Source organism: Symsagittifera roscoffensis, chromosome 5, assembly GCF_963678635.1.
Source record: "Symsagittifera roscoffensis chromosome 5, txSymRosc1.1, whole genome shotgun sequence".
In the NCBI taxonomy this organism is placed as follows: Eukaryota; Metazoa; Xenacoelomorpha; order Acoela; family Convolutidae; genus Symsagittifera; species Symsagittifera roscoffensis.
The window spans coordinates 34,381,133-34,490,475 of record NC_087066.1 but is presented as its reverse complement, the minus strand read 5'-3'; the positions used below and the strand labels follow the sequence as shown (position 1 = coordinate 34,490,475).

At 37.0% G+C, this 109,343-nt stretch overlaps 1 protein-coding gene across 2 annotated transcripts; it reads left to right on the top strand.

Annotated features, from left to right (window-relative positions):
• Positions 1-17,464: 17,464 nt before the first annotated feature.
• Positions 17,465-84,432, top strand: LOC134846183 (protocadherin Fat 4-like). Of its 2 annotated transcripts, none has more exons than XM_063863432.1 (19): positions 17,465-17,516; positions 18,286-22,854; positions 50,982-51,175; positions 51,386-51,569; positions 52,080-52,850; positions 53,106-53,370; positions 53,604-53,866; positions 54,091-55,332; positions 55,521-55,654; positions 68,776-68,965; positions 74,052-74,177; positions 74,840-77,770; positions 77,974-78,488; positions 78,621-78,685; positions 78,824-79,046; positions 79,283-79,397; positions 81,420-81,682; positions 82,046-82,265; positions 82,419-84,432. In XM_063863432.1, exons 2-19 carry the CDS (start codon positions 18,303-18,305, stop codon positions 84,356-84,358), a joined length of 14,193 nt encoding a protein of 4,730 aa, XP_063719502.1. In that variant the 5' UTR covers positions 17,465-17,516; positions 18,286-18,302; the 3' UTR covers positions 84,359-84,432. The 2 variants fall into 2 exon arrangements, with proteins under 2 accessions (XP_063719502.1, XP_063719503.1); XM_063863433.1 differs by lacking the exon at positions 17,465-17,516 and adding an exon at positions 17,888-17,894.
• The last annotated feature ends 24,911 nt before the right edge of the window (positions 84,433-109,343 follow it).

The window sequence follows — 109,343 nt, the reverse complement described above, 5'->3', positions numbered from 1 at the left end:
TAAAGAGCTTTCCCTGCTTGGTGCTGCACCAAACAGACAAAAATTGAAGGCGGTAATTTTCTCAAGTGGGCGTCTATTGCACCCACCGAGTCCTGTGTTACCCGAGCTGGACCTGCTACAATCCTCAGGGCAATCACTTTTCTCAAAAACTTTTTGGATTTCAATCCAAACCAATGAGTTACACACTCTTGTTCAATTTAGACTTAGTGTCGCGAATGTCCGAGCTTAGACCTTTTTTGTTTTGGCTTGGTTTTTTATAAAAGGCAAGTTACCAGTGCAGTCACTGGTTCCCAGCCTATCTCTTAATAACCTAATACCTTTAACTACTTTCGTTTCTGTTGTCTTGTTAAGTCTTGACAAAACAATAGCCCTCCGGATTGACAAAAATAGGACTCTCCGGATTGGCAAAAAAGGACCCCTCCGGATTGGCAAAAACAGGACCCCTGCTGATTGGCAAAAATAAGACCCTTCCGGATTGGCAAAAACAAGACACTTCCGGATTGGTAAAAACAGGACCCCTCCGAATTGACAAAATTGGGACCCCTCCGGATTGGCAAAATTGGGACCCCTCCGGATTGGCAAAAACAGGGCCCCTACTGATTGGCAAAAATAAGACCCTTCCGGATTGGCAAAAACAAGACCCTTCCGGATTGGTAAAAACAGGACCCCTTCGGATTAGCAAAATTGGGACCCCTCTGGATTGGCAAAATTGGGACCCTTCCGGATTGGCAAAGTTGGGACCCCTCCGGATTGGGACCCCACCGGGTTTGTAAAAATAGCTTCTCGGAGGCTTTCTAAATTTTCACCTGATACCCTTCCGGATACGTTCTCCGGTGCTTTTATGCTTTATGCTGTTTGAACTAACTAGGAAGGGTGTTTCGTCTTTCCATGGACCCTTCCCTATTGAAGTTAATCCTCTTATTTGACGATTCACCCTAACGGTGAAGGGTCTTATCGCAAGCCTAGTTTCGACTTGACTTAGATTTTCTGGTGCCCTTAGCCTTTCCTTTTTGTCTAGAACAGCGTAAAATTGCCTTATTCAACCGTTACTACTCGTTGGTAGGGGTTTAGGGGCTTTCCAAATTTTTTTTTATAAAACGTGAAGGGTCTGCCTTGCCGAATTGGCGAATTTGCTAAAAACAATTTTAAAAAAATTTCACGCTTATATTTTTGAATAATTGATGTTTTTATGAGTAAGCTCACCTAATTTCTGATCTAATGAAACCAAGATCAACTGGATCTGTCTAGTAGTTCCTAAGTTATTAAACAAAATGTCTTTTTTCTAAAGTCAAAAAATTTCTCTTTTATAGGTTCCGCTTAACTTTTTTCGCAATTCTGTTCTTTCCAATCTAAAAATTAATGATCCGAGCTCAGAAGGCCTGCAATTTTCTAGTTCAATGCAAAAAACCCGATCTAAAACGCTCTAGCTGAAAAAATTCGCCAAAAACTATGCTATTTGGACCCCTCCGGATTGATGAATCCACTAAATCAAACACGTTAAGTTCGATTTCTCTGTAACCTGTCTATTCACTAGTGGACGTTGTCCGAACAACAATTTTTACTGTCCCGACTCAAAATTTCAAAAAAAATTTTTTATAGCGTTTCGTTTATTCAAAAATTACGAAAATTCGGTTTTTGGTACCCAAATAGTTCCAATCACTTTTGAACTAAACTCAACCGGTTCTACTTATTATATTTGTACAGTTACGATGTAACTCACTAATTTAGCGCTTTTTTCCGTTTATAAAAATATCGATATCTCAAAAATCGCGTTTTGTGGGGGATCAAAATATCGCTATTTTGACCCTAAAAACAGGTCCTTTTACTGTACTTAACTGAAAAACGATATAAGAGTTTGAATATAGGCTGTATAAGTAATCATACTAGTAATACAATACCCCTCAGGGTTTGTTCAATATCCGAATTAAGGTGCTTAACTCGGAAATTCGCAGTTCAGTGAAGGGTCACTACAGTGCAGCACTGTCGAGCACCGCACAGATTAATATCTTACTTTTTGTAAGAAAAGGGATACAAAACTTGTTAACGATACCCAACAATCAATTTTTGTTGTCGTTGAGCCCCTTCTTGTCGCTCCTTAAACTGCTTGCCGGATCAGTCTTCTTCACTAATCCCGAGACCCTTCCGGATTGAGCGCAAATTAGCATTAACGTGCTTAAATACTCAAAAAACCCTACAGTACAAGCCTCACAAACGGGCCACAAAATTGATCAACGATCCTGACTGATATAAGAGTCTGTAACAATAATATATATAACAACAACAAACGGGAGGGATGGATCACATCTCGTCTGGGGGGATGATTTCTACTGATTTTATACTCTTCTTCTACTGTTTGGTTTTATCGGTTATTTTTTATGTTTTTTGCTTTTTCTTGGGTACTATACTAGTTTTTTTTTGTTTCTTGTATATCTTTGAGTGTTTTTGGTTAGAAATTTCTCATGCTGGTGGTTACGGCCGATCCATCCACCCTTCCTGGAACGTGAAATTTCTGTCTTAACTAGGTTAAAAAGCTATTCACTATACGGGAATCCGGAAGGCTTCCGAGTACCGAACTGCCCTTCCGCCCCGGCGATTAGGGCCTATTAAGGGCGTTATTATGAGCATCCGCTCGGCGCGGAGTACTCGTTAACGGTTCTACCGGTCATGATGTTAAAAAAGAATAACACCCAGTAGCGCCATAAAATCATCTACGTAACATTCGCCTGGAAGTACATTCGCGACGGAAGATAAAGCTAAGCTATGAAAAGACTGGCCAGCGTCTAAACAAAGCTCTACATGCTTTTCACCGTCTCTGCCAAAGCCAGTTCTTTTGGTGGTCTTTCTAACATCGGGTCGACAAACACGTTACTGTTCTCCGGCTTCGACCAGAACGCTCAAATTAACTCAATTACATGCAAAATAGTGAGCTCATGGCTGGGTCTCAGTATCCCCAGACCACGAGGTCACTCCTAAAACAGGGCTACTACGATTTATTATGTTACTTTTGTTTTTGTTCAGTAGATAAAAATCATCATCTCCATCGAAGGTGGATCAACCCTTTCCCTCAACTCCTAGCTTCTCATTATCAGAAAATGAATCCAGATTCAGGACATAACCAGGAAGCTAAAAATTAGTTTGAAATAGTTTGAGTCCAAGTCTCAAGACCCCTCCGGATTCCTGGATCCGGGGAAATATCACTCCTACTTCATCTTCGGAAGGCTGAATTCACGGTTCCACCACCGTTCACCGTTGGAGTGAATGGCTTTGTACCGATTATACCGACACAATCGTTACAAACGGGAGCGGTCTCTGCTAATACTCTGTCTAATTTTTCTATTTCTTGACGTTGTTTTTATCGCAACTTTCGTTGTTGTTGTTGTTGTTGTGTTCCTTTTCTGATTTCTCTCAGGAATGGCCGTTTCAGCATTTCTCAGAAATCTGACGTCATCATTCGAAATTAAAAAAAATTAAAATACCAGAATATCATGACCTTCACAGTTTGTCTAATCGTTCAAATAACGTCGCTAATGTAATAAAACTGCCAATTCTCAAGGTCAGCGGCTAATAATTCGAAATCGCCTTTTTTGTCAATTCTGGTCGAATGTCACAAATGGAATCTCCAACCTCTCTCAACCTCTGCAAGTCAACTGCAATGACATCGTTGAAACTGGTTTACAGAGGTAGAGTCAAAACTGGTTTAGCAGACGCACGGCCATACTGTGCACAAACCCCACAGATCTCGCAAATCTCTACAATTTTGTCAGAAGCATCGTTGTCTTTGCAACCAGCGTTTTCCAAAAGTTGAACCAAGCGCTTCGCAATGCAGTGCCCAATCGGTTTGTGTATCTTAACAAGCGTTTTAGGTTCAAATTCATTGGCAGAAAAAAGCGAAACACTCAGAATTTGGTAAAATGGTAACAGTTATATGCCCAGTCGATGATCCGTGGAAAGGAATTCGTTCAAGAGATTTTTCCCATTATCAAAAATCCATCTTCAAAAAAAATCATCTTAGCACTTATTAACAACGCCAAATTCCCAGTTATAATATCAACATCAAGAAAACACTTGAGAGCCCCAAGTTTGATGTGTATTTTAACAGATTTTGACGCTGTAACTCGTTTTCCGACTCCAAACACAATCGTTGTCCGTAAATTATTAAAGCTGACGCGTTTCCTGTCCAGAGCAGTCAACTTTTGCAAATAATTACTCAGCCACTTCTCGCCGGCTACGGTTATAGTACAAGCACTGTCGAGATATTTTGCCGCTCCTATCAATTGGATTTTAGCCCTGTGATATGTCTTTTCAATTCGGGTAAGGTTTCTACGTGTCAGAACGGAATCTTGCACGGAACTTGCCCCTTGCACGGTTCGTATAAAACGCAGGTTCCTCATTTTCTTCATCTCTTTTACTTTCAGATTTACCCAGAAACTCGGTTCGTCCTTCAACTCAGGACCACTGCTAAAAATTTTATTTGTCACTGTGGACTTCATGATACGCCTTATCGTAGACTTCATTTTCTCGAAGTCGAGATCAGTCGTTGCTGACGAAACCATTTTTACCTTCATTGTCACCTAAATTGCAACAATGCAGTAGTTTACACGCTAAAACAGAATTAGGAATTGTCATTTTCTGAGCGTTTACTTTGGAATATCGGCGTTCAAAATCCAGAATGAAATCGGCTACACTGACATTGTCTGGACGAATACATTTCTCCAAAGCCACCCAGGTCTCGAAAGCCACGTACGCTTTGTTAGTGGCATTGACGTCAAAAACGGTCGTGAGTTTTTCGAGATGGCGATTCATCCCATACATCAACTTCACTCTTCCACGTTTCAAAATCCTTGTTGTCGGGCCAATATGGTAGGGCTTTGAATGATGAACTCATGATGTAATTTAGATGCCGGTGATCAAACTGCTACCATGAAAACTATTGATTGCTAGTACATCTATTACTTAAGCACCACTGAAATAGATTAGACGCTATACAAAATACCACTTACACATTACAATCACATGACAATTAAATACACACTAACAGAAGGCACATCGAAGGAATAAGGAATTCTGTCAAGGCTGACATCTTGAGCTATGGATCGTTGCATACCTCAGAAAAAGCCATCTCAATTCCGTATTCAACCAAATACTCTTGACGACGTTATCAGAAAAGTGGTCAAATTCAAGTCTCATCTATGGATGAAATATATGAAGGGAAAAAATGTTAACAATTGGCGCGCCTACTGTAAACAGCGCGAAAATCCCAAAAATCAAGCATTTGGATTATAGATTGGAATCGGACATATCAGCCCCAACAATCAAGGTGGCTAAGTCTCAAAAGGCGCTGGAAATGGTCTTCGATTGCGATCTCAAATTCAATAGTCACATCGTTGAGGTGAAGAAAGTAATTCGCATCCTGGGACTCATTCGTTGGACATTTAAACATCTGGATTCAAGAAATTCCGATTGCTGTTTAGCTGCCTTGTAAGACCTCATCTACAGTATGCTTCTTCAGTATGGAACCTTCAACTTGTAAAGCTCTCAACAACGATACAAACGCAACGCGTTTGCTGGAAAACATAAGGGTTGAGCCATATGAAGAAAGGTTACATAAATTAGACCTTCCCTTAATAGTGTTTAGGAGGCTGAGACGAGACATTATCGTGGTGTTCGAAATTCTGCATCCTACACCAGGAAACGACAGTTGGGTTTCCAACTCGTTGTTGAGCAAATGTCACTACTAAGCATCATGCGGACATCTAGCAAAGCTCACGAACCAGAAGTTCCACCTGAACCGTCGCAAGTTTGCTTGCTCTCAACAAATAGTTAAAGCAAAGAATGAGCTTCCTCACACAGTTGTGATAGCAGACAAGGTCAACGCTCGCCTACACTCTCACTGGTCGCAGCATCCGTTTAAATTCAATAGTGACTTCAGATCATAAAGTTTCATGCTAGAAGTGGGCTTCCAGTACCTCGAAATTTCGGTTTCTGTTGGTGTGGGAAATGATGCCAAAATATGTATGAGTTTTACCACACGCAGAGAAAGGTTAGGCCACAGAAAATAAAATCACGATTGAAGCTGAGTGCCCAACATCCAAGTTACAAAGGAAATTGTGGCCATAACGAGCTGCTCTCCGAAACTACTTTTGATGAGCTGTAATGATAAACCTTTCTGCGTGCTCATTTTGACGCTGGAGATTGTTTCTCGAGTTTTCTCGTTTTCCCTCCAATTGTTGCTTTGTATATCTATTTTTTTGACAGTTTTCTCGTTAGATCTCCTTTTATATTTTCTGTCCGCTTGCTTGCAATTTCATTTTTGTGTGGTATAGCAAGTGATGCGAAGCGCCGATTCACCTCTGTGTTTGTTTCGTAGAAAATTTTAAGTTAGCCGTTGTTTTTTTAATATGTTATCTCATTTTCAGAGCTCAATGATCGAATGAGAGTTGTTTGGGTTTCACTGTTGCTCAGCTTGCTGAGGTTGAATGATGAACTCATGATGTAATTTAGATGCCGGTGATCAAACTGCTACCATGAAAACTATTGATTGCTAGTACATCTATTACTTAAGCACCACTGAAATAGATTAGACGCTATACAAAATACCACTTACACATTACAATCACATGACAATTAAATACACACTAACAGAAGGCACATCGAAGGAATAAAGATTTCTGTCAAGGCTGACATCTTGAGCTATGGATCGTTGCATACCTCAGAAAAAGCCATCTCAATTCCGTATTCAACCAAATACTCTTGACGACGTTATCAGAAAAGTGGTCAAATTCAAGTCTCATCTATGGATGAAATATATGAAGGGAAAAAATGTTAACAATTGGCGCGCCTACTGTAAACAGCTCGAAAATCCCAAAAATCAAGCATTTGGATTATAGATTGGAATCGGACATATCAGCCCCAACAATCAAGGTGGCTAAGTCTCAAAAGGCGCTGGAAATGGTCTTCGATTGCGATCTCAAATTCAATAGTCACATCGTTGAGGTGAAGAAAGTAATTCGCATCCTGGGACTCATTCGTTGGACATTTAAACATCTGGATTCAAGAAATTCCGATTGTTGTTTAGCTACCTTGTAAGACCTCATCTACAGTATGCTTCTTCAGTATGGAACCTTCAACTTGTAAAGCTCTCAACAACGATACAAACGCAACGCGTTTGCTGGAAAACATACGGGTTGAGCCATATGAAGAAAGGTTACATAAATTAGACCTTCCCTTAATAGTGTTTAGGAGGCTGAGACGAGACATTATCGTGGTGTTCGAAATTCTGCATCCTACACCAGGAAACGACAGTTGGGTTTCCAACTCGTTGTTGAGCAAATGTCACTACTAAGCATCACGCGGACATCTAGCAAAGCTCACGAACCAGAAGTTCCACCTGAACCGTCGCAAGTTTGCTTGCTCTCAACAAATAGTTAAAGCAAAGAATGAGCTTCCTCACACAGTTGTGATAGCAGACAAGGTCAACGCTCGCCTACACTCTCACTGGTCGCAGCATCCGTTTAAATTCAATAGTGACTTCAGATCATAAAGTTTCATGCTAGAAGTGGGCTTCCAGTACCTCGAAATTTCGGTTTCTGTTGGTGTGGGAAATAATGCCAAAATATGTATGAGTTTTACCACACGCAGAGAAAGGTTAGGCCACAGAAAATAAAATCACGATTGAAGCCGAGTGCCCAACATCCAAGTGACAAAGGAAATTGTGGCCATAACGAGCTGCTCTCCGAAACTACTTTTGATGAGCTGTAATGATAAACCTTTCTGCGTGCTCATTTTGACGCTGGAGATTGTTTCTCGAGTTTTCTCGTTTTCCCTCCAATTGTTGCTTTGTATATCTATTTTTTTGAAAGTTTTCTCGTTAGATTTCCTTTTATATTTTCTGTCCGCTTGCTTGCAATTTTATTTTTGTGTGGTATAGCAAGTGATGCGAAGCGCCGATTCACCTCTGTGTTTGTTTCGTAGAAAATTTTAAGTTAGCCGTTGTTTTTTTAATATGTTATCTCATTTTCAGAGCTCAATGATCGAATGAGAGTTGTTTGGGTTTCACTGTTGCTCAGCTTGCTGAGGTTGAATGATGAACTCATGATGTAATTTAGATGCCGGTGATCAAACTGCTACCATGAAAACTATTTATTGCTAGTACATCTATTACTTAAGCACCACTGAAATAGATTAGACGCTATACAAAATACCACTTACACATTACAATCACATGACAATTAAATACACACTAACAGAAGGCACATCGAAGGAATAAGGAATTCTGTCAAGGCTGACATCTTGAGCTATGGATCGTTGCATACCTCAGAAAAAGCCATCTCAATTCCGTATTCAACCAAATACTCTTGACGACGTTATCAGAAAAGTGGTCAAATTCAAGTCTCATCTATGGATGAAATATATGAAGGGAAAAAATGTTAACAATTGTTGCGCCTACTGTAAACAGCTCGAAAATCCCAAAAATCAAGCATTTGGATTATAGATTGGAATCGGACATATCAGCCCCAACAATCAAGGTGGCTAAGTCTCAAAAGGCGCTGGAAATGGTCTTCGATTGCGATCTCAAATTCAATAGTCACATCGTTGAGGTGATGAAAGTAATTCGCATCCTGGGACTCATTCGTTGGACATTTAAACATCTGGATTCAAGAAATTCCGATTGTTGTTTAGCTACCTTGTAAGACCTCATCTACAGTATGCTTCTTCAGTATGGAACCTTCAACTTATAAAGCTCTCAACAACGATACAAACGCAACGCGTTTGCTGGAAAACATAAGGGTTGAGCCATATGAAGAAAGGTTACATAAATTAGACCTTCCCTTAATAGTGTTTAGGAGGCTGAGACGAGACATTATCGTGGTGTTCGAAATTCTGCATCCTACACCAGGAAACGACAGTTGGGTTTCCAACTCGTTGTTGAGCAAATGTCACTACTAAGCATCACGCGGACATCTAGCAAAGCTCACGAACCAGAAGTTCCACCTGAACCGTCGCAAGTTTGCTTGCTCTCAACAAATTGTTAAAGCAAAGAATGAGCTTCCTCACACAGTTGTGATAGCAGACAAGGTCAACGCTCGCCTACTCTCACTGGTCGCAGCATCCGTTTAAATTCAATAGTGACTTCAGATCATAAAGTTTCATGCTAGAAGTGGGCTTCCAGTACCTCGAAATTTTGGTTTCTGTTGGTGTGGGAAATAATGCCAAAATATGTATGAGTTTTACCACACGCAGAGAAAGGTTAGGCCACAGAAAATAAAATCACGATTGAAGCCGAGTGCCCAACATCCAAGTGACAAATGAAATTGTGGCCATAACCAGCTGCTCTCCGAAACTACTTTTGATGAGCTGTAATGATAAACCTTTCTGCGTGCTCATTTTGACGCTGGAGATTGTTTCTCGAGTTTTCTCGTTTTCCCTCCAATTGTTGCTTTGTATATCTATTTTTTTGACAGTTTTCTCGTTAGATCTCCTTTTATATTTTCTGTCCGCTTGCTTGCAATTTCATTTTTGTGTGGTATAGCAAGTGATGCGAAGCGCCGATTCACCTCTGTGTTTGTTTCGTAGAAAATTTTAAGTTAGCCGTTGTTTTTTTAATATGTTATCTCATTTTCAGAGCTCAATGATCGAATGAGAGTTGTTTGGGTTTCACTGTTGCTCAGCTTGCTGAGGTTGAATGATGAACTCATGATGTAATTTAGATGCCGGTGATCAAACTGCTACCATGAAAACTATTGATTGCCAGTACATCTATTACTTAAGCACCACTGAAATAGATTAGACGCTATACAAAATACCACTTACACATTACAATCACATGACAATTAAATACACACTAACAGAAGGCACATCGAAGGAATAAGGAATTCTGTCAAGGCTGACATCTTGAGCTATGGATCGTTGCATACCTCAGAAAAAGCCATCTCAATTCCGTATTCAACCAAATACTCTTGACGACGTTATCAGAAAAGTGGTCAAATTCAAGTCTCATCTATGGATGAAATATATGAAGGGAAAAAATGCTAACAATTGGCGCGCCTACTGTAAACAGCGCGAAAATCCCAAAAATCAAGTATTTGGATTATAGATTGGAATCGGACATATCAGCCCCAACAATCAAGGTGGCTAAGTCTCAAAAGGCGCTGGAAATGGTCTTCGATTGCGATCTCAAATTCAATAGTCACATCGTTGAGGTGAAGAAAGTAATTCGCATCCTGGGACTCATTCGTTGGACATTTGAACATCTGGATTCAAGAATTTCCGATTGCTGTTTAGCTACCTTGTAAGACCTCATCTACAGTATGCTTCTTCAGTATGGAACCTTCAACTTGTAAAGCTCTCAACAACGATACAAACGCAACGCGTTTGCTGGAAAACATAAGGGTTGAGCCATATGAAGAAAGGTTACATAAATTAGACCTTCCCTTAATAGTGTTTAGGAGGCTGAGACGAGACATTATCGTGGTGTTCGAAATTCTGCATCCTACACCAGGAAACGACAGTTGGGTTTCCAACTCGTTGTTGAGCAAATGTCACTACTAAGCATCACGCGGACATCTAGCAAAGCTCACGAACCAGAAGTTCCACCTGAACCGTCGCAAGTTTGCTTGCTCTCAACAAATAGTTAAAGCAAAGAATGAGCTTCCTCACACAGTTGTGATAGCAGACAAGGTCAACGCTCGCCTACACTCTCACTGGTCGCAGCATCCGTTTAAATTCAATAGTGACTTCAGATCATAAAGTTTCATGCTATAAGTGGGCTTCCAGTACCTCGAAATTTCGGTTTCTGTTGGTGTGGGAAATAATGCCAAAATATGTATGAGTTTTACCACACGCAGAGAAAAGTTAGGCCACAGAAAATAAAATCACGATTGAAGCCGAGTGCCCAACATCCAAGTGACAAAGGAAATTGTGGCCATAACGAGCTGCTCTCCGAAACTACTTTTGATGAGCTGTAATGATAAACCTTTCTGCGTGCTCATTTTGACACTGGAGATTGTTTCTCGACAGGTGCACTATTTGAATCTCGTTTTCCCTCCAATTGTTGCTTTGTATATCTATTTTTTTGAAAGTTTTCTCGTTAGATTTCCTCTTATATTTTCTGTCCGCTTGCTTGCAATTTTATTTTTGTGTGGTATAGCAAGTGATGCGAAGCGCCGGTTCACCTCTGTGTTTGTTTCGTAGAAAATTTTAAGTTAGCCGTTGTTTTTTTAATATGTTATCTCATTTTCAGAGCTCAATGATCGAATGAGAGTTGTTTGGGTTTCACTGTTGCTCAGCTTGCTGAGGTTGAATTTTGTCTGTTTATCGAGCCCAGACATTGCAATTCAGTTTTGGACATATGAAGAGGAACCGGTGGGGACTTTGATTGGAACAATTGAGCAGCTAGATAGCACAAAGAGTTATCGAATAGACAGAACTGAAATCGGAGGAACCAAACTTGTGCTGTTTGAGGTGTTTCAATTGAACTCAACGACGCGCGAGTTGCGAAATGCAGTCGTGATTGACAGGGAAACGCTTGGTGACGGCTCCAATTTTTACGAGCTCCTAATCCTCTCGGAGCCCGAGTCTGGGGAGCAAATCCAGGCTTTCTCTGTAGCTGTTAATGTATTAGATATAAATGACAATGCACCGGCTTTCCCTGATAGCAACCTAGTGTTAGTGGTGCCAGAAGATGAGACTGTAGGCTTTGCCATTCCAATTCCGGTGGCTACTGACTCTGACTTCGGCGACAATGGAATCAATCACAATAGCTATGTATTTGAAGGTAAAGCAATTGCCTTTATCGCTGATAGGTCCCTGAATGTTTATCGAATTTGCTGAATAGCATTGCATGCACTCGTGAGCTTCTTGTTGTTAGAAAGTCAGGTGAGTTTTTTTTTGAAGGAAATCGCACATTATTGTTCATGTTAGATTCGGTAGGTTAACAGCCTATCTGACTATATCCGCTGATTATCCAACACGTTTAACTTTTGAGAAATCGATCAAAGATATTACCCTTGCGATAAACAAGGTTGTTGGAACCGGCTGCTAGAGGTTGTCGGAACTAGGTGCTAGACTTTTTTCCCGTTAATAACTAGGTTCACACGATGACTCAAGTTGGTGGTCATCTCCAAATCTGTATTTTCGTCTACTAACAGACACAATTTGGGCCTTTCTGCATCTTAAATGCCCGTTCTATTCGAAATTTGTTTTTTTTTGTTGGTTGTATATCAGTATTCCATATATCAGTATATGTTTCCTTTTAGTTTTTCATCCTGTCTTCGGTTTGAAAAGTGTCGATTGAGCTGCATCTTTTCCAGTCGTTTAATGAGCAAAAGAAACATGCTGTCTAAATGTTTTGAGGAGGACGTCAATACTTTTTTAAAGTTATTTTTTCCCCTTGCGATAAGCGAGGGTATTGCAATCGGGTACTAGACATTTTTCTGTAATTAACTTTAGGCACAGAAGAATTAAATGGTGAAAAGTCCATGGTTGCTTATGATAAATGTTTCAGCTCCACGCAGTTACGACGCGGCGTTTAATTGTGGTACGTTAAGAGTTGCAAATGAGTTTTTGTAGGATTCCAAATTATTTGGTGCAGTTTTGGTACTGAGATCGTCTGGCTATTACCTTGTCGGCTTACTTTCCTAACGCTTTTTTAACGAATAGCTTCCTTTGGTATTATATGTGAGTGATTGAATTTATTAAATGAGAATCAAGAATTTTGATCAACCTCCTAGACTTTTTATATGAAGTCAAAAATTAAACAAAAAGTTGTTTTTTGTAGTTTTTGTTTTTCAATTCAAGTTATAAAATTGGTTCAAACATTTGTTCTTTTGGTTGTAAGATCTGCTTAAACAGGTTATAAGTTGTCTGCTGTGAATTGAAAGAATCAGTACGTTGATTCTATAATTTACCTAAAGCCATTTACTTCAAAACGTTTTTTTGCTTCAGTTTTCTAATGCTTTCTGGTGAGTTCGCACTTAACCGCTTTTCGGCTTAAGTCAGTTGTAATCGCCAAAATTTTTTAGTTGAACAATGTCTCATAAAGCTATTCCAAGCAAAAAGTCTGCCTCGTTTTTTCGTCCGCAATCTTCCGCCTCTTCATTTTTTCGGCTTAGTTCCTGTTGCACGGATACTTTTAAAAGATTTTGGGTGGTTACCGCTACGTACTTTTTGTTCTGATGCAATTTTAACGTTCAATTGTTTTTTTGACGTTTTATTTGTGTTAAAAATGATTTTTATTCCAGACATTTTGATACAATTTTCAGACAAATTGATACAATTTCCAGACAAATTTGATACAAGTCGGTTTGATTTCCGATGGGGTCTTGCATTAGGTACTTAGAAAGAACTCGGTGATAATATATAAGCAGTACATTTTAGCAGTACATTTTGGTTGATTTTCTGCTTATTGGCTCTAGGTTTTAGTTTTTACGAATTGCCGGTTTTATTATAAATTGAAATTAATCTGCTGAAAGTTATGTAAATAAGAGCGTGAAAATGGCGCGAAAAAACGAACAATTTCTAATTTCGAAAGTAGAATTTAATTTATAGATTTCCTGCGGAATAAAAATTTTACTTATTGATCCTGATTTCGAAGTCAAGTCAATGTTATCTAAAAAGCGCCAATCATAAAATGTTCTAGAAATTCAAAGAAGTTAAAGTGCATCTATTTTTATCTTCGAAATTTGTAAGTTGAGATTTTTCAACAAAGTCAGTGTTTTTTCTTTTCTTGCGTTCATCGCTCTTTTCCGACTGTCAGTTGGCTACGTTCAATGGTATTGCTCATAGCTAGCTGCCCCGAGCTCTTAATAATGAAAATAATGATAAAATTAAAGTATAGATAGATAAATATGGGTAGATAGATTTTGGTAGCGAATCGCCGGACAGCTCAAATTGCTGCAAAGTTTATTGGCATTGTTTTCTCAGGCTTGTCGAATGTGTTTGAACTTCATACAGTCGTGCAGTCACAATCCTCCTACTCTCTCAGTCTGAAATTGGTAGAAGCGCTAGATCGAGAAACAACCGAGTTGTACGAATTTGAACTGTACGCTTTCGACGGTAGCCTCCAAACTCAGGACACCCCGCTTTCAGAGTTGATAGGTTCAGCACCAAATCCTCCTGCTGTCCTGACTATCAGTGTTAATGTCGGTGATGTGAATGACAATGCGCCACTTTTTGCCATCACTGATTATTACGTGTCTTTTAAAATACCCGTGGCAAAGGATTCTTTACTGGTTCAGGTAAGATGTCGTCTCTTCTTTATCTTCTTTTTTTATCGCCACTTTTCTTGTTTTCTTTTTTCTTCGTTTTGACCGAATTATAAACTATGAAATGACTGCTCAAGTTTAATACCACTAGCAAACTTTGCTAGGTCTTGAAATCAAGGTCATTGCGAAACTTGGATGACCTTGATAGAATAGGGATTCATAATTTTTGAAGCGTAAAATTTGTTGTTTGCAGGTCGAAGCGACTGACGTAGACAGTGGTAATAACGGAGCAGTGTCATATTTTGTGGAAACAACGTCAAATTCTGGACAATCTACTGGCCTTTTTTCCGTTTCTCCTCAGTCGGGGCGACTGACTGTGACAAGGGAGTTCGAATCGAGCAGCAATTACTCAGAAATTGTAACAGTTGCTGCTAGGCAAGTCCATGTTTCATATTTTGCGAAGCCTTTTAAAACGAGCCTTTTGCGGATGACTTTTCGTTACCGGTGGCCTTATAATTTGATTTAACTCTTTCTAGTCGGGAACAGCAAATACAATAATGAAAGGCAAATTTTGATTAAAGCTTTCTTTAACGGCGTTAGATGGTTGATATTAGTAATCTTTTAATGCTTGCGATTAGAAAGCGTTAACAGTGCAAAAACTTTAGTTGTCGAAATCTTTTTTTAAGTGTAAAAGAATGAGATATATTTTTTTCAGTTATATAGGTCTTGATGATTTTTTGTTGGTTTTTGGCGGTTTCACATATGATTTCTCTTTATGTTCAATTCATTTCCTTTCTTAAGTGAAGGCAAACTCCACCATCGAGCAACAAAAGTGAAAAGGTCACAAAAACACGATCGACTTCTAGTTTCAAAAATGGACATAATATTTCTCAATTCCCAGCAAGAAAAATTGCCTTATGATCCAGTTTTTCTCTAAATGGGATAACTTAATGAAAAAAATATCGGTAGCATAAACAGTATTTGAAACTCAAAGAGCCTCAACGTGATATATTCTTTTCTTTGAAAGTTTTTTCAAGGTTTTTTTTGTTCCTTACACTTTTCCAACTGTCTGTCAGCTATCTTTTTGTTTTTGAACGCAATGAAGATACTGGAATAGGCCTTCTTCTGTTTTTCGAAAAATTCGTTTGAATTTGTTAATACCAAAATTGGTCCTTTGCGGTTTGACTTTTGATTAATTTTTGAAGCTCAGTTCAAATGTGTTTGCTAAAAAAAACAAATTACGCTCTCAAAAAAGAAACCAAATTACGCTCTCCAAGACAGAAATGGCGTGAAAAACGTGAATGGCTTGTGGTTCGACGATGGTTTTAATTATTAGAGTCGATGAACGTAGTTCAGACTCTTATATAGATCGTGATAGTTTTTTTTTTTGGTTTTTTAGGAAAAGTCTTAAAATGCTCCAATATTTTACAGAAGTGCATTTATACATATGAATACATTTATAAATGCTTCTAGATATATATGCATTTTTTGAGATCAATTCATTTTCATCTCGGAAAAATTTAAGTGAGCTGCGCACTCCATTTACGAAAGTGTAAAGTTACGAAAAACATGATCGTCTTCTATTTTTGACCTAATGATCCAGGTTTCTCAATTTGAGTTGATTTTATGAAGAGTAATGAAAGTAGTGAAGACTCTTATATAAGTCTTGGTATAGAAGTATTTTTTTGTTTTGTGGAAAAAGTCTTTAAACTCCCTAAAAATTACAGATGTGCATTCAGGCATAATAATGCATTTAAGAATGCACTTGGGTATATATGATTTGAGTTCAATCGAAATTCATCTGCTGAAAGTGACGTAAATAGCACTCTTCAAATACGAACGTGGAAATGGCGCAAAAAATGTGAACGATTTCTAGTTTCGAAAGTTGAAATTATTTCTTAGATTTCCAGCGGAATAAACACTTTATCTGTTGATCCAATTTTCTTTTGGGTAATGTTATCAAAAAAGCGCCAATTGCAAATAGTTCTAGAAATTCAAAGAGCTTAAAGGACATCTATTTTTTTTCTTTGTAATTCAAAAGTTTAGGTTTTTTCAACACAGAAAGTGGAGGTTTTTTCTTTATGTTTACTTGCGTTCATTATTTTTTTCCTAAATCCATAATAATGTTTATATAATGTTTGTATACATAATTCTAATTTGTACATTTATTTATTTATATATATTGAAATTTTCAAGTTTTTGAAGGTCTTATTAATTTTTTTTGGCTCAATGAGCGTCTGCCCAAGTATTGATTGCTTAGTTTCCGCTTCTATAATTTTAATTTAATACCCATTTAACGCTGATAATCTACAACATTTCTCCTCATGTTTTCCTACAATTCAACTTCACTAGAGACAAACGCATGAATTTTTGGGAGATAATTTTTTTCGTCGTTTAATCGATGATTTTTCGGTCGTACGCTTTTTGTCTGAATATCTTTCGGTGAGCTGCCATGCTATGTTTGAGCTGTTTCGCAAGTGGTGCGAAGGTCTGCTTCGCCGTGTCAATTAATTCATCGTTTTAGGGACTCGGGAAGCCCTTCTCAGAAAAGCCAATGTCGAGTACATGTCCTATTCTATACGGCAAATGCACATGCTCCAGAGATCACAATAATAGGAGCTGTGGACAACACAAACGTAGTGCCGTTACCGGAAGATACTGAAGTAGATGGATTAATTTGTTCCATTCAGTGCATTGACAAAGATGAGGCAAATGCAGGCACTGTCAGCCTGTTCCACTTCCAAGAAGACCAGGCTCCATTACCCTTCAAGGTGAGAATAACTCATTAGGAATGTCACAAAGCTACAGCTAAAAAATACTTCAGCCATCACAGATCAGGTTTAGGTTTCAGGCATCGAAAACGAGTGACTTCTATAGTTCTTAATGTTTTTCAGCTATGTTGTCTTCAAGTAGTTTCAATTCGGCTGTAAATTATTTTATGCACCTTCGGATCTATGCACCTTCTCAAACTTTTGTAGATCCAGCAGGTAACTAGTTCGACGTGGAATACAGTGCTGGTCGAAGACGTGGACTCCAGACTAGACTCCCAGTTTAGCCTCCAGCTGGTGTGTATCGACAATGGTAACCCGAAGAAATCGGCAGTGGAGACAGTGACCTTTGTAGTCACTCGGGTCACCCAGTTGGTGCCCCAGTTTACCCAAGCCAACTATACTGTGCAAGTGGCAGAGGACGTCCCCACAGGCAGTCTCATTGAGCAAGTAGAAGCAATTATCGAAAATGACTCGACGAACAGTGTGATTTACCAAATCGAATCTGGTAATGAGCTGACGTGGTTCACGATTAATCAGCAGACAGGTGAGAAAACCTATGGAGAAATTTTTTTTGTACAAAAAAAAACAGGCGAGGCATGTAATACGAATTCAAATAACTTTATGGATGATATGTTTTAAAGTATTAAAGTTTTTTTTTCCCAAACAATAAATAGCTCTGGAAGACTGTGTTGATCTCTCAAAGGCGTGCAGAAGGTTTCATGTATTCTTCGAAGTTAGAAGACAAAAAGTAGATTGATTGATACTTGTAGTATTGAAATAGTTTTAAAAAATACGCTCTAAAAACATTGGTCAATAATAACCGTTCGTGAGCTGTAGAGTCCGCTGTATGTTGCACTATCATGTTTGCCGAGGTTTTGTTCACTTTAATTTTTTTTACAGAGTTTTGATGTTAATCCTGAAGGTAAGCCGCGCTCTTTCATGTTGAATGATCTATTGTGATCTTAGTGTCATATCACAGTCATTATTGCCACACTCACCTTCCGAGTAATTTGCATGTTGTGCATACTTCGTCGTTGTTGAATACGGTGTCCGGCAAATAAGACGACAACTGTTAAGACGACAAGAGTTATTGATGATCTTTATGGCGACGCTACACACATTTCTCCGATTGTATTTCTGTGAAATATGAACCGCTCAAATTTGAACCGCTCGTTTGTCGTCTTAATGTCCTGTAGTCTTCTTTTTTTAGCACCGTTGAATACATCACGGCTAAAACCTTCGTTCAAAATCAAGCTCTGTTTCTAGGTACATATATTTGTGAATGTCAAGTCTCATGAAGTGCTCTGCTGTAGGTCTGGTCACAACTCGGATGCCACTGGACCGCGAGCAAGTTGACCAAGTTGTCCTTAACGTCTCAGTCCTGAATGTTAATGGGGGAGGCGGAACTACCTCGGGGCCAACCAAGAGTTTCGCAACAATCAAAGTTATAATTCTAGACGTGAACGACAACAGTCCGGCTTTTTGGAACCTTCCGAACAGCATAGAGGTAAAAGAAGACGAGTTAGTTGGTCAGCTGCTGGTTACAGTTAATGCCTCAGATTCAGATGAAGGACTGAATGGGAGAGTGACGATGCAAATAGTCCAGGAAAACTCAGATATTTCAGGACCGTCTGAAATGTTCGAGTTAGATTCCACATCTGGTGAATTGAGATTGACGGCTAGCTTGGACCGGGAGGAAGTCGACTCTTTCGTGGTCACGATTGAAGCCAAGGATGAGGGCGAAGGAAACGCAAAAACTACAACAGGATTCTTGACCATCAATGTAATTGACGTCAATGACAACGCCCCGAAGTTCTACCCGGAATTATACTACGTTTCAATCCCAAGCGAATCAGTCGAACAATCAGAAATTGCCGCAGTTTCTGCTAGTGATGATGATTTAAATCACGATATCTATATTGAATATTCGATCCTTTCTGGAAACGAAGCTGAACTCTATGAAATTGATAGAAAATCTGGTGCCATTCGCTTCATTGGAAACTCAGAAGACTTGACTCCCGGGTCTAATTTTGTTCTGCGAGTGTCTGCGCGTGATCAAAATGGAACTGGCTTGAAATCTTCTAACAACGCAACCGTCCACATTGTAGTGTCTTCAGGCGATAATGATGGCTCAAAAGTACAATTCATGTTTCAAGAATACACTTTCTATGTATATGAAAACACACTCTACCCAATTATTGGAAGTGTAAACCTCAAAATCCCTCGTGACGGAACAATCGAGAGTAATGACATTGAATTTAGCATTTCTCAGGGAGACCCGGGAAATTTGTTCGTGATAGATCGAAAAACCGGACTGTTGGGTCTGAACGACCAAAGGCGTCTAAATTTTGAGATAATGTCAAAGTTCTTTCTGAAAGTTAGTTGTCGCTTGAACGATACTGTGCTGACAACTAATGTCTCAGTTCACGTCATGGATAAAAACGATCACGCGCCCGCATGGCCTAGCAATGTGATATCAGTTGGTGTGTCCGAGCTAGCACTGCCCAATAGTGTCATAGCTACTTTAGGAGCAACAGATGAAGATTCAAAAAATCAAGTATTTTTTGAGCTGGTGGAAGACCATAGTAACATGTTCTATGTGTCTGGACAACAACTGAAAAATGTGAAATCACTAATTGATTACGTCGATCAGACTCTAGTGGTGAAGGTTTCTGCTTATGACAATGGGGTTCCCTCTTACAGCTCGTTAGTGACTTACAATATCCATGTTCTGGATGAAAATGACATTGCACCTGTTTTCAACACTCCTTTGCTCCCTGATGATCCAGAAAAAGCCTTTGATGACGACAGGTTTATCTTTGAAATATCAGAATGGACGCCAGTTGGAAGCATAATTTTTATTTTGAACGTTACGGATGGTGACTACAGAAAGAACTCGGCAATTAGCTTCTCTCTGCAGCTCGAGAGAACCATTCCACCGTCGAATACAAGGAAAAGCCCTTTTGGAGTTTTCCCGAATGGACATTTCTACCTCGCACAATCAGTGGAAGACGAAAATTTGAGGTTTGACTTTTATGAAGTCAATGTGGTGGCCGAGGATAATGGAGTTCCTGGCAAAAGGACGACGCAAAAAGTGGTGATACAGATTTTGGATGAGAACGACAACCGACCACTCTTCCACCAATCTCAAGTTGTGTTCGAAGTGAAATCGGACGCTCGGAGTGGTGAAGTTATTGGTCAGCTGAAAGCGGTAGACAGGGATCGAGGAGTGAACGGGAAGGTGGCGTATTTGCCGATTAAACAAAACCCACCTGGTGGAAACTTGTTTCAAATAGATTTATATTCTGGCGAAATATACACCGTTGCTGATCTGCAGAAATACTGCGCCAGAGAGACTACATTCAATGTTTCTGTCACTGATTTGGGGAGTCCTCCACTGAATGGATCGGTTGAGGTCACGATTAAAGTTAAGAAGGCGCAAAAGGTTGAAGACTTTTTTGGCAAGTTCAATGCAAGAGTGTTTTATGCTCGTGTCACAGAAAACAACGGAATTAATGAAGAAGCCTTGCGAATAGAGTTTGATGGCGAAGATAACGACTTATCGGGGTTAGTCTACGAGTTTTCAATGGTCGATGGAAGTTTTGAACCGAACGAATGGAATGATGTTATTGTCCTTGACCCACAAACAGGCATGGTAACAATGAATGAAATAGTAGATCGAGAGGCAGTAGGAAGCTGGATGAAGTTCGACGTAGCCTTGAAATCAGTGTTTGAAGCAGAAGTTGTGCATACTGACCTTGCACATGTGATCATTAAAATTGAAGATGAAAACGACAACGCACCATTACCTGTAGAAGTTAACGGAAATATAGTTGACCTTTCCGTGTCTGAGAACGCGGTTCCGGGAAGCAAAATTGCATCGGTGACGTTCACTGACAAAGACGAGGGCTTAAATGGAGTTGTTTTGTACACACTAGAAAGCACAGCTGAGTTGCCATTTGACGTAATAAGTGACACAGGGGAGATATTTCTGACCAAACGACTAGACTATGAATCTGAAGACAGTTATGACTTTGAACTACTTGCGTCAAACCCAGTGGCAAGTTCACAAACAAGCTCTGTGCGCGTTAGAGTCAACGTTGAAAATGTGAATGATGAGTATCCGCAGTTTACTCAGACGCAAAATGTGTTCTTTGTTCCTGAGACGGCGTCTATTAACACACTAATAACACAAATTCAGGCGACCGACAAGGATTCGACTGAAATTACTTTCTCAATGCTAGTCCTCAGTCCGGTCTTGAATGTTGCCTTTGAATCTTTTGCCATTGATTCGAGCAGCGGAGCAATCAGAACCTCAAAACAACTGCGTCCAAATTACTTCCAAGAAATCTACCAAATTGAAGTTTTTGCATGTGACCAGGACAGCTTATGCTCGAGAAAAACAATCGAAATAAATGTACAAGAAAATTTATTCGACTGTGAACCTGAAGTCAAGTTCACGTCAAATGTTGTAAAGTACCTATCGACTACTTCAACAGAAAACGTGCTGTTCAGAGTTGGAGCTTCCGTTGAATCACGAAGCATCAACCTTGCTTATGAACTGTCATCGAATCATCCATTGACAATCAATTCGTTAACTGGAGACGTGTCAATGCAATCAGAAGCAAATCGCGGAACAGCAGGAGACAGATGGACGTTTGATGTCACCGCATTTGATCCCCAGAATACATGCGTTGGTTCAAGTCAGCAAATCGAAATCTTCTGGATGCTTGACTCGGAGTTGAATTCGTTGAATCTGCAGCTCTCTGGAAATGGAAAGGTCGATGAAAATAGTGAAGACAGTTTTGGAGTTCTATCTGTTCCAACAATAACAAATGACGAGCATGCGCAAGCAAATATAAGGTTTTCTGTTAATTCTATTTGGTGTGAACAAACGGACCAAGATAGAATTTCTGAACTGGTTTTAAACTTGCCTCTCGATTTGCTCAAAATCGACCAGTTAACAGGTGTAGTGCAACCCTCAGTACCAATAGACAGAGAACAGCTACAATGCCCTGATATGGTTACGCAATATGAAGTTTACGCGAATGGTCAGACTGGGTATTTGGAAACTAGATTGGAAGTTGTTAATATTAATGATGTGGCGCCTGTTTTTGACCACAACTCAGTAGTGGAGGTCAAAATTCCCGAGAATGCTGAAATTGGCTCAAATGTCTGGAGCTTCCGCTTTGTAGACGAAGATTCGCCTGCTTCTATTGCCTTAGTATCTCAGATTCCGGACCTAAGTTTGTTCACATTGGATCCAACTGGAGTGTTGATGCTTGAAAAAGACTTAGACTTCGAAACAATGCCAAGAATATACAATTTGACCTTGAAAGTAAGTGACACCGATTTCGACACAATGGCAGTCGTGATGATCGAAATAACCGAGGTGAACGAATTTGCTCCGAGATGCCTCAGGATGAATCAAGAAATAGAAGTGGCTGACTTTCTCTTCCTCTCAGTGCCTGAAAATTACCCGCAGTTGTCATCAGTGGGGAAAATAAATGTCGAGGATGAAGATTTGAACCAAAAACTTTTCCTATTCACACTTCTCAATTCTAAAGAACCTTTCGAGATAGATCCAAAGAGTGGGCACATACGCACTTCGAAGGTACTCGACGCAGAACAAACTCGATTTTATGGCCTCAGTGTTGAAATCTGCGACCTTCCGAATCCTCAAACAATCCTCAAGTCAGATAATTCCTTGTGCAATGTGTGCGAAGTTCTAATTGAGGTAGAGAACGTTGATGACAATGAACCAGACTTTGATGGCTCAAATGGAAAGATGCTCATAGAAGCCTCTGTTGAAGAGAACATGCCGGTGGGAACCTTCGTGGCATGGATCAATATGACGGACGCCGATGTCGTTTTCGCCAGTGGTAAGTCTCAGTTACGTGAAATGTGAATAGAAATCGAAAAGTGTCTGCGATAATAAGTTGGTCGTTTTTGTTGGCGGGTGGTTAGGTAATTTGAATGACAATCAATCGTAAGGTGGGACCGTTGCTGTCTCAAATGAAGCTCTTGTGGAGTTCAAGTAAGGTTGCATAATATAGCCCTCTTAGTCTTGTTTCGGATTCTCAAGAAGAAATTTCATAAAAAGTCCCGAAAACAAAGAAATTTTTGCTATCCAGACTCAAATTTTACGAAAAGTGGAATATTTCTCTTCATCTCTGCTATAAAATGTTTCAAATTGTAAAAATGAAAAAATATATAGTTCGTATGCTGAAAAGGATAGTGAATATGCTGTTTTATCAATTGCAGCTTTTTGTTCCGACTTTCGATACGAAAGTAACGGAATATTTGTGCTCGGGTGGGTTTTTTTTTCTTCAGACAAATTTCGACTTTTTAACTAGCCATTTTTGACGGAAATTTTTTATGTCATTCAAAAAGTATTGTTGTCCTGAGCTGAAATTTGAAAAAATATTTCGCCTGTGGTCGTTTCGTAAATTTATGGGGGTTTAAAGATTGCCATTTTGGCCAATTTGGGACAATTAACGCGCGATATAATTCGCGATTTTAACGCGTAAGCGGAGATTTAATCCGCCGTCTTAGAAATTGTTCCAAATCAGTTGAAAGAAGCTTATTTGCCCTAATTGATTTGTTGCAAGGAGCGAAATCTATCCTTTTGTTCTTTATATGCCGTGTGGGGGAATGATTTTCATTAAAAAAAATTCAAGTTTTAGAAAAAAAATTCATTTTATTTTATTACATTTAATTTTTTAAGGTTATTACTGCTCCATAAACTTTAAAAGGCAGTCGGAACATTCAGGGCTTTGCCCTGATACGAGCAGTCTTGTTTTATTTTGAAAGCAGACAAGAATTCTCAAATTCATTTTTCGCAAAGATAGTGGTAGTCGGGATGTTCTGTGCTTCTTGTTTTTCGACCGGCTACTCTTGTTGTTCCGACTATTGAAAATGGGAGGAATTTTGTCTTGGAGTGTGTTTTAGTTTTCTTTCTGATTTAAAGAATCGAAGAACGTAATTGCTTCTAGATATATATGCGCTGTTTGAGTTTAACTCAATTTCATTTGCTAAAAAATAGGTATGTTGCGCTCTCGCCCGATTTTACGAAAGTGAAAACGTCACAAAAACGTAATCACGTTCTACTTTCGAAAGTAGAATTTAATTTCAAGCTTTCCAAGCGGAGAAAAAATTACCTATTGATCCAGTTTTTCAAATTGAGTAATGTTTATCAGAAAAGTGTCAATCACAAATTGTTCTCAAAATTCATATCTTGAGTTATATGGTGATTGATTTCTCGTGTAATTTGTATTGTTCGGAAGTGGTTTTCCTGAACTGTTATTGCTGTATACATTTTTGTTTGGTAGATTTTGATCTTTCTTCATGTATTGATAGAATGATTTATTTGGTTCTTTATATTTTTGAGGTTTGTTTTGATTGTCCTGTTGTTTTTGTCTACATTCAGAAATACTATGTCCGTATCGTCGGCAATAATTACACCATTTTTTGAAAGATGGTTTGCCTTTAAAGTTTGGGTGTTTTTCATAAATATTGAGTATTTCAGTGATTTTTTCAACGAGGTCTGTATCTGATTCCTGTATATTGTTGATATTTTTGGTATTTGTTTCAATTCGATTAACATATTGTAATTTCAGATTTTCTGTTTCTTCAAGTTTCATTGTGATTTCCGCTTGCTCTAGTTTGTCTACTAGTTTTCGAAAATCTAAATCGGGCTCTCGAATTGAGGAGGGATGGGATGCTCTCTTTTTTATTGCTATTTTCCTTAATTGAGGTGTTAAGGTCATCATTAAGATTTCTGTCATTTTTGTGTTTTTATAGTCGTGTGTATTTAATGAATATGCTTTTCGAACTAGTGTTTCGATACGTACTGCTAGTTGTTTGATGGTTTCATTTGGTAATCTGCGAATTTCATTACATAAAACTCTTTGTTGTTGTTTATTTCTCTCGGAGTCAAACATTTTTGAAAATTCTTGTGTAAATCTTTTCCAATTTGATTTTTATTTCTATAGGCAATACTGAAAACCATTTTTGGGCCGCGCCGTCTAAGGTTTTCTGTATCAACGCTGTGCGTCGATGTATCCAATTTTGATGTAGTGGCGTATTAATTGGTTCAGGTCCTATATTTAAAATTAAATTTGCTGTTACTGCATTTAAATAATCTTCTACAGAATATTCAGGGTCTGTTCCTGTGAATACCATTAATGGTTTGTTTGATGTTATTGATGATCCACCCATAAGGTATGGATTCATTGTCATTTGTAATGATTCTGCGGCATTTGGCATTTGTGAAAAATTTGAAAGTTGTTTTTTTGTTATTTCGTGTTGTTGGTAATATGGGAGTGGTATTTCATTTTGCATTTGTGTTGGTTGATACGAGTGTGTAATCATTGGGTTTTGTGGCTGAGTTGGTTGAAAAGATTGTGTATTAATTGGGTTTTGCATTTGTATTGGTTGTTGATTTTGTGTATCTATTGGATGTGGAGAAAAAATTCTATGATATGTATGTGGTTTCTGCACTCTTTGTCCACGATATTCTTGAGTATATGGTGCAAATATATCTGGTTGTAAATAATCATCATCAGAGGATAGATAATCCGTTTGATGAGATGCTTGTTTTTTATTTTTATTCTGTTGAAAGAATGGGTAATTTTCACTACGATCCTGTGGAGGATGTGAATTAGTTTGAAAATTTACTGAGTTGGTTGTTGCCATTGGGTTATCCCAATATTGAGATCTTATCTGATTATTTTTTTTTTTCGTGGGGGATAGTTTGTTTTTGATGAATGTGCGTAATTATAATTGTGTTCCGCAAAAGTGTTTCTTGTGAACGTTCTGCGTGTTTTTGACGGTATTGTCATGGGTCTATATGTTTGATAATCCATTTGTGAATATTTTGGAGCAACCGAAGGCTTAACGATTGATTGTAAGGTTACCTGTGCTAGTGAAGTGTTTGTATTTCTTGGTGTTGTTAAATTTGGACGTATCGGTGAAATACTTTGTTGTGTAGTTGTTGTTGTTTGGACGATTTCTTCATTTATGAAGTGTGATGGTGTTTGAATATCTTGTTGAGTGAGATTCCTAGTTCCATTAAGGTTTTCATTGTGTATGACGGTCGAATTTAAACTGTTATTTCGCGTATCAGGTAAAAATGTATTGTAGTTTAATGGTGTTGCATCAATGGTTAATGGTACTACTCTTACATAATCTCTTGCATAAGATATTGTACTTATTGCTTGACTTGAGATTGATTGTGGGATATTTATGAATGCATAATGAGACCATTCGGGGTCCCAAACGTAGTCTGACTGTTCTGTGATGGCGGTATCATCGTTTGAATTTTGAGGTCTGAAATTTTTTCTTGCTTGTGAAATTAAATCTATATTATGTGTGAAATAATCTATTATAAACCATGCCAAAATTTTTTGTAAGTCATGTTTTGCATGTTGTGAAACTTCATCTTTAGTGAAAGTTTCTTTAATTATATGTAGGAAAGTTGAAAATAGTGTGATTTCATGTCGTACCCTTATATGTTTGGATTTCTCTGTCGGTGAGACATTTGAGATTGGGGTTTCGTTTTCTAATATTGAAATATAACTATATATTATTGCAAAAACTTCATTAGTAAATATGGAGTTTGCTCTTTGTGAGTTATGATATTGTATGCTTTTTATATATTCTAAAATACTTTTGAAAATTCTAAGTCAAGATCGTCTGTTTGAATTACATATCTGCGGTGATTCGGGTTTGGTGTACTGAATTTTATGGTGTAGATTCCGTATTGTTGTGTTAAATTACATATATCTTTCAGATAGTGATCAATAATTTGTCTTTTGATTTTTACATCTGGGAACTCTGCTTTACATGGGCTGATTCCGGGTTCAAACAAATTTAGGAGGAAGTTCTTGCAAAGATCATGTTGTCCTCTATTATCGGGTGCATCTACGAGGAAGGGGTAGATATCGTCATCATCTGGACTATCTTCACTTGGAGTGTGTGTTTGGCTCATTTTTTCGTTTAATGACTGTTAATAGGTAATTATCGATGTGTCTAATTGGTTGATTCCAATTATACAAGTGTACTGGTTTGTGTTTATATTGCTTTTTTATTCTTCTTTTTCCTCTTTTTGATGAATTTGAAGTTGTTTCTGAGTCGGAAAAATATAATTGATCGTGAATGGGGCAATTTTTATCAATGGATTCTTTTAATTTATAAAGTTCGTCTAAATTGCTGGCTTCTGATTCTGAAAATGCGTTTCTATTTTTTGAAAATCTTTTTCGTGTGATTTGTCTTTGTTTGGTTATTATTTTCCTTTTTAGTGTTTGTCGTTTTGTTCTAATATATCCAACTGTTTGTGTATGAGGTGTGATTACAAGGTCGTATTTTTTGTTATCTATTTCACAGTTGTGTAAAACGATTGTTTGTTTTTTTCCTAGATTTTTAAATGACATAAGGTTTAGGATGACGGATGCAAAAAGTTGTTAGATGATTTTTATTTTCTTAAACTGTTAGTCCTTACGATTTTTTGGTTAGCTTAACCTGGGTCTATTTGTTCAGGGTTGGAGAGAAAAGTATATCGATTCCGAAGAATGATTTTTTACTTTCTCGTGGCTAGTATAAGCTAAGGTGTTAACTTACTTAATCTTACTTAGGGGTAGTGATTGTGTTCAAGGGTTGGAGAATAGTAAATCGATCCACAAGGTTCAGGTATAATTAGAACGCAAGTAGTTCGTTAGATACTATTTTAAACTTACTAAGTCTAAGATTTATCCTGGGCCTGGTAAGAGGAGGGTTCAAGTGAAGGATGAATAACCGAAGTTCTTCACTGTTTATCCTAATTTGAATGATTAGTTTTGTTCAAAAATTTCTATTAGTCTTGGGTTTTTTGAAAGGGTTGGATAGTGAATCGACGTTTGAGGTCGTTAGACACTTGCTAAATTGGTGGGGGAGAACAAAATTGTTCTTTTTGATCCAAGGATAGGCCTTGATGATCAGGTTTTAAATTTAATGAAATAGAAAAATTTAATGTAGATCCAAGGATAAGCCTTGATGATCAGGTTTTAAATTTAATGAATTAGAAAAATTTAATGTAGATCCAAGGATAAGCCTTGATGATCTGATTTTAAAATTATATTTTAAGTTTAAAATGGTTTAAATTGTTCAAAATGTTAGTTTTTGATATTTAGTGAGCTGTTATGTTTAGGTGATGAAGCTGGGACAACTGATGATTTTATGATTACTAACAATTTATTGTCATGCTACTAATTTTTGTTTTGATTTTCAATAAATATTTTCCAAACATGTTTTATATAATACTGCAGAATTTAGGAAAACGATCTGAGATCTTTTTATCAATCGTTATTGTATAGTAATAATTTTGTTTAGCGCCTGAAATGATCATGAAGATTGACTTCAAGATTTTATGTTTGCAAATGAAAATCTAAATTCATTGCTTATAAAATTCTAAATATAAAAGCTTGTGTTGGCTTTTGCCGTACTATCATATAACTATTTGGTAAGTTTCTACTTTGTCGTATGTCGTCTCTGGTTCGAGGTCTTCTTCCAATTCCGGGTAGTTCTATTATCGTTCGGAATATTGGCTCTGATCTATTGAGTCGTAGAGACATTTCGATTAAATTATCGTCGTATAACATTTTGAAAATGTTTTGTCTAAATTCTAATCTATTTTTGGTTAATTCTAAGCTATTAAGGTCTTGTTCGAGACTTATGGTCGCACCAGATGAGTTAAAACCGATGTGGTTAACTCATAAAGTAATTTCGGATAGGGTACACCGTCTGCTCGTCACGCTATCTTATTTTCGGCCGGATAGATTCGTGCAACTTCTTAGTCTAATACCGATCCTAATCTTACTCTTATACTATCTAGTCTCAGGTTGTTTAACTAGTCTCTGCTAGGCTCAATAGATCTAGGGTATACTGGTTTATTGCGGCTGCTGAAGTTCTCTTGGAGAGGCAACTAATTTCTAAGTTAAATTCAAATCTCTCTGGTGCTGAAATTACAAGTAATTTCAGCACTTACAAATAAGTGGGTTGTTAGTTAGATGGATCATGATTGGTTAATATTAAATACTTTACAGTGGTAAAATATCTAATTTATCCAATCATAAAATGTAGTTTAGATCAGGTTCCACCCATCCGGGTTTTACAAAGTTTTTTAGAATTGTCTTTCTGCAATTCAAAGGATGGATGATGGACGTTGGTATTTGGCGAACATCATATTCTTCTGGGTTCTCTTGTTAGAGAAGTTCCAGGACGCTGGAATGATGGATATCAATCGTTGTGTTTTCTTGTAACAACGACTGTGTTTCCCAACGAAATCAATCTGATTTCAGAATGGTTTGCTATGACGGGTTTTTCTGTTTCATGTAGAGAACTTCTTTTGTGTTCGACCTCGTCTGGGAATGGCGTGGAGATTGTGCGTGGAGGGGATGCCTTGTTACTCGGATCTGTACGTATACTTGAACATCGAGGTGGTCATTGGTCTAGTTCAATGAAGTCCTTTTCTGCGAAGTCAAGTCGTAATCTAAATCCTTTGAGTTGTGATTGTGGACGGCATATCGGTTGTGGTTGGCCATTCTTTTTCGAGTGTAGTGGGGTCATTTTGTCTTTGGATGTTCGTTTTTGGTGTTGTATGCTGATCTATATACTGCAAGGTATAATTTACATTTTATAAAATTTTTATTAGTTCGGTGTTTTAATTATGATTTTGGTTAGTTGTTTTCACAAAAGCTTTTTGTTTTAGTTCGCTTATTTTGAAGAGTTACTCACCCTTGAGTACCTCTTATTGAAAATAGAAGTGTGGTCACAAAGCGTGGATGTAGCACGGTGGGTTAGGCCGGCTATAGAGCATGCTCAGGACGTCCTCTCTGGTGGGTTAGGCCAGGAGTGGGAGTATGATTTCGTGCGGTTTCTGTGAGAGGTCCTGTTATGTGATAAAGTTTTAGGTTGGGTTTATTGTGGTTTTTCTTATGTTTCGTTGGTTGTGTCCTTTTTTCAAAAATCAAATTGTTTTTGGTATGGATGTCTTTCGACTTTTTTGTGTTTTATTATTTCTTTCTTAGACTTTATAATAGTCTTCAAAAGAATAAATTATCCAGTTTTAAACTGGGTTAATCCGGTTTGGGTACCGTTGGTTTCCTTTTCTTAGTCATGCTGTTATTCTATGATTTGTGGTGTTTAGTAAGCTGCATTGGTTAGTTTTGTTTAGTATATAATTCCTTTCCAACCGGGTTAAAGGAAAGTTTGAAACATGTTATCGTGTGTTAGAGTTGTTGAGTGTGAAAGCTTGAAACTGAAATTCATTATTTAAACAATTCTTCGTGGGCGAGCTGTGCGAGTTTGGATAGAATTCTTGTGCGAGTGAATGGAAATATCAAAAGGTTAGTACTGCATTTTCGTCTTATCAATTTACTACATAGAATTTCAATTTTACTGCTAGTTTTGGGGAAAAATTAAGTTACAAATTTTCATCATTATTAGAATTACTGCTTTTAGGGAAATAATTTATTAATTAATTTACTACATTAGTATGAATTTTATTGAATTTATCGAGTGCAAAATATTAATAGAGTTTTGAAGAATTTGAAGAAGTTTTCAATTTTTATTTTTCTTTTGTGTCGTTGCAGATGATCGTGGGATGAAGACTAAAAATCTAAATGAGACATAGATAAAGAATGGTTAGTATTTATTTCAAATTTATTAGTGAAAAATATGTATAAATTATACTTACCTGTTAGTCGTCGGGGAAAAAACCGTGGGGGAAGATGTCGTGTATTATGTCGGAGTTTGTTAGTAATTTTGCTAGTATGCGAATGATGTTTTTAGTTTGAAGCAGTGGCCAAAGCAATTGAAGTGCTTTAATAGTTTTTAGTTCTTCAGTGCCAACTGCAAACTCATAAGGTGTGTTTTGGATGAGATTATATAATTTGTGATTGTATTTAGTGTTGTGGATGAATTCTAATATTGGGATTTCTATAGGTTGAAAAAATTCATGTGGGATAAGGAAGGGTCTGGATTCTTCTGCGTTGAAGGTCTTCGTGATGGGACAAAAAATATACATTTGGGTTATGGGATCATAATTGCGGAGAATACCGTGAAGGTTAGTATCTTTGATGCAATATGTGAAGTTAAGAAAAAATGGTGATGTGTATTTGGAGTTAATAAACTGAAAACGGTGGTGTGGTTGTCTTGATGGAGTCTGCAGGTCAAAATGATTTTGTATGAAGCGATAGTATGTATACGTGTGGGTTTGTTTAGTGCGTAACATAATGTCGTGTGAGCAGTGCAAATCGCGTTCATGTGGTGCAAGGAAATTGAATGTTAGTGAAAATAATTGAAATCTTTCTTTAAAATTTTCGTAAGCTTGCATGTCGGTTAGTGCTTCAGAAATGACGTGGTCGAATTTGCGATCAAATATATTGAGTGTAAATACATATGGTGTTTTGATGAAGAATATTTCTGTGATTTGTGGGTTAGCGAAGCGATCATCATCTAAAAATAAGTCTTGGTTAGCTCGGATGATGTTATGATCGTAATATTCTAGCGTATATTCGTTAGCTCGGGGTGCAGTGTATGTTTTTAGTGACTTTTTATATCCTATATAAGTAAATTGTCTATGTGTTAGTGGTGTGGTGAGTCGATATAGCATATCTTGATTTCTTTCTATATCGATGTGAGTATTAGATAAAGGTAGGCAAAGGGGATTAGTAAAATGATAATATGATGTCCAATGAAGTGTAGGCATTAAAACATGTTCATCTACAAAACTACGTTTGTCGTTAGTGTCGTTAGGGGTGTTTAAAGTATATTGTGGAAATGAAGGTAAGGTGATTGCTAGAAAATCTTTCGTGTTAGTGTGATTTGGATGATTAATATATTCACGGGCTGTTCCTGGTTTTGTTGGAAATGGATGGTTTGGGAATTTTCTTTTGAAAGTGCGATAAGCTCTATTAGTGCTATTTGATGATTCGGAGGGTGTGGATGATGGTGCTAATGATGCGGTATAAGCTGAAGAGGGTGTAGGGGTAGGTGGGTTTGATGATTCTATTGTGGATGAAAACTGATTTATAGTGGGGGTGTCAAGGTGGAAGGGTTGTTGTTGTAGGGTGATAAAATTATCTAGTTCTTGGGAGATTTGGGGAGTATCTGGAGAATTGGATGATCGGTCTGAATGAAATGAAGAGTAGGTTGGGGTGACTTGTGAAGCATAAGAGGGTGTAGAAATGGATGGGAGTGGGTTATTTGGTGGGATTGGTTGAAAAGGGGGTTTTGAAAAAACTGAGGAGTTGGTTTGAAAATTATTGGATGGAGATGGTTCAGAGTCTGCAAATTCATCAGGGGTTTCAATATTAGGGTTATTGAGTTGTGAAATGGAGTATAAAACTGAGATATGTGAATTAGTGTCTGAATTCATGCCTGATGTTATATTACTGGTTGGGAAATCGGGTGGCGGGAAAGCAAAAAGTGGAATTATTGTAATTGGAGTGTTGAGGTTGGTTGGATGGGAATTTGAGCGGTGTAGGGATCCAAGTTGTCGGCTCATCGTGGGCTAAAAAAATTATTATTTTGAGACTGAAAAGCGGTGGTATGGGGTTGTTCTATAATTTGTTCATATGTATTTTCATCTTGTGAAGGATGTGTCATCATATGTTGAATGGGACTTTGTGATATGGTTGGTCTGAAATTTTGATTATGTGTTATTGCTAAATTTCGAAAATTTCGTGGGACTAGGGATAATGGATGGTTATGTGGTAGGGGTGGTAACTGTGGTGCTGTAGGCGTTATTTCTACATTGTTATGTTCTTCGTCGTATGTGTTCTGTCTTGTTGCTATTTTTGTGTTGTATTCTTTTATTTGTGCGTCTAAAAGAATTTTGTTTATTGATGATGAAAAAATTCCAAAAAATCCTGCAAATAGTATGCGTGCTACACTTGCTTGTCTATTTACTTGTGTGTGTATAGCGCATGTATTATAGATTCCTTTTAAAAGTGAAAAAAGAAATCCTATAAAGTTAAACATTGCGTATAAAATAGTTAATTTTTCTAAGATGTAATAGGGCCATCCTAGAAAATCAAGAATTTCATTTTTTAGTGTAACAAAGCTAAAAATATTTATAGGTGAGATATCTTGTGGTCGGTATTTTTCACCGTTTAGATATATATAGTCTTTAATGTCTTTAAAATATCCGCTATAATCTTGTGTATAAATATCTGCAAATCCTGCGGTTTCGGCAAGTTTGCGTAAGTTTTGGTCAATTGATTGTCTTTGTATAGTGTCCATTTGTGTTAATAATTCTTGGAATTGTTGTGTTCTAATGTGATGTTGGATATCGGATTTTGAATATATTCCAACTGATTGTAGGTCGATATTTGGGTTTCGAGCAATAGCTCTAATGCTTTCAGGTGAAAATTCTTTGAGTGATTGCATTAATGTGGGGTATGGGGTAAGAAGGTAATATTTATCTTCATCAGGGTTCAGTTGTACTACATTGTGGCTATTTTCTGATCCACATGGGACTGCGGTATCCCAGAAATAGGTTCGTCTTGAAAGTGTGTCAACGAAATGTACTTTATTCTTATAAAAGATAGGGATTCTTTTATAGCATCGTTTATCTTCAAAAACATATAGTGGTGATACTTTTTTGGTACAGGTATAAAACCATAAAATGTTTCCTTCGTAGTCTAAAAAATTTGATCTATTTCCTGATAGTAAATATCCTGCGTAGGGTATTTTTAATACTGCTAGTGCAAGTGATTGTAGGATTTGTGTCCTTTCTAATTCGCATAGTTGGTGAAGTGTTTCTAATTCAGAGAGTGACATTTCTTGAAAAATTCGGCTAATTGTGTAGTCTAATTTCATATCTAAGTGAATATCATAGTGGATATTACCGAAATATGTACTATTCATTAGTGATAGTTCTTGTAAACGTGTGCTTCTAGTGTCATGGGGCTTTAGATGTCCACCAGGTTGACCTTTACTTTTTTGAAAATTAACTGGTATATATGATGTTCCTTCGTTTATAGGATGACTTGTGGCGTATGGGTCGATTTTTATTTTTCCAGTGGTCATGTCGAATCCTTTTTCGTATTCAACTAATATTTCGGAGTATTGTGTTTTGTGAAGTGGGTTTCTGTATTTACATGCAAGTTCTGTTTCTTGATATATTTGAAAACGTGTCAATTTATTTTCTATATTGTGTATGTTTCTAAAATTAGAACTTTGTTTTCGTGATGGATTTACTTGTTCATATGGAATTGATTGTATAAAATATTTTTCGTGAAATTTTATCATTCGAGCGTGTTTTTTTGCTACTTGAAATGTTGTATGTGTCTTCGAGGAACCAAACAATTGTTGCTTGTGTTCGTGTTGTAGGGTCACAATAGCCTTGATCGTTTTTACAAGGTAATCTAATTCCTTGATAGATCATTGTGTTGTCAGATAAATCGCGTGTGAGTTGTATTTTTTCGAGTTGTATTTTCCAATCGAAAAACATTATTTCTTGATATCCTTTATTTTTGTATCTGCTTTGCAGTTTGATGGGTTATTTATACCAATGTGCGGTATCCAGTGTTTATCGTGTATGTCATAAGTTAATCTTCCGTGTGCGCCGTTGTATGGGTATTTTTCATCTAGTTTTATATGTCCTGGATATCTTTCAAGTTCTGCTTGATGTACAGAATCTGAAAAAACTTGGAAATATACTAACTTTCTATCTGTGTTTTTATTTCTTGTGATATTTAGTCTGAGTAACTCGTTTTTACAATCTTCGGGATTGAGATGTAAAAGTCGCTCGATATTACTCTGGTAGAATGATTCGTGGTCAAGTCGGTTTTTATTTCCATTTGAGACTTGTGAACAATGTACTTTCTTTTCAGAAAATGTTGCTGTGAATTTATATCCTATAATTGTTGTTGCTCGGGCTTTTGAATAAAATGTCGCTATTACATTTGTAGTTTCTATAGCTTGTGGTTCTGTTTCGCATTGTGATACTTGATTTATTGCATATTTGTGTAGTGTTTTTTGTTCATTTTCTTCACAATCGTAATGTGTTACTAATAAATCTTGGGGTCCTGTGCGGGGGGAAGGATTTATGTTCTGATTGGAGATTACGAGAAAAAAGAGTTGGAGAAAAATTAATATTTTTAGAATATACATGTGTATGATAATCCTGAGTATGGGTTATAAAATGTGATGTAACCAATTGTCTTTTTGGTATATCTGTCGTATTTGTATATTACTTCAGTTGTTATAAATGGTGGTGGTAGCGATTGAGCTGTTATATTGGCTGGGTTTAATGGGTAAGGATGTTGAACAATATTATTTAATTTAATCGTGATTTCGAATTTTAATTGGAGACTATTTTGTCGGAGTATTTGGATGTTATGATCACGAATGTCTTCGTGGATGTCTTGTCTATATTGTAGTCTATTGAGTGCCCAGTTGTGGAGTCGGTTACTTTCTGGGTGTTGTCCAAATCATGGTGGGGGTGCTGTGAATGTATTCCAGTCTAATCTTAGAGGAATATTTGTTGATGATTGTTCTCGATATCTAGCGTCGAGGTTATTTGGGAAATTTAAGTTAAAAGGCGTTGGTGAAATCTGGCTTATTGATGGTGTTGATGGTAGTGATAATGTTTCTGGTAGTGATGAGGATGTTGTTGTATCCGTAGAAATATCTATTGGATCATTGATTAAATTTGGTTCACCTTGTGTGAATGATTGTGTTGTCCAATATGGTAGTCGTGATGTTTGGTTTGTGGGGTTAAAGGGATTTTCACGTATTTGTTCAGATGTTGGTGTTGAACCTAAGTAATCTGAGGGTAGGCTTGAGGTGCTACGTTGTGAAAGAAGCGTAGGGGTTTCTGGTAATATACCAATGGGGTTTTCTGGAGTACTTTGTGATGGGGATTGGGGTATATCAAAATGAACTCGGGGGGTTTGAAAATTTCTTTTTCGTCGAGGATGTATAATTTGTCAATTTATTTCGACTGTATTTTGGTTTTGACTAAGATTTCGTATTCTAATTAATTCTTGTGGTAGTGTTGGGTATAAGTTATATCTTGGTTCACTTAGAGGTGCTTGTCGTTGAACTGGTTCTAGTGGTTCAGATAAGCGAGCGTGTCGTTCTTCAAAGGTATATGGGTTATCTTGAAAAGAAATTCGTGTAGATGTTTGGGGGTTTTAGGTAGTTGTAGGTGGTGTTGGGTTATCTTGGGATGATGTCGGTGAAGACTGACTGTGTGATTGTTGGTTAGCAATTTTTGATGGTTTTTGATCTATTCTTTTGGTGAAAAAATTTATGTTTATTGTAGTATTCTTCTAGAAAAAGAATTAGAAGGATTGTTGCTAGGGCGAATGTGATGATTGCTTTCTTTATACATTTGCATATTGTCAAGATGAGGGATGATAGAAATGTTATAAAAATTACAAATAGTAAAAAAATAACTGTTCTACTAAAAATGGTTCGTATCATTTAGATAAGTTTTGTGAATCGTACCTGTGGATATAGTCAATAGCTTTTGAAAGTTGGAGGTATAGTTCAAATATGGAATAGAAAATTTAAAAAATATTGCAAAAAATGATTAAGATTATTACAAAAGTTTCAAAGGTATCAAAAAGAAATATGATTTAAAGTTTAAATATCGTTAAAAAGTTTATGAGAATGTTAAGAATTATGTTGACTGGTCGAGAGAAGAGCATTTAAGAAATGGCTTCTCGATCGAATATTTTTTGTTGTTTGAGGCAATTTTCAAGTGTGGTCGAATTATTTATTGGTTTTTTGACAAGTGGGTTGAGTTTTGTGAAAAATTGTTGGGGGCAAATTTTATGGTGATCGGGAGGTCTTCTATGTCTTTATTTTTATTTGTCAAGTGATCTGGGGTATTTTTGAGATTTTTATACTTTAGGCTATTTAAAATGGTCGTTCTTTTACTTTAGGCTAATTTAACATATTTGTTTGGGGGGATTTTGAGGTCTGAGTTGGGGAAATATTGTTGATCTTTGGGTTATTAGATAAGGGAGGGTTATGATATTATGGTGATATTTATTTTAGTTGTCAAGTTGGAATGGTTTCTTTATTTTTGACCTGGAGGTCGCAAAGTTATAGTTATAGATATGCCTGGAGTTTAATATCTTTCGTCTAGTTGGTTTGTGTTAGAGTTATAGAAGGTGACGGATTGGATGAATCCTATTGTCTAATTTTGAACTAGAATCGTTGCGTGTGTGTCAGCATGTTATTTTGAAAAATGAAAGTTCAAAATATTTCAGAGGTGCAAAGATTATTAAATATAAAATTAAAGCTGTTTTTGAAATTCAACTTTCTTTAATATTTTAGATTGTGGGATGAATGTTTTATAGTTTTTGCGTGGTTGATTTCTAAGTCGTGATGACTCTCTATGTTCTGATTTGTCGATTTGTTCTTGGGGTATAATTTTTACTGTCATTTTTCTATTTTTTCTTTCTTTTTGATGTATTTTTTGATCTAGCTTTTTTGTATTGTTTTTCGTTGTAGTTGAGTTTTTATTTTGGTTTTCGAGGTGAATGTCATGTTGTTCTTTTGTTTCATTTTCCGTATGTGGGTTATTTTGAATAACTTTTAAACCTGTGAAAGAATATAATTGAGTTAGTTCGCGTAGTGCGTATTCTTTTGGGTAATAAGGTAATAGATTGTTTCGATGCTGAATAATTTCTTTTTGGTCTGAGTCGGTGATTTTATATGTCACGTCAGTGGGTTTGGCAATTATTTGGTATGGTCCTTTACGAAGGGGTTGTAATTTTTTAGAAGTTCCTTTTTGAGTGTTAAAATTAGGTATTAAAACAAATGTTCCAATTTTTAAATCGGAGGCTGGTGTAAAGCGTGAATTTATTTGTTCATTAATGTTTTGCCTTTGTAACAACATTTTTGTTACTTTTTGGTAAATTTCATTATGTTTTTTATCTCTATTTAAAATCCATTCGGTGTGTGTACCGGAGGCTAATTTAAGAATTTGTTGGTGATGAAAATGATCTTCATCATGTGTGTGTAAAGGTAGGTTATAACAAATTGAGTCTTTATTCGGTTGACAATGATTTGTGTATTTTTATGAGAGTTTGCTGTAAACATAATTGGTTTGCGTGGCTTTTGATTAAAAACCATTTCATATGGTGACATTCCTAGAGTTGTCGTGATTTGTGAATTATATGCTAAGGGAAATAGTTTTACATCTGCTGACCATTCGGTGTATCTTGTATCATTTCCATTGATGATACATCTAAGATATTCTTGTAGTGAACGGTTCATACCTTCGACTAAGCCGTTTGTCCAAGGTGCGTGAGAAGTACGTGGTTTGTGTTTGATGTTATATAAATGACATAGTGTGATGATTTCATTATTTATGAATTCTGTACCGTTGTCTGTAACTAAAATTTCTGGTTGTCCGAATTTGGCTATCCAGTGTTCATAAAGTGTTGTGTAAGCGTAATAAGCATTACAATGTGGTACTGGGTTAAGTGGTACATAATGTGTAAATGCGTCAACAATTACCATAATGTAGGAGTTTCCTTCGGATGATGGTGAAATTGGTCCTTTTGTATCAAATGAAATACGGTGGTTAAAGTACAAACTTTGTCCTTTAAAATCTTGTTTTTGTGCTATTTGTTTTTGATTTGGATAAGGTTTATTTAGCTGACATACTATACAATCATTGCATAGTACTTTTATCCAAATTGGTGCATTTGGGAAATAAAAGTTTTGTATGAAATTTGAATATGTTTTCTCTGATCCAGAGTGTCCTTTAATGTTTTGTGTATGTGAAATATTAAAAGCTATGAGAATCATACTTAAAGGGAGACAGGGAACTGTAGATTCATTTAATTGGTATTCTAGAAGGTCTGTGTTTTCATTAATTGTTGTATTATTAAATTTTCGAAAATATCGGAGGAGTGTTTTATTTCCTAAAATTGTTGTATCTGCCTTTACGGGTTTAGTTTTATATTTGTGCCATGATTTTAGTTGTCTAATTACTGGGTCAACATTTTGATATTGTTTCAAGGTATTAATTGTAATTTTATCTGTTGGGGGGAGAAAAATGTTTTCAATTTCTAATTTAGATAAAGGAATTGTATCAAGTGGGTCATGGAGGTCAAAAACTTGATTTATTGTGTATTTTGAATCGTTTGTTTGTGGTCCTGATAAATTTATTTTATCAGTTAGATTTTCTTTTTCAATTAACGGAAAAAGGTCTTTTTTATGTGAGTGTTGTTTTACTCTTTTTTGTTGGGTGTTATTTTTTATCCATTGTGAGTATGGAATTGGTTTGAAAGTTGATGTTCCTAGTAGATCAACTTCGTAGTGATTATTTTGGCTATCTAAGTAAAGTGGAAAATGTTGTAGGTTATTTATTTGTGATTGATCAATGTCAGTTTTTACTGCATATTTGCATTCTAGTCGGGGTGATGTTTCGTCTTTTCCAAGGTAAAATTTTATATTTTTTGGTATTTCAACTGTAGTTTTTCATGTGAGTAATTCAGGTGGTGTATTTCGACTTAATGTATCTGGTAATGCAAGATTTTTTCCTGGTGTCCAAACTATATGTAAGTTTGGAAATTTCATTAGAATTAATTGAAATCTATAAATTCTGTGATTTGGATTTGACTTTTGAGTCGGTGATTTTATATGTCACGTCAGTGGGTTTGGCAATTATTTGGTATGGTCCTTTACGAAGGGGTTGTAATTTTTTAGAAATTCCTTTTTGAGTGTTAAAATTAGGTATTAAAACAAATGTTCCAATTTTTAAATCGGAGGCTGGTGTAAAGCGTGAATTTATTTGTTCATTAATGTTTTGCCTTTGTAACAACTTTTTTGTTACTTTTTGGTAAATTTCATTGTGTTTTTTATCTCTATTTAAAATCCATTCGGTGTGTGTACCGGAGGCTAATTTAAGAATTTGTTGGTGATGAAAATGATCTTCATCATGTGTGTGTAAAGGTAGGTTATAACAAATTGAGTCTTTATTCGGTTGACAATGACTTTGTGTATTTTTATGAGAGTTTGCTGTAAACATAATTGGTTTGCGTGGCTTTTGATTAAAAACCATTTCATATGGTGACATTCCTAGAGTTGTCGTGATTTGTGAATTATATGCTAAGGGAAATAGTTTTACATCTGCTGACCATTCGGTGTATCTTGTATCATTTCCATTGATGATACATCTAAGATATTCTTGTAGTGAACGGTTCATACCTTCGACTAAGCCGTTTGTCCAAGGTGCGTGAGAAGTACGTGGTTTGTGTTTGATATTATATAAATGACATAGTGTGATGATTTCATTATTTATGAATTCTGTACCGTTGTCTGTAACTAAAATTTCTGGTTGTCCGAATTTGGCTATCCAGTGTTCATAAAGTGTTGTGTAAGCGTAATAAGCATTACAATGTGGTACTGGGTTAAGTGGTACATAATGTGTAAATGCGTCAACAATTACCATAATGTAGGAGTTTCCTTCGGATGATGGTGAAATTGGTCCTTTTGTATCAAATGAAATACGGTGGTTAAAGTACAAACTTTGTCCTTTAAAATCTTGTTTTTGTGCTATTTGTTTTTGATTTGGATAAGGTTTATTTAGCTGACATACTATACAATCATTGCATAGTACTTTTATCCAAATTGGTGCATTTGGGAAATAAAAGTTTTGTATGAAATTTGAATATGTTTTCTCTAATCCAGAGTGTCCTTTAATGTTTTGTGTATGTGAAATATTAAAAGCTATGAGAATCATACTTAAAGGGAGACAGGGAACTGTAGATTCATTTAATTGGTATTCTAGAAGGTCTGTGTTTTCATTAATTGTTGTATTATTAAATTTTCGAAAATATCGGAGGAGTGTTTTATTTCCTAAAATTGTTGTATCTGCCTTTACGGGTTTAGTTTTATATTTGTGCCATGATTTTAGTTGTCTAATTACTGGGTCAACATTTTGATATTGTTTCAAGGTATTAATTGTAATTTTATCTGTTGGGGGGAGAAAAATGTTTTCAATTTCTAATTTAGATAAAGGAATTGTATCAAGTGGGTCATGGAGGTCAAAAACTTGATTTATTGTGTATTTTGAATCGTTTGTTTGTGGTCCTGATAAATTTATTTTATCAGTTAGATTTTCTTTTTCAATTAACGGAAAAAGGTCTTTTTTATGTGAGTGTTGTTTTACTCTTTTTTGTTGGGTGTTATTTTTTATCCATTGTGAGTATGGAATTGGTTTGAAAGTTGATGTTCCTAGTAGATCAACTTCGTAGTGATTATTTTGGCTATCTAAGAAAAGTGAAAAATGTTGTAGGTTATTTATTTGTGATTGATCAATGTCAGTTTTTACTGCATATTTGCATTCTAGTCGGGGTGATGTTTCGTCTTTTCCAAGGTAAAATTTTATATTTTTTGGTATTTAAACTGTTGTTTTTCATGTGAGTAATTCAGGTGGTGTATTTCGACTTAATGTATCTGGTAATGCAAGATTTTTTCCTGGTGTCCAAACTATATGTAAGTTTGGAAATTTCATTAGAATTAATTGAAATCTTTAAATTCTATGATTTGGATTTGACTTTTGTGTAAAGAGAAAAATGATTGGTTTATGATCTGTGAACAGAACTGTTGGATGTTTTGATCCAAGTATCAGAAATTCATATTCTGTAAGTGTATAAATTATAGCTGTATATTCTCTCATTAGAGTTGAGAGTCGTAGCTCTGCTTGAGTGAATAATCGAGAATTTGCTGATATAAGATTCATTTTGTTTGTACCATTGTGTGATTGTAATAATGCTGCGCCGATGCCAAAATTCGAAGCATCGCACATTGCATAGAATGGTTGATTTGGATCTGGAATTGTATTCGAAATTTGTTCAGTTAAGAGTTTTTTAATTTCTTCAAATCGTGCTTGATGTTCTGTGTTCCATTCAAAATTATTTTGTTGTCTAAGTATATTATAGAATGGTCTTAAGTATAATTGCATTTTATAGACGTATTTGCTTAAAAAATTTAACATTCCAAGGAATTCTTGGATTTTCTTTTTGTTTGTTGGTGGTTGAAGCTTCTGAATAGCATCAATGCGTGATTTTAATGGAGTGATTGTTTTTCTTTCTATATTGTGTCCTAAGAATTTAACTCGTGTTAAAAAGAAGTGTGATTTATCGGGGGCGGCCTTCAGATTTTCGTTCTGAAGTATTTTGTGATATTGTTCTAAAACATTGAACATTTCTTCTTTTGTCTGTGATTGCATAAAAACATCGTCTCAATAGGTGATTGCGTTTTTCTTGAGTATTAGTGGTCTAAAAATTTTGCTCAAAAGCTGAAAATGCTGCTGGTCCTATGGATATTCCATAGAATAGGCGGTTGAATTCATATTGTTGATTTCCAATAACAAATTGTGTTAAGCGTCGCGATTGTTCATCTAGTGGCATTTGATTGTATGCACTATTCATATCTGCGGTTGTAAAGTATTTTCCGTTTATTTTTGTTAAAATAACTTGTATTGGTTCAATAGGCCAATTGCATTTTGATTCGTCTATTAGTGAATTAAGATATCTAGCGTCTAGAACTATTTTTAATGATTCTCCTTTTGCTAGGATGATAACAGGGTTGATAAATGTGTTACCTTTTGGTTGTTCTTCTTTGTTTACCGGTGAGATAATTTTGTATTGTTCTAAAATATCGAGTAATCTGTTCACTTTATCGTGTAAATGAATTGGTACTTTATTTGGCTAACTTATCAAATTCGTCTTGTGTTATTTGTGAATGTTGGAAGTTAAACATTGTTAAAAATTTCTGTTGATCCTCTGTATAGTTATTTACGTTGAATGTAGGTTTGAAATATGGGGTTTTTGTGAAATAATCTGTATTTTTTTTTTCATTACTTATTATATTATTTATGGATAATTCTTCATTAAGAATTGTCGATTGACAAATATCTAATAATTGGAGTATATTATTTACGCTGTATGCTTTTTCATGTATTGGTGATATCGTAGCGTTGGTTTCGCAATATCCTAAAAGTCCTAAAGCTAATGTTACTTGATACGGTGTATTGTTGTATACATGTAACGAAATAATATCTGAATTCGAGTTTTTCAAATATTTTATGGATGAAATTGTGATTTTGAAAAACTTATGGATAGGTTTGAATTCAAAGTCTGACATATAGAGTTGTTGTTTATTTTGATTTTTATCATATTGGTGAACTTGTTTTATTGAAAAATTATATATGTTTCATGATAGTGGTTTCAAGTGTTTTCTTTGTTGGTTATATATTGGATAAAGTTTTGAAAAGAATGGTGGTTGTTTATTTAATCTTTGAAAAAATGTTAGGGATGTGTCTTTTGTTTTTGTGTATTTATCTTTGATTTGTATTTTACTATTCAAGATGTTGATTGTTGGTATATATTTAAAGATAAATGGTATTCCAATGATATTGTGTTTAATATCAGTGATATGAAATATTTGCTTAAATGGTTTATTTAAAATTTTATTTTGCTCTATTGTTCTTGTGGGGAGAAGAAATAATTGAACTTTTCCATAGTTTACCAATGTTGATCCTTGTGCTGTTGCTAGTTTATTGGAGGTTGCAAGAGGTGTTAATTTTGGGTGTAATGTTTTTATCTCATTCCATGTGGGATTGTTTATTATGTTTGATTCTGCTCCTGAATCAATTAAAAAATCAATTTCAAGATCTGGTGGTTGAAATTCTTTGTTTCTTGGACTTTCTAAAAGAAATGGTATTGTCCAAACTTTTTCTTTGGGTTGTTCTTTTTGTATATTTTGATAGATGTGATTTGTATTCAAGCATTTTGTTTTGTCATTTTCATTGGATTTATTTACAGTGTTGATTTCGTTAGTTTCTTGTGCCGTTTGTGTAGTATGGATGGGTTCAATATAATAATTGTGAAGGAGTTCTAATTGATTTTCATATATATGTGATGAAAAAGGTTGTTCATCTATAATAGGTTCGTAGTCATTTTCGACTGCTATCATATTGATGGAGATAGTGTTTTCTGTATCACTTTCTGAATCTGATGATCCACAGTTTATTTGATTTAGTTGTAGTTCGTCATTTACTGTGTCATCAATACCTGGGGGGTCTGATGTTGTTTCTGGATTTGATTGTACTTGATTAATATGTCTTTGATGTTTAGGTGTACTACTTCTGTGGCGATTGTTAGAATTATTATAATGGTTATTATTTCTGTGTAATGATTGGGAATAATTTCTATAACGATTATTATAACTTGAATGTCGATTTTGTGAATTGTTTCGTGATCGGTTTTGATAATTATCGTTTGATCTGTGATGATTTGATCTGTTATATGAGTTATTCCTTGATCGATTGTTTGGGTAATTCTGATTTTGGTTGTTTGAATAACTTCTATTGCGATTATTTGAATAGTTTCTATTTCTATTATATGATGAGTTTCGTGATTGATTGTTTGGATAGTATTTATTCCTTGATTGGGAATTAGATCTAGAAACAAATTGTGTTGTATTTGAATTTGATCTGGAGTAGTTATTTCGACTATTTGGTCTATTGTAATGATTTTGTGAAGAATTTTGTGTATATCTTCGTTCTGGTGATCTTCCTCTATAACTTGAGTTATATGGTGATTGATTTCTCGTGTAATTGGTATTGTTCGGAAGTGGTTTTCCTGAACTGTTGTAGTTGTATACATTTTTGTTTGGTAGATTTTGATCTTTCTTCATGTATTGATAGAATGATTTATTTGGTTCTTTATATTTTTGAGGTTTGTTTTGATGGTCCTGTTGTTTTTGTCTACATTCAGAAATACTATGTCCGTATCGTCGGCAATAATTACACCATTTTTTGAAAGATGGTTTGCCTTTAAAGTTTGGGTGTTTTTCATAAATATAGAGTATTTCAGTGATTTTTTCAACGAGGTCTGTATCTGATTCCTGTATATTGTTGATATTTGTGGTATTTGTTTCAATTCGATTAACATATTGTAATTTCAGATTTTCTGTTTCTTCAAGTTTCATTGTGATTTCCGCTTGCTCTAGTTTGTCTACTAGTTTTAGAAAATCTAAATCGGGCTCTCGAATTGAGGAGGGATGGGATGCTCTCTTTTTTATTGCTATTTTCCTTAATTGAGGTGTTAAGGTCATCATTAAGATTTCTGTCATTTTTGTGTTTTTATAGTCGTGTGTATTTAATGAATATGCTTTTCGAACTAGTGTTTCGATACGTACTACTAGTTGTTTGATGGTTTCATTTGGTAATCTGCGAATTTCATTACATAAAACTCTTTGTTGTTGTTTATTTCTCTCGGAGTCAAACATTTTTGAAAATTCTTGTGTAAATCTTTTCCAATTTGATTTTATTTCTATAGGCAATATTGAAAACCATTTTCGGGCCGCGCAGTCTAAGGTTGTCTGTATCAACGCTGTGCGTCGATGTATCCAATTTTGATGTAGTGGCGTATTAATTGGTTCAGGTCCTATATTTAAAATTAAATTTGCTGTTACTGCATTTAAATAATCTTCTACAGAATATTCAGGGTCTGTTCCTGTGAATACCATTAATGGTTTGTTTGATGTTATTGATGATCCACCCATAAGGTATGGATTCATTGTCATTTGTAATGATTCTGCGGCATTTGGCATTTGTGAAAAATTTGAAAGTTGATTTTTTGTTATTTCGTGTTGTTGGTAATATGGGAGTGGTATTTCATTTTGCATTTGTGTTGGTTGATACGAGTGTGTAATCATTGGGTTTTGTGGCTGAGTTGGTTGAAAAGATTGTGTATTAATTGGGTTTTGCATTTGTATTGGTTGTTGATTTTGTGTATCTATTGGATGTGGAGAAAAAATTCTATGATATGTATGTGGTTTCTGCACTCTTTGTCCACGATATTCTTGAGTATATGGTGCAAATTTATCTGGTTGTAAATAATCATCATCAGAGGATAGATAATCCGTTTGATGAGATGCTTGTTTTTTATTTTTATTCTGTTGAAAGAATGGGTAATTTTCACTACGATCCTGTGGAGGATGTGAATTAGTTTGAAAATTTACTGAGTTGGTTGTTGCCATTGGGTTATCCCAATATTGAGATCTTATCTGATTTGTATTTTTTTTCGTGGGGGATAGTTTGTTTTTGATGAATGTGCGTAATTATAATTGTGTTCCGCAAAAGTGTTTCTTGTGAACGTTCTGCGTGTTTTTGACGGTATTGTCATGGGTCTATATGTTTGATAATCCATTTGTGAATATTTTGGAGCAACCGAAGGTTTAACGATTGATTGTAAGGTTACCTGTGCTAGTGAAGTGTTTGTATTTCTTGGTGTTGTTAAATTTGGACGTATCGGTGAAATACTTTGTTGTGTAGTTGTTGTTGTTTGGACGATTTCTTCATTTATGAAGTGTGATGGTGTTTGAATATCTTGTTGAGTGAGATTCCTAGTTCCATTAAGGTTTTCATTGTGTATGACGGTCGAATTTAAACTGTTATTTCGCGTATCAGGTAAAAATGTATTGTAGTTTAATGATGTTGCATCAATGGTTAATGGTACTACTCTTACATAATCTCTTGCATAAGATATTGTACTTATTGTTTGACTTGAGATTGATTGTGGGATATTTATGAATGCATAATGAGACCATTCGGGGTCCCAAACGTAGTCTGACTGTTCTGTGATGTCGGTATCATCGTTTGAATTTTGAGGTCTGAAATTTTTTCTTGCTTGTGAAATTAAATCTATATTATGTGTGAAATAATCTATTATAAACCATGCCAAAATTTTTTGTAAGTCATGTTTTGTATGTTGTGAAACTTCATCTTTAGTGAAATTTTCTTTAATTATATGTAGGAAAGTTGAAAATAGTGTTATTTCATGTCGTACCCTTATATGTTTGGATGTCTCTGTCGGTGAGACATTTGAGATTGGGGTTTCGTTTTCTAATTTTGAAATATAACTATATATTATTGCAAAAACTTCATTAGTAAATATGGAGTTTGCTCTTTGTGAGTTATGATATTGTATGCTTTTTATATATTCTAAGAATACTTTTGAAAATTTTAAGTCAAGATCGTCTGTTTGAATTACATATCTGCGGTGATTCGGGTTTGGTGTACTGAATTCTATGGTGTAGATTCCGTATTGTTGTGTTAAATTACATATATCTTTCAGATAGTGATCAATAATTTGTCTTTTGATTTTTACATCTGGGAACTCTGCTTTACATGGGCTGATTCCGGGTTCAAACAAATTTAGGAGGAAGTTCTTGCAAAGATCATGTTGTCATCTATTATCGGGTGCATCTACGAGGAAGGGGTAGATATCGTCATCATCTGGACTATCTTCACTTGGAGTGTGTGTTTGGCTCATTTTTTCGTTTAATGACTGTTAATAGGTAATTATCGATGTGTCTAATTGGTTGATTCCAATTATACAAGTGTACTGGTTTGTGTTTATATTGCTTTTTTATTCTTCTTTTTCCTCTTTTTGATGAATTTGAAGTTGTTTCTGAGTCGGAAAAATATAATTGATCGTGAATGGGGCAATTTTTATCAGTGGATTCTTTTAATTTATAAAGTTCGTCTAAATTGCTGGCTTCTGATTCTGAACATGCGTTTCAATTTTTTGAAAATCTTTTTCGTGTGATTTGTCTTTGTTTGGTTATTATTTTCCTTTTTAGTGTTTGTCGTTTTGTTCTAATATATCCAACTGTTTGTGTATGAGGTGTGATTACAAGGTCGTATTTTTTGTTATCTATTTCACAGTTGTGTAAAACGATTGTTTGTTTGTTTCCTAGATTTTTAAATGACATAAGGTTTAGGATGACGGATGCAAAAAGTTGTTAGATGATTTTTATTTTCTTAAACTGTTAGTCCTTACGATTTTTTGGTTAGCTTAACCTGGGTCTATTTGTTCAGGGTTGGAGAGAAAAGTATATCGATTCCGAAGAATGATTTTTTACTTTCTCGTGGCTAGTATAAGCTAAGGTGTTAACTTACTTAAACTTACTTAGGGGTAGTGATTGTGTTCAAGGGTTGGAGAATAGTAAATCGATCCACAAGGTTCAGGTATAATTAGAACGCAAGTAGTTCGTTAGATACTATTTTAAACTTACTAAGTCTAAGATTTATCCTGGGTCTGGTAAGAGGAGGGTTCAAGTGAAGGATGAATAACCGAAGTTCTTCACTGTTTATCCTAATTTGAGTGATTAGTTTTGTTCAAAAATTTCTATTAGTCTTGGGTTTTTTGAAAGGGTTGGATAGTGAATCGACGTTTGAGGTCGTTAGACACTTGCTAAATTGGTGGGGGAGAACAAAATTGTTCTTTTTGATCCAAGGATAGGCCTTGATGATCAGGTTTTAAATTTAATGAAATAGAAAAATTTAATGTAGATCCAAGGATAAGCCTTGATGATCAGGTTTTAAATTTAATGAAATAGAAAAATTTAATGTAGATCCAAGGATAAGCCTTGATGATCTGATTTTAAAATTATATTTTAAGTTTAAAATGGTTTAAATTGTTCAAAATGTTAGTTTTTGATATTTAGTGAGCTTATTATTGCTGTTATGTTTAGGTGATGAAGCTGGGACAACTGATGATTTTATGATAACTAACAATTTATTGTCATGCTACTAATTTTTGTTTTGATTTTCAATAAATATTTTCCAAACATGTTTTATATAATACTGCAGAATTTAGGAAAACGATCTGAGATCTTTTTATCAATCGTTATTGTATATTAATAATTTTGTTTAGCGCCTGAAATGATCATGAAGATTGACTTCAAGATTTTATGTTTGCCAATGAAAATCTAAATTCATTGCTTATAAAATTCTAAATATAAAAGTTTGTGTTGGCTTTTGTCGTATGTCGTCTCTGGTTCGAGGTCTTCTTCCAATTCCGGGTAGTTCTATTATCGTTCGGAATATTGGCTCTGATCTATTGAGTCGTAGAGACATTTCGATTAAATTATCGTCGTATAACATTTTGAAAATGTTTTGTCTAAATTCTAATCTATTTTTGGTTAATTCTAAGCTATTAAGGTCTTGTTCGAGACTTATGGTCGCACCAGATGAGTTAAAACCGATGTGGTTAACTCATAGAGTAATTTCGGATAGGGTACACCGTCTGCTCGTCACGATATCTTATTTTCGGCCGGATAGATTCGTGCAACTTCTTAGTCTAATACCGATCCTAATCTTACTCTTATACTATCTAGTCTCAGGTTGTTTAACTAGTCTCTGCTAGGCTCAATAGATCTAGGGTATACTGGTTTATTGCGGCTGCTGAAGTTCTCTTGGAGAGGCAACTAATTTCTAAGTTAAATTCAAATCTCTCTGGTGCTGAAATTACAAGTAATTTCAGCACTTACAAATAAATGGGTTGTTAGTTAGATGGATCATGATTGGTTAATATTAAATACTTTACAGTGGTAAAATATCTAATTTATCCAATCATAAAATGTAGTTTAGATCAGGTTCCATAATTAAAGAAAAACTAATTTTAAGAGCTTTTTATAGTGCTTCTTTGGCAAAAATGCTTTTTAATTTTGGTGCTGGTTTTTTTTTCATTTAAAAAACGTTTTCATTTTTTTATTGTTATAATTCCGACCATCGAAAATGAGGAGGAACTTTGTCTTCGTGTGTTTTAGTTCTATTTTTGTTTTCCACGCAAAATCAAGATCCACAAATAATCATCGTATTGGGCTGAGCGATATATCATATAAAAGCCCGTTCACTCGTGATTAGAACCATGTTTTGAGATTTCGTCTAAATTTGAAATTAGTCCAAATTCGAGCAAATTGAGCGAGCGAGCGATCAGGATTACACTAGCTTATTTATGCTTAATTTAAGCCGTAAAATTTAGTTTTACTCAAGTAATTTTAGTGTTTGAAGTTGTTTAAAGCCACTTTGGTAATCAAAAACTTCAAATTTCAAAAGTTCTCTCAACTTACCAAGCACAAAAAATGACACTTATTTGAAGAAAATAATGAAAAAACGTTTGCAGTTTTTTTATGAATGTGGTCGGAACATTCTGGGCTACTTGCTCACCAACCGGCCATACGGGTTATAATTTATTTCGATCTTTTCTGTGCGTCTTCCGCACACTTGGCCTCGAATACGAATACGCGAATGGCAATAGTCTTGGGTCCGAAATTGGCAGAAGATGCATTTTTTCAAACGGGAAATATTCCGTTTCAAAAAAAATGTCGGCTTATTATTTGCCTGCTCATGTTTTTTTTGGCTTAGTTGCTACATCGTATAATTGTTTTTTTTTGCTGTACGTTTTTCACATTGTTGTTGCTTTTAGTGTTTTGATTTACTTCAGTTTGCAATTTCTTCACTTCGTATATTCTTTTTGTTTTTTTTTTGCTTAGAATTTTTTTCTGACCAAATGAGTTTGGTTTGTATTTTATCGGCTTAGTGGCCTAATTTTGAGTCGTTTCAAAGTAAACATGTTTTTTTTTGCTCATTAGATCGCTTAAATTGCTAAAAACTTCATTGAAATAATAGCTTTTTCATGGCAACATTTTCGGTTTTTTTCTCGGCTTGATAGTTTTTCATGGCAACATTTTTTTCGGCTTTTTTTCTCGGTGTGATAGGTTTTGGGACCAAATTATATCGGCCTAATGGCCTTCAAATTGCGTCATTCAACGAGCGAAAAAAATTTGTATTTGCATGTGAGTGTTTTGAGGGGGAGGGTACGTGTTAACTTTTTTAAAGTCTTAAACCTTGTTGATTTTGTTTTCGGCTTAAAGGGTTTCTGCTAAGGTATTTTCGGTTTTGTAAACGCTTTGTAAGTTTTCTTCCGATTTGAATATTATATTATAATCACTGGAAGGTTTTGGTTTCAAAACTAGCCTGATTTATTTTGATAGATTTAGTTTTTTCGACATTTTCGATATTTTTTCGAATTTTTTTCCGACTTGGCGTCTTTCTAGTTTCGAATCGCAAGTGGTGTGAAGGGCAGCTTTGCCTCTGTGTTATAAATTCTTAATAATAGAAATTTATCTGCTTCAGAAAACAACAACTTCTTGGCTCTTTATGATGATGCATTCTATCTGGTTCCGCAGATTGACCAATTAGGAGTGTTTGGACTGCACACGAACCGGGTATTTGATCGAGAAGATTTCGACCCCTGTTCACAAGCACCTCAATTGAACATCTTTGCACATGCTATCAGTCGCGATTATAGATACTTAGTGGAACTGCGGGTAAATAAGAGCTTCCGATAAATGTTTTTGAACAAAATGATGGACGTATTGTTAAATAGATTCAGGGTTCGGTTCCGACCGAAAGAGAAGATTTTAAGTCATGATGGTCTAAAATCCGAAGACTTTATAGTAAAAGCAAAAAATAATGTCGCCTGCCCAGACTTTCTGGGCTACACTCATTTTCGGTATGCAATGTTTGATTTTCTGTAGATTCTTGTTGAAATCCGAGACCAAGATGACAAAGCGCTCGAAGTTATTGGTGTAAATAACGTCAGTGTCTATAAACAAATGTCATACAATCTTCCATTTTTCGCTCTGAATTTTGCGGACGAGGATTCCTCCGGGCAATTCGGGGACATGAACGTGACCTACGCTGCAGATCAGTCATTAATCGGTTAGAACATTTTGTAGTATTGTTCGGCTGCCTTTTAGGTAAATTTTATAAACTTACAATTAAGAGTGATGAACGTAGTGATTACGCCTATATATGTCTTCATTTTTTTGTTGCTTTTTTTCAGGAAAAAGTCTTGAAATTTGTTCACGCTCAAATTTGAGTTCAGTTCGTTTCCTTTGTTAAAAGGAAGGTAAACTCTACTATCGAACAGCGAAAGTAAAGGTCAGGACAAACGTGATCGATTTCTAATCAGTCATAAATTGTTCTTGAAATTTGAAGAACTTAAACGCCACTTATTTTATACTTCGAAATTCGAAAGTTGTGAAAAACAAGTCAGTATTTTTTTGGTTCCTTGCGTTCATTACTCTTTTCTGCCTGTTGGCTATGTTTGAAAACTGATATCACTGTATAAGTTCTTGATTTTATCCCGTATAAAAACTAGCTTTAACAAGAATTGCGAAGGTAGAAGTGAAACTTACTGCTGATTCACATGATTATTTTTGAGTTTAGAAGTGTCATCATGGCTCATTGTGGATCCTGCAAACGGGTGTTTGAGCTTGAAGGACCTTTTCGAAACTATCATTGCCGAGTTCCCATTTAAAGCACGCATCACACTTCGTGTTGAAAAGGGAGAACAGATTGCAGAACATCAAGTGTGGATCAATTTTGAAGATTTTGAGACTATTAGACCCAAAATATCTCATCAAAGCCTCAATGGCATTGCTCTGGAACCTTGGATAATTCCGAATTCAGAAATATTGAATATGAAGTCACAGCTTGCAAATTCGAGTGACCAGCAGACAGTGAGTTTTGTGGCTGTGTTCAGAGGAGTCGACGCTAACGAAATCTTTTATTTAGACGCCTCGACTGGAGTTATTTCTGTCAACTCTGAGCTAAACCGAGAAATTTCACCTGGGTTCTATCATATGTTTTGGTTCGCATATTCCGAGGAGCACCCTTCTCTGCAATCAGAAGTTGGAGATATAGAGTTTGAGGTCTCGGTTGATGCTTTCAAAGATTGTGTTAAATCGCCAAAAAATGACGGAACTGTGCTTTTGGTGCCCGAAAATTCCCCACCTGGAGAAATGAGTCGTTTTAAGCTGTTTGATGAAAAGTGCTCGAGTTTGATTAACGTAATTGAAACCCAATTGAACGATGATTTTCACTCAACATTCAGTGTACAGCTCGATGATGTGTTCCTTGCTGTGATTTTGGATAGAAAAATTGACACGCTCCTGGAAACTGAAATCGACCTGGAAGTACTAATTCGTGCAAGAAATGGTAAATTGACTCTAATTATCATTGGATGAGATATGTTTCAGTGGTAAATCTTTCTATAAAGTAATTAAGACGTCAGCTTCGTGCAAATTTATTGTTATTTTTTTGGGTTATCATTCTGGTTATCTCACCAGGCTTTAAAATTAGCTTTACTTCGAAAAATTAATGTTGGACCATTTGTGAAAAATCGAGGGCTGCGAATATTGCAACACATTCTCAAAGAGTTAATTAATACGACAATTTTTTGTTCGTTCAAAGGTGACGGTGACCTGTTTGTGAGTTCTGAGATCATAGCTCGAGTACAAGTAGTTGACCGAAGTTTGCCTGCATTGCGTATACTGAGAATTGGGCACCAGCCTGTGGTCTCTCGAAACTCCAATTCAGACTCCAGTTTGCTGTCTCTCCCACAAATTGACCACAGAGTCAAACTAGTGACTCCCTTGTACACTGCTGCTGGAACGGTTCTTGCTCAAGTGCAGACTAGCTATGATGACCGAAAACTCCCTACAGATTCTAGTGTTGCGTGAGTCACTAAGATGAAAATTACGGTTGCAAAGCATTATGATATTGAAAGAGGATGTAAAACGATTTTTGATAATGGTAATTATGATGCTTGAATCAAACTCGTTAAATAAAATTTACTCATGATTAAAATAGCGTGAAGTTTTGAAAGAGCTCGAACGTTTTTAGAAGCAAGAAGTTTTAATAGAAGGTAATTTTGAAATATGATTGGATTTTGATTGGATTTTTTTTTAGCTTTTCCGTTTCTTCGTTGGATGAGCAGCAGCTTCCATTTACTATCTGTGAGACGAGCGGAGAAATAATTGTGATGTCTAAGTTAACGACTCAGACTGAATACAAGGCTCAAGTGACAGCTTCGTCAGTGAGGAATCACTCCGAGACACATTCGGTACCATTCACACTTCAGGCAGTCAGAAGTACACCTGAAGAAGAGGATCCTTGCTTCTTGTCAATTCAGAGAAACAGAGTAGTTCTTGCGGCCCCTCTGGAAGTTGGAAGTAAGTGTTAAGCAAGTATTGATTAATTGATTTTCCCCTTAACACAAAATTTCTGGGATGATCTATTGTTTTCTTCAAGTTTTTTCAGAACTTGTTTAACTTTCAGTTTTCTTTGGTCTCGCAATGGGCCGATAGCATTTCGAACAAACCCCACAACAGCCAATGAGTTCACATACATGGAGCTTTGCATTATGCCCTTTGCTATGTGCGAGTTTTTGTTCCAGCTTTCGTGTCGCAAGTAGTGTGCGAAGGAGGAACGTCTTTAGCAGACGTTGAGTGGACCAATTTGGAAGGCAACATCGTGGCTCTAGCTGCTCAGACTGGATTTGTGACAATCAACCTTCATATTACAGATCTTGGAATATACCCTGTTCTCTTGTCATATGTAACTCATGGCTTTTATGGACCATTCACAATTGAACTGGAGATAGAACTTAAACAAATACCAGTTGTTGCAAGCCCACAGTTCGAAGCGCTGACCGCATCTGTGTCAGAAGGAGAGGAAACGGATCTTTTTTCTTTTGCTTCAGCTGATAATGACGTTGAATATCGATTGTTGGGGTCAAGTTGTGGAATTGAACACATCGAAATAATGAACCTAGGTGAGGAGGTATTAATAAGAACGAAGGCAAGCTTGGATTTTGATGCTAGTTGTGAATTAATTGAGGACATTTATGTAATGGCGACTGATGAAAGTGGAATAAGTCGAATTTACGCGGTGACTGGTGCGATCCAAGTTGTGAACAGAAATGACCATGTCCCATCATGTGGAGGCGTGGCAGCGTATATGTCACTTCTAGTTAACGAAAATTTCCGAGGAATTGTATCAACAGATCTCGCGATCGAAGATTTGGATGAAAGTCCATTCAATCAAACGTCAACCAAGATTTTCCCCGCTGATCGGAACTCACGGGATTTTCTGGATGAAGGTCTCATCTCTTTAATTAATAACATGATTACCTTGACTGCCAGTGATGAAAACCCTTTGGATCGAGAAAGTTTCCCGGACTCATTTGATACCGAATATAGCTTGAAATATATTGTCCAAGTCACCGATATAGACAGTGAGCTGAAATCGACCTGTTTGTTCGAGTTGCTGCTTTCTGATGCTAACGAGTTTGTGCCAGAATGCAGTATCGGGAATGACGAACACTTTCTTGAAATTGCGGAGACATCGCCCATTGGCTCAAAACTTGGAAGAATTGCATGCAGAGATCAGGACGCATCGCAGTACCCTGTGAACAAGTTTAGTCTGCTCGAAGGAGGTCAAAATTTTGAGATAGATGACATTACAGGGGTGGTGAGAAGTAAGACACAGTTTGACTTCGAAGATAACGACAGATACCAGCTGAATGTGTTGGTGCAAAATGGACGCCTGGAAAGCAGTCTGCTAGTAGAAGTTGTAGTTACGGACGAGAACGATGAAACGCCTAGATTTGAAGAATTGTCTACCCTAATAGTTCAAGGTTAGACCATTACATTTTAAACTACCTTGCTACCTTAATTTCAACCAGTTGTACAAAAAAAGTTGCTCAAAAACCAAGGACTCTAAATTCTGAATGATCACATGTTATTTTCTCAGATGTGCATTATATAGGTTTAGGAGATATTTGCGTTGAAAATCATTCGAAACTTTCGCTCTTTTGTTTTCTAGAAAACGAAGCAATTGGAGTGGATATTGGTTCCATCTCTGCAAGTGACGTTGATGACTCTCCAGTCAAGTTCAAGTTCATGCACCTGGAAGATGAGAAGATGTTTTCAATCGACTCTACGTCTGGCAGAATTAAGGTATGCCATTTCTATCTGAAAATAAGCTTCAATTTTATCTGGGAGGTTAGTTTTTGAACCATTTGTTTTTTTAGTTTTCGAAAACAACTGAAGATGCAAAATAACCAGATTTTACATCCACCGTGAACCAAACAGCTGTAAAGTGTCTTTGACTTTGTGATATAAAAACCTCATGAAGTTGGAAGCTTTATGGCGCAGCATGTACCAAAAAATTCCTGTTTTAGTGTAATGAACGTAGTGAGTACTTCTATATAGGTCTTGCTGATTTTTTTTTTTTTAAGAAAAAGTCTTAAAATTTGTTCACGCTCAATTTTTTTTCTCGCTGTTTGACGAATTTGTTCTGGCTAAATTTTCTGTTTTTGAGTTTTGAATTTCGACGAATACCGAATTTGTTAAAGGTTGCGAAAAACGTGATCGACTTCTATTTCGAAAATGGAATTTAAATATCAGATTTCCCAGCTAAATAAAGTTTTGCCTATTGATCCAGTTTTCTCAAATTGGGTCAATTTTAACAAAAATGTCCATCATAAATTGTTCTACAAATTCAAGAGCTTTAAAGCCGAATTTTTTTCTTCGAATTCAAAAAGTTGAAGCTTTTTGAAAAAACAAGTTTTTTATTGAGTTTTCTTGTGTTCATTACTTATTTCCAACCATCAGTTGGCTATGTTTGATATAAACAGATATTATGAAAAATTAATGTGACCGTGTTTTTTGAGACGCTTAGCAAAATTTTTACACTTTATCTCAAAAACTGCTTAGTCAATTTTCGAAAAAGTAATACCAATAGGAATCCAGCCCACTAGCCTGTCCGTATCCCTAATCTTTTTACCTTACCCCAATTTCGATAGCCTTCAAAAAACTGGGTGGGGGAATTTTTGACCCATAGTTTAGATTTTTTTAAAATATTTTCACAAACCACACTCCCAAATCTTAGATTTTGTGTTAAATGAGTCAAGCTGGTTGTGGGTAGCTCTCCTGCTTCAGCAGTTATGCTCAATTTTATAAGTTTTTAAACATAAAAAATTATGACACTCGGAAAAGTCAAGTTTTCGATTTTTTGACTGTTTCTTGAAACTTTTTTGACTTTTCCCCAAAAATACTCTCCCAATTATGTTCCAATTTTAGTTCCAATAGTTGGAATGGATTGTATGAAGCTCCCCTGCATCAGCAGATTCGCGCAAATTTTTTCCATGCAAAAATTTCGATTTTTCCAACGTTTTTTTTTTAATTATTATTTTTTCTAGAAAACTATCCTCTCTGAGATGCTGTGAAGTGTGAGATGTTGTGTTCAATGGAAAGAAAGAAAAGGTTGTGAGAAGCTCTTTTGCTCAAATTGCTACGCACATTTTTTAAACTAAAAAGTCACGCCCTCGCAAAGAGGACTTATTGAGATTTTTTGACCGTTTTTGTCATTTTTTGACTTGTCTCGAAAACTACCAGCCAAACCAAAGGAAAGGGTTGAGATAAGCTCTCCTGTAAAAGCTGTGACGTACAGTTTTTCTTAATATTAAGTTATGTTTGTGATTGAATCCACGTTCTTAAAGTCTTTCCTCCTTAATTTTATTACAAAAACAACTAAGGTTTTTGGTGAAGCGCAATTCTCGTGTTTTAAAAAAAAACCCATTTCGTTCCGCATCGAAAAAATAATTCGGAAATTATCAAACAAGTACCTCCAGCTTTAGCTGGGAATCTAGTGAAACAAGAAGAATAGCCAGTTGCTATGCAATAGCACAGAATGTTTCGAATACTACGATTAAGAGTCGAGATGAAGGTCTTGATGAAGGTCTTTTATAAAGGTCGTGATGATTTTTTCCCTTATTTTCTCGGAAAATTTTTCAAATTTGTTCAGGCTAAATTTTCTGTTTTTGTGTTTTGAATTTTGACGAATACCGACTTTGTAAAAGTCACGAAAAGATCGACTATAGTTTGGAGTTAGTTTCGTATAGTTTGGACTATAGTTTCGAAAGTGGAGTTAAATATTAAATATCCCAGCGAAATAAAGAAATCTATTGGTCCAATTTTCTCAAATTGGGTTGGTATTATCAAAAAAAGTTTCGATTCGAATTTATTCCAGAAATTCTGTTTCATTTTATTCTAGAAGTTTTTTTCTTTTCTTTTGTTTCTCTTTCATTGCGTTCATTAAGTCTTTTCCAACCGCTCGGTGGCTATATTTTATATTGTGTGTAGTTTTAAATGGCTTCCAGAGATAGAGATATATAAGGGACTTATTGCACAAGCAAGCGAGTGAGCATGGTCCTACCCAACACTGCAGCTGATGGCACTTTCGCTATCCTTGCATTGTCAATTAAATAGTATCTGTTGTATCTGATTTATGGATGGCTACCGTTTGCGTACTGTTAAACGATTATGGCATATATTCAAGGAAGTGAGACTCTTATTCTACTTGTTAAGTGTTCGTCTTCGATACATGTCATTGCACAATCCAAGCTTTGTCTAATGATGCTAAGCAATTTTTTCTTACCTGAGTCGCAAATAAAAGTGCACAATACGTGGCACGTATGAAATATTTCCAATCATGTGTTCAATGGAAAGAAAGAAAGGGTTGTGAAAAGCTCCTTTGCTCGAATTGCTACGCACTTTTTTTAAAACTAAAAGTCACGCCCTCGCAAAGAGGACACATTGAGATTTTTTGACCGTTTTTGTCTTTTTTTGACTTGTCTCGAAAACTACCAGCCAAACCAAAGGAAATGGTTGAGATAAGCTCTCCTGCAAAAGCTGTGACGTACAGTTTTTCTTATTAATAAGTTATGTTTGTGAAGTAATCCACATTCCTAAAGTCTTTCCTCCCTATTTTTGTTTCAAAGTTAATTAAGGTTTTTGGTGAAGCGCAATTCTCGTGTTTTTGAAAAAAACCCATTTCGTTCCGCATCGAAAGGATAATTAGGAAATTATCAAACAGGTACCTCCAGCTTTAGCTGGGAATCTAGTGAAACAAGAATAATAGCCAGTTGCTATGCAATAGCACAGAATGTTTCGAATACTACGATTAAGAGTCGAGATGAAAGTCTTGATGAAGGTCTTTTATAAAGGTCGTGATGATTTTTTCCCTTATTTTCTCGGAAAAATTTTCAAATTTGTTCAGGCTAATTTTTCTATTTTTGTGTTTTGAATTTGGACAAATACCGAATTTGTAAAAGTCACGAGAAGATCGACTGTAGTTTGGAGTTAGTTTCGTATAGTTTGGACTATAGTTTCGAAAGTGGAGTTTAATATTAAATAACCCAGCGAAATATACAATTTATCTATTGATCCAGTTTTCTCAAATTGGGTTAGTATTATCAAAAAAAGTTTCGATTCGAATTTAATCTAGAACTTCAGTTTCATTTTAATCTAGAAATTTTGTTTCTTTTCTTTTATTTCTGTTTCATTGCGTTCGTTAAGTCTTTTCCAACCGCTCGGTGGCTATATTTTATATTGTGTGTAATTTTCTATGGCTTCCAGAGATAGAGGTATGTAAAGGACTTATTGCACAAGCGAGCGAGTGAGCATGGTCCTAACCATCACTGCAGCTGATGGCACTTTCGCTGTCATTGCATCGTCAATTAAATAGTATGTTGTATCTGATTTATGGATGGCTGCCGTTTGCCTACTGTTAAACGACTATGGCATATATTCAAGGAAGTGAGACTCTTATTCTACTTGTTAAGTGTTCGTCTTTGGTACATTTCATTGCAAAATCCAAGCTTTGTCTAATGATGCGAAGCAATTTTTTCTTACCTAAGTCGCAAATAAAAGTGCCCAATACGTGGCAATTATGAAATATTTCCAATCATCTGTTCAATGGAAAGAAAGAAAGGGTTGTGAGAAGCTCCTTCGCTCGAATTGCTACGCACATTTTTTAAAACTAAAAAGTTACGCCCTCGCAAAGAGGACACATTGAGATTTTTTGACCGTTTTTGTCATTTTTTGACTTGTCTCGAAAACTACCAGCCAAACCAAAGGAAAGGGTTGAGAGAAGCTCTCCTGCAAAAGCTGTGACGTACAGTTTTTCTTATTAATAAGTTATGTTTGTGAAGGAATCCACATTCCTAAAGTCTTTCCTCCTTATTTTTATTTCAAAGTTAATTAAGGTTTTTGGTGAAGCGCAATTCTCGTGTTTTTGAACAAACCCATTTCGTTCCGCATCGAAAGGATAATTAGGAAATTATCAAACAGGTACCTCCAGCTTTAGCTGGGAATCTAGTGAAACAAGAATAATAGCCAGTTGCTTTGCAATAGCACAGAATGTTTCGAATACTACGATTAAGAGTCGAGATGAAGGTCTTGATGAAGGTCTTTTATAAAGGTCGTGACGATTTTTTCCCTTATTTTCTCGGAAAAATTTTCAAATTTGTTCAGGCTAAATTTTCTATTTTTGTGTTTTGATTTTGGACAAATACCGAATTTGTAAAAGTCACGAGAAGATCGACTGTAGTTTGGAGTTAGTTTCGTATAGTTTGGACTATAGTTTCGAAAGTGGAGTTTAATATTAAATAACCCAGCGAAATATACAATTTATCTATTGATCCAGTTTTCTCAAATTGGGTTAGTATTATCAAAAAAAGTTTCGATTCGAATTTAATCTAGAACTTCAGTTTCATTTTAATCTAGAAATTTTGTTTCTTTTCTTTTATTTCTGTTTCATTGCGTTCGTTAAGTCTTTTCCAACCGCTCGGTGGCTATATTTTATATTGTGTGTAATTTTCTATGGCTTCCAGAGATAGAGGTATGTAAAGGACTTATTGCACAAGCGAGCGAGTGAGCATGGTCCTAACCATCACTGCAGCTGATGGCACTTTCGCTGTCATTGCATCGTCAATTAAATAGTATGTTGTATCTGATTTATGGATGGCTGCCGTTTGCCTACTGTTAAACGACTATGGCATATATTCAAGGAAGTGAGACTCTTATTCTACTTGTTAAGTGTTCGTCTTTGGTACATTTCATTGCAAAATCCAAGCTTTGTCTAATGATGCGAAGCAATTTTTTCTTACCTAAGTCGCAAATAAAAGTGCCCAATACGTGGCAATTATGAAATATTTCCAATCATCTGTTCAATGGAAAGAAAGAAAGGGTTGTGAGAAGCTCCTTCGCTCGAATTGCTACGCACATTTTTTAAAACTAAAAAGTTACGCCCTCGCAAAGAGGACACATTGAGATTTTTTGACCGTTTTTGTCATTTTTTGACTTGTCTCGAAAACTACCAGCCAAACCAAAGGAAAGGGTTGAGAGAAGCTCTCCTGCAAAAGCTGTGACGTACAGTTTTTCTTATTAATAAGTTATGTTTGTGAAGGAATCCACATTCCTAAAGTCTTTCCTCCTTATTTTTATTTCAAAGTTAATTAAGGTTTTTGGTGAAGCGCAATTCTCGTGTTTTTGAACAAACCCATTTCGTTCCGCATCGAAAGGATAATTAGGAAATTATCAAACAGGTACCTCCAGCTTTAGCTGGGAATCTAGTGAAACAAGAATAATAGCCAGTTGCTTTGCAATAGCACAGAATGTTTCGAATACTACGATTAAGAGTCGAGATGAAGGTCTTGATGAAGGTCTTTTATAAAGGTCGTGACGATTTTTTCCCTTATTTTCTCGGAAAAATTTTCAAATTTGTTCAGGCTAAATTTTCTATTTTTGTGTTTTGATTTTGGACAAATACCGAATTTGTAAAAGTCACGAGAAGATCGACTGTAGTTTGGAGTTAGTTTCGTATAGTTTGGACTATAGTTTCGAAAGTGGAGTTTAATATTAAATAACCCAGCGAAATAAACAATTTATCTATTGATCCAATTTTCTCAAATTGGGTTAGTATTATCAAAAAAAGTTTCGATTCGAATTTATTCTAGAACTTCTGTTTCATTTTAATCTAGAAATTTTGTTTCTTTTCTTTTATTTCTGTTTCATTGCGTTCGTTGAGTCTTTTCCAACCGCTCGGTGGCTATGTTTTATATCGTGTGTTATTTTCTATGGCTTCCAGAGATAGAGGTATGTAAAGGACTTATTGCACAAGCGAGCGAGTGAGCATGGTCCTAACCATCACTGCAGCTGATGGCACTCTCGCTGTCATTGCATCGTCAATTAAATAGTCTCTGTTGTATCTCATTTATGGATGGCTACCGTTTGCCTACTGTTAAACGACTATGGCATATATTCAAGGAAGTGAGACTCTTCTTCTACTTGTTAAGTGTTCGTCTTTGGTACATGTCATTGCAAAATCCAAGCTTTGTCTAATGATGCGAAGCAATTTTTTCTCACCTAAGTCGCAAATAAAAGTGCACAATACGTGGCAATTATGAAATATTTCCAATCATCTGTTCAATGGAAAAAAGTCACGCCCTCGCAAAGAGGACACATTGAGATTTTTGACCGTTTTTGTCATTTTTTCACCTGTTTAAAAAACTACCAGCCAAACCAAAGGAAAGGGTTGAGATGAGCTCTCCTGCAAAAGCTGTGTCGCACAGTTTTTCTTATTAATAAATTATGTTTGTGAATGAATCCAAATTCTAAAAGTCTTTCCTCCTTAATGTTATTACAAAAACAACTCAGGTTTTTGGTGAAGCACAATTCTCGTGTTGTTGAAAAAACCCATTTCGTTCCGCATCGAAAAAATAATTCGGAAATTATCAAACAGGTACCTCCAGCTTTAGCTGGGAATCTAGTGAAGCAAGAATAATAGCCAGTTGCTATGCACAGAATGTTCCGAATACTACGATTAAGAGTCGAGATGAAGGTCTTGATGAAGGTCTTTTATAAAGGTCGTGATGATTTTTTCCCTTATTTTCTCGGAGAAATTTTCAAATTTGTTCAGGCTAAATTTTCTATTTTTGTGTTTTGAATTTGGACAAATACCGAATTTGTAAAAGTCACGAGAAGATCGACTGTAGTTTGGAGTTAGTTTCGTATAGTTTGGACTATAGTTTCGAAAGTGGAACTTAATATTAAATAACCCAGCGAAATAAACAATTTATCTATTGATCCAGTTTTCTCAAATTATGTTAGTATTATCAAAAATAGTTAGTATTATTCTAGAAATTCTGTTTCATTTTATTCTAGAAATTTTGTTTCTTTTCTTTTATTTCTGTTTCATTGCGTTCGTTAAGTCTTTTCCAACCGCTCGGTGGCTATGTTTTATATTGTGTGTAATTTTCTATGGCTTCCAGAGATAGAGGTATGTAAAAGACTTATTGCACAAGCGAGCGAGTGAGCATGGTCCTAACCATCACTGCAGCTGATGGCACTTTCGCTGTCATTGCATTGTCAATTAAATAGTATCTGTTGTATCTGATTTATGGATGGCTGCTGTTTGCCTACTGTTAAACGACTATGGCATATATTCAAGGAAGTGAGACTCTTGTTCTACTTGTTAAGTGTTCGTCTTTGGTACATGTCATTGCAAAATCCAAGCTTTGTCTAATGATGCGAAGCAACTTTTCTTACCTAAGTCGCAAATAAAAGTGCACAATACGTGGCAATTATGAAATATTTCCAATCATGTGTTCAATAGAAAGAAAGAAAGGGTTGTGAGAAGCTCCTTCGCTCGAATTGCTACGCACATTTTTTAAAACTAAAAAGTCACGCCCTCGCACAGAGGACACATTCCGATTTTTTGACGGTTTTCGTCATTTTTTCACTTGTCTCAAAAACTACCAGCCAAACCAAAGAAAAGGGTTGAGATGAGCTCTCCTGCAAAAGCTGTGTCGCACAGTTTTTCTTATTAATAAATTATATTTGTGAATGAATCCAAATTCTAAAAGTTTTTCCTCCTTAATGTTATTACAAAAACAACTAAGGTTTTTGGTGAAGCGCAATTCTCGTGTTTTTGAAAAAACCCATTTCGTTCCGCATCGAAAAATAATTCGGAAATTATCAAACAGGTACCTCCAGCTTTAGCTGGGAATCTAGTGAAGCAAGAATAATAGCCAGTTGCTATGCACAGAATGTTCCGAATACTACGATTAAGAGTCGAGATGAAGGTCTTGATGAAGGTCTTTTATAAAGGTCGTGATGATTTTTTCCCTTATTTTCTCGGAGAAATTTTCAAATTTGTTCAGGCTAAATTTTCTATTTTTGTATTTTGAATTTGGACAAATACCGAATTTGTAAAAGTCACGAGAAGATCGACTGTAGTTTGGAGTTAGTTTCGTATAGTTTGGACTATAGTTTCGAAAGTGGAGTTTAATATTAAATAACCCAGCGAAATAAACAATTTATCTATTGATCCAGTTTTCTCAAATTATGTTAGTATTATCAAAAAAAGTTTCGATTCGAATTTATTCTAGAAATTCTGTTTCATTTTAATCTAGAAATTTTGTTTCTTTTTTTTTATTTCTGTTTCATTGCGCTCGTTAAGTCTTTTCCAACCGCTCGGTGGCTATGTTTTATATTGTGTGTAATTTTCTATGGCTTCCAGAGATAGAGGTATGTAAAAGACTTATTGCACAAGCGAGCGAGTGAGCATGGTCCTAACCATCACTGCAGCTGATGGCACTTTCGCTGTCATTGCATTGTCAATTAAATAGTATCTGTTGTATCTAATTTATGGATGGCTGCTGTTTGCCTACTGTTAGACGACTATGGCATATATTCAAGGAAGTGAGACTCTTGTTCTACTTGTTAAGTGTTCGTCTTTGGTACATGTCATTGCAAAATCCAAGCTTTGTCTAATGATGCGAAGCAATTTTTTCTTACCTAAGTCGCAAATAAAAGTGCACAATACGTGGCAATTATGAAATATTTCCAATCATGTGTTCAATAGAAAGAAAGAAAGGGTTGTGAGAAGCTCCTTCGCTCGAGTTGCTACGCACATTTTTTAAAACTAAAAAGTCACGCCCTCGCACAGAGGACACATTCCGATTTTTTGACGGTTTTCGTCATTTTTTCACTTGTCTCAAAAACTACCAGCCAAACCAAAGAAAAGGGTTGAGATGAGCTCTCCTGCAAAAGCTGTGTCGCACAGTTTTTCTTATTAATAAATTATTTTTGTGAATGAATCCAAATTCTAAAAGTTTTTCCTCCTTAATGTTATTACAAAAACAACTAAGGTTTTTGGTGAAGCGCAATTCTCGTGTTTTTGAAAAAACCCATTTCGTTCCGCATCGAAAAAATAATTCGGAAATTATCAAACAGGTACCTCCAGCTTTAGCTGGGAATCTAGTGAAGCAAGAATAATAGCCAGTTGCTATGCACAGAATGTTCCGAATACTACGATTAAGAGTCGAGATGAAGGTCTTGATGAAGGTCTTTTATTAAGGTCGTGATGATTTTTTCCCTTATTTTCTCGGAAAAATTTTCAAATTTGTTCAGGCTAATTTTTCTATTTTAAGTTTTGAATTTCGACGAATACCGAATGTGTAAAAGTCACGAAAAGATCGACTATAGTTTGGAGTTAGTTTCGTATAGTTTGGACTATAGTTTCGAAAGTGGCATTTAATATTAAATAGCCCAGCGAAAAAAAAAACAATTTATCTATTGATCCAATTTTCTCAAATTGGGTTAGTGTTATCAAAAAAAGTTTCGATTCGAATTTATTCTAGAAATTCTGTTTCATTTTATTCTAGAAATTTTGTTTCTTTTTTATTTCTGTTTCATTGCGTTCGTTAAGTCTTTTCCAACCGCTCGGTGGCTATATTTTATATTGTGTGTAATTTTCTATGGCTTCCAGAGATAGAGGTATGTAAAGGACTTATTGCACAAGCGAGCGAGTGAGCATGGTCCTACCCAACACTGCAGCTGATGGCACTTTCGCTGTCATTGCATTGTCAATTAAATAGTATCTGTTGTATCTGATTTATGGATGGCTACCGTTTGCGTACTGTTTAACGACTATGGCATATATTCAAGGAAGTGAGATTCTTATTCTACTTGTTAAGTGTTCGTCTTCGGTACATGTCATTGCAAAATCCAAGCTTTGTCTAATGATGCGAAGCAATTTTTTCTTACCTAAGTCGCAAATAAAAGTGCACAATACGTGGCACTTTTGAAATATTTCCAATCATGTGTTCAATGGAAAGAAGGAAAGGATTGTGAGAAGCTCCTTTGCTCGAATTGCCGCGCACATTTTTTAAAACTATAAAGTCACGCCCTCGCAAAGAGGACACATTGAGATTTTTTGACCGTTTTTGTCATTTTTTGACATGTCTCAAAAACTACCAGCCAAACCAAAGGAAAGGGTTGAGATAAGCTCTCCTGCAAAAGCTGTGACGTACAGTTTTTCTTACTTTTAAATAATGTTTGTGAATGAATCCACATTCTTAAAGTCTTTCCTGCTTAATTTTATTACAAACACAACTAAGGTTTTTGGTGAAGCGCAATTCTCGTGTTTTTGAAAAAACCCATATCGTTCCGCATCGAAAAAATATTTCTGAAATTATCAAACAGGTAAATCCAGCTTAAGCTGGGAATCTAGTGAAACAAGAATAATAGCCAGTTGCTATGCAATAACACAGAATGTTTCGAATACTATGATTAAGAGTCGAGATGAAGGTCTTGATGAAGGTCTTTTATAAAGGTCGTGATGATTTTTTCCCGTAATGTCTCGGAAAATTTTTCAAATTTGTTCAGGCTAAATTTTCTGTCTTTGTGTTTTGAATTTCGACGAATACCGAAATATTAAAAGTCACAAAAAGATCGACTATAGTTTGGAGTTAGTTTCGTATAGTTTGGACTATAGTTTCGAAAGTGGAGTTTAATATTAAATAACCCAGCGAAATAAACAATTTATCTATTGATCCAATTTTCTCAAATTGGGTTAGTATTATCAAAAAAAGTTTCGATTCGAATTTAATCTAGAACTTCTGTTTCATTTTAATCTAGAAATTTTGTTTCTTTTCTTTTATTTCTGTTTCATTGCGTTTGTTAAGTCTTTTCCAACCGATCGGTGGCTATATTTTATTTTGTGTGTAATTTTCTATGGCTTCCAGAGATAGAGGTATGTAAAGGACTTATTGCACAAGCGAGCGAGTGAGCATGGTCCTAGCCATCATTGCAGCTGATGGCGTTTTCGCTGTCATTGCATTGTCAATTAAATAGTATCTGTTGTATCTGATTTATGGATGGCTGCCGTTTGTCTACTGTTAAACGACTATGGCATATATTCAAGGAAGTGAGACTCTTATTCTACTTGTTAAGTGTTCGTCTTTGGTACATGTCATTGCAAAATCCAAGCTTTGTCTAATGATGCGAAGCAATTTTTTCTTACCTAAGTCGCAAATAAAAGTGCCCAATACGTGGAAATTATGAAATATTTCCAATCATCTGTTCAATGGAAAGAAAGAAAGGGTTGTGAGAAGCTCCTTCGCTCAAATTGCTACGCACATTTTTTAAACTAAAAAGTCACGCCCTCGCAAAGAGGACTTATTGAGATTTTTTGACCGTTTTTGTCATTTTTTGACTTGTCTCAAAAACTACCAGCCAAACCAAAGGAAAGGGTAGAGATGAGCTCTCCTGCAAAAGCTGTGACGTACAGTTTTTCCTATTTTTAATTATGTTTGTGAATGAGTCCACATTCTTGAAGTTTTTCCGGTTTAATTTTATTACAAAAACAACTAAGGTTTTTGGTGAAGCGCAATTCTCGTGTTTTTAAAAAAACATATTTCGTTCCGCATCGAGAAAATAATTCGAAATTATCAAACAGGTACCTCCAGCTTTAGCTCGGAATCTAGTGAAACAGGAATAAAAGCCAGTTGCTATGCAATAGAGCAGAATGTTTCGAATACTACGATTAAGAGTCGAGATGAAGGTCTTGATGAAGGTCTTTTATAAAGTTCGTGATGAGTTTTTCCCGTTTTGTCTCGGAAAATTTTTCAAATTTGTTCAGGCTAAATTTTCTATTTTTGTGTTTTAATTTTCGACGAATACCGAATTTGTAAAAGTCAAAAAAAGATCGATTATAGTTTGGAGTTAGTTTCGTATAGTTTGGACTATGGTTTCGAAAGTGGAGTTTAATATTAAATAACCCAGCGAAATAAACAATATATCTATTGATCCAATTTTCTCAAATTGGGTTAGTAATATCAAAAAAAGTTTCGATTCGAATTTATTCTAGAAATTCTGTTTCATTTTATTCTAGAAATTTTGTTTCTTTTCTTTTATTTTTGTTTCATTGCGTTCATTAAGTCTTTTCCAACCGCTCGGTGGCTATATTTTTTATTGTGTGTAATTTTCTATGGCTTCCAGAGATAGAGGTTTATAAGGGACTTATTGAACAAGCAAGCGAGTGAGCATGGTCCTACCCAACACTGCCGCTGATGGCACTTTCGCTATCATTGCATTGTCAATTAAATAGTATCTGTTTTATCTGGTTTATGGATGGCTACCGTTTCCGTACTGTTAAACGACTATGGCATATATTCAAGGAAGTGAGACTCTTATTCTACTTGTTAAGTGTTCTTCTTCGGTACATGTCATTGCACAATCCAAGCTTTGTCTAATGATGCGAAACAATTTTTTCTTACCTAAGTCGCAAATAAAAGTGCACAATACGTGATACTTATGAAATATCTCCAATCATTGCCAATTAATTAGCATCTGTTGCTGATTCATTCATGACGTAGATGCGAGGACGTGATACTCCTAACCTGAAAGTCGGAAGTTTGAATCCGGAAGAGTGAAATAGTTTTTTCATTTGGTGGCACTTTCGCTGAATAGCTTGGCAATTTAATAGCAACTGTAGCTGCTTCATTGGTAGCTAGTGTTAGTAATTTTTAAGCAATTTTGGTGCAGATGCGAGGACGTGATAATCCTTATCTACATGTTGGAGATTCGATTCCTGCACATAGCAAAAGTTTCATTATTCACGGCTTATTTTACTTTTTTCTTAGTTTGTTTTTCCCTTCTTGGAGCTTCTTTTTGCCGGTGTTTTGTATCCGTTAAATTGATTGCCAGTATTTGACGATTGTTAAATTTACTTTTGCTCAGATAGGACGATTTCAATCTCCAATTCGGTGGTTGGATTCCGACACACGTCGAAATTTTTTTTCTTATTTTCACCTTTTTTTCCTTATTTCATTTTTCACCTTTTAGAGATATCTTTTGCCGTTTCATCGCTTGTGTTTGCAAACTGCAGCTTTGCCTCTGTGTATTCTTCCAGTTAGTGGTTTTTTTATTGGTTAAACGTTTGATTTTAGATAAACGATGACACAATCTTTCGATCAACTGTGCAGTCTGTCCAGTCGGGTTTGGATTGCTCTGCAATAGCTGTGGCTACTCAAGAACTGTTGTACCCTTATGAATACGAAGTGAAAATTTTAGATGTATGTGTCAAGCAAGAGAACAGCCATGTGCCACAGTTCATTCATCAAAGTAACGTCTTTAAAGGTAAACAAATTAAGATGAGTGTATTTGTTACCCTTGTGATTAGCAAAGGTCTTTTAATCGGGTACTAGGCTTTTTTCACGTAGATAACTGTGCTCACAGGGTGATCTCCATTTCAATAGCTCTGTTTTCAACACCTTGCACGTTTAACACCTCGAGTTATTGTGCCATGCGTTTTTGGATATATGGTTAACAAATTTCAGATGTAAAAACTGTTTTTTTTTTGTTGGCTTTCGGCACAATTTTTGTCGGCATATTTGCCTAGTGTTTTTTTCCTGAAACTTTTATTCAAATGATGATTGAATTCAATTCATAGAAAGTAAGTTACCTTATGAAAGGCTTTTTTATACACGTTTTTAACTCGCTTTTTAATACTCGCTAAAACTTCCAGTTTGAGAACAAAAAATTTTTCAACGATTTTGTTCGACTTTTTTTTCATTTAAAGTTTTATTTCGAATGCAGTGTTTCTGATTATAACATCAAATTGAGTCAACCATCTGGTATGTGTGTCATAGAGGTAAGACTTGTGGTTCGACTCCGACCGAGACCTGTTTTTGGTTCTGGCAAAGTTGATTTTTTTGCGCTTTTTCAGGCTATTATCCGTTTGCTTTTTTTTTGGCTTGACTCCCGTAGCCCATTTTTGTTTTCAAGTTTCAGCTTTTTTTTTACTGTTGCGATAAGCAAAGTTATTGCAATCGGTTACAAGACTTTTTCCCGTAAACAACTTAGTTCACAGAATGGACGAAATGAAATGGTAACTGTTTCACTAGCACCATGGTTAGTTTAGTGTGTAGTAGTTGGTTGCATATCAAGAATGGGCTCTGTGTTCCTGTTAAGAGGTTTTTTGAGAATATTTTTTTCGGAGCCGAAAGTTTTCGGTAGAATTTCGACGCAGGAAGAGGTCCGCTTTAATTCCGTCGGCTTTGTTTTTTTTTTCGATTAACTTTCTTTGGTACTATTAGATAGTGATTGATTTCGTATATGAAATTTTGGAAAAGTTTAAGTAAACTTTCTATACTCTTTCAAAAGTGAAAAATTAAACTAAAAAAAAGTCCTTAATATTTTTTTGGAGAAATAGTCAAAGTTTTCAACAATATTTGCCTCATTTTTTTGTCCTGTTTTTTTTTCACCATTTTTGTTAACTGACCTATTTTTCAAGGTAGCCATTTCATTTGATACAAGAAGATTGATGTCCTACCAAATCAGAATTAAACGCATTTGTTGCTTTACTGTGTTAACTTGAGTTGCTGTAGCTACTGCTCCTGATTAACTTTTTGTATTCTTGTAGTTGAAAATAATTTAATGTGAAATTGTAACAAAATACCATTTCAGTTTTTACACTTGGGAAGCGAGTGTATAAGTGCGAACCTTCCTTTGTTTTTTTTTAACCTAAGTCGCAAATATTGGAGCCAATTTTGGGGCAACTTTTTAGCTTTTTCATAGCATGTGCTTTGACCTTCGAATAGTTATAAGTTAACACAGTTGTTGCATTTTTAATTCATCAAACGAACCGAAAAAAGTGATTTGTTTCAAACAACATAACAATAATGAAAACACGATTTCAGAAATATATCTCGCACTTTTTTTGAAATGCATAAATTATACACAATGTGACTGTATGATTTGCGATTTGTTACATGCAAAGTTAGTGTGGATGCCTTCAGTTTGTTCTATTCCAAATTATTACTTGCAAAATTGAGTCGACTTGTATTTGGTGCCTTTTTTGCTTAATGGCATTGGCAATTCATTAGCATATGTAGGGGCTTCCTTCATGACTAGTATTTGTGGGTTGTGAAGCTTGAGTGGCTGAGGGGGCAGTGCGTGAGACTAAAAATCTCTTAATTGCAGGTCGCAGATTCGAATCCTACTCGTAGCCGAGTTTTTGCTGATTCGAGGCTTTTTTCTACTTTTTCTTTCAACTTGATAGAGCTGCTTTTGGGTCGTGTTCTTGCATATGCTTGCGAAGCCTAGCTTCGTCTCTGTACTCATTTTTTTGTTGTCAATTTAAAAAAAAAACGTTCCACATAATTTTATTTCACTTCCAGATATTATTGAAACGTTTCCGGACTCATTCATTTTTCGAAATGGTTCCATGATACCTTTTTGTAAGCAGTTTTAGTTGATTAAGGTTCTTTGGGTTGAGGTTTTGTTCAACTTTTTCTTTCTTTAAACTTGTTTTTCTCTGACAAGTTTCTTTTTAGGAATTAAAATCGGCGTTTGTTTTCGGCTTCAGAACTTCAAAATCCTTTGTTTGTTCTTTCGTGTAAATACATCTTTGTTTGATTGGAGTTTTTGAGCAATTTTTCTGGAAGCAAGAAGAATTATTATTAGATTTTCCATTATTTTGTAATGCTTTTTTAAGTTTATAAGTCAAGTTTTTTTTCAGGTGATGTGTGTTGTTTACTTCACATTAGTGCTGATTGTTGCAAAATAATATAAAACGGGTGACATGTCAGTATTTAGACAGCCGCGTATTCATACTGGTCAGTATTTAGACAAAAATTGAGTTAACCAATCAGAATAGAGAAAGCAAAAATAAAAATCACTTAAGAACAATGAAATATTATTGGACAAAACTTAAAACGATATTTTAGGCGGAAAAAATTTAAGCCGACAGAAAGTTAATAGTTTGAGAAAGTTCATAGTTTTTCAAAAGTTTTGACAAATGACTGCAACTCCCTCACAATACATTTTCGATGACAAGTGACCCCCCAGATAAGAATTTTTCAGGCGAAATATTTTTTCGTCCAATAACTGATGTTTTCGTCGTTTTTTTGTGGCTGATTTGCCACGCGAAATTCTTCATAATTGCATGCGAGACTCGATTTCTTGGGCACCTAATTTTTTCAGCAAATTCCAAAAATTTGGCCGAACGACCCCAACTTCTTTGTTCCATCTCATATTCCAATTTTCGCATTTGTTGGTAGTTCTAAGGGTCACATCCCTGTCAAAAACATTCAACGTAACAAGGGGGACGTAACCACTTATCCAAAATTCAGTAATGTACTGAAAAAATTTTTCAAGATTTTGGTGTCGAGAAAAAATTTCCGATATTTCGGACTGATAACTTTGGAAACATACAATCAGCTCATCAACGGTAAAAAAGGCAAGTTGAATAGTCTACAAGCTATCATGTGCAGGGTCGGATCATTTTTATATTCTCTCGAAAATCCGAGTTCTTGAAACTTTCGGAAAATACACTGGGTATAGTGAAACCAACATCCGAGATGGCTCGTGACGTAAAACACTTTTTTGATTGCCGGCAAGATCCCAGTTTCGAAATCAGTCAAAAAAATTTCGGGCATTAACGGCCAATTACAAAAAAATTGGCATTTTTGGGTCAAAATCTCGAAAAATTTTTGGTATGTTTCTTCACTCTTTCGCATGAGAAATGCCCAGACGACCGGTACTTTCCACTTTTCACTCGATCCAAAAATTGTATAAATCTGCAAGAACGGTCGGGGGGCCGTTTTGAACGTTCCATCACCCAAAATATTTTTTGATCTTACCAAAAATTCGAGTCTTGAATTGATGCAAAAATTAGCATATCATCGCCTTGGTGCAGTAGAAAATCCTTGTTGTTAGAGGTTTTCGTCCATTGGTCGTTGATATTTATTTCCTCAAAACTTCTGGGTATGGGGGGCAATTTTTTTCCGCGGGTTCGGCTCATTGATTTTCGTACTTGGCTGAATGCTGGCGGTAAATAATTCTCATCTGTTTCCTGCACTTGATTTTCGTAAATTGTTTTCAGCGGGACAACTGGGTTTTTTTCAATTTTTTCGATGATTTTTTCCTTAAACTTTTGCTCCGACACGCGATCTTCTGGGGGCAAGTGGGGGTGAGTTGCAGGTTTATAAATAATTTTGTTATTTGAAATTTCGAGAGTTAATCGGGACGGGCAACTATCGATAACGCATTTATAGTATTGAATGTTTTCTCTTTTTCGGCTTTTCTTATATAAGTAACCATCAAAAAGTAAGTTTTCCCCTCTGAACGGGGCTTTCACAAAAGAAAATTCCATTATTTTGCGATAATTTATTGCCAACTTTCGGCCAATTGAGATATTAATTCGTTAGTCTTCAATTTCTTGTTTATTTTGGTGTTCAGATTTTGATTCGTTTCGACCAATCAGAATTGAGTATTTACTTTGTCTAAATACTGACTAGTATGAATACGCGGCTGTCTAAATACTGGCTGCACTCCTATAAAACGGTAGGGTATATTATCTTAGCTGAAAACGAAATCAGAATTCTGGCCAGTTTAAAATGTCAGTTGGAGTCAATTTCATTTTGTTGCTCGTTTTTTTTTAAAATTGTTTCCCAAGATTTTTCCAATCTGTTTTTAAACTTTTTTCCAGACGTTCTTTTTTTCCATCGCAAGTGGTGCGAAGCTCTGCGTTGCCTCTGTGACGAAGTTGCTGTAACACCCATGGTTGAGACAACAGGGCCCAGGAGTTCGATTACAGTTGGGACATATTTCTTCGCAAATTGAAAACTTTCGCCTATTTTAGATTTTTGTTTCTGCTTATTTTGATGACTTAGCTCTAAAAGAAAGGAGTTGTTTTTAGCATCCTTTGTAGAGGTTTCAATTGTACTGGTAACTAACTTTGTTCCCGATATTTGGGGCTTTTGCATTTTTTTTTTTTTGAAGAGCATTTTTTTAAAATTTGATTTCATTCATAGTCATTCATTTTTGAATCGCTAGTGGCGCGAAGCTCAGCTTCGTCTTCTTGTCAACGCGTAAAAACTAGAGCAAAAGACCTGAGGTACACGTTTTGCAGAATTAGTAATATTAAAAATCAAAGATCAGAAATTTGATCTAAGAGCCTATGTTTGCCATTTTTTTTGTAAAATTTATGGGTAGTGTTTGCTCAACTAGAAGTTCTGATGTGCTCGTTGGTGATGTTCAATTTAATTCTCCCTGATGAGCAGAAGCTCTATTTACAATTATTTCTAATTCGGTTGAACTGTTTTAAAATTGGGTGTACATTCTGTAAATTAATCTAACTCATTTCCCATTTCTCGAGAAAAAATGTTGATGTTGCAGTTCGAAAATTTGTGAATATGTGACATGGTTTTTTGCTGCTTAGTTCCTGAAAATGCTGAAAGAGGATATGTCATAACAGAACTACGAGCCGAGGATGAAGACTTTGGCCCGAACGGAGAGCTAGTCTTTTACATTGAGAATGCCCAATTAGACATCTTCACAATTGAAGGTGAGAAACAATTTTTGTACGAGAAACAATTTTTGTACTCAATTCCGAACGATAGAAATTTCCCCGTTAACGTTTTTTATTTTAATTAGCGAGAAGCGTAGTGTATTAGTACCAACCTTCTTTTTTTCTAACCTAACTCGCAAATGAAAGAGTTCGTTAAAAGTGTTCACTTTCATATAATCTCTCTTTGTAGCATTGGAAATTTCAAAGCATCTGTCCTCTGCTTTATTTGTGGCTAGTGTTAGTGCTTTAATATAATGAATTGTTAGTGCAATGTTAGTGTACTCGCCTCTGTATAAAATTTCGAAATTGGAATTTAATGTCAGATTTCTCAGCGGAATAAAGAAAACTTACCTGTTGGTCCCGTTTTCTCTAATTGGGGTAATTCAATCAATAAAGGGTCGATCATAAGTTGCTGTAGAAATTCAAAAAGCTCTACGGGCATATATATTTTTCGAAAGTTGAGATACTTTCAAAATTCAAAAGTTAAGAGATTTTTTCAAAAAATAAGTCAGTTGACTATCTGTCTGTTGCCTATGTTCATTTTTTTCCGACTTTTTACCGCCTCGACTCTTTTTTTTTCTCGAGTCATTGGGGTCGGAACATTCAATGCTACGTGCACAGCAATTTGCCCTCCTTGTTATACTGTCACTTTTTTGTAGGAACTGAGCTTCAATTACTAGTGGATTTGGAGACAATCGCTCTAAACACAAAGAATATCGAAATAGAAGTGAAAGTAAGCGACAGCGGAATTCCTCAACTATCATTTTCCACTATATTTAGTGTATATATTGTTTCTAAAAACACGTTCTCCATTCGATTCTCCCATGAAAATTATACAGCATCAATTGAGGAGAACTTGCTCCCGGGGACCCTGATTGCATTGTGTCGAGCAAATATCTATGACAATTCAGCTGTAGTAACCGATGAAAAGAATATAGTTTACAGCATTACAATAACCGAACCAGAGGCAGTTGGAGAAAAAATAGAAATGGAATATTTAACAGGCAGAATAGTTGCAACAGATTTGGTCATTGACTACGAAGATGTGAAGATTTTTACTATTCACATTCAAGCCACCGATAATTTGACATCAGTGGGCACGCTGACAGCAAATGCAGAAGTAGTAGTAACAGTAATTGACATAAATGATAATGTACCGACTTTTTTCAACCCCTCTGGGCTTACAAATGAAGTTCTAGTACCAAGAATAACCGTTCTTATTGCAGAAAGTAACGAAGAAAATAGACCGATATTAAATTTATCTGATTATATCAGAGATCAGGATGCGAGTTTTCAGCAAAGCTACAACTTCGAAATCATCACCGGAACCGATTTATTCTTTATTGACAATACATCATATAGTGTTCTGAAAACGAATAGAATTCTGAGTTGCGCTCATTTTGACTACGAAGGCGACGGTGGAATCCGAATAAGAGTAACAGATGAAACTAATGAAGAACACTTTTCGGAAGCCATTTTCGAAATAATAGTTGTCGATAGTTTGAACAATATGGCTCCCCAGTTTCAATCGGAGAGTTACACTTGGCCAGCAAAAGAAAGTGCTCTGGTAGAAACTGAAATTGGTAAGCTGGTTGCTACTGATGGAGATTGCGCTGAAGTGCCGCCATATGTTACGAGGCTGCAAAAATACTACAGGAACAATCCAATCTCAGCTGAATTGCAAACAATACATTTTGTCAACTCGCTGAAATATTTCCTGATTCCTTCTTTGTCGGCCGAAACTAATTCAAGAATTACAACTTTTCTCGAGTTTTTCAATCTGGATGAAGAAACAGGAGAACTGACGCTCCAGCAGAGTCTTAATTACGAAAACGAGACAGTCTTCGACTCAAAAGTACTAGCTGTTGATGCGCCCCGTCCAAGAAAAATAGCATCTGTACCTTTGAGAATTGTGGTTATCGACGAGAACGAAGCTCCATCTTTCCATCAAGAGCTTTACAGTGCAACTCTGAGTGAAACGGAGTCTATTGGAATTGAGATACTCCGGGTCTCAGCGTTCGACCGGGACAAGTCGCTGGATTTCTCGAACTTTGTCTTCACATTAAAGCAACCTAATTCGGGTGTTTTCACAATCGGAGAACAAACTGGAGTTGTTACTAATTTGATTCCTCTAGACAGAGAAACTCTGGGAGACGTCCTGACGTTTGAAGTCATTGTAGCAGATTCAGTTGACAATCAAATCAATGACGTCGCTAATCTTACCGTGCTAATTAGAGATGTGAACGATAATGCGCCTGTTTTAAGCGGAGAATTAGCAGAAAACCGAAAGCTTGAAGTAAATGAAAACGCTCCAATAGGGACACTTATATTAGTTTTGGATGCAATAGTTGACCTAGATAGTCCGGAGAACGGAGCTCCTTTTACAATTGATGTTACTGGATTGCCGGCGAGAGATTACATCGAAGTAGTCGGCAATGAGCTAAGAACCAAAGAGAATTTTGATCATGAGCTGACTCCATTTGTCGAAATCCCAGTTAGCATAACAGATAATGGGACCCCTGAAAAATCTAGCTTGGTTAAGTTTCATTTAGAGGTCAAAGATGTTAATGACAATCCCTCATTTGCTAAATCTTGGAATGTGAATCTATTCTCATTCAACTTCTTGCCAAATCTGCACATTGGATTTCTCTATCCCGATGACGTGGACAATACTAGCAATCAATTCTCTTGCTCTGAAGCCAAAAGCTTGAGCATGAATGAACTGTTAGAAGTTTCTGAAAAATGTGCGCTTCTCTGGAAGTCCAATGCGCAGTCTAGCCTTGGTGAGATTTCTATCATTCAATACAAAAGTAACGATGGTCAGCACGCTGACGTGATAAACAGTGTCACAATCAATGTTAACAAGATGAACGCGAGAACAGAAATTATTGCAAACAGTTTGTTTGTTCGCATCGAAGACCTTACAACTGACCAGTTTCTGGAATCGGAGTTGCAGAACTTGGTGACAGTTTTGCATGACTTGTTAAATGAAAGTTACCTTGTCATAAACATTTGGGAGGTTAAAACTCCAGACCCGTCGATGCTACTTTTGCTCTCGCCAGAAACGTTGAGTGATTCTGACACGGGTGTCAGAAACAGAATCAATGAAGTTCGAATATTGTCCGGACTCAAAATCAGTCGTATAACGACTAGTGCGTGTGAAGCTCTTGCAATCTCTGAGTGTATTAACGAAACAGACAGTTGCAATCAAGAGATAACATTTCCTACTTCGGCATCTGAAAGAAGTGTGTTCAGGAGCGACTCAGTAATTCTAAACACGGTCAAAGTAGAACTGAAGTTAACATGTGAACCTGAAGATGATTCGAGGAGTCACTGTGTGGATAATGAAAACGGAAGAATTCTGATTTGTTTCAACTATGGTAAATGTTCAACGAGCGAAAGCGGTCAATTAAGTTGCGATTGCAGTGAAGAATTCACTGGCCAGTCATGTGAAATCGAAAACGACTTGGACATGCGACAATGTCACAAAGAAGGCACTGTAGAATTGTGCCAAACTGATGCGGGCTCTTTTTGTGTGGAGGGAAACACTATTGATGATTATGAATGCATCTGCAACTTCCCATACTCAGGTAATTGTTTGGAAATGAAATGTAATTTGAGTACATCTAGATCGAATAAATATTTGTTATTTTGTAATAGCAAAGTCACATTCAATTCCTTGTGTTTTTCTTGACTAAAATGATAAAAGGTTAGAATATGACCAGTTTGAAGGCTTACAATTGGCTAAACTTCTGCTTCGTGGTTCAGTGGTTGAGTTTTGAATATGACATAGGGACCACGTGCCAACAAATGATGGACATTTGCTCGGATGCTAGGAACCCTTGTAAAAACGGAGCTCAATGCAAAGCAGACACCGAAAACGATCAAAGCTTCCGATGCTTTTGTCCTTCCGGATATTTTGGAGTTCTGTGCGAGAAGGCTTCTGTTGGTTTCGGACCTTCCAGCTCTATTCAAATGTCATCTGTTGTATACTGGGAACAGTATCGACAAAATGACGAATTAGAGAATGCACAATTGAAAATTGTCATCGGCTTTTCAACTTTGCAGAAGAATGCTCTGGTTCTTATCGACTACGAGCCAGGTCTACAAAATATTGGCCAAACTTTAACAAGTGGTCAGTTTTTCTTGGAACTGAGAGAAGGACTTCCAAGACTTGTGGTAGTAAGTCATCCCAATGAAAGTTCTTTCTCTGACGACGGAGAGGGTGAAAAATTGCTGGAATTGTCAAATGATGTATACTGCGCAGATGCAGTTTTCCACGAAGTAACAATTACTTTCACACATACCGTAAGTTGTTCGCTTGTTTAGTTTGACGATAACCTGACTATTTAAATTTGTCTTGAATAGCTTCAGCGATTAAATGATTGGAAGTTAAATGTAATTGAGTCAAGTCGTTTAACTTTTGGACTTATTTTCCAGGCTGTAGCAATGCAAACGGACGACTGTGACACATGCGAACAAATGCATACACGAAACTCAACTTTGTAAGTTTTCAGCCTAAAAAACTTCTACAATTCTGATGAAGATATGATCGGATCAACTATATTAGAATTGATAAACCAAAGACGCAGAGTTCTTCATTAACAGTCTATATGTCGTTGATTTTGATATGTTGTTCTTAGGGTCAATAAATTATCAAGTGGGTCATTTTTTTTCATCGGAGGACTGGATCACCTCGAAAGAAATGGTATCACAGCCTATCCACCCGTGTGGCCATACAGTGAACTGGCAGCTGCAAGTTTTGAAGGCTGCATTTCAAAATTGGCAATCAATTCGGAGCGCAAAAATCTGCTGAGCTACAAAACAGATACTAGTAACGTAGATGGTGATTGCCATCGGAAACAGGTAAAGTAGAGGAGAATCATATTAAAGTTTTAGCCTCCATGTGAAACGTATTTGTCACCTGTATGAAGTGGTATACAATTTAAAAACAGATTTGGGATAATTTTTTTAAATCTCATAAAAGACGTTGTGACACATTTTTTTTTATTGGAGGAGAGGAGGTGATTAACTGAAAATTTCTCGTCGAATTAAAAGGAAATTCTCATACAGCAGTTCTCTGATGGTTTCTTTGCAAACAGGTTACATTCTGTGAGGCTGAGTCGTGTTCGGGAGACTCAACCTGTGAGGAAGATTGGAAGAGTGACTTCATCTGCCTCTGTTCAGACTACCACAGTGGCCCCACATGTGAAAGAGGTATGTTATTACACTACCGAGCTTAGTTCATTAGCATGACTCTACTTTTTCCTACCTACTCGCAAATTTAAGTAATTAAGAGTAGAACACAGTGAAGACTCTTATATAGGTCTTGCTGATTTTTTTGTTTTTTTTTCAGGAAAAAGTCTAAAAATACTGATGCACTTAGGTATAATGCACTTTTTGAGGTCAATTGAAAATCACCTGCTGAAAGTGACGTAAATAGCACTCTCCAGATGCGAACGTGGAAATGGGGCAAAAATTCGTGAACGATTTCTAGTTTTGAAAGTGGAATTTAATTTTTAGATTTCCAGTGGAAAGAAAAACCTGTTGATCCAGTTTTCTCAATTTGCGTTATTGTTATCAAAAAAGCGCAAATCACAAATTGTTCTTGAAATTCAAAGAGCTTAAAGGGCATCTATTTTTTCTTTGAAATTCGAAAAAAGCTGAGATTTTTTCAAGAAAATCAGTGTTTTTTCAAGTTTACTTGCGTTCATTACTCTTTTCCAATCTTCGATTGGCTATATTAATTTGGTAGCTTATTTGTTATAATCACGATCTGCAGCATTGGACATCTCATAGCATCTGTTCTCTGCTTTATTGGTGGCTATTATGTGCCCTGGGACAGAGAGAAAGTCGTGAGACTCCTGATAGTTTAGTCGGAGGTTCAGCAGCGCACTTAGCACTACTTTTTTGATATTGCAGTTTTGCTGCATGGCATTAGTAATTTATTAGCATCTTTAGCTGCATCATTATAGCCGACATAAAGCAAAAACTATACTAATTTGAGGCTTATTTCACTTAATAGAGCTGCTTTTTGTCGGTTTTTTTCTACTGTTCGCGAATTTTATGTTTTACATTTTCAAAGAATTGTTCAAAAAACGTAGATATTGTGTTAGGTTTTCATGGTTTGAGGTTTTCATTGTGTGTTAGATATTGTGTTGGGTTGAGTTCTTTCACATTCTTCCATTAGTTATTTTTACAAGATCTGAATGCAGACAGACCATCTGATAAGACAAAAGAGCATGCGCGCCTTGGGTTATAATACGAGTTAGTTTTCTAAGAGTAATGAACGTAGTGAGTACTCTTACAGTAGGTCTTGCTGGTTTTTGTTTTACAGGAAAAAGTCTTAAAAATTGTTCACGCTCAATTTTAATTTTTCGCGGTTTGACTTCTGATTTCTTTTTAAGTGCACTGCATTTATATTGTTAAAAGGAAGGCAAACTCTACTATTAAACAGCAAATTTGTAAAGGTAACGAAAAACGTGATCGACTTCTAATTTCGAAAATGGAAACTAATAATCAGATTTCCCAGCGAAAGAAAAATTTTACCTATTGATCCAGTTTTCTCAAATTGGGTTAATTTAAAGGAAAAAGTGTCCATCATAAATTGTTCTACAAATTCAAAGAGCTTTAAGACCATTTATTTTTTCTTCGAATTTCAAAAGTTGAAGATTTTTGAGAAAACCAAGTCGGTTTTTTTAGTTTCCTTGCGGTCATTACTATTTTCCAACTGTCGGTTGGCTATGTTTGCAATCCTACTGGAGTAAAATTGTGCTCATTTTAGTGGCATTTTTGCTCCTAGCATTGGTGATATAATGTGCTTAAGCGCCTTGTTGATGGCTAGTGTCTGTTAATCTGAAGAGAATTTTTTGCAGATGCGAGGACATGAGATTTTTAATCTTCAGGTTAGGGGTTCAATTCCAGCGCATGGTAAAAACTGATTTTCAGGGCCTATTTTTTTACTTTAATTTGCAGCCAATTGCCGCTTGCGTTTGCGAAGAAGTTCGCCTCTGTCTTTTAATGTGATGATGCTCGACATAAAAAATCACCCGAATCTAAATAACCAATGTGAAAATAAGTGGTCGCACTAAAAGCTGCAAGTTCTTGTATTTTGATTCAATGTCTTCATATTTTTCGAGCTCATACACTTATTTGCAATCAACAATTAGCTGTTTTGAAATAAATACCTAAAATGGATCGGCTTTAGATATTCAATCAGTAACCTGTTGTCCGTTTTAGGCGTTGAGTCTTTAGCCATAAGTGAGACTTCAAACTATGTGCTGCGTTTGAATTCTGTGGCCGTTTCGAACTTAGCTCTCAGTTCCAACCTAGACAACAATGAGGACTCAATTGGGAGATTTAGAAGATCGTTGACCTCTGAGTTAGGGAATAGTGATCCTGAGACAGTGACACTAAGGATTTCCTTCACACAATTGGACTCCAACTGGCGCACAATCATGAGTTACAACTTCACGAATGACTTTGAAGAGTTCCGCTTGCAGGTAGTTTTTGCAATTTTATATTCACTGCTTAGATTTATTTAACGATTGTGTGAAGGATTTAACATCGGAGTGAAGATAACGGAAATCATTGACGTCCAATAGCGTGATCCCACTGAAAGAAAAATCACACAACCTAATGTTTTGATCAAAAAATTAGTTGGCGGGAGGTGTGTTTAAATTCTTGCTACCATCAAACGAAAACAAGAAATTGTAGGGATTGAATATAGCTTTTTTGAAAGTTCTCTCGCATTGAAAATTTGAACTTGCTCCCCATTTCTTTTGTTCAAAGAATCGTATTGTTGATTACTAATGCATAACGATGCGAGTGATATATTCGTTTTTGATCAACGCAATTTGTTCCAGGTGTCGGTTGCAGCATTTTTGATAAGCATTGGAAGCAGTTCTTGGGAAGTTTCTGTCCCTGAAGACGGGTTGCTATCGGGGATATTCTACAACATTGAGTTGACCAGAAATGAGCTGAGGTTGAATGGCTTCACTTTGTCCTCAAACGACCGGTGGGAAAACAGGCGAAGAATCCTGTCATCTTATTTGGACGCACTCGTGTTTGGTGGCTTAGAGCAAGGTAATGCATTTTATTAGGATACAAACAGTTTTTTTCCCATTCTGAATTAAGATAAAGAATCGGTCGATAATAAAAGTTCGATTACAAATTGCCCACAAGAGTGAGCAATAAGTGTGCATGATGACTCGCCGATATCAAGTATACATTTTTTAGGGTTTCAAGGGTGTCTGCTGTCGGCAAAAATCAACAATGAGAGGCTTCTGCAGCCTAATCTATCGTCAAAACTAGAAGACATCTTCACAACGGTTATCGTATCGTCAACAGCGACGCAATCGAATGTCATATTCTGCGATAGAAGCCGTTTATGCACTAATTCCTCATGTCCTGCGTCCTTGTCTTGCATATCGTTGGTGGACCGATTTGAGTGCCTGGACCCAACTGCTTGCGCGAATAACGAGTGCCAACACGGCACCTCCTGTATACCAGACGGAAACTTTCCTTCCAACTTGTACGAGTGTGACTGTCGGCTGAACTTCGAAGGACGATTTTGTGAGCATAGTTTGTACTGTGATGACCATGCAAACCAGTGCGCAAGTGATGAAAAATGTGTGCCAAATTTAGGCCCAGAACAGCCTGCTTATGAGTGCGTTTCGACTAACGATGAAATTAGTTGGTTTGTGTGGTTGATGCTGGCTGGAGGATTAGTGATTTTACTCACACTAATCTTAGCGGTTATAATAGTCTGTCTTTGTAGACTAAGAACGCATGAGGTCTCTAAGAGCGAGAGTAAAGTAGGTGTGGTGATGTTTGATAACAATTCTTCACCGACTCCTATCAAGACAGCTAATCCAGTTGCACCTGACTTACTGGCACATGTGCCAGATAGATTCATCAACGATAATTTCACCCTGGTAGCACCAGGAATTGAAGTCGAAGAAAATGTAGATGACACGATGTTAACGAGCACTGATTACAAGCGACCGGAGTATAGCCATTTCATGATTGATAGCAGATATGCAAGGAATGCACTTCCTTTCCCTGGCAGTTCAATGGCGTTCGGAGGTTTTAACCAGCAGAGTGAGATGAGAAGTATAGCTGAGCGTGATGTAATGCCGACAGTCGAGGAGCTGGAAGAAAGCCGGACGCGGGATCGGATGAGGTCGAAAAGTAGCTCAACCACGCACCATACTTTCCAGCACAATCATGATGCGCAAAATAATACAACGTATGCAGAGTCTTCAGTGACTGACTTGGAAAATTACGACAGTATGGGAGGATACTCCACTCCTGGTAAAATGCGCAAGAACTCAAATCTCAACTTGACCCCCTACATTATACAGTCTCAGAAAGAACAACGCGTGCGTGCTTTAAAGCGCAATCACAACAAATCAGGCAGTCTACCCGACTATTCCGATCACAGTGATTTGTACCGACGATTCAATAATTCTTTGAACCCGCATTTCATACCAAAATATGTCGATAATGTTGAGTTCGGAGGTCAGTTTGAACTTACGGAACCTACGGTATCAGTAATTACTGAACGTCTTTCCCCTAACATACCTGCGCCCATTCAAGAAGACCAGAGTGGCTTTCCCCCTAATGAAGATGACTTCTCAACTCGCTCGTATTATCAGTCATCGATACGTCCGCCAAGCGAAATCTACGACTTATCAAACTCTGAATCTGAGGATCTTGGTGCCCAAATTCAGAACTCAAAGCTACCCAGGCTGCACTTCGAACCCATTTCCAGTGACCCCAACATAAACAGTCCAGACCACGTGAGGGGAGGTGCCGGTGATCTTCACCTTCAATTAGAGTCTGGTCTCAATCCCAATATGTTATGTATCCCCCCACCCCCAGATACGGACTATGAAGAAAACGAATCTGTAAATAGTCATCATCGACGTAGTGGTGGGAGCATTGCACATTCTGCACTTAGTATTAATTCGCCGACAAGCTTGCACTCTCGTCCAGAATCTAATCCGGAAAAGTTTTTCCAACAAGGAAACTTCAACTCTTTTTTTAAAGGAATGATAAATTTTGAGGCCTTAGCCCCAGTGTTCCAAGACTTGGCAGATCTGCCTAACATTCCGGACTTATATGAAAATGAAGACGATGACTTTACTCAGTCTACTTCGCAGTTTGTACCATAGCTGTAAATTGTAAATACTGGCTATTTTAATAATTGTTAGAGGTTATTTTGCACCATAGATTAAAATTTAAAGGTTCGAAGTTTACTTTGGTTGATTATTACGCTGAGAAAAAGTTGGTCAGTGATCTCAGTATCAGTGATCATGAATCATGAATATTTTTGGCAAATATCAAAGCTTATTAAGACGTGGTTGTCTCGGACAGAGGTCAAAGAAAATAATCAAATACTAATTTACCTAACTACTAGTATAAGTTTGTTAGATGGGTTCCGGTATCATCAGGGGTTGCAAATCTAGCGTTCCAGGTATGACTGTTCAGATCCTTTTTGTTTTCGAGATATGGCGTTTTTATGTTTTTTTTTTTCATTTGAAAAAAAAACTTAGATATAAAAACCAACAGAGCTGTAACTTATCAACCCTATAGTCCAGTGCTCTCAGGGTACACTCAGGAGTTGCAAATGTGGCGTCCGAGCGTGACTGCTCAAATCCTTTTAGTTTTCGAGATATGGTGTTTTTTATGGTTTTTCATTTTTTTTTTCAAAAGCTCAGTCAGATGTAAAAAATAATTCGAAATTGAAATTCTCCACCCTCTAATAGGGTCTGGTTAGAGGAAACTCAGAAGTTGTAAATCTAGCGTCCAAGTATGACTGCTCAAATCTTTTTGGTTTTCGAGACATGGCGTTTCTTATGATTTTTTCGATTGTTTTTTTCAAAAAAAACTCAGATAAAATAAATTGTTCGAAATTGAAATTCTCCACCCTCTAATGGGCTCTGATCAAGATGTTATTCGAGATGTGTCGTTTTTTTTGTAAAAAAAAGAAACCCCTGATAGATGTGGATAGCTCCTTTTTATGTTCAACGATCTATTTGAAGCACCGTAGGTGCGAGTCATGCGGTAGTTTCATATAATTCAGACGAATAAGATAGATGTATTTTTTCTTTAAAAATCAAAATTTCACTTTTCAAAAAATATTTTAAATTTTTTTGACCGCTGTGATATTTTTAACCGTTTCGTGAGCTAAAAAGGGTCAATCAATGAAGAGTCTTGAAGTTACAGCCCTAAGTCTTCTATTTTTCAGTCATGGTTTTCGGTTTTCTTGTTTATGACTCTTTTCCAACTAGTTTGGCTAGGTTCTCTATTTGGCTCAAAATTTAGCGTATTTTGTATTGGTTTAATTTGTCTCCTCGTACTTTGTTTGTTGGGCAATAGTTGTTTTTAAGAGTGCTTGGATGGAGGGAGCCTAATAGCTTTGTTTCAAAGTTTTTCGTAGCTCAAAAGTGGAATATGATAGCTTGTTCGAAAAAAAAAATCCGTTTTGACCCTGTTTTGAAATCATTCATTCGTGTTTTTTGGTTTTACTGTATTAGTGAAAGTTTTCCACTGTCTGTTGGCAATTTGAAATTGTATTGTTCCAAAGTATTTTTTTTTAATATCATATGATTGTTTTTTTATTCGGTCGTAAGTTTTGGCTTTTTAGCGACTGAGTCTTTTCATAATACTTTTTATGTTAGGACAAATTCTTTTAATTCTTAAGACCTGTTTGGTCTTAAAAACTTTCAAGTTCACGATGCTGCAACGTTTTTTTTAAATTGATTTGGTTTCAACTCCACGGGTGTCTACTCAAGCATTGTCCGCTTAGTTGCCGCTCTAATTTTGTGTTCAATACTATCGTACCCCAGCAATTGTCTTACTTGGCTTTGTTTCCTCGATATGAATGAAGACTAATCGGGATAACCTTTGAAAGTTTTTGAGGCCAATAAACTGGTCTTATTGTTACGATTCATGGCGCTTCTTACAGTCCTTTGCTTTTCACATAAAATTTCGTTGTCCATGATTAGCATGTTTCTTTTTTTCTAATGTTTGTTTCTTAGAGAAAGGAATATTTTTTCGAAATGAAAATATCCTATCTTTTGAATGTACATTTGCAAAATTTAGATAGAAAAATGTCTTCTTTTTGCGTCGCTTTGATTGGCCGATTAATGGCAGTGAATACGTAAAGAGGTATTTAGTATAAGAAAACTTTCAATCGTTTGTATAGATTTTAGTTTTAAAAAAATGATCCTGACTGTAAAATTCGTTCATTATGGTTTGGACTCGCTTGGTCTCCACAAGTTGGCTTTTTCAATATACAAAAAATATTGCGTAAAATTTGTTTGGCGTTTTCATTTTTTCCCTTTTATCTGCTATTTTTTTGTTAGGAGTAAATTGAAAATGTGTTGTTCTAAAAATTGCGTACATTTAGTTAGTATAGTTTTGATTGGTCTTAGGAAACATCCGAATTTTTTCGCAGTGTTTCAGTTTTTTTCAGTTACATCAATTTGAAATGAAAAGCTACGCTTCATTGATTGATCCGGCTTTCGAAGAAAATGATGAAAAACTTACGCTTCGGTTGCTATTTGGCCAATTGATATTTGGCCAAAATGGATGATTAAAGCGCGTTGCGTTACGTTCTTTCAACATAACGCAAGAATCAAAGCTTTTCAAATGGAATTGAGGCCGGTAACGTGGTCTTAATATTACGATACGAGACCTTTGGTTGCTGCCGTTGTATTTTACATAAAGTTTTGGAGGGCAAAAGGAATACAAGAATTCTAAAGCACGCATGTTCGTTTTTTGCGATTTCTTATCAATGGTTTTGAAATAAAACTTTCTTTTTCTTGATCTTTTCCCTGATACAGTAGCTCTCCTGGTGTTCCGACCATTCAAAAGGAATTTTAAATACAGGAATGTTGTTTTTTCCATGTAAAACAGCTACCACAAATAATCATAGGAGAGCGTGGAGTGTTTTTTCGTTTTGAAGCTCTCACAGTAGTGATCAAAGCCCTTAAAGACCTAACAGTAGTAAATTTCCTTAAAAAAATTGCCCAATGGCAAGAAAAACCGAATTGAAATTTTTTGGTTTTTGTCTTAAATCGAGCGAATAAAGCAAGCGAACAGGCTCACAAAAGCTTATTTTTGTGGCTGAAAAGATTAAAGTAGCTTCACATGAAATCAGAAACGTAATTAAACTCGAGAACGTCAGATTTTTTGAGTGCTAAGCACTTTTTTGAAATCAAGATAAAGCAAAATTGAGGACAGCAATTTGGTCTTATTGTTACGATTCGAGACGCTCATTACAGTCTTTTGTGTTTTACATAAAATTTCGTTGTTCATGATTAACGTGTTTGTTTTTGAAAATACAGAAAGGAAACTGTCTTCGAAATTAAAACATCCTATCGTTTGAATGTACTTTTGCAGAATTTAGACTAAAAACTGCTGCTTTTTTAACGTCGCTATGATGACTATAAATACGTAGAAAGGTATCCAAAGTACCCGCAGGCTATCACAAAAGACTGCGTAAAATTTGTTTTGGTGTTTCCAGTTTTTACCTATTTTCTGCTATTTTTCTTTTGTCAGGAGTAAATTTTAAGTATCTTCTAAAAGCGTACTTTAAGCTTGAGTAAAGTTTCGATTGGTCTTAGAAAAAATCCAAATTTTTTTCAATGCTTGAATTTTTCTGTTAGACCAGTTTGAGGTAAAAGCTTCAGATAAAAATAACAAGGTCGAAAAAACTATGTCTGTTAAAACGAATAAGGCTAGATTGAAACGAAAAAATACCAAGACAAAAGAATGTGAACTAAGCATCGAAAGGGTTTTTGGCGTTCCAGGCGGATTCTTTACCTCCAGACGAAGGCGCTTAAAACTTTGAATTCATTATGAACCGAGATACCGATTGATTCAAATATTTCTGTTCAACACGCCGTTAACCCGAAAAGAAGTCTATTTTCGATTTGATAAAAAAAGTCGAAAACACCTCGTCAGAAACCGTTAAAACAAAAAAAAAATAAGAAAATAAGCAAAACTTCAGACTTCTGAAACAATAATAAGTCCACCTCACCCTGAATTTTTTTTGCTAGTAAAATGAAACAATATCAGAAGCCGATATTTTATAGGCCGAAACCTTAAAGCCCAAAAAGAAAATCAAAAAACTAGCAAAAAATTATTAAGTCTCCTGAGCCTCGAAACTCAGACACCCTCTCACAAAACTTTTTTCTCTCGTCAAAAGACGCAATATGAGGCCAATAAACCTATATAATATCGGCCGAAAGCTATCAAGCAGTAAAAAAACTGAAAAAATTGTTATCATGAGAAACTTGAAATATTACCACCCTACTAACACTTTAGGCATCTTATGCAATCCAGAGTAAAGTATAAAAATATGTTTTTGTTGAAACGACTCGAAATAAGTCAAAAAGCCAATAAAAAATAGGCCCAAATCATTTGGTCTGAGAAAAAAAGATCTCAAATGAAAAAAAAAACAGCAACGAAGAAAATTTATGAAGTCAAGTTTAGTATAATTACAAACAGCAGAGAAAAATCAAAACACTCAAATCAACTTAAATGTAGAAAAAAAATAAAGAAAAAACAATGCTACAATATGACAACTATGCCAAAAAAAAAACACGAGCAGACAATAATAAGCCAACAATTTTTTTTGAAACGGACTATTGCACGTTTGAAAAAAAACAAGCAAAGTCAGATTCAAACCCAGAATCTTCAGCGTCCCAGGCGTATTCGTTACCTCCAGAATAAATGTGCAAAAAACGCTTATAAATTTGGATTCATTATAAAACCAGATACCAATTGATTCAAATGATTCTGTTAAACAAGTTGTTAACCCAAAAAAACTCTATTTTCCGATTTGATAACGCTTGCTAATCGCAAGTGTAAGTAATTGATCCGAGTTTCAAAGAAAGTGATGAAAAAGTTACGGTTAGCTTTGTTTTTTTTTTTCATTCAGATAATTGTGGGCTTTCTAACTAAACGTTTTTGAGCATTTAAAGTTATTGGGGCTTACAAATTGCTATTTGGCCGAGCACGCATCTTTGGCCGAGCACGCAAATTGCTATAGCACGCATAAGAATCAAATCATTCCAAATAGAATTGAGGCCAATAACTTGGTCTGAATATTACGATACGAGTCGTTTAATATATTCCTTTGTTTTTAACATAAAGTTTTGGAGGACAGAAAGAATACAAGAATGATAAAGAAAATATATTCATCTTTTTGCGATTATGTATCGATAGTTTTAAAGCAAAATTTTCTTTTTCTTTAGCTTTGCCTTTATACATGAGCAGTCTTGTTGTTTGTGTATACGGGCAAAGGAGACCGTAATCTAATAATCATAGGAGACCGTTGAGTGATTTATCATATTAAAGCCCTTGCAGTCACGATTAGAAACCTTGGTCCTCTTGCAGTCATAGTTTCAAAAAAGTTTTCCCTGTGTCGAGCGAAACCGAATTGAAATTTTTGGGTTTTCGTCTTAATTTGAGCGAATAAAGCAATCGAGCAGTCTTACAAAAAACTATTTTAATGATTTCAAAGTCTAAAATAACTTATTATAAAACCGTTTTTAGTAAATTAGGTGTTTTGTATGCTGAGCGCCCTTTTGGAATCCAACAATTCGAAAATTCAAAAAAAAAATGATAATAAATTTTGAAACTTTTTTCTAATTTTTTTAGTCATTTTGCAGCAAAAAATTTTTTTGAATTAGCTTATTTTACTATGACTATCGAATATGCCTGATCTACGTTCGGTCTTTTTTTCACACCACGCCGAAAAAACTACTCTAAATTTGAAAAAATGTCTTGTTTTAAGACTATGGTCGGAACATTCTGTGCTACAGTAACCGGCTATGCTTATTTGATTAAGTTTTATTTTGAAAGCTATATGTAATCAATCAGAGTTTTTTAATAACTGGTCGAGGATGTGGTTGCTGGTAAATAGCTAGTTTTGCAGATAGCGAAAACTAGTTTATACTAAATATAGTAAAACTAGTTTTTTGCAGTTACAGAAAACTAGTTTTTACAGCAGCTAGTGAAAACTAGAACCTAGTAAAGACTATTGCATTTAGTGAGAAAACCACTGCAGATAGTGAAAAACAAGATAAAATATGTCCGCTGTTGAGAAAATTTAGTGCAGATAGTGAAAAAGAGTTTTGGATACGCTTATAGAGGGTAACTCAGATCATTTGTGGTCGTTCGAGGGTTAATTTTCAGTAGAATGTAAGTACATGTTGTCCTAAGAATGTAAGTGGTCTTCGAATTAAAAAACTTTACAGAGAAAAAATTTGGAACATTTTCAATGACTTCTGCTTTTATTCGGAGTTAATTTGACTTAACCGCTCTCTTAAGCCATTATTTAGGTTTTTTTATTGAGTTTTAGCCATAAAAATGGCAGAACTAAATTTGGGTATGCAAGCTTGTGTGAACAAAGACAGATGCAAACAGGTATTTTCCTATTATTAATTTGAATTTTGTTCGATCAATTGACATTCCTGTCATTTTAGGAGGAGCTTGATGACCCCCTGGCCTTCTGTTGGAGAGAAATGCGGGAGAAAATAAACGCCATCAAGTTCAGTCCAAACCCTCACGGTTTTGTGGTCATGACTCCCTCAGATGACGGATGCTTCAGTGTCGAAGACAGAATATGCAACTACTCATTCCAGGGATGCGTGGACTACTTGAAAGCTAGAGAAGACAACGTATTTGTTGTATACGACTTCTGTTATTCAAGAATTGGCGGCGGAAACTCAAGAGGACTTATTCTAATCAACTGGCACCCAAAAGGAGATTCAGCAATGAGACCTGGCTTGGTAGCTGAAAAGCTTCGTATCTTTGTTAAAATCGAAGCTACTTCTGCTGCTGACTTGGAGCGGCATCGGGTGATAGATGCTGCAGCAAGAGGAAATTGTGCTTATGGAATGGATTTTTAGAATAAAACTCATCATTCAGGAACCACGAAAACCGGCGGCTTATAAAAATTATTGGATAAAAATTTTTCTGGAATATTTTGTTTTTCAAGAGACGATTAATCAGTTCGTTGTTAGTTAGGTGAAATATTAGAGAAGAATTATCAGAATAATAAAGAATTAGCAAACTTTTATTAGTGAAAGTAAGTCTAAAGGTAGCTTTAATGGGCACTATTTATAAGCGCTCTTGTCAACTAAATAATTAACCTTTGTCATATATACATTTCATATTGAGTTCAGTTAAATTGCTTATAGAGTTTGATTCCTGGTGCCACGGGTGCTGGCCAAGACCTTTGTGCCAACTGATTAAGTACCTGTCAGCTGTCATTGTGTATACTCGTGGTCTAAAACAGTTGGAGTACTTAGAGTTTATGATACAAGTTGGAGATTTATCATTAGGAAATTTACGTTATTGATTCGCGTTTTTCTCATGGCGCAGAAAGTAGGATACGGCGCGGGGACGGGAAAGAACCCACTCGGAATTACGGCATTTTGGCCTAGCAAGTGCACGGAAGCACCAATGCTATGGGAGCACTGGATTACTCGTTTTACATGGGGGGTAATCGCTAAGCATTCGTTCAATCCGACGGCATTTTGTTTCGCTAACCGACGACGTTAACCGAGGCGCAGATTGCGGATTTGCCAGCGTAGGTGAGCGGGAAAAATTGTCTGGAGGCGGAACAAACTTTAACTTCTAATCTCTACCTTTGTTTAGGGGAGCGCGGCCAGGATGAACTTCACAACCGAAAACCTCACCTGGATTGGGCTGCTACCCGGTACCCACGAGTATTAGACGAATTCGAAAGCGTATTCAGGAAGGAAAGAAACGAGACGTTCGAGACATTTCAATTATTATTCCGGAAGCAACGGGAGGGAGAGACACTGGAAACGTTCCACTCGGATTTGAGTGGGTTAGCAGCCAGATGTAATCTGGGAACTCTGGAGCGACGAATTTTACGCGATGCATGTATAGTAAGTATGTCTAATAAGGAAGCACAAACGGAACTCTGCCGTTCAACCAAGACGCCGCATGAGGTCTACCGAATTTCTCTGTCATATGAGCGGGGAGACAAATGCACCAAAACGAATAAAGTTTCCTGTGGTGGACTCGTGGTGGCGCCGGCGGGGGCGCTGCAGATAAAGACGGAGCCAATAAACGCCTTTCGGGGTGGCTATCGCCAACCGTTTCAACGGGGAGGCCAAGGGTTTGACCGAGTAACTATCCGTGGCGACGGAGGAGCGGGCCCGAAGTTTTTTAACTGCGATCAGAGCGGTTTTACTCCAGAGAATCATGCAAAGTGTCCTGCAAGGAATGCTACGTGTAATTTTTGCCGAAAAACCGGACACTATGAACAAACGTGCCGGGGCCGCAGAGAGGCAGGCAGGGGACGCGTGGGGTTGATTCACGAGGATGGTACCGAGGGAGAGCTTATTCAAAATGATCCGGAGGAAAACGTATAGAGTCATGGAAGTTCCGTCGGATGGGTAAGTTACTCAAACGGGGTAGTACATGGGTGGGATTCAGACAGTTCAACAGATTATGTGGTCTTGTCATTTAGGCGGAAACAGGAGGAATTGAAAGTCGCTGAGGCAAAACTAGCACTACCAATCAACGGTCACGCAACCCAAGCCTGGATTGATAGCGATCGCCAATTTCCATTTTTACTACAGGAGAACTAAAACGTTCCTTAGGAACATGCAATGAGCAGCTGCAGCAGTTGGATCCGAAAGATGACCAGTTCCGGGACTATGGGAAATATTCGCTGATATTTATGGGAAAGTAGGTTGTTACACTGGGATTGATGTTGGTCCAAGCACCAGCGGAGTAAGGTGTGCACGATATCCAGAAGCAGGGCGAGAGTGCGGAGAGGATCTCGACAATTGGCAGAATCACTTCAGTAAGCAATTTTATCATCTTTTTCACAGGGTAGGGCGCATTTGTAACTATAAAGTTAAAGCCGAATTTTTCAAGAATCTGATGCCAATCCTACAAAAGGGCAGAAGAGTGTCCATTACATTCCAGAAACGAATAGACAAGGAGATTGATAAGCTCCTGGCACAAGGGCATATTCAAAAGTCAGAAGAACGTTCAGATAAATATTTTGTCTCTCCGATCGTCATCACCGTAAAAAAGGATAGGTCGGTAAAACTTGCACTAGAATCAACAGAATTGATTAAGCAAGTCCAAAAAAAATAAATATCAGATGCCGAATATTGAAGAGCTGATGGATGTTTTGGGGCAAACAATAATTGAACGGAAGCAAGCGGATGTTCTTCTTTACAACAATGGACCTGACGTACGCAAACGGACAATTAACTTTGAATGAAAATACTAGCCAACACTGCAATTTTTCATTGGTAGGAGGTCGCTCCACCGAAACATACCGATTTAAAACGGGATCTTGCGGCTTAACAACTATGCCGGCGGAATTTCAACGGGTAAGGGACGCGATTCTCTCGAAATTCACATGTCCGCACGCTTTTATAGACGGCATTCTAGTTATATCAAAAGGTTCCAAAATTGAACACATTGCTTTGATGGAAAAAGTTTTAAAGAAAATTGATAAAGAAAATATGGCACTTAAGTTGGAAAAATAAAAATTCACAAGAAGTGAATGCGAATGGCTGGGACATCGTATCACGAATTCTGGCATTACAACGTTGGTTCGAAAAACGGATCCTACTGATCAGTCAGCTGCTTCTAAGTCGTTATCACAGCTCAAGTCATTTATGGGATCGATACACAGTCTTCACAATTATCTACCGGCACTAGTGGAATATTCAGCGCCATTGCGACCACTCCTAAGCAAGAAAAATGAATTCGGTGGACGAACGAGTGCCATCTTGCGTTCGAGACGCTAAAAGAAACAAGTCGCAAATATCGTAAAATTAAAACACTTTGACGTGCATAAAAATATCCGCATTGTGCGCGATACGAGTCCTAATGGCCTAAGAGCGGTCCTTGAACAGCTCGAATCCGAAGGATGGCGGCCTATTTTGTTCGCTTCATGATTCTTAAATGCGGCGGAAAAGAAACATTCCGCCAATGAATTGGAATTGTTGGCGGTGGTCTGGGGTTCGAAATATTTTAGAAACTACATTTTTGGTAGACAATTTACTGTTGTAACAGATCGTAAAGCCTTAGTAACCTTATTGAATGGAAATAATAAACAAAATTAAAACTAAACATGGTTTTATTTTTTTATTTTTTCCACTCACGTCTGACCCGTTGGGTTGACAGAATTATTCCATTTGACTTTAAAATTGAACACATGCCCGTGGCCAAAAAAAGGACTGGCCGATTATTTATCACGGCACCCGGTGGGTGAAGCATCACGGGTGAGCCTTTATGATAATACGTTCACGGTAGCAAAAATGCGATCAATTAACAATTCCCTCTGTTATCAAGTACAGAAAATCACCGGAGTGGCTATTAGCAAGTCAAGCAAACTAGTTGTTTCAGCTAATGAGAACAAAATCGGACCAACTAACCGCAAACTTCCACTGGATGAGGGCGGAAACTCACGTGATCGTCTAACGACCAATCAGAATGCAGCGATGCGCATAATTGAGTGCAATGACCGCGAAGGCGAGAAAATAGTCAAATCGATTAGTAACTCTCTATTGCGTGGGTTTGCTTTTGATCACTTTTGTAAATTGCAAAACCACAATTTCCAAATGACAAAGTCAGTTTGAAGAAATTAAATGAACTTCTGTTACGACATCCAGAGATTACCAGCGACAGCAGCAGTAAGGTGGAAGTGGTGGATGCGAGATCGGAGGCGGTGAAGACAAGGGTCAGAGATGTTAAATGCAACACTGTTATTTCCATTCCATTGGCATTTGGCGTACCCGTCAGATCGTTAGAAAGAGTGACGCATTGCCAGAGCTATTTAATCTGAAATTAGTGGAGGCTAACTACAAGGGAAACCATCAACTGCGAGCAATCAAGGAGTTAATAGAAGCCAAGGATCTGGAAATCGAGAGGAACATCCGCACAATGGGTGCGTACTTGGGACATTACACCCACGACTTTCATGTTAGCGAGAATTTTCTCTGGATGGGCGAACGATTCGTCATCCCAATTCCTCTACGAAAGGCGGTGGTAAACCGTATTCACTGTTTTCATCATGGCCGGACTAATATGTTCGATGCGGCGAGAGACGTGTGGTTCCCTTACATCCACCGGAGTTTGGTGGCGGCCGCCGATGACTACAAGGAATGCACTAAAGCAGGTGAAAGCCGTAAACCAATGTGCGCCAAAGTTGACATTGGGAAGATTTACGAACCTAGGGAGCCAAAGGAATGCATCCAATTAGATTTTTGGGGCCCGATTAATTAACTAAATGAGTCGGATAATTATGTTCTTGTGGCGGTGGACCGGTTTTCTTGGTGGCCTTCGGCAATCATTTGCGGAATTAATAGGAGTGATAAAGTTCTTAAGTTTATGAAACACTATATATCTCATCACGGAGAGCCTAGGAAAATTTTTATGGATCAAGGTTCTAGCTTTACTTCAAAACGGTAAAGGTATTTTGTGTTTCCGATGGAATAGAAATTGTCTACCCTCCTGTAAATGATCATCGAGCCACCGGGTGTGTGGAACGTACAATTGGTAGTCTGAAAAACTTTGTATTAACCTACGCGAAAGAAAAAGATCATGACAATCTCGAAACTATGGTAGAATTTGCGCTTAGTGCCCCTAGATTTGCTCCTAATGCTACACTCAAAATAACGCTTTTCGAAGCACACTACGACCGGGAGGCAAATACATTTCTCCGAAATCTTACGAAAAAACCGTCGTTACAAAATCTCAATTGGGAAAAGGTATTGAAACAAAAGTCTGCACGTTTAGATTCTAATGAAGAGCGCGCGAGTAATCTACCTCATCCGAGAGCGACCAATTGGGCCGAGACTTCAGATGCTGAGTATGATGTTGAGCACATCAATCATCCGAGAAAGCTCGCGGAGGACCAATTGGTGGCTATAGCTGATAAGGGTCCGGCGCCGAGGGATACGAACAGAAACGGAAACTCCGAGGGAATAAAGAAACCGGAGTCAGAAAAGCAGACGCCCAGGTGTCCCAGCAGGCGGAAGGAACTTTTGTTCCAACGCATTAAAGACCACAATCAAAGTATAAACCATAAAAACAAAAAGTGATTAGAGAATCTAAGCATACCTAAACACACTAGAAAATGAATCTGTTCTTAGAAAAAAGGAGTCGCGGAAAAAAGCAGCAAACCGGCACCGGAATCGACAAAAGAATTTTTTGCCCAAACCTCCGACTATGATCGACGTGAAAATAAGGGACGAACAGAAAAAGGTTGAAGCGAAAAAGGTGTACGAAAGCGGCACGAAAAAAGTACGGGTATAGACGCGACAGAAGTCGCAAAATTGGGATGACAAAAACGAATCAGCTTCTGATTCCGAATACGAGCCACTCCGGATAGCAAGATATCCTGCAGTGGGAGCAGGGAACAACGAGCTGGAAGCTGACCCTAGCCATAGGAATGAGTCGAGCACGCCAGTTACAGCCACGGGGACGCAAATCGGAGCGAAGTCATCCGACGGAGAGCATTCGAATGCCGAGCTGGCGGAGGAGATCAATGTCGGGAAAGCAAGCAGTGTGCCTAACGTGAGCGACGGAGCAGAGGCAAGTAAAATTTCGAAAAAATGGCGGAGCGCGCAAAGAAGCAAAGGTTGGTGCCTTATTCGAGCCAGGAATCGCAGGATTCGGACGAAGCGGGATCGAGAAAAAGTTCAAGAAAGCGAACGGCGTTGACGAAATTCGGCGGAGTCATTATTGACAGTATTTTCAAATCGAGGCGAAACAAGGGGGAAGGAGAGAAGGAACGGGACACAAATAAAGAAAGTGACGTCCAGTGGATAGTTGTAAAATTGTTAAAAAGAAAACTTGTTTGTATGTCCAGGGAGAGGGCGGACAGCCGGGTCTAAAACTCAAAAACTTAATTTGTTGCGTATTTTTAAACTACAATTTAAAATTAGTCCACTTGAGGGAATGTCATATATACATTTCATATTGAGTTCAGTTAGATTGCTTATAGAGTTTGATTTCTGGTGCCACTGGTGCTAGCCAAGACCTTGGTGCCAATTGATTAAGTACCTGTCAGCTGTCGTTGTGTATGCTCTTGATCTAAAACAGTTGGAGTAGTTAGAGTTTCTGATATAAGTTGGAGAAATATCATTGAGACATTTATATTATTGTTTCGCGTTTTTCTCACCTTCAAGTTAGGCCTCCGTGATAGTTGACTTCGAAAAAGTCGGATTTTCGAGGCCCACCGCAATCAGTTCTATAGTTTTTTTATGTGTTTGAGTCGAAAGATGCTGCAAAACTTAGTAGTGTATCTGCAGCCGGTAACCTGCAAGCTGGTCCGGAATCCTCATTTAAAACTTTATTTACATTTGGAGGGTTCGGAATCCACAAGTGAAACCATGAAATAGCAAAGAAAGAGCTATAGCAAAGAGAAATATAACCGAAGTTCAGTAGCGGGGGGTCAAACGAAGGAAGTTCTATCGTACGAGTAGTCTAGTATAAGTATCTTCCACCTGGGTAGAATCTTCACTATTCTCAATAAAACAAAGTTTAGCGAATAACTGCTGTAGAGCATAAATAATAGACAACTAGCGCTCATCTTTACCGTTTTGGTGGCCCAAAACAAGGTCACGTTATCATTGGCCTTCAAGGCCAACACTAAAACTTACATCCTTAACTTAAGATGTGTATAAATTCAAAAAATGAAAAATAAAATTAAGTATGCTATTTATGTAAACACTGGAGATACATATCCGGACGGATAACAAGAATTAGTGGATGCGGGTAGGGCGGTTCCCCTTACCTTGTGTTTTTGATCTCCTACCGACCCTAAGGGTCCCCCTTTAGTACTTTTTAAAACCCCAATTTTTGACTGACCGACCCTAATATTTATCGTAAGCGCCTACGGAAAGTGCCTGAAAACCCCTTTTTGGTTTTGTTAAAATCGCCCGCGGGCAGAAAATTTGGTCAAAATAGGGTCTTTATAGTGATTTTGAAGAGCTCAAAAAATCAATTGGGGTCCTAGTATTAAAAAGTCCTGCCAGACTATAGTTAACGATAACACCATAGAGTATTGGGTCAACTTGCTAGATATGACCAAATTTGACAAGTTTTCTGTGTTTTTTTTCTGTTGATTTCAATTTGTTTAGAGCACTTGAATGCTCTTAATAAAATAGTCGTATTTACCATTCGCAAGATTGGTAGAATAGTGCATTTGGCGTTTAATTTTTGACCGTTGATAACAGATACGTTCAAAGCAGACAAAACAGTTGATTACTTTTTTTTTCACGTGGTGACCAAGCTAGCACTACCAATCAACCGCCACGCAACCCAAGCCTGGATTGATAGCGATCGCCAATTTCCATTTTTACTACAGGAGAACTAAAACGTTCCTTAGGTACATGCAATGAGCAGCTGCAGCAGTTGGATCCGAAAGATGACCAGTTCCGGGACTATTGGAAATATCCGCTGATATTTATGGGAAAGTAGGTCGTTACACTGGGATTGATGTTGGTCCAAGCACCAGCGGAGTAAGGTGTGCACGATATCCAGAAGCAGGGCGAGACCGCGGAGAGGATCTCGACAATTGGCAGAATCACTTCAGTAAGCAATTTTATCATCTTTTTCACAGGGTAGGGCGCATTTGTAACTATAAAATTAAAGCCGAATTTTTCAAGAATCTGATTCCAATCCTACAAAAGGGCAGAAGAGTGTCCATTACATTCCAAAAAAAAATAGACAAGGAGATTGATAAGCTCCTGGCTCAAGGGCATATTCAAAAGTTAGAAGAACGTTCAGATAAATATTTTGTCTCTCCGATCGTCATCACCGTAAAAAAGGATAGGTCGGTAAAACTTGCACTAGAATCAACAGAATTGAATAAGCAAGTGCAAAAAAAATAAACATCAGATGCCGAATATTGAAGAGCTGATGGATGTTTTGGGGCAAACAATAATTGAACGGAAGCAAGCGGATGTTCTTCTTTACAACAATGGACCTGACGTACGCATACGGACAATTAACTTTGAATGAAAATACTAGCCAACACTGCAATTTTTCATTGGTAGGAGGTCGCTCCACCGGAACGTACCAATTTAAAACGGAATCATGCGGCTTAAAAACTATGCAGGCGGAATTTCAACGGGTAAGGGACGCGATTCTCTCGAAATTCCCATGTCCGCACGCATTTATAGACGGCATCCTAATTATATCAAAAGGTTCTAAAATTGAACACATTGCTTTGATGGAGAAAATTTTAAAGAAAATTGATAAAGAAAATATGGCACTTAAGTTGGAAAAATAAAAATTCGCAAGAAGTGAATGCGAATGGCTGGAACATTGTATCACGAATTCTGGCATTACAACGTTGGTTCGAAAAACGGATCCTACTGATCAGTCAGCTGCTCCTAAGTCGTTATCACAGCTCAAGTCATTTATGGGATCGATACATAGTCTTCACAATTATCTACCGGCACTAGTGGAATATTCAGCGCCATTGCGACCACTCCTAAGCAAGAAAAATGAATTCGTGTGGACGAACGAGTGCCATCTTGCGTTCGAGACGCTAAAAGAAACAAGTCGCAAATATCGTAAAATTAAAACACTTTGACGTGCATAAAGATATCCGCATTGTGCGCGTTACGAGTCCTAATGGCCTAAGAGCGGTCCTTGAGCAGCTCGAATCCGAAGGATGGCGGCCTATTTTGTTCGCTTCATGATTCTTAAATGCGGCGGAAAAGAAACATTCCGCCAATGAATTGGAAATGTTGGCGGTGGTCTGGGGTTCGAAATATTTTAGAAACTACATTTTTGGTAGACAATTTACTGTTGTAACAGATCGTAAAGCCTTAGTAACCTTATTGAATGGAAATAATAAAAAAAATTAAAACTAAACATGGTTTTATTTTTTTATTATTTCCACTCACGTCTGACCCGTTGAGTTGACAGAATTATTCCATTTGACTTTAAAATTGAACACATGCCAGGGGCCAAAAAAAGGACTGGCCGATTATTTATCACGGCACCCGATGGGGGAAGCATCACGGGTGAGCCTTTATGATAATACGTTCACGGTAGCAAAAATGCGATCAATTAACAATTCCCTCTGTTATCAAGTACAGAAAATCACCGGAGTGGCTATTAGCAAGTCAAGCAAACTAGTTGTTTCAGCTAATGAGAACAAAATCGGACCAAGTAACCGCAAACTTCCACTGGATGAGGGCGGAAACTCACGTGATCGTCTAACGACCAATCAGAATGCAGCGATGCGCATAATTTAGTGCAATGACCGCGAAGGCGAGAAAATAGTCAAATCGATTAGTAACTCTCTATTGCGTGGGTTTGCTTTTGATCACTTTTGTAAATTGCAAAACCACAATTTCCAAATGACAAAGTCAGTTTGAAGAAATTAAATGAACTTCTGTTACGACATCCAGAGATTACCAGCGACAGCAGCAGTAAGGTGGAAGTGGTGGATGCGAGATCGGAGGCGGTGAAGACAAGGGTCAGAGATGTTAAATGCAACACTGTTATTTCCATTCCATTGGCATTTGGCGTACCCGTCAGATCGTTAGAAAGAGTGACGCATTGCCAGAGCTATTTAATCTGAAATTAGTGGAGGCTAACTACAAGGGAAACCATCAACTGCGAGCAATCAAGGAGTTAATAGAAGCCAAGGACCTGGAAATCGAGAGGAACATCCGCACAATGGGTGCGTACTTGGGACATTACACCCACGACTTTCATGTTAGCGAGAATTTTCTCTGGATGGGCGAACGATTCGTCATCCCAATTCCTCTACGAAAGGCGGTGGTAAACCGTATTCACTGTTTTCATCATGGCCGGACTAATATGTTCGATGCGGCGAGAGACGTGTGGTTCCCTTACATCCACCGGAGTTTGGTGGCGGCCGCCGATGACTACAAGGAATGCACTAAAGCAGGTGAAAGCCGTAAACCAATGTGCGCCAAAGTTGACATTGGGAAGATTTACGAAACTAGGGAGCCAAAGGAATGCATCCAATTAGATTTTTGGGGCCCGATTAATTCACTAAATGAGTCGGATAATTATGTTCTTGTGGCGGTGGACCGGTTTTCTTGGTGGCCTTCGGCAATCATTTGCGGAATTAATAGGAGTGATAAAGTTCTTAAGTTTATGAAACACTATCTATCTCATCACGGAGAGCCTAGGAAAATTTTTATGGATCAAGGTTCTAGCTTTACTTCAAAAGCACACTACGACCGGGAGGCAAATACATTTCTCCGAAATCTTACAAAAAAACCGTCGTTACAAAATCTCAATTGGGAAAAGGTATTGAAACAAAAGTCTGCACGTTTAGATTCTAATGAAGAGCGCGCGAGTAATCTACCTCATCCGAGAGCGACCAATTGGGCCGAGACTTCAGATGCTGAGTATGATGTTGAGCACATCAATCATCCGAGAAAGCTCGCGGAGGACCAATTGGTGGCTATAGCTGATAAGGGTCCGGCGCCGAGGGATACGAACAGAAACGGAAACTCCGAGGGAATAAAGAAACCGGAGTCAGAAAAGCAGACGCCCAGGTGTCCCAGTAGGCGGAAGGAACTTTTGTTCCAACGCATTAAAGACCACAATCAAAGTATAAACCATAAAAACAAAAAGTGATTAGAGAATCTAAGCATACCTAAACACACTAGAAAATGAATCTGTTCTTAGAAAAAAAGGAGTCGCGGAAAAAAGCAGCAAACCGGCACCGGAATCGACAAAAGAATTTTTTGCCCAAACTTCCGACTATGATCGACGTGAAAAGAAGGGACGAACAGAAAAAGGTTGAAGCGAAAAAGGTGTACGAAAGCGGCACGAAAAAAATAACGGGTATAGACGCGACAGAAGTCGCAAAATTGGGATGACGAAAACGAATCAGCTTCTGATTCCGAATACGAGCCACTCCGGATAGCAAGATATCCTGCAGTGGGAGCAGGGAACAACGAGCTGGAAGCTGGCCCTAGCCATAGGAATGAGTCGAGCACGCCAGTTACAGCCACGGGGACGCAAATCGGAGCGAAGTCATCCGACGGAGAGCATTCGAATGCCGAGCTGGCGGAGGAGATCAATGTCGGGAAAGCAAGCAGTGTGCCTAACGTGAGCGACGGAGCAGAGGCAAGTAAAATTTCGAAAAAATGGCGGAGCGCGCAAAGAAGCAAAGATTGGTGCCTTATTCGAGCCAGGAATCGCAGGATTCGGACGAAGCGGGATCGAGAAAAAGTTCAAGAAAGCGAACGGCGTTGACGAAATTCGGCGGAGTCATTATTGACAGTATTTTCAAAACGAGGCGAAACAGGGGGAAGGAGAGAAGGAACGGGACACAAATAAAGAAAGTGACGTCCAGTGGATAGTTGTAAAATTGTTAAAAAGAAAACTTGTTTGTATGTCCAGGGAGAGGGCGGACAGCCGGGTCTAAAACTCAAAAACTTAATTTGTTGCGTAATTTTAAACTACAATTTAAAATTAGTCCACTTGAGGGAATGTCATATATACATTTCATATTGAGTTCAGTTAGATTGCTTATAGAGTTTGATTTCTGGTGCCACTGGTGCTAGCCAAGACCTTGGTGCCAATTGATTAAGTACCTGTCAGCTGTCGTTGTGTATGCTCTTGATCTAAAACAGTTGGAGTAGTTAGAGTTTCTGATATAAGTTGGAGAAATATCATTGAGACATTTATATTTTTGTTTCGCGTTTTTCTCACCTTCAAGTTAGGCCTCCGTGATAGTTGACTTCGAAAAAGTCGGATTTTCGAGGCCCACCGCAATCAGTTCTATAGTGTTTTTATGTGTTTGAGTCGAAAGATGCTGCAAAACTTAGTAGTGTATCTGCAGCCGGTAACCTGCAAGCTGGTCCGGAATCCTCATTTAAAACTTTATTTACATTTGGAGGGTTCGGAATCCACAAGTGAAACCATGAAATAGCAAAGAAAGAGCTATAGCAAAGAGAAATATAACCGAAGTTCAGTAGCGGGGGGTCAAACGAAGGAAGTTCTATCGTACGAGTAGTCTAGTATAAGTATCTTCCACCTGCGTAGAATCTTCACTATTCTCAATAAAACAAAGTTTAGCGAATAACTGCTGTAGAGCATAAATAATAGACAACTAGCGCTCATCTTTACCGTTTTGGTGGCCCAAAACAAGGTCACGTTATCATTGGCCTTCAAGGCCAACACTAAAACTTACATCCTTAACTTAAGATGTGTATAAATTCAAAAAATGAAAAATAAAAATAAGTATGCTATTTATGTAAACACTGGAGATACATATCCGGACGGATAACAAGAATTAGTGGATGCGGGTAGGGCGGTTCCCCTTACCTTATGTTTTCGATCTCCTACCGACCCTAAGGGTCCCCCTTTAGTACTTTTTAAAACCCCAATTTTTGACTGACCGACCCTAATATTTATCGAAAGCGCCTACGGAAAGTGCCTGAAAACGCCTTTTTGGTTTTGTTAAAATCGCCCGCGGGGCAAAAAATTTGGTCAAAATAGGGTCTTTATAGTGATTTTGAAGAGCTCAAAAAATCAATTGGGGTCCTAGTATTAAAAAGTCCTGCCAGACTATAGTTAACGATAACACCATAGAGTATTGGGTCAACTTGCTAGATATGACCAAATTTGACAAGTTTTCTGTGTTTTTTTTCTGTTGATTTCAATTTGTTTAGAGCACTTGAATGCTCTTAATAAAATAGTCGTATTTACCATTCGCAAGATTGGTAGAATAGTGCATTTGGCGTTTAATTTTTATCCGTTGATAACAGATACGTTCAAAGCAGACAAAACAGTTGATTACTTTTTTTTTCACGTGGTGACCAAGCTAGCACTACCAATCAACCGCCACGCAACCCAAGCCTGGATTGATAGCGATCGCCAATTTCCATTTTTACTACAGGAGAACTAAAACGTTCCTTAGGTACATGCAATGAGCAGCTGCAGCAGTTGGATCCGAAAGATGACCAGTTCCGGGACTATTGGAAATATCCGCTGATATTTATGGGAAAGTAGGTCGTTACACTGGGATTGATGTTGGTCCAAGCACCAGCGGAGTAAGGTGTGCACGATATCCAGAAGCAGGGCGAGACCGCGGAGAGGATCTCGACAATTGGCAGAATCACTTCAGTAAGCAATTTTATCATCTTTTTTACAGGGTAGGGCGCATTTGTAACTATAAAATTAAAGCCGAATTTTTCAAGAATCTGATGCCAATCCTACAAAAGGGCAGAAGAGTGTCCATTACATTCCAAAAAAAATAGACAAGGAGATTGATAAGCTCCTGGCTCAAGGGCATATTCAAAAGTTAGAAGAACGTTCAGATAAATATTTTGTCTCTCCGATCGTCATCACCGTAAAAAAGGATAGGTCGGTAAAACTTGCACTAGAATCAACAGAATTGAATAAGCAAGTGCAAAAAAAATAAACATCAGATGCCGAATATTGAAGAGCTGATGGATGTTTTGGGGCAAACAATAATTGAACGGAAGCAAGCGGATGTTCTTCTTTACAACAATGGACCTGACGTACGCATACGGACAATTAACTTTGAATGAAAATACTAGCCAACACTGCAATTTTTCATTGGTAGGAGGTCGCTCCACCGGAACGTACCAATTTAAAACGGAATCATGCGGCTTAAAAACTATGCCGGCGGAATTTCAACGGGTAAGGGACGCGATTCTCTCGAAATTCCCATGTCCGCACGCATTTATAGACGGCATCCTAATTATATCAAAAGGTTCTAAAATTGAACACATTGCTTTGATGGAGAAAATTTTAAAGAAAATTGATAAAGAAAATATGGCACTTAAGTTGGAAAAATAAAAATTCGCAAGAAGTGAATGCAAATGGCTGGAACATTGTATCACGAATTCTGGCATTACAACGTTGGTTCGAAAAACGGATCCTACTGATCAGTCAGCTGCTCCTAAGTCGTTATCACAGCTCAAGTCATTTATGGGATCGATACATAGTCTTCACAATTATCTACCGGCACTAGTGGAATATTCAGCGCCATTGCGACCACTCCTAAGCAAGAAAAATGAATTCGTGTGGACGAACGAGTGCCATCTTGCGTTCGAGACGCTAAAAGAAACAAGTCGCAAATATCGTAAAATTAAAACACTTTGACGTGCATAAAGATATCCGCATTGTGCGCGATACGAGTCCTAATGGCCTAAGAGCGGTCCTTGAGCAGCTCGAATCCGAAGGATGGCGGCCTATTTTGTTCGCTTCATGATTCTTAAATGCGGCGGAAAAGAAACATTCCGCCAATGAATTGGAAATGTTGGCGGTGGTCTGGGGTTTGAAATATTTTAGAAACTACATTTTTGGTAGACAATTTACTGTTGTAACAGATCGTAAAGCCTTAGTAACCTTATTGAATGGAAATAATAAAAAAATTAAAACTAAACATGGTTTTATTTTTTTATTATTTCCACTCACGTCTGACCCGTTGAGTTGACAGAATTATTCCATTTGACTTTAAAATTGAACACATGCCAGGGGCCAAGAAAAGGACTGGCCGATTATTTATCACGGCACCCGATGGGGGAAGCATCACGGGTGAGCCTTTATGATAATACGTTCACGGTAGCAAAAATGCGATCAATTAACAATTCCCTCTGTTATCAAGTACAGAAAATCACCGGAGTGGCTATTAGCAAGTCAAGCAAACTAGTTGTTTCAGCTAATGAGAACAAAATCGGACCAAGTAACCGCAAACTTCCACTGGATGAGGGCGGAAACTCACGTGATCGTCTAACGACCAATCAGAATGCAGCGATGCGCATAATTGAGTGCAATGACCGCGAAGGCGAGAAAATAGTCAAATCGATTAGTAACTCTCTATTGCGTGGGTTTGCTTTTGATCACTTTTGTAAATTGCAAAACCACAATTTCCAAATGACAAAGTCAGTTTGAAGAAATTAAATGAACTTCTGTTACGACATCCAGAGATTACCAGCGACAGCAGCAGTAAGGTGGAAGTGGTGGATGCGAGATCGGAGGCGGTGAAGACAAGGGTCAGAGATGTTAAATGCAACACTGTTATTTCCATTCCATTGGCATTTGGCGTACCCGTCAGATCGTTAGAAAGAGTGACGCATTGCCAGAGCTATTTAATCTGAAATTAGTGGAGGCTAACTACAAGGGAAACCATCAACTGCGAGCAATCAAGGAGTTAATAGAAGCCAAGGATCTGGAAATCGAGAGGAACATCCGCACAATGGGTGCGTACTTGGGACATTACACCCACGACTTTCATGTTAGCGAGAATTTTCTCTGGATGGGCGAACGATTCGTCATCCCAATTCCTCTACGAAAGGCGGTGGTAAACCGTATTCACTGTTTTCATCATGGCCGGACTAATATGTTCGATGCGGCGAGAGACGTGTGGTTCCCTTACATCCACCGGAGTTTGGTGGCGGCCGCCGATGACTACAAGGAATGCACTAAAGCAGGTGAAAGCCGTAAACCAATGTGCGCCAAAGTTGACATTGGGAAGATTTACGAACCTAGGGAGCCAAAGGAATGCATCCAATTAGATTTTTGGGGCCCGATTAATTAACTAAATGAGTCGGATAATTATGTTCTTGTGGCGGTGGACCGGTTTTCTTGGTGGCCTTCGGCAATCATTTGCGGAATTAATAGGAGTGATAAAGTTCTTAAGTTTATGAAACACTATATATCTCATCACGGAGAGCCTAGGAAAATTTTTATGGATCAAGGTTCTAGCTTTACTTCAAAAGCGGTAAAGGTATTTTGTGTTTCCGATGGAATAGAAATTGTCTACCCTCCTGTAAATGATCATCGAGCCACCGGGTGTGTGGAACGTACAATTGGTAGTCTGAAAAACTTTGTATTAACCTACGCGAAAGAAAAAGATCATGACAATCTCGAAACTATGGTAGAATTTGCGCTTAGTGCCCTTAGATTTGCTCCTAATGCTACACTCAAAATAACGCTTTTCGAAGCACACTACGACCGGGAGGCAAATACATTTCTCCGAAATCTTACGAAAAAACCGTCGTTACAAAATCTCAATTGGGAAAAGGTATTGAAACAAAAGTCTGCACGTTTAGATTCTAATGAAGAGCGCGCGAGTAATCTACCTCATCCGAGAGCGACCAATTGGGCCGAGACTTCAGATGCTGAGTATGATGTTGAGCACATCAATCATCCGAGAAAGCTCGCGGAGGACCAATTGGTGGCTATAGCTGATAAGGGTCCGGCGCCGAGGGATACGAACAGAAACGGAAACTCCGAGGGAATAAAGAAACCGGAGTCAGAAAAGCAGACGCCCAGGTGTCCCAGTAGGCGGAAGGAACTTTTGTTCCAACGCATTAAAGACCACAATCAAAGTATAAACCATAAAAACAAAAAGTGATTAGAGAATCTAAGCATACCTAAACACACTAGAAAATGAATCTGTTCTTAGAAAAAAGGAGTCGCGGAAAAAAGCAGCAAACCGGCACCGGAATCGACAAAAGAATTTTTTGCCCAAACCTCCGACTATGATCGACGTGAAAAGAAGGGACGAACAGAAAAAGGTTGAAGCGAAAAAGGTGTACGAAAGCGGCACGAAAAAAGTACGGGTATAGACGCGACAGAAGTCGCAAAATTGGGATGACGAAAACGAATCAGCTTCTGATTCCGAATACGAGCCACTCCGGATAGCAAGATATCCTGCAGTGGGAGCAGGGAACAACGAGCTGGAAGCTGGCCTTAGCCATAGGAATGTGTCGAGCACGCCAGTTACAGCCACGGGGACGCAAATCGGAGCGAAGTCATCCGACGGAGAGCATTCGAATGCCGAGCTGGCGGAGGAGATCAATGTCGGGAAAGCAAGCAGTGTGCTTAACGTGAGCGACGGAGCAGAGGCAAGTAAAATTTCAAAAAAATGGCGGAGCGCGCAAAGAAGCAAAGATTGGTGCCTTCTTCGAGCCAGGAATCGCAGGATTCGGACGAAGCGGTATCGAGAAAAAGTTCAAGAAAGCGAACGGCGTTGACGAAATTAGGCGGAGTCATTACTGACAGTATTTTCAAAACGAGGCGAAACAAGGGGGAAGGAGAGAAGGAACGGGACACAAATAAAGAAAGTGACGTCCAGTGGATAGTTGTAAAATTGTTAAAAAGAAAACTTGTTTGTATGTCCAGGGAGAGGGCGGACAGCCGGGTCTAAAACTCAAAAACTTAATTTGTTGCGTAATTTTAAATTACAATTTAAAATTAGTCCACTTAAGGGAATGTCATATATACATTTCATATTGAGTTCAGTTAGATTGCTTATAGAGTTTGATTTCTGGTGCCACTGGTGCTAGCCAAGACCTTGGTGCCAATTGATTAAGTACCTGTCAGCTGTCGTTGTGTATGCTCTTGATCTAAAACAGTTGGAGTAGTTAGAGTTTCTGATATAAGTTGGAGAAATATCATTGAGACTTTTATATTAATGTTTCGCGTTTTTCTCACCTTCAAGTTAGGCCTCCGTGGTAGTTGACTTCGAAAAAGTCGGATTTTCGAGGCCCACCGCAATCAGTTCTATAGTTTTTTTATGTGTTTGAGTCGAAAGATGCTGCAAAACTTAGTAGTGTATCTGCAGCCGGTAACCTGCAAGCTGGTCCGGAATCCTCATTTAAAACTTTATTTACATTTGGAGGGTTCGGAATCCACAAGTGAAACCATGAAATAGCAAAGAAAGAGCTATAGCAAAGAGAAATATAACCGAAGTTCAGTAGCGGGGGGTCAAACGAAGGAAGTTCTATCGTACGAGTAGTCTAGTATAAGTATCTTCCACCTGGGTAGAATCTTCACTATTCTCAATAAAACAAAGTTTAGCGAATAACTGCTGTAGAGCATAAATAATAGACAACTAGCGCTCATCTTTACCGTTTTGGTGGCCCAAAACAAGGTCACGTTATCATTGGCCTTCAAGGCCAACACTAAAACTTACATCCTTAACTTAAGATGTGTATAAATTCAAAAAATGAAAAATAAAAATAAGTATGCTATTTATGTAAACACTGGAGATACATATCCGGACGGATAACAAGAATTAGTGGATGCGGGTAGGGCGGTTCCCCTTACCTTATGTTTTCGATCTCCTACCGACCCTAAGGGTCCCCCTTT

Coding starts and splice junctions, on each gene's coding strand:
- LOC134846183 (XM_063863432.1), top strand. CDS start 18,303: ATGCCACTGGACCGCGAGCAAGTTGACCAAGTTGTCCTTAACGTCTCA. Junction 74,178..74,839: donor AGACATCTTCACAATTGAAG/GTGAGAAACAAT, acceptor ACTTTTTTGTAG/GAACTGAGCTTCAATTACTA. Junction 81,683..82,045: donor TTGAAGAGTTCCGCTTGCAG/GTAGTTTTTGCA, acceptor AATTTGTTCCAG/GTGTCGGTTGCAGCATTTTT.